Source organism: Salmo salar, chromosome ssa09, assembly GCF_905237065.1.
Source record: "Salmo salar chromosome ssa09, Ssal_v3.1, whole genome shotgun sequence".
In the NCBI taxonomy this organism is placed as follows: Eukaryota; Metazoa; Chordata; class Actinopteri; order Salmoniformes; family Salmonidae; genus Salmo; species Salmo salar.
Genome location: NC_059450.1, coordinates 137,837,969 through 137,968,345, shown reverse-complemented (window position 1 = coordinate 137,968,345; position 130,377 = coordinate 137,837,969). Strand labels below are relative to the sequence as shown.

The following is a 130,377-nucleotide window of genomic DNA, read 5'->3' as shown; positions in this document are numbered from 1 at the left end:
AATGCTCTGAGCTACGCTGGAACAACTGGTGGCATCCCTTTCCTCATCTATGTTGGCGTCATGCAGCATTGTAGGTCTTACTTGTTGCCATGCTGATGGCAGAGAAAGATGGCAGAGGGGAGGGCTTACCACTCAGTAGACTACCTATATCCGTTATCAGTTATATCAGGTCGGAGATGACCCTCTGCTTTGTGCATCAGAAACCACAAGTCCATGACTTGGCTTACCATTACTTTGGTAAACAGACTGACTGTGTAAAAAAATGCCGATGTAGAAAAATAGCATGAAATCCTGTCTTCAGATACGGTAGCTGTCACACTGAATCCCTGAGCCCAACTCATTGATGCTAAAGAGGGCACAAGGCTAGGAAGAAGGATGCGCTTCACATACCCAGCTCGTAAGCTGTGGGCTTCCCCACCTTCTTGTCATTCCTCTTCAGCTTCGTAAGAACTGAATCGGATGCACTCTTCCCAGCCGCCACTGTCAGAACCAAAGGGTTGCTCTCAGAAATGATGTGGTTGACTTGGTGAGTAAGATCACAGGAGAGAGCACCAATCCTACCCTGAGATATGAGCTCCTCCAGTCTTGCTATTGCAGCTGTTTGATCAGGGTGGGATGCAACCTTCCCTTCATCCTCTGGATATACCTAATTTATGATGGTATTCAATATTGCAGATATGCTTTCCCTGGCATCACACAACAATATTTTTAGCTTCGTAGATTTGCCCATGTCGATGACTGAGCATCTCAAAATGGGCTGAGTAGTACTTTCTGGTAATTCAGAAGGGATGGGAGTGCCAGGGAGTGCAAATTCCCACACTGACTTCTGTGATCTGGCAGATGAGGATGACAACGAGGAGTAAGACCGCTCTGGCGCTTGGTAGACCAGTTCCTCACCACATTCACTGCTTCCTTCTCAACGTCCTCCAACATAATTCCAACCATATTCTCTATTTGTGAAAGCTCTCATGCAGTCACCATTTGGTCAGATTGTGACAGCTCATTCTGAATTGAAACCAGAAATGGGTCTTTTTGGCTTGAGCCTTTGTTGCTTTTGCCATGTGAAATAATTCCTCATGTATGTCTTCACATTGTGGTAAATAGTCTTTGCAGTAGTCCAGATCTTCTTCTCAGATACTTCCACACCAGACTGGGAGCCTTCAGGTGTGGCCTCAGTGAATTCTAAGCTTTTATCATCGCTCTGTTGAAGCATAGAGTCTGCCTCCCATAGAGTAGTAGAAGACTCTGTGGGTGGGAAAAGGCTCTTCATGTAGTTTGTAATTGATCCAATGATTTCAAAAGCAGTTGAATTTGTATGCCTCGAGGAAATTGTTGATATTGCTGGCAACATCTGAGAATCCGTCTGGCTGGAACTGACTTTCCTGTGAAAGCTACTCACTGATTTTATCAGTATTCTTTGCACTTTGTTGGAAGCGTTCATCTGGAACTCTTCACTGGAGAGCTTCTGAATGACTGAGGATGGAGTATCTCTTAATCCCTCCAACGCCAAGGAACTGGACACAGGCATGTCTTCTAGGTAAGACATGATACCGTCCAAAAAGTCACAAACTTCAAGGGAGTTGTAAGAGCAACTCTGCAGCAGATGATGTGCTTTTCAAATCTGCCACCTCTGACCTACAGTTGAAGTTGGAAGCTTACATACGTTCATCTGTACAAACATTAGTACGCAAGTCTAAACACCATAGGACCACGCAGCCATCAAAACGCTCAGGAAGGAGATGCGCTCTGTCTCCTAGAGATGAACGTACTTTGGTGCGAAATGGGCAAATCAATCCCAGAACAACAGCAAAGGACCCTGTGAAGATGCTGGAGGACACAGGAACAAAAGTATCTATATCCACAGTAAAACGAGTCCTATATATATATAAACCGCCATAAAAAAAGCCAGACTACAGTTTGCAACTGCACCACATGGAGAAATGTCCTCTGGTCTGAAGAAACAAAAATAGAACTGTTTGGCCATAATGACCATCGTTATGTTTGGAGGAAAAGGGGGAGGCTTGCAAGCCGAAGAACACCATCCCAACCGTGAAGCACGGGGGTGGCAGCATCATGTTGTGGGGGTGATTTGATGCAAGAGGGACTGGTGCACTTCACAAAATCGATGGCATCATGAGGGTGGAAAATTATGTGGACATATTGAAGCAACATCTCAAGACATCAGTCAGGAAGTTAAAGCTTGGTCGCAAATGGGTCTTCCAAATGGACAATGACCCCAAGCATACTTCCAAAGTTGTGGCAAAATGGCTTAAGGACAACAAAGTCAAGCTATTGGAGTGGCCATCACAAAGCCCTGACCTCAATCCCATAGAAAATTTGTGGGCAGAACTGAAAAAGCATCTGCAAGCAAGGAGGCCTATAAATCTGACTCAGTTACACCAGCTCTGTCAGGAGGAATGGGCCAAAATTCACCCAATTTATTGAGGGAAGCTTGTGGAAGGCTACCTGAAACGTTTGACCCAAGTTAAACAATTTAAAGGCAATGCTACCAAATACTAATTGAGTGTATGTAAACATCTGACCCACTGGGAATGTGATGAAAGAAATAAAAGATTAAATAAATAATTCTCTCTACTATTATTCTGACATTTCACATTCTTAAAATAAAGTGGTGATCCTAACTGACCTAAGTCAGGGAATTTTTACAAGGATTAAATGTCAGGAGTTTTTAAAAACTGAGTTTAAATGTATTTGGCTAAGGTGTATGTAAACTTCCGACTTCAGCTGTATAGCCACAACCTGGGAAAAGACCTCTTTGGAATAACAGAGATACAGTAATGGTTGAGAGTTCTCAATTTGGCATTTAAGGAGAGCACCAAGTCCAATTGAGTTGACCTCTTGCAATATTGCCTCGCTTTTACTGGTTTCAGGTTGTTCTGGTGTTTTCTCTTCTACAGATCCAGTTTGATCACGTTGCCACGACATGGCCCTTTTGGGTGTACAGTCGTGGCCAAAAGTTTTGATAATGACACAAATATTAATTTTCACAAAGTTTGCTGCTTCGGTGTCTTCAGATATTTTTGTCAGATGTTACTATGGAATACTGAAGTATAATTAAAAGCATTTCATAAGTGTCAAAGGCTTTTATTGACAATTACATGAAGTTGATGCATTGATCAGTATTTGCAGTGTTGACCCTTCTTATTCAAGACCTCTACAATCCGCCCTGGCATGCTGTCAATAACTTCTCTGCCACATCTTGACTGATGGCAGCCCATTCTTGCATAATCAATGCTTGGAGTTTGTCAGAATTTGTGTTTTTTTGTTTGTCCACCCGCCTCTTGAGGATTGACCACAAGTTCTCAATGGGATTAAGGTCTGGGGAGTTTCCTGGCCATGGACCCAAAATATCGATGTTTTGTTCCCCAAGCCACTTAGTTATCACTTTTGACTTATGGCAAGGTGCTCCATCATGCTGGAAAAGGCATTGTTTGTCACCAAACTGTTCCTGGATGGTTGGGAGAAGTTGCTCTCGGAGGATGTGTTGGTACCATTCTTTATTCATGGCTGTGTTCTTAGGCAAAATTGTGAGTGAGCCCACTCCCTTGGCTGAGAAGCAACCCCACACATGAATGGTCTCAGGATGCATTACTGTTTGCATGACACAGGACTGATGGTAGCACTCACCTTGTCTTCTCCGGACAAGCTTTTTTTCCGGATGCCCCAAACATTTGGAAAGGGGATTCATCAAAGAAAATGACTTTATCCCAGTCCTCAGCAGTCCAATCCCTGTACCTTTTGCAGAATATCAGTCTGTCCGTGATGTTTTTCCTGGAGAGAAGTGGCTTCTTTCCTGCCCTTCTTGACACCAGGCCATCCTCCAAAAGTCTTCGCCTCGCTGTGCGTGCAGATGCACTCACACCTGCCTGCTGCCATTCCTGAGCAAGCTCTGTACTGGTGGTACCCCGATCCTGCAGCTGAATCAACTTTAGGAGACGGTCCTGGCGCTTGCTGGACTTTCTTGGGCACCCTGAAGTCTTCTTCACAACAATTGAACCGCTCTCCTTGAAGTTCTTGATGATCCGATAAATGGTTGATTTAGGTGCAATCTTACTGGCAGCAATATCCTTCCTTGTGAAGCCCTTTTTGTGCAAAGCAATGATGACGGCATGTGTTTCCTTACAGGTAACCATGGCTGACAGAGGAAGAACAATGATTCCAAGCACCTCCCTCCTTTTGAAGCTTCCAGTCTGTTATTCAAACTCAATCAGCCTGACAGAGTTGTCTTCATCCTTGTACTCCTCAACACTCACACCTGTGTTAACGAGAGAATCACTGACATGATATCAGCTGGTCCTTTTGTGGCAGGGCTGAAATGCAGTGGAAATGTTGTTGGGGGATTCAGTTCATTTGCATGGCAAGGAGGGACTTTGCAATTAATTGCAATTCATCTGATCACTCTTCATAACATTCTGGAATATATGCAAATTGCCATCATGCAAACTGAGGCAGCAGACTATGTAAAAAGTTATATTTGTGTCATTCTCAAAACTTTTGGCCACGACTGTATATCGTGGCTCCCCCTTCTCTTACTCTCTGTCCTTCCAACAGTCATAAATTCCTGGTAGAAACTCTCAATTTTGAGAGAGAGAACCGAAGTATTCTGCTTGCAAGAACTCCCCAAAATTGGAGAATTAAATAATATTCTGGTTGCAAGACATCCCCAAAATTGGAGAATTAAATAATATTTCTGTTTTTGAGAATGTGGGAATGGTCCGTAGACACTTAAGGGGCAGTCATGTCGAGTTTGTTTCATTTGGTGACCTCATTAAGGACAAGAGACACACATTAATGTTTCTTTGTTTGTATACACTTCTCAATTATGGGGTTTGCATCTGAATGTTGAATAAAATAAATGATTGAGTATAGGAATACTTTTGAAAATATAAAATGTGATGTTAGCCTTGGAAATGAGAGTATGGGTTTTCATATAAAGTTTTAACTAGTCCGTGACCACACCCTGTGAGTACATACATTTACATTGGCATCATGGAACGCCCCCTTTTCTACTCTAGTATAAAAGCCACTTCCAACTAAATTTACATAAGACCAGAAAATGGAGCTGTCGCTACATGTTGAAATGGTTGGCAACTCTGTCAAGATAACGCCGGGACAAGGTGCCCATGTTGAAATGGCTAAGAAATCTACAAACTACAGAACAATTATTCAGGCTGCAGCTGTTTAAATACTTTAATCTGTTAAACGCATCCGATCTTAGAACATTTCCGAATGGGACTCTGAAATATCCATTATAACAACCTACAACTCCGACGGACTCTGATCTCTGGTCACAAACCAGAGGCTTTCTGTCGACTGATTATCCAGCAGACGGACTGGCGATCGCGGAGTGGGACAGCCAAAACATACACTCGTAAATATGTAAATTGACATTTATTTTCGAATGAGCGGTTGTTCGTGTTCAAAGTATTAGCAATTTATATGAGTGTAGTTATCCTCTCTGAGTTTCCTGCTCTTGAACTGTCCCCACCCCTTTCCTTTGTCTACCAATCCGTCATATCGGCTTAGCCCACTAGGGACTTTTCTATCATGTCAGTAACCAATGTCTAACCTATTTGTGTGTGTGTTTATGTAATTCTGTGATTGATTAGTTAGTAAATAAATAATTAAGCCAATTTGTATATTGCTGATTCATTATTTATGTTAGGGTTTGTGCATCCATAGTGCATCCGTTTGTGCAATATGTTCTAGCTTTTTACAATAAATACTGTATCAGCTTAGATTACTTTTCTTTTTTTACTTTCCCCCAATTTATTTAGCATTTAGCCTACCCTTCATCCATTCAAGCTATTTTATATCTCGAAAAGCATGTCATTGTTTGTGTCGGTTACATTCAAGTTGAGTTCAAGTCAAAAGTGAGGACAATATTGCAGGCAGGTACTGTAATTTGGGGCTACATGCTACGTCATGGAATGTTAGAACTTTATGACATCACAAATCGTATTTTGGGAGGAGGTTACTTGCCCACTCAGTAGGAATAATATTGAGAGAAATTTCCGTCAAACGTTTTCGATACCCCTTCTCCTTCAATCGAACAATTACACTGGGCACTGCCAATAATTTCATCACTCTCGGCTGGTCAAAACCAATCATTGGTCAAAACACAGTAACATATCGTCCTGCCTTTGCTATATTGTCTCTCTTGTGGGTTTATATAGGTACGACATGTAGACCTTTAATAAGCCATGTAGCCTTAGGTGGAACCCTAAAGTTCAGACGTTAGTCAACATCTTCTGGGAAATATTTGTTCATAAATTCATTTCAATGTCGTTCTATTCTTTGATTTAGTCTCAATCCAAACCATCTTTCAATAAAATCCTATTATTGGCTGCCAAAGCCCACCAAATAGATTATTGTAGGCCATACTGTAGCAGGAGAAAATGCGAGCTGCAACGGGGACTCGTCCCTTGGCTCCTTCAGTGCAGAGGCGAGCGCCTGTATTGACCTGTGCCCCTGCCACTAAAGCCCAGGCCTATGGGTGGAGGCAGTAACCTACAACGCTGACAGGCTACACCGTGTCATTTAATTAACTCACTAGAATTACCTTGTCTTCTTCATCCATTTCGATCACCTGCACATCCTTTTGACGTGAAATTACTTTCAACTTTAATCCACTGATTTTAAGTGTTTCTGTTTCCTACGTCATCATGTGATGCTGTGAGCTAACAACAACAAAAAATATGCAGCAGGCTAGATAGACCTGTGTGTCACACCCTGACCCTTGTAAGAGGTCATTTTCATAGTAGAGTGGTCAGGGTGTGACAGGTGGGTGTTTTGGGTGGTTTTGGGTTTTCTGTTTCTATGTGGGGTTTTTGTAGATTTCTATTTCTATGTTTTTGTGTTCTATGTTTTGGCCAGGTATGGTTTCCAATCAGAGGCAGCTGTCTATCGTTGTCTCTGATTGGAAGTCATACTTAGGCGGCCTGTTTTTCATGTGTGGGTCGGGGTAGTTGTTTTCCGTTTTGTCAAGTGTACATGACAGAACTGTTGGTTGTCGTTTTTGGTTAAGTGTTTCGTTAAAGAAAAGTATGAGCACTCTACACGCTGCGCCTTGGTGCCCTTTAGACAGCCCTTGTGACAGAACTACCCACCACCAACGGACCAAGCAGCGTGCACTCACCAGGAGGATGAGCGGGACCAAGCAGTATGGCTCAGAGGAGTGGACCTGGGAGGAGATCCTAGATGGGGCAGGACCGTGGACAAGGCCGGGAGAGTATCGCCGCCCGCCGGAGGAGATAGAGGCAGCGAGGGCGGAACGTCGATACTGGGAGGAACGGCTAGGAAGGCAACAGGAGGCCGAGAGGCAGCGGCAAAACATTTTTTGGGGGGGCACACGGGTAGATTGGCTAAGGCGGTTGTAAGACCTGAGCCAACTCCCGTGCTTACCGTGGGGAGCAAGTGACTGAACAAGCACCGTGCAATGCGGTGATGCGCACTGTTTCATCCATGCGCACTCACAGCCCGGTGCACTCGGTACAAGCTCCTCACCGTTGCCGTGCAAGAGTTGGCCGTCAGCCAGGAAGAAGTGCGCCGGCTCAGCGTATCTGGTCTCCAGTGCGTCTCTTCGGCCCAGGTTATCCTGCGCCTGCTCTACGCACGGTACCCCCCATTCACCAGCGCAGCACAGTTCGTCCTGTACCAGCGCTCCGCCCGTGCTGGGCAAGAATAACCATCCAGCCAGGACGGGGTTTGTCAGCTCCAAGCTCCAGACCTCCAGTGCGCCTCCATAGCCCAGTACGTCCTGTGCCTGCTCCTCGCACTCTTCCTCCAGTGCGCCCCCATAGCCCAGTACGGCCGGTGCCTGCTTTGAGCACTCGGTCTCCAGCGACGCTCCTCAGCCCGGAGCCTCCAGCGACACTCCTCAGCCCGGCGCCTCCAGCGACGCTCCTCAGCCCGCGCCTCCAGCGACGCTCCTCAGCCCGGCGCCTCCAGCGACGCTCCTCAGCCCGGCGCCTCCAGCGACGCTCCTCAGCCCGGCGCCTCCAGCGACGCTCCTCAGCCCGGCGCCTCCAGCGGCGCTCCTCAGCCCGGCGCCTCCAGCGGCGGTCTGCAGCCCGGAGCCTCCAGCGGCGGTCTGCAGACCGGAGCCTTCAGCGGCGGCCTGTAGGTCAGAACCTCCAGCGGTGGTCTACAGCACGGAGCTTCCGGTAATGATCTACAGTCCGATTCCTCCGATAATGATCCACAGGCCAGTGTTACAGAAGCGGAGGGATCTGCGGGCGGAATGGGGGTTACGCCCTGAGCCGGAGCCACCTCCATTGCTGGAGGATCGGAGGGAGAGGAAGGTTCTGGGTGTAGCACATGAGCTGCCATAGACGTTTGTCACACTCCCTGCCCTCCCTTTGTGTTTGGGGTTGTTTTTGTTGGGTTTTGTTTGGGTGCAGTCAGAGTCTGCACCTTTGGGGGGGGGGTACTGTCATGTCCTGACCCTTGTAAGAGGTCCTTTTCCATAGTAGAGTGGTCAGGGCGTGACAGGTGGGTGTTTTGGGTTTTCTGTTTCTATGTGGGGTTTTTCTAGATTTCTATTTCTATGTTTTTGTGTTCTATGTTTTGGCCAGGTATGGTTTCCAATCAGAGGCAGCTGTCTATCGTTGTCTCTGATTGGAAGCCATACTTAGGCAGCCTGTTTTTCATGTGTGGGTGGAAGTAGTTGTTTTCCGTTTTGTCAAGTGTACATGACAGAACTGTTGGTTGTCGTTTTGTTGTTTTTGGTTAAGTGATTTCATTAAAGAAAAGTATGAACACTCTACACGCTGAGCCTTGGTCCCCTTTATACGACCCATGTTGCACTGGGCTGCATAACACAAAGTTATGTATTTGTTTACAGTGTAAAAATAGCCTTGGCCTACTAGTTTACTATTCAAGTCCACACTAAAGACACACCTCTTCACACAGGCTTACCCAGATTCTCTGTTATCCTAGCTTTAACCTCTGTTTAGTTCATTTCCCTGGTTAGTCTGCAATCATTTTTAGTGTTCTCAATGGTTAGTATGTCCTTATGTTTACTGTCCTTAATATAGCCTACTTACTTATTTTAATGTTTGATTTTATATATTTTCATCCTGCAGATGTAAAGTGACTTTGGATGTCTTGAAAAACTCTTGTTCTGATCGTCAGATCGCGTGTATTCCAATCTTCACTGTCCATGGTGCTGAATCTGACTGCCGCTAAATTAGTTTGAACGCTGAAAACTTGTTTCCCCACCTTTAAAGGCCCAGTGCAGTCAAAATTATTTTATATCATACTGTACAACAGCTGATGAAACTAACACTGTAAAAGTGTAAAACATTTTTTTATCAGGGTTAAAGGTCCAATGCAGCCATTTTTATATCAATATCAAATCATTTCTGGGTAACAATTAAGTACTTTACTGTAATAGATTTCCACGAAAATGGCTTTTTAGCAAAAAATATTTCTCAAGCAAAAATGTTGCTAGGACTGTCTGGGAGTGGTCTGGTGTGGTTGACGAAAACGGAAAACTAGCTGTTATTGGCAGAAAGGTTTGGTACTCTCTTAGAAGGTTTCACAGCACTTCAATATCTAAGTTACTTTTTCGTAGCAGGTTAGGAGAATTAACGTTACAGGTTAGGAGACTGAGATTAAGGTTAAGAAAAGGGTTAAGGTTTGCGAAAAAGCTCTCCTATCCTGCTACGAAAATAATTTTGTATTGAAGTGCTGTGAAAAGAATGTGTCCCATGTAGATATAGGTCTTGTTCCCCTGCTCAGACGTTGCATGCATCCACCAATGGTTATGTGCAAGTCATTGACTGTGTCATCCACTGACAGACTGCTATAACATATGATGTGGTTAGCTGACATGCAAAATACCTATGCAGACGTTGTAAAATCAGCCACGCCTGGGCAGAGGAATGTACTCTGTATTTTCAACCAGAACTATCAGGAAGTAGTTAAAACCTCCACAGGATTGGTGTCTCTCCCCCCCCCCCGCGGGATGGTTGAGCTAACATAGGCTAATGTGATTAGCATGAGGTTGTAAGTAACAAAAAAAAAATCCCAGGACATAGACATGTTTTATATGGGAAGAAAGCTTAAATTCTTGTTAATCTAACGGCACGGTCCAATTTACAGTAGCTATTACAGTGAAAGAATACCATGCTATTGTTTGAGGAGAGTGCACATTTATGAACTTGTAAATGTATTAATAAACGAATTAGGCACATCTGGGTCTTGACACAAAATTGTGAACAGATATACAATGGTTCATTGGATCAGAAAAACAAATATTTACATTTTAGAATGTATTTCATCAAGAAAGTACGTTATACATGTCTTTTTTAATCTTCCTCTTAATTACAAATAATTTATTTTGCTGTGGTTCATTTGATTTTCAGCACAACCCTGTTTGATAACTTAAAGTATTATAGTGACCTCTTGTGGTCAAATTTCAAACTCACAACTAAATTCATTCAAATGCAGGTTTTCCATACACAGTCTTCTCAAACAGTGCAACATTTGACTGTTGAAATTACATTCTTCTAAAATTCTTACACTTCTGGATGAGAAATACAAGTCACTGTTCCAATACTGTTTGATTCTGCCGTTTTTTAAATACTATGGGCAAATATGAGAGCATTTGAGATTGGGACACCAACTATAAACATTTCAATTAATAAAAACCCTTGGATAATTTCAACATTAATTACTAAAGATCTATACACATACATACCATGCAAATATCAATAAAAAGAGGCACACATGCTACAAATAGTTAGTGACTACCCACCAGTCAATCAGATTAGATTATTCTGATAAAGAATAATGTTATAAGAGACAAAGTCCCTTTAGACAACATAAATGACTGTCTGCACACAGGTCAAAACTACTCTGCCAGCTATGTATTTCAACAGTTACAAGGAATTATTGAAAAGTATCCCACAAACAATGTTAGAATGTGAAAACGTGTCATGTTTTATGAAACAGGTGTGTTTGTATTGAAGAACCCTGAACAGACTGAAGATAATGACTGTAAACTGAATGTATACAATTTTCCAGCAAAATGTTTTACTTTTCTCTGTCTTTTGAAACTCAGGAACAGTTTGAATGTTCTTTATGTAATTTAGGCTATGGTATGGATGATAAAGCTGAATCTTTCTTTCTGAATCAGGAGTATACTCTCATTCTCCAAATGCCCAATCTGAGCAACCTATGCTATAAATTCTGTCTTTCCCAGTGTTGTTTCAAAAGTGGAAAATGCTACATTGAGAATCACACAGATTTGGCCTTTCACAGCCAAGACTTCTTAGTCCGTCCCATCTTGGCCATGTTGGCCAGTTTAACCTTAACCCGGTCCCTCTCTTCCGGAGTCCTCTTGGAGGTGCACTCCACAGTAGAATCGGTCTCAAAGGAGATGGCTGGGACGTGAGTGAGCAGGTGGCCCCCAGCCTTCTCCTGGGCCATGGGAGTGGGAGTCTGCAGGACCAGCCTGCCCCTCAGAGAGTGTTTGAGCTGCAGCAGCAGAGGGTTGCGGTGGTTGTACAGCCCCACAGGGTCCTTCTCAGGGCGGAAGCAGGTGGAGCAAGCGGAGCACAGTATGCGGAAGATGTAGACCCAGCCCAGGAAGTGCAGCTCTGCGATGTTGAGCACAAAGCAGCTCAGGCTAATGCTGAACATGAAGTTGAGAAAGATGGTCTTCTCAGTGGCACGTGACACGAAGCAGTCTGTGCGGGTGGGGCAGGGGTAGGTCTCGCAGCGGTACAGTTGGAGCACCTCGAAGCCAAACAGGTAGCACTGCCCCACCAGGAAGGTGATCTCCATGACGGAGCGCAGCAGCACGTGCAGGATGTAGATGAGCAGCACCTGGCTGGAGAGCTGAGTGGGGTCCTCCCCCAACTCCCCATAGTCCTCCTCCAGCAGGCTCTGCTCCACCCCCTCCGCTTCCTGACCAACCCACTCCTCCCTGTACCCAGGGCAGTAGGTGGGCATACCAGTCTCCATGTTCTCCAGCCCTTCCCTTCCCAGCTGCCCAAAGACCTTCTTGGAGGTCCGCTCAGCCATCACCTGCCCCCTCTGGATCTCCAGCTTCTCGTCCTTGGCGATCTTGTGCAGGACGTAAACGATGTAGAAGATGGACGGCGTGGAGACCAAGACGATCTGGAAGACCCAGAAGCGCAGGTGTGAGACGGGGGCGAAGGTGTCGTAGCAGACGGTGTTGCAGCCGGGCTGCAGGGTGTTGCAGGTGAACTTGGACTGCTCATCGCTGTACACCGCGTCCCCCACCAGGGTCACCAGCAGGATACGAAAGATCAGCAGCATGGTCAGCCAGATCTTGCCGATCACTGTGGAGTGGTTCTGCACCTCGGACAGGAAGCGTCCGAGAATGGACCAGTCTCCCATGTTTTAACCTGGGGGAAGGGGTGGGGAGGTTTGAGAAGGGACAAGCGTGTGAATCAGAACCTCTCAGTGCACTACTACCTAAAACAGTAGAGTCCAAATGATTAAGACACCCACATGCTTTTCTTTCAAAAACAAGGACATTTCTAAGTGGCCCCAAACTTTTGAACGGTAGTGTATGTAAAGGAACATTTTCTACTGTTTTGCAAACAGTGAGAGAAAATGACTTCTTATCTGGTCTAAGATGGTTGAATAAATAATTGTACAAAAAATGTCACTCATTATCTCATAACTTCTCAAACAGCTGTTGATACACAATAATGCTAGAATATGCCCATATCAGTGAGGGGGATACAATGCAAAGGAAATTGTAACAGCAGAAAAGGTTGTTCCTCCTTTCCCTTTATCATAACAATTGAAAACACAAACAGAAAAGAACAATCCTAACAAAATAGTTAAAAATTCACTCACCCCTGGATAGTTTGTCTCTTTCCAATGCAAATCTGTAAAAAATGCTTTGCCATGCAGTCTGCATTGACTATAATTAATATGAGTTCTGTTTAATGGACGATATGAACAGTGTTGAGCCTGGTATGGGAAAATAGGCTGACCAGACATATTCAGCCACTCTATCTGAAACTCTCATTGTATTATGGGGATACAAAGGCAGCCAATGTACAGTTTAACAAAGATTTAAAAATATAATGGGAGGCACCTATTCTGAACAGCCGGGAATAGTCAAACAATAACAGCAGGGAACAAACTGGAAAAGGAAAACAATACCAGTTTATGCAAAGATTCTGCTCTTCGCCAGTTTAAAAAATACAATTTAGAGAAATGGAAGATTGAAAATTTCGCACTTTTCCAGATTATGCTCAATCAATCTTTGAGTGAAATGTGATAACATGTGATGACAAATTAGAGGAATCATCCAGCAGTTTTAGGCTTATATTCACCAGTTATGACTACAGCATTTCTCTTTCTGTAGACCTCTAGTCTTAGTGCTTTGCCCCATCCACTTATAGACCTAACAACAGAGATAAAATCTCACAATACATAATGTTCACTAGAATTGTCATCCAGGAACTGTCTGTACCAAACAGGACTGTGGTATCCTTTCAAATGGTATACTGAAAACACTACAAGCAGCTTGCATCAATGACGTATGGATCCAATTCAAGTCTACAGACGAAACACACAGAACAGGTTGTATCTCCATTAAAATAAGTATTTTAAGAGTCTATCCATCCACTTGAATGTCCATCATGGGATCCAATGTAAAGACCAAGCCTCAGTATCCTCTGCAGCATCTGTCTCTGTGTCACGACTTCTACTGAAGTTGATGCCCCTCCTTGTTCAGGTGGTGTTCGGCGATCGACGTCACCGGTCTTCTAGCCACCATTGATCAGTTTTTCATTTTCCAGTGGTTTTGTCTGGTCTCTTTACACACCTGTTTCATATCCCAGTAATTACATGTTGTGTATTTAACCCTCTGCTTCCCCTCATTTCTCTGTCGGTGATTGTTTGTTATGTTATGTACGTGTTGTTTATGTATCGGTGTGCGACGGGTTACTGTTTACCTGGATTATTTTCTACGTGGGTTTTGGAGTTAGTTTTGGAAATAAATACTCCATTTTTTAACCACTCTGTTTTCTCCTGCGCCTGACTTCCCTGCCACCTACATACACGGACTATGACACTCTGCTTCATCATGATGTAGTCCATCCACTGTGGCTCTGGAACAGAGGACATGACAACCATTCCCCTGCAGTTGGCGAGGGCAGGAATTAAATTGTTACTTTGTGTGGTTGGGCTGAAAGGCTGGATTAGGTCTCGTCTGTGTGTCATACAGTGCATTCGGAAAGTATTCAGACCCCTTGACTTTTTCCACATTTTGTTACGTTACAGCCTTATTCTAAATGGATTAAATTATTTATTTTCTCATCAATCTACACACAATACCCATAATGACAAAGCCAAAACAGGTTTTTAGAATTTTTTGCTATGAGAATCGAAATTGATGTCAGGTGCGTCCTGTTTCCATTGATCATCCTGATATGTTTATACAACTTGATTGGAGTCCACCTGTGGTAAATTCAATTGATTGGACATGATTTAGAAAGGCACGCACTTGTCTATGTAAGGTCCTACTGTTGACAGTGCATGTCAGAGCAAAAGCCAAGCCATGAGGTCAAAGGAATTGTCCGTAGAGCTCCAAGACAGGATTGTGTCGAGGCACAGACCTGGGGAAGGGTACCAAAACATTTCTGCATCATTGAAGGTCCCCAAGAACACAGTGGCCATCATTCTTAAATGGAAGAAGTTTGAAACCACCAAGACTCTTCCTAGAGCTGGCCACCTGGCCAAACTGAGCAATTGGGGGAGAAAGGCCTTGGTCAGGGAGGTGACAAAGAACCCGATGGTCACTTCGACAGAGCTCCAGAGTTCCTCTGTGGAGATAGGAGAACCTTCCAGAAGGACAAACATCTCTGCAGCACTCCACCAATCAGGCCTTTATGGTAATGGCCAGACAGAAACCACTCCTCAGTAAAAGGCACATGACAGCCCGCTTGGAGTTTGCCAAAGGCACCTAAAGACTCTCAGACCATGAGAAACAAGATTCTCCGGTCTGACGAAACCAAGATTGAACTCTTTGGCCTGAATGACTAGCGTCATGTCTGGAGGAAACCTGGCACCATCCCTACGGTGAAGCATGTTGGTGGCAGCATCATGGTGTGGGGATGTTTTTATTTTTTTTTCCTTTATTTAACCAGGTAAAACCCATTGAGGTTAAAAACCTCTTTTGCGAGGGCGACCTGGCAAGAAGGCAAAACAACAGAGAAATAGCAGCGTGTCCATAAAATATTATAGAAAAATACAAAATACACACAAAAGACACAGTGTCACAAGTTACAGGTACAATTGAAGATTAGAAACAATTGCGGTTATGACAAACAGTGTTGTCAATTAGAGTTTTAAAAATTGGCAAGGACACTAACTCCCCTAACTTTAAAATCTTTTGAAGCATGTTCCAGGATGAAGGGGCATTATGGGAAAAATATTTTTAGTGTCCCCATCTCAGTTATATTCTTAGGAACAGACAAGGACAGCAGCGACTGTGAACGAAGACTGTATTGACTGACTGATCTGGTCAGTAAAGAACAGAGATACAAAGGGAGGGACTGGGAGACTAGTCAGGATCGAGAGAAAGATGAATGGAGAGATCAGAGAGATCCTTGATGAAAACCTGCTCCAGAATGCTCAGGACTTCAGACTGGGGCGAAGGTTCACCTTCCAACAGTACAACGACCCTTAGCACACAGCCAAGACAACGCAGGAGTGACTTCGGGACAAGTCCCTGAATGTCCTTGAGTGGCCCGGCCAGAGCCCGGACTTGAATCCGATCTAACATCTCTGGAGAGACCTGAAAACAGCTGTGCAGCAACGCTCCGCATCCGATCTGACAGAGCTTAAGAGGATCTGCAGAGAAGAATGGGAGAAACTCCCCAAATACAGGTGTACCAAGCTTGTAGCGTCATACCCAAGAAGACTTATTAAGGCTGTAATTGCTGCCAAAGGTGCTTCAACAAAGTACTGAGTAAAAGGTCTGAATACTTATGTAAATGTGATATTTTAAATTAGCAAACATTTCTAAAAACCTGATTTTGCTTTGTCATTATGGGGTATTGTGTATAGATTGATGAGGAAAATAACAATTTAATCAATTTTAGAATAAGTCTGTAACGTAACAAAATGTGGAAAAAGTCAAGCGGCCTGAATACTTTCCGAATGCAATTTATGTAAACACTACAGGGCAGCCAGTGCCAGTGGGCCAAATATGATCAATAATTGTTGATCTAAATGAGAATATTGAGGAAGCATTTGGGTTTCTGAAAAACACCAATCTGTGAAAGACAAAGACAGAAATTACTAACTAAGCACTAAGCATTGTCATGCCTAGAGGTGTAGACCATTGATAATTAATAAACCCTTTATAGGACCTATATACTGTAGATGCTTCAGAAATAATTTATATGCAAATGTCTCGCAAGATAAAGTGTTGCACTATTGACTAGAGAGCACATGTGCCTACTGTAATGTTATGATCATGTACCACTTCAGTTTAAGTATGTATAGATCAGTTTAAGTATGTATAGATCAGTTTAAGTATGTATAGATCAGTTTAAGTATGTATAGATCATTAAGTATGTATAGATCATTAAGTATGTATAGATCATTAAGTATGTATAGATCAGTTTAAGTATGTATAGATCAGTTTAAGTATGTATGGTATACTGTAGGTGATGGATTTCTTTGAAGGGCCAATACAGCCGTTTTTATCTCAATATCAAACCCTTTCTGGGTAAGAAATAAGTACCTTACTGTGATTGTTTTAAATGAAAATGGTCAATAAGAAATTAAAATAGCTTCTTAGCAAAAAGCAAATGCTCAAGCAAAAATGTTGCTAGGACTGTCTGGGAGTAGTCTGAGTGGGGAGGGGTAAATTAGCTGTTGTTGGCAGAGGTTTGGAACTATCTTTCTTATTGGTCTATTAACTAATTAAGCGCCGGGTGATGTCACCATGTAGGCCAAAACTCTATCCCAACAAAACAGGCTGAAATTTCAGGCGGTCTTTTCAGCCAGCTCTTACACTAAAAGGGCATTATCATAATTTCACAGTATTATTCATTTGTACCCTTATTGAACTAGGCAAGTCAGTTAAGAACAAATTCTTATTTTCAATGACGGCCTATATATATAAAACATAGGAGAATCATGTTTTTGACTGCACAGGGCCTTTAATCATTTAAACTTCTCAATTGTACGTCCACAAATTTGATTGTGTCTGACTTGCAATATTTGAGTTGGATGGCCAAGCCCTGGGCTGCATGACCAAATCATTGATTTGAATGGGTGTCAATCACTGTGTGTGGAAATCTGTTTGGGCTTTCTGTGAACTATTGAGTTTGTGCATTGATTTCTAATCATATATTCAGTGGGAAGTGATACATTTATGTTTTACGACATTCCTGTTTAGGGTTGGAATCTTCCCAATTCTCTTTTTTTCCTGAGAGCAACATATGGCAGTAACCAAATGCAATCTGGAAAAAAAATCTAAATTGTATTGTTTCACTGATTTAGTTTGAAGTGACTACTATGGTTAAGTGGTTATTATATACGTCTATGTAAGTGATTCATCATTACAGTATTACAGTTCATAGAGCAAGGCCATGGTGGTTATCAGATAATGGACAATGAAGGTAGGCTCTGAGCACATTTGTAAGTTAATTAATGTTATGCATATGTTGCATCCTAATTGTGTTATGCAAGCATTTGTGTCTAGAGGTCAATATTTTGCAATCCAAGCAAATCTTGAAAGGATTTCTTAAAATTTGATTTCAAGGGGTTGACAAATAGTAGCTAAACTGTATAGAAACAACATGTTGCTTTTCCCCTAGTGTTTGTGTTGTAACATAATGTAATGATAAATACAGGCACAATCAGTAACCATATTTGACGATGGCATATTGAAAATGTACTTTTATGTCATCTCTGGAAGGCGCTCTAATGGACTAGTTAAGCACGACAAATGGGGGAACATGTTCCATATCGAACATATTTTATTGTTGATTGACTCGCCACATCATATACCATTCAATCGTTTTCCAATACATACGTATTAGAAACACATTTTACAGCCGCAATATTTTAATACAAGCCAATTTACAATATGTTAATTTCTGAAAAATCTCTAACGTCCCATGAACGTCGACTAGAAATGGTTCAGCCCGGAGGGTTACAGGAAGTTGTAGCAGCTGCCATGTTTTGCTGCTTTGTTGTAGATTCCGTCTAGGTTTCCTGCAGATTTTAAGTGTTGCAATGGAACCGAGCTGGAGTACATTTTTATTCCAGGTAAGTGTCATCAGAGTGGTTAATTTGATTAACTACATCTAAATGTTACTTGATGTCTAATGCACCGTTGCCAATGGTGATTTTAAACGTGGATTTCTAGTAAAACTATTCAAGCAAAACAATGGTAGCGTTAGCTAGTTAGCTAATATTGGCTAGCCTATGAGCAATCCGCTGAAAGAGCTAACGTTAGCTCGCTAGCTCACTACATCAATCCCAGACTTCCAGCTGTGAGGTATATGGATGACGCTTTCGAGAGAGAGAGAGGAGAGGAGGGGAGGGGAGAGGGGGGCGATCTGGGTGCCCCACAGTTTTTGTAGATTGTTGGTGTTAATACATACTTTAATCAAAATCGTCGAATGCATGTTTATTATAAGTACAGGATAAATTGGAATGGGCCCCATTTAGCTAAATATAAAACTAAGCAAGCTAGCAAAGTGATCATGGCCGCGCGTTGGTTAGTTAGAATGCTAGCCAGCTAGTTGTAGTTAGCCTCAAAGAACGAGAACAATCCACCTCCAGCGGCGAGCCATGCTAGCTAGCGAGTGAATGTGGCATGAAAGCTGTTTTTTTATTTTTGCAGTCAGTGATTTTGTTTACACATTTTGATAGGATTTGAATATTGTTCTACTTTAAGCAAATCGCACTCGTATACACGCTGGGCACGAGGAGGGAATACCCCGCACTTCCGATTCTAAAATTTCCCCCCTTTTCCTCGTCCCAAAATATGTAACCGCGGGTTGGAGAAAGAATTCAAACTATGCAGTAATCTACAGCCAAGATGCTAGCTAATTCTTGCACTACTGATCATTTGTAACCCCTCTCTCTGCCCTATGTCTGAGATTTCTATTAGGCAGCTTGCGGAGGATATTCACGTCCTTAGTTGTCAGCCTTTGGTGCGATTTAAATTGCAAATCCAGGAATAGGGATAGTCATCAATGGCCATTTGTATTTGCCATTTACCATTTTATTAAGTACCTATATCCAATCTATACATATTCAGAATTCCTGGACATGGTTACAGCATTTTTAGCAATGCACCTTGCACCTTAATCAGTTGCAAAAATGCTTTTCCTACCCTCTGGCAGTAGGTGAAAAGTTGTCCATGTAAAAACCTATCCTCTTGTTGCACTATGTCCATGCAGAGGAGTTGTAGTATTTACTAATGTGTGCTTGTAACAAGACGTCAAACAACTGATATAAACTTGTACACATATTTTGCAGATGTTATTGCAGGTGCAGCGAAATGCTTGTGTTTCTAGCTCCAACAGTACCTAACAATATACACAAATACCCCTAAATTAAAAGAAAATAATTAAGAAATATCAGGACGAGTTATGCCAGTGTGGAATATATGTATTTGATGGTGTGTGTATGGACTGTATATGAGTACAAAATGTGTACAAGCCCTGACTAGAATACAGTAGATTATTTTTATATAACTAGGCAAGTCAGTTAAGAACAAATTCTTATTTACAGTGATGGCCTACTGGGGAACAGTGGGTTAACCTCTCTGGGGTATGTGGGACACACTATTCAACAGCCAGTGAAATAGCAGGGCGGCAAATTCAAAACAACAAAAATCTCATAATTCAAATTTCTCAAACATACACTTCTCGTTAATCCAACCACATTGTCCGATTTCAAAAAGACTTTACGGCGAAAGCATAACGTTAGATTATGTTAGGACAGCGCCGAGACAAGAAAAACCACACAGCCATTTTCCAAGCAAGGAGAGGCGTCACAAAAACCAGAAATACAGCTAAAATGAATCACTAACCTTTGATCTTCATCAGATGGCACTCATAGGACTTCATGTTACACAATACATGTATGTTTTGCTCGATAAAGTTCATATTTATATCCAAAAACCCCATTTTACATTGGCGTGTAATGTTCAGAAATGTTTTGCCTCCCAAAACTTCCGGTGAAGGAGCACATCAATTTACAGAAATACTCATCATAAACGTTAATAAAATATTCAACAGTTATTCAAAGAATTATAGATACAGCGGTTGCATTAAGGAGAAGTGTGTCAGATTTCAAAAAGCTTTACGGCGAAAGCAAATTTTGCAATAATCTGAGTACAACGCTCAGATATCAAAACAAGCCATACAGATACCCGCCATTTTGGAGTCAACAGAAATGACAAAAATTACATTATAAATATTCACTTACCTTTGATCTTCATCAGAATGCACTCCCAGGAATCTCAGTTCCACAATAAATGTTTGTTTTGTTCGATAAAGTCCATAATTTGTCCAAATACCTCCTTTTTGTTTGTGCGTTTAGTCCACTACTCCAAATGCAGGAAGCGCTCGCAAAATGTCACGACGAAAAGTAAAAAAAAAGTTATATTTACGTTCGTAGAAACATGTCAAACGATGTATAGCATCAATCTTTAGGATATTTTTATCATAAATCTTCAGTAATATTCCAACCGGACGATTCTTTTGTCTTCAAAAAAGAAAAGGAACACAGCTAACTCTCATGTGAGCGCGCGCCTCTGAGCTCATGTCATTTTCTCAGTCGTCTACTTCCAGGAGCTCTTATTCTCTCCCCATTCACAGTAGAAGCATGAAACAACGTTCTAAAGACTGTTGACATCTGGTGGAAGCCTTAGGAAGTGCAAAATGAACCCTAAGTCACTGTATACTGTATAGGCAATCACTTGAAAAACTACAAACCTGAGATTTCCACACTTCCTGGTTGGATTTTTCTCAGGTTTTTGCCTGCCATATGAGTTCTGTTATACTCACAGACATCATTCAAACAGTTCTAGAAACTTCAGTGTTTTCTATCCAAATCTACTAATAATATGCATATCCTACCTTCTGAGCCTGAGTAGCAGGCAGTTTACTATGGGCACGCCTTTCATCTGGACGTCAAAATACTGCCCCCTACCCTAGAGAAGTTAACTGCCTTATTCAGGGGCAGAAGGACAGATCTTTACCTTGTCAGCTTGGGGATTCGACCCAGCAACCTTTTGGTTACTGGCCCAACGCTCTAACCACTAGGCTACCTGCCGCTCATATATATACATATGAAGTGGGTAAAACAGCATGTAAACATTTATTAATGTCACCAGTGTTCAATGACTCTACATAGGGCAGCAGTCCCCCCAAAAATAAAGTGCCTTTGATGGAGAAAGAAAACATGAAAGCAGTCAACCTGCCAGGTACACAAAATTCATAGATTGTAGACATTACATAACCATTGGGAATTAAACCACCAGCAGTCACGTGTGTCAGCTAGATCTTGAAAATGGCTCTCTTTCCATCACACCTGGGGGGAATTGCATTTTAAGAATCCAGAATATGTATGCCTAGACATTTGAAACATCCTCTTATGTTTCTTTTCCTGGAATGTGTATCATTAGCTTAAGGGGAACAGGCTATTTCGCCTAGTGGACATGTATGTAACTTTTACTGTCCAATCTATCTGGCAACCTAAGATGCATTACAAAATGCAGTGTCGGTTAAATTATTAGATGAATTGGACCTTTTTGAAGACCCTTATTCACAACATCTCAAATGGCCCGCTGCGTAGTGTCCCAATCCCAGGTCAAATGTGAACACCAGTGCTGAAAATGTATGTCCTCAAACCACTTGCCACTTGTTTTCTTTCTTCCCAACTCCGCCTAATCATATTGCAGCCGTAGTGGTAGGCCTAGTTCTGTTCCCTCAGCGCTGGAGAGGTGCAGCTGCTGCCAGTTAATTGGCGTGAGCCGAGGACCCTTGATAATGCTTTTATTTTGTGGCTAACAAGGCACAAATACCTGAAGCTGGTGTGATGGAGCAGTGGAGGAAAATGGAAACTAAGTAGTTGTTATTTGGAGGCTCCATTTGATTCGCTGGATTTGATAAAGCATCTAATGAGGCTGTGCGTCACTTGTTACTGTTCTGTAAGCATCGGAAGTTATGCGGGGGGGTGTCAAGCTATGCAGTTCTCAATAATGGTGTTCTCGTAATCCTCCTGAATCAGATGAAGATGACTCATTTCTTTTCTCACGATTTTAGGACAAACTTACATTTTAGGATTCCCCTAAGACCATACGTAATAGGGTTTTGTTTTACTGTTAATGTTAACATTTTATTAACAAGCCCAGTATTTTCCTTTTTCTTTTGTATTAGTCTTCTGTAGGTCCCATGGTTCCAGGGAATCCACGTAGGGACTACTACACAGGGATCAGAGTAAGTTCATGTCCTCCACAGTAAAATCCCTGTAACCTGTGAAAAAAAATGTTCTGCACATGACACGACCCCAACCAAGCCCTCAAAACATAGATAGAACAAAGTATGTAGTCAAGGTCTTAGTCCTGGTTTCAGGGTTAACACTCAGATCTTGTTGCTTCCCTCATGCAGGTTGGTGCCTGAGTATGTTTTTCAGGTTTTGTGAGAACTCAAGCAATACCAATATATTTGAACTATTACTGTTTCTGGGATCATAAAATAAAGTGGGCACTTCTTGTCTGAGCAAATGGCAAGCTGCGTTCTTGGGGGCCTTGTCTGATATCTAAACAGATTAGCATTGTGGTCAATGAGATACTTCTCCATCATTGTAAAGCCCCGCCCCACATCTCTGACTGAACTAACAGAACAGGCTGCTTTTATATGTTTTGTATTTTTTTAGTTGTTTTCCACACCCCCACTCCGTTTCAACACAATTTATCTGGGAATGACCTCAGCCTTCAGAGCGGATTTGTATCAAAATCATCAGAGCAGCGTGAAGGCACAGCGGGCTTCAGCTCCCTATGCGTCTGAGTCTGAGAGCCTTGCTGTCTCAGACACACACACACACACACACACACACACACTCACAGCTAGAAGAAATGCTAATGGTGGTAAGAATTCCAGTCTGGATCCAACTACAGTGCGGACGGAGGACAAAAAGGGGACTCGACACCCTGTGACTTAACCCTGTTTTTCTCCCATTCCCCAAAGCACAGCTGCCTCACTAAGCAGTCTGCAGCGGCCGCCAGCTGAACACAATCCCCAAATCAGGCAGGACTGGTGTCACAAAGGCCCCCCTGAGGGTCGTAAGTGCATCACTGCTTGGATTTGTGTCCTCTACTGCTCCACAAAAGAGCATAAAGAAAAAGGAACACAATTTTGGATTTTTTCCGACTCCCCCAGCTCAGACCCCATCCCTTGCCTGCCTGGCTGACCGTATTGGGATGCTTGGCTGAACCTGAAAGCCCAGGGGTCAGCTCTTTAACCCTGCCCTATGGTGATTACGGAAAATAACAAGGTCGTTTCAATCGTGGTGTCTTTGGTTTGCCCGTTGTAAGGTTGCTGGGTACAATGTGAAACTCTATTCATGCACCAACCAAAAATATTCATAAACCCCCCGCCCCCCCACCCAATCTTTGGGGGCTGCCGTGACCAATTGGACAATGCCAGCAGCTGCAGATGTCCTCTGTACACTGCTCTATTAGCTACCAGTGTTGGGTCATTGTTTTGCTATCTTGTCAGTTTTCATTACACTGCTACATGTTTTTCAACCACTGCAAAACAATAGACAATCAGCAACATTTTGGGTAGTGTATGATTATTAGTAGGTGATTATTGAAATATTTAAATTTTGTAATGTTTTATTTACATATGGTTGATGGTTGTAGTAGGTTATATAAGCCAGTGGGATGACTGTGATTCGGGGGGTGTAATTAGTTTGAGAGTTTGACGCCTGCACCCACAGCACCACATAAAGGTGGTGTGAAATTGCTCCAAAAGGGATATTTATAGCAGATGTAACATGCTGCTTATACAACACGTACTGAGAAACAACACAAGTTTCATTTCAAACAATTAGCATTGGTAGGTTCTGTTACTGCCATTCAAAGCGGCACTGAATAGTAAAGGGTCTGCTCGTCATTGCAGATGGATACCGTGTTCAGGAGGCATGACATTGGCGGAAATGTTGAAGTAGATGAGAAACTACCTGAACTTGTCCAATTGGTCTAAGCAACCATTCTGGACAGTATTTACACCCCCCAAATCAAATAAAAGATGGCGCCGGAGGGGATTTCTGCTGTTTTATGGGCTCTTAACCAACCATGCTATTTTGTTTGTTTTTTTGTAACTTATTTTGTACATAATGTTGCTGCTACTGTGTCTTAAGACTGAAAAGAGCTTCTGGAAATCAGAACAGCTATTACTCACCTTAAACTTAACTAAGAATTTCTCTTTAATGAGGCGGACGAGAGGGATTTACTCCAGACACCCAAACAGGCCCTCATCCCCATCATTCGCAGGTGAAAGACTGAAGAGGTATCGCGGAAAGAGATCGGGGTGCCTTGTGAGAATCCGCCGATGAGTGGCTAATCTCCCCTTGCTATCCGTACTGTTGGCCAACGTACAATCGCTGGATAATAAATTGGATGAACTAAAAGCACGTATATCCTACCAACGGGACATTAACTGTAATATCTTATGTTTCACTTAGTCGTGCCTGAACAACATGAATACGACAGCTGGTGCACGATATCTAAGGAAGTCTCAAGCATTTGCTCGCCTGAGGCATAATAAACTGTAGACCACACTATCTACCGAGAGAGTTTTCATCTATGTTCTTCGTAGCCGTCTACATACCACCACAGACCGATGCTGGCACTAAGACCACATTCAATGAGCTGTATACTGCCATAAGCAAACAGGAAAACCCTCCTCCAGAGGCGGCGCTCCTAGTGGCTGGGGACTTTAATGCAGGGGAACTTAAATCCGTTTTATCTAATTTCGGCACGTTAAATGTGCAACCAGAGGGAAAGAACTCTAGACCACCTTTACTCCACACACAGAGACGTGTACAAAGCTTTCCCTCGCCCTCCATTTGGCAAATCTGACAATAATTATATCCTCCTGACTCCTGCTTACAAGCAAAAATTAAAGCAGAAAGCACTAGTGACTTGGTCAATAAAAAATTGGTCAGATGAAGCAGATGCTAAGCTACAGGACTGTTTTGCTAGCACAGACTGGAATATGTTCCAGGATTTTCCCAATGGTATTGAGGAGTACACCACATCAGTCACTGGCTTCATCAGTAAGTGCATCGACAATGTCGTCCCCACACTACAGTACACAGTACATACCCCAACCAGAAGCCATGGATGACAGGCGACATCCACACTGAGCTAAAGGGTAGATCTGCCGCTTTCAAGGAGCAGGACTCTAACACGGAAGCTTATAAAAAATCTCGCTATGCCCTCCGACGAACCATCAAACGGGCAAAGTGTCAATACAGGACTAAGATCGAATTGTACTACACCGGCTCTGACGCTCATCGGATGTGGCAGGGCTTGCAAACTATTACAGACTACAAAGTGAAGCACAGCTGAGAGCTGCCCAGTGACACGAGACTACCAGACGACCTAAACTACTTCTATGATTGCTTCAAGGCAAGTAACACTGAAACATGCATGAGAGCATCAGCTGTTCCGGACAACTGTGTGATCACGCTCTCTGTAGCCAATGTGAGCACGACCTTTAAACAGGTCAACATTCACAAGGCCGCAGGGCCAGACGGATTACCAGGACGTGTACTCCGAGCATGCGCTGACCAACTGGCAAGTGTCTTCACTGACATTTTCAACCTGTCCCTGTCCCTGTCTGAGTCTGTAATACTAACATGTTTAAAGCAGACCACCATAGTCCCTGTGCCCAAGAACACTAAGGTAACCTGCCTGAATGACCCGTAGCACTCGCGTCTGTAGCCATGAAGTGCTTTGAAAGGCTGGCCATGGCTCACATCAACACCATTATCCCAGAAACCCTAGACTCACTCCAATTTGCATACCGCCCCAACAGATCCACAGATGATGCAATCTTTATTGCGCTCCACACTGCCTTTCCCATCCGGACAAAAGGAATACCAATGTGAGAATGCTATTCATTAACTACAGCTCAGCATTCAACACCATAGTGCCCTCCAAGCTCATCACTAAGCTAAGGACCCTGGGACTAAATATCTCCCTCAGCAACTGGATCCTGGACTTCCTGATGGGCCTCCCCCAGGTGGTAAGAGTAGGTAACAACACCTCAGCCACTCAGATCCTGAACACGGGGGCCCCTCAGGGGTGCGTGCTCTGTCCCCTCCTGTACTCCCTGTTCACTCATGACTGCACGGCCAGGCACGACTCCAACAGCATCATTAAGTTTGCTGATGACACAACAGTGGTAGGCCTGATCACCAACAATGACGAGACAGCTTATAGGGAGGAGGTCAGATGCCAGGACAACAACCTCTCTCTCAACATGGTCAAGACTAAGGAGATAATTGTGGACTACAGGAAAAGGAGGACTGAGCACGCCCCCATTCTCATCGACGGGGCTGTAGTGGAGCAGGTTGAGAGCTTCAAGTTCCTTGTTGTCCACATCGCCAACATGGTCCAAGCACACCAAGACAGTTGAAGAGGGCATGACAAAACCAAATCCAGCGATTGTACGTTTGCCAAAAGATTTGGCATGGGTCCCCAGATCCTCAAAAGGTTCTACAGCTGCACCATCGAGAGAATTCTGACAGGTTGCATTACTGCCTGGTATGGCAACTGCGGTTGGAGGCTGAACAAGGCCCTACAGAGGGTAGTGCCACGGCCCAGTACATCACTGGGGCCAAGCTTCCTGCCATCCAGGACCTCTATACCATTTAAAAAAAAAATGTTGTCATTTAGCAGACGCTCTTATCCAGAGCGACTTACAGTAGTGAATGCATTCATTTCATACATTTTTATTTTGTGTGCTGGCCCCCCGTGGGAAACGAACCCACAATCCTGGCGTTGCAAACACCATGCTCTACCAACTGAGCTACAGGGAAGGCTGTGTCAGGAAGGGCCTAACAATTGTCAGACTCCAGCCACCCTAGTCATAGACTGTTCTCTCTGCTACCGCACGGCAAGCTGTACCGGAGCGCCAAGTCTAGGTCCAAGAGGCTTCTAAACAGCTTCTACCCCCAAGCCATAAGACTACTGAACATCTAATCAAATGACCCACAGTGATGCCGAAACATTGGTATTTTACCCAATAAATTCCTGGGAGTGTGTGTGTGCGCGACTATTTTTCTCTATTGTAGTTTGTTCTCTGTTAGTCAGCACTACATTATTTAATGTTCTCTGGGGGTGCTCCAGCTAATGCTTTTTATTAGGTACAGTAAGCTAACACACAGGTTGTCCCGCGCTAGATGCTGTACCAGTAGAGGAGGAAAAAAGATCACCTTACATGCAACAGATTTAGATTATTGAGTGGCAGGGAGCTGTGTGTGTGTGTAGACAGCCTGTTACTTGTGTATCTTTGATGGACTCGTTTGAGCAGATCTCGAGTTGAATATTTTGGGTGTACAACGCTAGATTTAGTCATCCTAGTTTAAAAAAATAAAACTCGAGATTTGGTGAAAAGGTCAAGAGGTGTACATCTACAAAGTGAAACAAACCTGTTGATTCATTGTATGTATGTATGTAGTTGGTCAGGTGTACGTTGGTGTCATTCTGGCACGACATAACTGACTACATCACCCACTGAGCTCAAATCTCAGAGTTTAAATCCTCTCCTGTGTCTTATTAGTTATATGGCACCTTGAACAGCTGCCTCCTAACCCTCTTCTCCCCTCCTAACCCTCTTCTCCCCTCCTAACCCTCTTCTCACACCACATTCATCAGGGCTGCACTTGTGTTTTTTCTGAGAAGCTCAGATGCCCTGGCTGGAAATGGCTCCCTTTCTATTTCTGGTAAATTAATGGATGTCCCTCTTTTTAAAGCCTGTCCTTCCTCTTAGAACGCAGCATTCATGCTGACAGGGCTGGGGTTGTAGCAGTAGTAACTTGGCTGCCTGAATGGCACAGGGGAAGACTTGGAATAATTTGTATTTTTTGGGGGGGCTCCCGAGTGGCACAGCGGTCTAAGGCACTGCATCTCAGTGCTAGAGGCGTCACTACAGACACCCTGGTTCGATTCCAGGCTGTATCACACCTGGCCGTGATTGGGAGTCCCATAGGGCGGCGCACAATTGGCCCAGCGTCGTCGGGGGTTTGGCCGGTGTAGGCAGTCAATTGTAAATAAGAATTTGTTCTTAACTGACTTGCCTAGTTAAATAAATAATGTCATAAATTGAGCAACCTCTTTTTAGAGCCTCAAACCTCAACGTCACCTACAAGGCTACCCTTAGATATCACCAGAAAAGCGTTTGAGTATTATAGCTTAGTTCATGAAATTCATCAACAACATCTGTAAATGGAAGCTGACAACCAAATGGACTCTTCAAATAACAAAAGTGAATCAAATTGTTATACTCTGCTCAGTCCTTTGAAAAATGAGAAGTTCTGTTTTACTGTCATCCTTATCTTGGAAACAGCGGTAGTTCTGCTGACAAGGCAGTCCGTTTCAACTCTCTGGAGCAGTCAGAAACAGGTCTCACTTTCTCTCTCTCTGCTACATGCAGCTGTAGTAGCTTTGAGGGTGTGACTGACTGACACTGTAGACTGTGTACTGATGTGCTTCTACATGGCTGTCTTTGTGTTGTCCTTCCAGCAGGCCAATGAAGCCCTGCATCACCAGCACCAGGTGGCCCAGAACAGCTTGCTGCCTCTCCTCCAGTCAGGAGGACCAGAACCTGTGGACCAGAAGCCTGTGATGCCCATCCTCTTGGACCAGAAGCCCCCGGTCAGCGTCGCAGAGCTCCTCAAGGACAATGTGGCCAGTGGGACGGGGGGAGGCGGCGGAGGAGGCGGTGGTCCCGTTGTTGTGGTGAAGAAAGAGCCCAAGTCCAAAACGCCTTTCATCTGCGGCTACTGCAACAAGGCCTTCCGGGACAGTTACCATCTCAGACGGCACGAGTCCTGCCACACGGGCGTCAAGATGGTGTCTCGTCCCAAGAAGATGCAGACGGCGCCCACCATGGTGCCCATGATCTCCACAGTGCCACAGCGTGAGAACAGCGGCGGTCAGCCCTCTTACATCTCCACCATCGCTGGCATCCTCACCACGGCCACAACCTCAGCCTCCACGGGCTCCAGCATCATGTCTCCCACCATGGTGCCCCAGCAACACCAGCATCAACAGCAGCACCATCATCATCAGCAGCAGAGCCAGCCCAAGAAGCCTGCCAAGCCAGTGAAGAAGAACCACGGCTGTGAGATGTGTGGCAAGGCCTTCCGAGACGTCTACCACCTGAACCGTCACAAGCTGTCCCACTCAGACGAGAAGCCCTTCGAGTGCCCCATCTGCCAACAGCGCTTCAAGAGAAAGGACCGCATGACCTACCACGTGCGCTCACACGACGGGGGCGTTCACAAACCTTACATCTGCTCTGTCTGTGGAAAGGGCTTCTCCAGGTGCGTGGCGCAGTTCAACTTACTCAAGTTTCCCTTTAGTCCACTTAAAAAAAAATATTGTCCATAGTACATGTTGAGCTGTAATTGTCAATAATGCATTCTGAGAAAGAGTTTGTGTAAGGTTCTTTTGAAATTTCACATATTTCTTACCGTTACCACCACTGTGAAGGTGATCTCTTTTTCACTGCTTCCATTTCAATGGGCCCCAAATATATTTCCTGATTGTGGGGAAAAAGCAAGAGGGCCATATTACAACTTTTCGAAAGTCGTCTTAATTCAGGATACGACTATGTTGTAGAAGAAGAAGCCTAACTGACAGGCATAAAGGACGACAAGAGGGCAGATAGTATCCAACAGGTGCAGCCTCATAAAACTGTCAAATGTAGCCCTGGATGAATATGATAAGGATGGTACAAGTCCATGGTGGGCATGGTTTGGTAAAAACATTCCACTTGAAATTGATATTCAGTGGTCAGTAGCCAAATAATTTAAAGGTGTGATGAATTTTGGAAATCTTGTGTTGGAATGTAATTGAATTGGACTGGTTAATCAGTCTCAATCGATAGGAATTTAGGAACATTGCTTTGCATACTAGTATGTTTCCACTATGATGCTTTAATGCACATAGCCAAAAGGTGTTATGTACAATTTCCACTTTGAATGAAATTCCTCAATCAAAGAACAAGGTGGAGTATAATTTGAATGCCTAAAATCACATACCGGAATGCCTATTTATATGGTAACCCTATGAGACAATGTCCTTAATTATTGTTCTGGACCACCTCTTGTTTGTGTGTAGCTTTTATGAAGCTCGGCCATGATTACCGATGCCCCACGCAGGTTCTGTTCAGACCATAGTACTGGCTCATGACATGCAAGCAGTGCCCCACCATGTATATAAACAGTATCTGGAGCTTTGCGTGCGTCACATAGTAGTCCCTCGTGTCCTCCCTCCCAGGGATATCGGCAGGGGACAGGGAGACTGCTGCAGGGGCCAGACAGCACCAGAAGAGATGGGTCTCCAGTGTCACTCCTGCAGCTCCCAAGGCCAATGGTAGTGTTCTGACTCACTGACTGGTCTGATTTCTAATCATTGATTTAGCTCCACCCCTTTTGTTCTTTCCAATATTGGAGAGTATTTTGTTATTTCCCCCCCAACCTAACCCTTTCAGACATTAAGTTGTCAGTGAACGGTGAAGTTCTTGAGCTAAATTATTAGCAACTAGCGAAGTGAAGGATATTGTATCATAACCATAGTGACTTGGTGCAAAGTAACAAATCTTACTCTTATGCGGCTAGAGGTGCATGTTCATTTTCACGCTTGGCAGTCCTGAAAGAGACCATTCCCCTCTTCTTTAACGAAGGAGTGTTGTGTGGGAGGGGAGATATGAGCTTTTCAGCTCCACTGCACTCCTGAAGAGATGGGATTGGACTCCTGCTCGCCATCACGAAAAGCCTGCTAGTGTGAAACCGCCTCCTTAGAGACATTTTCAAGCCACACTCTCCTCCTTTGTTGGAGGGGAATTCTCTGGCTGCGTTTGTCCAGTAGCTACATTTCACTAGTGCGGCTTAGTGAGGGCAGAGGAGAACCGAGCGACAGATGGACGGCTGTGGTTGCCAGATAATTGTCTTCTCCAGGGTATACTGTAGAACAGATGATTTTGTTGTTGTTGTGATGTTGTAGAATAGAGTTCTAGTCGATTTTGAAAAAGGTCTAAATTCCATCCCTCTGGTTATTTTTTGGTGTGGTTCAACTGAATAACTCTCTGGTCTCGTTGCAAGAATATCAATTATTACTTTGGGGGAAGGAATGCATTTGGGAGGGGTGTAGTAGTGGATTGATGCTCTAATAGCTTGTGTCCCATGGGTCAAATATGGACGCCATGAGACTAACATTAAGTTAATAAATAAAACATCTACAGTAAATCTAACTATTATGGTATAACAGTGGGTTCACAGAGAATGTGTAATTTGCCTGCAATCTTTTTTGGCCCATTTTGTTAATTGAATCAAGTGCCAACAGAGTAGCCCCAGCTACTGTCAGTGTATGGTGTTATTGATTAAACTGTACCGGTGTTTTAGCTATTATACCAGGTTTCAAAATGCCTGTGTTCTTGTGTCCTCTCCTCCTGCAGGCCTGACCATCTAAGCTGTCATGTGAAGCATGTTCATTCATCAGAGAGACCCTTCAAATGCCAAGTAACGGTAAGGAGCCAGGCATCCTCCTCCGGGACGCTACCTTCCCTGTTTATGGTCACTTTCCTGTCCCGCACATTCACTCCTGGTTTGTCGGATTAAGGATGAGATTATTACGCTAACTCCCAATTGTAAAATATGTCATCTCTCCTGAGTCTTCAAGATGCAGACAGGTCTGCAGTGTACACACACAAACTCATTGAGTGAAATTTTAATATATATTTTTTATTTTATTTAACTAGGTAAGTCCGTTAAGAACAAATTCTTATTTACAATGACCGCCAAACCCGGACGATGCTGGGCCAATTGTGCGCCGCCTTGTGGGACTTCCAATCACGGTCGGTTGTGATACAATCTGTATCAGGCTGTATCTCATCTAATATCCCCATCATTGTCCCTGTATACCACTCCAGGCCTGCACCTCTGCTTTCGCCACCAAAGACCGCCTGCGCTCCCACATGATCCGACACGAGGGCAAGGTGACCTGCAACATCTGTGGCAAGATGCTGAGCGCCGCCTACATTACCAGCCACCTCAAGACCCACGGCCAGGCCAGCTTCAACAACCCCTGTACTAAAGGTACGCCAGGCAGCCTCCCACCCTCCTCCTCCACTCCCTCCATCCTTCCCACTCTCCCCTCAGCCACACCTAGCCTGGGGTGCTCCAGACTTAGGTATTCAACCTTATATTTGTTTTCTTAAAAAATACTTTAGGTACTTATTCTGTCCCTATCTTTATGCTGAAATCACCCCATGCATTGTTCTGTGGTGTCCTGTACACCATAGGCAGGCACAAAGCACGTTGTCGGGTGTATTCATTCCGACGATTCTGTTGCTAAACCTTTCTTTAATGGAAGCGAATGAAATGAAGGGGGACCTACCTGAATTTGTCCAGTAGAAACTCTTGTTTTCATACAAGAGTTTCTTCAGAATCATGAAATGGAGTGGAGAGTGACCCATGTCTGTATGTATTTGATTCCAATATATTTGGGTCAGGATAAAGAATGATTAGGAATAGGCCTACTTTATATTAGCCATTTTCATGGATATTCATATCCTTCAGTGCAGCACCACAACAAATTGACTTAGAGATTCAAATGTACTGCACAACCAGTCCACAACTGACAAGGACTGTGTTACCACTCATTCAGGGATTCATATCATGATAATGTCTGTTTGCTGGGGCCAACCCACAGCCCTGTCTGGTTTACCAGTTGTTTACATGTGTGGTGGGGATGACAAGTACTGCTGAAAGAAATGGATAGCCTGTAGCAAGAAATCTGGTAGGAGACGGTCTAAATTTAAAGGGCTTTGGATGTTCAATTCGTTTGACGCACATAGCAAACTAGTGCAGCAATACGAGTCATTCAAATGCGATATGCGAGTCGACCAAAGAAAACACTTAATATCCTCTTCAGTGTTGATGGTTCTGTATGCTGTTTTCAGACTCTGTGGGTATCTTGTTACTCAGCTGTTGAAATTGAGGTTTATGACATCTGCTCTCTTGTTGGTTTGTCAAACCTCCACTGACTTATGGGTGTTGAAGTCCAGTTTGGAAGAATAAGATCACTCTGATACATTTTTCATAGGATTGATCACTCTAAAATGGCATGGGCAAAATCTATTGTTCAGCAGACCCTAATCATTTTACCCAATAAAATGGATATGCATACATTATACAACGATCTATTTCTGTCCTCACCAGCTACGACGTGCTATAAACCTTTTAATACTTGGTAGAAGGCCAAATGATTGGCCCTTCGTGTATTTAACCCAATGACCTGTGTCCCCCTATGCCCTTCTGGCACGCAGAACCAAGTGATGCCCTGTCCCAATCAGTCCTGTCAATCAATGTAACCCCTATCTGTCTGTATCTCTGAATAGGGCTAAGTGACTGGCAGTGGAACCACCACTCAGGGCTACGAAAAGGTAATCTAGTAGCTAAAGCCGAAACCCATCCCGATCCCAACCCCTCCAAATTCGTAGCTGTATACTTACTTATGCATTGAAGTGGCCCATTTTCCACTACAGATCTGTCTTCTAGCCTAGCGTGTGTAGTTCTAGTGGTTTTACAACCAAGTTGTTGCAGATGCTTGTGTGTTATTGCTATTCAGGTATCAGGGTTTTATTTCATTAAGCAGGATCAATAAGTTAGCTAGCCAAATGACTTTGATCAACCTTAAATTACAACTCGGAAGGTTTAAGTGGAATATGGGTTGTTTAAAGCATTGAGTTAATTATACAATTTCAAGTTGACTATAGTATGAAATCAAGTGTTTCTGAATATTAGCTGAAAGTTAGCTGGCTAGCACATTGATCCTGCTTTTTGAATTGCCCCCTCAGGTGAGTTGACGGTAGGAGAGATCTTAAATAACTCGTTCCAAGTCCTTATGGACATCTCTCGTTTTCAAGGTAGGTTCATAAGAATCCTACCATTTTGTTTTATAATGTCTAATCATTTTAATGTGTGTGTGTGTTGACCGTTGCAGTGACTCAAACCTCGGCCCCTCTAACCCTGTGGAGCTTGGGGCTATCCTAAATGGTTTGTAATGAACGATCATCCAGCTCATTCTGTCTTTCTTTCGCTCCTTCCCTCCCTCGTCTTTCCTCAGACTCTAACAACGTGCACAACTCCGGCTCGGTGACGCCCGTCACCAACTCTGCCGCCATCACCTCGGTGATGAACCGTGGCAACGCCAGCAACCCGGTAACCATCGCCGCCCAGATGAACATCACCACCAGCACGGTCAACATCACCTCTCCAATCAACCTGCAGCACCCAGTGACCATCACCGGGCCCATGAATATAGCCCACCCTGTGGCCATCACCTCTGGGATGCCCATGAATATAACCGGGCCTCTTAACATCGCCATGCGGCCCATGGATAGCATGCCTTTTCTCTCCCAGGTCCTGCCTTCCTCCCCTCCCTGGTAGTAACCCCTTCCCTGGCCCCTGGTTAGCATCTCTTTATCAACCCCTCCCACCTCTCTCCTTCTACCCCCAGACCACCACCTCTTCCTCCCTTACTTTAGCAGACCTTCCTCCTTACCAGGAGTACTATAGATGATGTTGTAGAGCAGAGGTGTAGTGTGGTGGGCTAGCTGGACGCTGTACCTGTCTGTCTGTTCGTCTGGCTGCAGTGGGAGCAGCTGTGAATGCAGCATGATGAGAGGTGGACTGGCCAGCCCCTGTAGATGCTGGTGCATTTTATTACCTTTTAACTGCCGGTAGGAGAACAGTCCTGGAAATCATGTGAAGTCTCAGAAGGAGGAATGGAGCTTTGGAATGATGCTCCAAGTGGATGCCTGACGTAAACAAACAACGAGTTATGCCTCGCCTCTTGCATCAGAACATACCTGCACATTTGGCATTGGAATGAAACTGTAACAAATGTATTGCTGGTATTAATGTTTTTAAATGCTCTCTTACAGAGCACATGGTTTTTATATTAGTTTTCCTTTTGTTGTTATTATTATTATTATTATAGCCTGCTAATCAGTATTTAATAGTTGTATGCATTGTAAGGTGTTAAGTACAGCAAAAGGGACAAAGGCTACCATTTTGCAGGATGGTGATTTTTCTGGAGAGAAAAATATCAAAGGCTCAACAGTTCAATCTTAGGTCAATGCCTTTGACTGCATAAGGTGAGCTCTCCCAGGTCCTGATGCCATCTCTAGAAAATGGTCACATTCTCACTGCTGGTTACTGTAAACCTATACATGGTTTTTGTTAGTTTTGTTTTTGGAATAGTTCAGGTGTATTTTTAGATGACTTGATAAAGTAGCCGGAGGACATTACAGTGGTAATGTTACAGGAACACAAGGAGGAAATGTCTCGCACTGAAAGCATATCCCCGGGTTAATGTCCTGAAAACAGCAGTATTATTAAGAATCAAAATTAGTAGTGTTGGCTGTGAGCCTTGTTAATGTAGAGGCTATCTGAGCCACCTAGTGGCACAGTAGACACAATGCTGAAAAAACAGTCCCAAAGTTCACTTTTTAAAACGTTTTGTGAAAATAGTTATGTTGGGAGAGGTTTTGGTAGGGCCATTTAATCCCCCTCTCTTTTTAGTTTTTTATTGCAGGTTTAGGATCTTATAAGTATGAACTTCTACTCAGGAACCGTACTGAGAGTAGCCCAGTCTTTTGATGAGAGTAAAAGGATCAATTTAAGGTCAACATGCAACCTTTGTTGACCTTATACCCATTCTTTGTAAATATTACAACACAATTATTTTATTATTTTGTCTTTGCCTTTCAAAACATTTAATAAAAGTAGATATCCTTCAACACAGGTCAGGGCTGCAATTACTTTATCAATGTCAATACGACCGTCCATTGGACTACTTTTCCATAGTTAACCTCAAACTAACCTGGGAAGTATTTGTCTCCTGAGGTCCTTTTTATTATATTACTGTAGAACCAAAACTGCCATCTGGGGCCCAAGGTGCCCGGAAAGAGAATGGAAGCAGAGATGAGAGGCTGTGTCAACTACATGTGTTCTAGAATGGTCAAAGGTTATGGGTCAAGGGTCACAGGGCTGCCTCCTTCCCCAGCCCAGTGCCAACTGGCGCTGCCTAGGCCTACGTTCAGTACACAGGCCTCTCCCTCAACTGGCAGGAACTCTTTGAAACACGTGTAGCCGGCACGGCACCGATGTGAGCCATTGCCCCAAAATCAGGCTGTATGTCAAACTGGTGGACGTTCTTCAGAGACTTCTGCCCTCGTCAGTGGCCTCGCCTTCCCCGTGTCTCTGTCTTGGGAAAGGCAAGATGTACGAGGCATTTGCTAGTATTGCATGCATGCCAACACAGTGCCCCAAGAGAATTACTCAAATCTGGTATGGAGTTGTGGTCTTGTTGGCATTGGATTCCCTTTCCATCGATCTTGCATCGATGTTGCATGTGGACGTCTGAGCTCGTCCAAGTTTGGGTTGAGTAAAAAAAAATAGTAATTAGACTTGACAACCTTTTTTTTTTTTAAGATAACACTACGAACAGAATAGTTTTGAAGTACTTGTATGTTTGTCATTTGGCCTTCCGCAGTGGCCGTAACTCATGTGCCTGAACTGCTTTACAACAAGACTATTTCACACCTCTGCTTCCTCTTCTAGATGTGATGGACTTAGACAACACTAGTGCCCAAAAGCCTGTTTTAGCATGGGCAGTGCCATTGAGGACTTTTTGAAGTAGTCAACTAGGTGGGACTTCCTATAGGGTTAAGGAAGGATCACATAATTCTATCCAGGTCATCAGGCGGGATCAGCCAATGAATTATACTCATGAGGAAACATTCCATAACTGCAGGTGGCAGTAAATCGCCTACCTTGGCTTAATACATGTTCTAACAACACACTCCAGGTGGCAGTATACACCCTTTTAGTTTGTTTGCCAACTCATAGAAGTAGTAGAAGAAGAAAGTGTACTATTTCAGAATTCAATGGCGCTGCCTCTGCTCTCACAGATGCCATAATGTCTATGGTGAAGGAAGCCTTAACTGTTCAGATGGCTAAGAGCTAGACAGCCCCCTCAACCAAATTGATACGCTGTCATTTTGGGGGGCGGGGAGTATGGTTTACATTGAATTAAGTGTTTTGTAAGCAACATTCTAAACCGTTATAAACATTTTGAAAACATGTTCTGTAATCATTTTTTAGATAAAGGGCCATTACTCTTATGCACCATCAGTTTCTTTTTAACCAAATGCTTTTAATTTGTTTACGATGACACTACATTTTTTTTAAATGCAATGATGGTTTTGGGCTTAACTTAGATTTTTGGAAGAGAAAAGTTGGTCTGATCTTTCTCAATTTTCTTCATGAATTGGAAGTTCTTGGAGCCCTGTGAAGGCTGATGAATGTATATCTTTGTACAAAACCATTTAGTTCAGAGGACATGTTAGTTATGATAGACACATGCAAGGAAAAAAAACAACCTTTTTATAAATCTTTTTGTATTAGAACATTAACAACGGTAATTTTGTATATACGAAGACTAGGCTTTCTAATTAGCATAAAGGTAAACATTCCTACTTTTTTTTTTTTTTTCTTTTTACATGTGTGTCAAGAATAATTGTAAACATATGCGCAATGTTTTTATGTGCCTTTTATTTGGGTTGTCTAAATAAAAGAACTATAAAACATGATTGTGGACTGTCCATGCTGAGTCTGTGTAGGGAGGACAGAATTAACATTTGGCTCACCCAACACCTCCAAAAAGGTCTCTCCTTTCTTTCTCTCGTCCCCCCCCCACCCCTCAGGTGTCTACACTGCCTGGCTCACAGTTGGCGTGCTATTGGAGTATGGTGGAATGATAAGTGCCTGTGTGACTGCGTATTGAGAGGATTTGGGGTGTTGTGCCAAACCATGCTGTGTGTGTGGGTGTTTTTTTTCTTTTCACTCATTTCAATTTATCAATTAAACTTGGAAACTTGGATGGGGTGTCTCTGTTTGTTTGTGTGAACTGCACACAGTATTCTATTGTAGTTTTTTTTTCTCACATCTTTTTGCGGTCCAGACTTCAGCTCCTACTGTTAGTGTCAAAGTAATCTGGTTCAGTGCACATTAGCCTGGGGATGAGGTTCGTGTCAGTGTGGATCCAAGTAATTTAGAAGGCAAAGATGCATGACTGAAGAGGATGGAGTGGGGACTAAACACGCACACTGGACAGTTTATTAGGTACACCACCTGTTCATGAAAATGGCTCGCTCTGATAGAGTTCATGGTCATGAGTGGCTTACTATATAAAGCAGGCCGGCATTGAGACATTCAGTTTCGATTGAACGTTAGGTCACTTGTTTTAACCATTCTAAGCAACTGAGCGTGGTATGATCGTCGGTGCCAGGCAAAGCAGATCCAGCATCTCTGAAATTGCCGCACTCCTGGGCTTTTCAAGCTCGACAGTGTCTATCTAGGGTTTATCCGAAAAGTGTGCAAAAAACAGTCAGCAGCAGTCCTGTGGGCGAAAACAGCTCATAGATGAGAGGTGGAAGGAGAATGGAAAGAATTGTGCAAGCCAACAGTCAAGCCACAAACACAAATAACGGCACAGTGGTGTGCAGACAGCATCTTGGAACACAACTCATTGATCTTTGTCACGGATGGGCTATTGAAGCAGAAGACACACCAGGTTCCACTCGTATCAGCTAAAAACAAGAAGTTTCTCCAGTAGGCACGTGATCACCAACATTGGACAATTGAGTAAAAAAATATTGCCTAGTCCGACGAATCCCGGTTCCTGTTGCATCATGCTGATGGCAGAGGCAGGATTTGGTGTAAGCAGCATGAGTCCATGGCCCCATCCTGCCTGGTGCAGTTGCCGTCCAATCTGCAGCAACTGCATGATTGCCATCATGTCAGCATGGACCAACATCCCTGTGGAACATTTACCGACTTGTAGAGTCAATGCCCCGGATAATTCAGGGTGTTCTGGAGGCAAAGGGGGTCCGACCACATACTAGATGGGTGTACCTAATAAACTGTCAGGTGAGTGTACATTTGCAGTCTCCCTTCACTCCGCCACCAGCACCACCACACATACATTGTGTTGTGGCCCTGGCATGTGGCAGCATAATAGATCCATTCATTACCATTCAAGTCACAAGAAACGCATCACATCATTTGTCACTTCTCATTCAGAAACACATTTACACTTGACAGTTAACCCCAAATATTGCCAGGAGAATGCTACCTGCCTGAATGCCTAGTGCCAACTGTAAAGTTTGGTGGAGGTGGAAGAATATTCTGTGTTTCCAACATTGTGGCAACAGTTTGGGGAAGGCCCTTTCCTGTTTCAGCATGACACTGCCCAGTGTTCCGAGCGAGGTCCATACAGGAATGGTTTGTCGATACCAGTGTGGAAGAATTTGACTGGCCTGCACAGAGCCCTGACCTCAACCCCATTGAACACCTTTGGGATGAATTAGAACACCGACTGTGAGCCAGGCCTAATCGCCCAACATCAGTGCCTGACCTCACTAATGCTCTTGGCTGAATGGAAGCAAGTCCCAGCAGCGATGTTCCAACATCTAGTGGAAAGCCTTCCCAGAAGTGTGGAGGCTGTTATGGCAGCAAAGGGGGGACCAACTCCATATTAATGCCCATGATTTTGGAATGAGATGTTCAACGAGACTTTTGGTAATGTGTTCTATGTTTGAGTTGCTTTTGAAAGCAAAAATCGAATTGAAAATATTGTCATTGTTCAATTCGATTTTCATAATAGCAAGCTAGGACTGATGGTTTGGGTTGCTAAACTGGCAAGTATGTTTGTTTGGTTACCAAGGGAAACACTTTCGCTATCTTGTAAATTTGCTAGCTACATTATTGGTTTCACCAAAGGGATTAATTGAGTCAGTCTCATATGTTGCTTACCTAAAAAAGGACAATATAGGGTATCTGAAGGAAAAGGTAGTCCTGTGTTTTTTCTCAGTAAAAAGTGCAGTACATTTCTGTCATTACGTCTTCAGACATTCATCAAACATACATGCTTTCAACTGGAGGCTAAGCACAAGTGTACATTCTGCTCGTGCGCCTCTATAACATAAATGAACTACCCTCTCTCTGCTCACTACTGTATTTCTCCCATTTGTCCGCTAGGAAGCTGTGTTGTTCTTTGTTTCTGGGACAACATGATGCAGGCTCTGTGCCTCCGACCGGCAGACATTGTTTTCATAGCTCTGGTTTACTACTATCAGCCAACACAGGCACAGTTTTGTGGAGATCCCTCTGTTGCAATAATTCGGACTTTCAAAACACGGTCACTGAAGAGTCATCCACAATCTGTTTGGCAATAAAAATATCATTAACAGAAGAAATCACCGTCGTAGTTCCTCTTCGGAAACCATTTGTCTGCTTTCCAATGAGTAAGTAACATTAGCTACATTTGACTGTTTTCCAGCTAGCTAGCAAGTAAACGCTAACCAATGTGCATTTTTTTTTTTACTAGCTGATTTAAAACACAACGAAGTAACGTTTTAAGTGTTCACAATTTACTGAGATTATGAATAGCTAAAGGACACTGGTTAAAGTGAACCTTGATTGTCTGTTTTCTATGGTGGAATTGGGAGTCAGCGAGGCCCTTCTGAACAGCAGCGTCTCAGGATTGCACAGTTGTCACATATAGAACAAGGGTTGACGTTAGTTATAAAAATATATTGTGTCCCAAGTAGCTAACGTTACCGTTAGTTAGCTAACTAGTGAACAGATGTTTGCTTGCCTTAAATGCTATCGCATTCGCTTATACTATAGTTTATCTAAAAAGTATTTCCGCTAGCTAATTCCCTTAACGCAATCCACAAAACTAACGTTAGCTAGCTAAATCAGTGAACGCAAGCTAACGTTAGCTGTCTTCGGAGGCAGTAAATGTCAAATAATGTTTTAATATCGTAAACTCAAAACTTAAACAAACATCATATATAGGTATCAGCCAAAATAAAGATAACACTTGAGTAAATTGGGGATACAACGCATAATGAAAGCAGGTGCTTCAACACAGGTGTGATGCCTGATTTAATCAAGCAGTTAACATCCCATCATGCTTAGGGTCATGTATGGAAATGCTCAGTTGCCCATTATTTTGTCTAGCGTGGCTAGAAGAAGAGATCAAATTGTATTGGTCACGTATACATATTTAGCAAATGTTATTGTGGGTGTAGATCTGTGACTTTGAAAGAGGGGTGTCAAAGGAGCATAAGGGGTTTATGGTCACCAGATCTTAACTCACTTACTGGAGAATCTGGAGCTGCATCTGAGAGTTTTCTACCACCATCAACAAAATACACAATTATGGAATTTCTTGTGGAAGAATGGCGTTGAATCCAGACACTTGTAGAATCTATGCGCATTGAAGCTTTTCTGATGGCTCGTGGTGGCCCACCGCCCTATCAATACACGTTATGTTGATGTTTCTTTTATTTTGACTGTTACCTGTAGTTGACAGGAATTTGTTCATAAAGCGATCAAGCAACACGTGCCTGATTTTTTTCTTTCTATTTTTTTTATATATATATTTTTTTTTTGTCAGCGACACGAACAAAGACAGCTGCCAAAGCAATGGTGTGATGGTTCACCGTTAATAAAGTCACACTGTAAATATTTATTTACCATCAATAAGATGCAGATCCTTACATTATCTCGCACAGTATATTATTAAAGTTCACATGTGCCAACAAAGCTTTCACAATAAAATGGCAAGTAAGTCTAGTATACCTATTATTATGAAAGAATAGTGGCTATTTATCATGTGTGTCTTTCCTAAACTGTGCCAGCTACTTCTCAACAGTGCAACATTATTGATTGTGTTCATAAGCTGTTCAAGGATGAAAACATTTTCATGTAACACAGACTGCTCTTATATGGCCAAAGCGTCACTCCTGCTTTGATGCCACTCTGTCTATAGTCTGAACTGATGTTGAATCCATAAATATTCCTCTTCGTGCTCTAGAAATTCTTTACAGTTCCAAGGATTTCAAGGTTTCAAAATATTCCACGTCAAGAGTTTGTTCTCACCTTTGGCTCCTTGTCTTTGGTTGACTCTTTTCCATACAACAGCTTCAGACGACAGCCCATGAATTGCCCGGTGAGGCTGAACAGAACTCACCACCATGTTTCCAGATGAGTGTCAGAAGCTCTTATCGTTCATTAGAAATGTTTTGGACCGCTGCCCATGGTTTGAGAGATCACAGAGATGGTATTCTGAAGGTTTGCACTGCAGTTGGCCTCTCTCTCCTCTCATTATGACTCAAATTAACTTCTTGTTTTGTTTATCATTTTCCAACATCTTTTGAAAAAGTGCAAGTTAGCAATACATTGAAGCCAATCACGTGGTTGGTCGATGGATCCACAATGTCAAATTAGACTATGTTCTGTAATAGGCCTACTTTACGTTAAGTGTTACCTGTGTAGCAGTGTTTCTGTTAGCCGACAATTGCAGGCTTTTACCCCCCCCCACCATAAATAAAACTGTAACATGAGACCACCGAGTCCAGACCACTGCCACACGTAAATGACCAGGAGAAAAAAAATCCTGCGCAAAATTATGCTTTTTATTCATTGATGCTTTTTATTAATTGTGTATATACATTTGACTGTCATGCTTATCAGTCTATAGGTTAATTTGCATAATTTAGTGGAATTAAATTGGCCTGTCTGTTTTTGTTATTCATCATGCATCTTATTTATCCAACACAACTATTACACACGCACAGCATACAGAGCCTATTTTGAGCTGTATTTCTCCTGCAGCTTCTCAGCTGGTTGCTGCTGGACTAAAACATGCTTTTATAAGCCCAATTATTGCACAACAATTCTAAATGCAATCACGTGTTAACAGTTTTAATGCAGAATTAAAAATGGCTACTATTTTTATTTCTCAGTTGGTCATTGAAGCGTGCCTCCCATTCATTCTATTGCAGGCAACAGGCGATCAGCGCGTCACCCACCACTTTACAATGTGAGCTGGAGGCAGTATGCATTTTGAAAACATTTCATTATTTCAAACCTGAATGTTTTATTTCATATGATGAGGCATATCTTACCTTACTTCAAAGGAGCCTATAGGCAAAATCCCACCATGGAAACGTGGAGGCAATTATTTTAGAAAGACTTCATAGGCGGCACGTGAGTTGTAAGATTACAATTTCTACCATTCTGCATGCCAGTAATGATTTTCATATGCGCAATTTCGTGGAACAGTTTTATTTCAATAACATTTTTGTTTCTCAAAATCGTTGTCATGTGGTTAATCATAAAAATCGGAATTAAAATGATAATCTAAAAGTTATAAATCAAAAATAGAAAGAATGGCGCCGGTGGAGATGGCTGCCGTTTTACCGACTCCTAAACAATTGTGCTATTGTGTGTTTTTTTATTTAATACTTTTTTTTGCGTTATTTGTAACTTTTGTTTTTTTTTTGTACATAATGTTGCTGCCACTGTCTCTTATGACCAAAAATAGCTTCTGGATATCAGGACACCTCGCACTGGACAAATATATTTTCTTTAACGAGTCGGACGCAAAGGATTTACTTCAGACATCCGACAAGGCCCGATGCAACGTAACACCCCTCCCCCCCGTCATTTGCATCAGAAAGAGACGGAGATATCAGGGACGTAGGTACGGGGTGCCTTGTAAGGATCCGACGGTGAGTGTGTTAGCCAACGTACAATCATTGGATAACAAAATAGACGGTCTACAATCACGAATATCCTACCAACGGGACATTAAAAACTGGAATATCATATGTTTCACTGAGTCATGGCTGAACGACGACACGGATAACATACAGCTGGTGGGGTTTACGCTGCTTTGGCAAGATAGAACAGCTGCCTCCAGTAAGACAAGGGGTGGCGGTCTGTATATTTGTAAACAAAAGCTGGTGCACAAAATGTAAGGACATCTCAAGGTTTTACTTGCCTGAGGTAGAGTATCTCATGATAAGCTGTAGACCACACTATTTACCAAGACAGTTTTCATCTGTATTTTTCGTAGCTGTCTACGTTAGAGGTCGACCGATTAATCGGAATGGCCGATTAATTAGGGCCGATTTCAAGTTTTCATAACAATCAGTAAGCCACATTTCTGGACACCGATTATGGCCGATTACATTGCACTCCACGAGGAGACTGCGTGGCAGGCTGACTACCTGTTATGCGAGTGCAGAAAGGAGCCAAGGTATGGTGCTAACTAGTGTTAAACTGATTGTTTTTTATGAGCTAAATCTTAACATAATCACTAGTTAACCTGTCAAGGTGTAGGGGGCAGTATTTTCACAGCCAGATGAAAAACCTACCCAAATTAAACTGGTTACTACTCTGGCCCAGAAACTAGAATATGCATATTATTAGTAGATTTGGATAGAAAACACTGAAGTTTCTAAAACTGTTTGAATGATCTGTGAGTATAACAGAACTCATATGGCAAGCAAAAACCTGAGAAAAATCCAACCAGGAAGTGGGAGATCTGAGAATTGTAGTTCTTCTTTTGAATCCCTATCGAAACTACAGTGTCTGTGGGGTCACGTTGCACTTCCTAAGGCTTCCATTGGCTGTCAAAAGCCTGCAGAAAGTTTTTTTTCATCATTCTCCTGTAACCGGGCAGAAAATAGGAGCTCAATCAATGAGTGGACTGCCTGAGGACCAAGGACTTGGTTATGCGCGAGCCCGACAGCGCGCCCCTCCTCCTTTTTCTTCTGGAATGAATACGCTATTGTCCGGTTGGAATATTATCGCATTTTTACGTTAAAAATACCATAAAGATTGATTGTAAATGACGTTTGACATGCTTCTTCGAACGGTAATGGAACATTTTGACTTTTCGTGTCTCGAATTGCGCTCGCGCATTATGTCTTTGGATAGTGACCTGAACGCACGAACAAAACTGAGGTATTTGGACATAAATATGGATTATTTCGAACAAAAACAACATTTCTTGTGGAAGTTGCAGTCCTGGGAGTGCATTCTGACGAAGATCAGCAAAGGTAAGAGAATATTTATAATACTAATTCTGAGTTTAGGTTGCCCCGAACTTGGCGGGTGTCTGTATAGCTTTCTGTGATGGCGAGCTATGTACTCAGAATATAGAAAAAATGTGCTTTCGCCGAAAAGCTATTTTAAAATCTGACACAGCGGTTGCATCAAGGAGTACTGTATCTATAGTTCTTAAAATAATTGTTATGTGTTTTGTCAACGTTTATGATGAGTATTTTTGTAAATTGATGTGCTCATTCACTGGAAGTTTTTGGTGGGAATATATTTTCTGAACATCACGCGCCAATGTAAAATGCTGTTTTTGGATATAAATATGAACTTTATCGAACAAAACATGTATTGTGTAACATGATGTCCTAGGAGTGTCATCTGAGGAAGATCGGCAAAGGTTAGTGCTTCATTTAGCTGTGTTTTGGGTTTTATTGACACATCTCCTTGCTTGGAAAATGGCTGTGTGGTTATTTTTGTCTATGTACTCTCCTAACATAATCTAATGTTTTGCTTTCGCTGTAAAGCCTTTTTGAAATCAGACAATGTGGTTACATTAAGGAGAAGTGTATATTTGAGAAATTGAAATTATGATATTTTTGCTGTTTTGTATTTCGTGCCATGCTATTTCACTGGCTGTTGAATAGTGTGGGACGGTCACGTCCCACCTAACCCAGAGAACTTAACTACACATGGTTGATGATATTACTAGTGTATCTAACGTGTCCTGCGTTGCATATAATCGATGCGGTGCCTGTTAATTTCTCATCGAATCACAGCCTACTTCGCCAAACGGGTGATTTAACAAAAGCGCATTTGCGAAAAAAGCACTGTCATTGCACCAATGTGTACATAACCATAAACATCAATGCCTTTCTTAAAATCAATACACAAGTATATATTTTTAAACCTGCATATTTAGTTAATATTGCCTGCTAACATGAATTTCTTTTAACTAGGGAAATTGTGTCACTTCTCTTGCGTTCAGTGCAAGCAGAGTCAGGGTATATGCAGCGGTTTGGGCCGCCTGGCTCGTTGCGAACTGTGTGAAGACCATTTCTTCCTAACAAAGACCGTAATTAATTTGCCAGAATTGTACATAATTATGACATACATTGCACAACCTTCAATGTTAACAGCAATATTTAGACTTAGGGATGTCACCCGTTTAGATAAAATACGGAACGGTTCCGTATTTCACTGAAAAAAAAGAACGTTTCGTTTTCGAAATGATAGTTTCTAAGGCTCGTGTTTCTGTGATTATTATAATTAAGTCTATGATTTGATATTTGATAGAGCAGTCTGACTGAGCGGTGGTAGGCAGCAGCACGCTCGTAAGCATTCATTCAAACAGCACTGTCCTGCATTTGCCAGCAGCTCTTCGCTGTGCTTCAAGCATTGCGCTGTTTATGACTTCAAGCCTATCAACTCCTGAGATTAGGCTGGCAATACTAAAGTACCTATTAGAACATCCAATAGTCAAAGGTATATGAAATACAAATGGTATAGAGCGAAATAGTCTTATAATAACTACAACCTAAAACTTCTTACCTGGGAATATTGAAGACTAATGTTAAAAGGAACCACCAGCTTTCATATGTTCTGAGCAAGGAACTTAAACGTTCGCTTTTTTACATGGCACATATTGCACTTTTACTTTCTTCTCCAACACTTTGTTTTGCATTATTTAAACCAAATTGATCATGTTTCATTATTTATTTGAGGCTAAATTGATTTTATTGATGTATTATATTAAGTTAAAATAAGTGTTCATTCAGTATTGTTGTAATTGTCATTATTACAAATATATATAAAAATCGACCGATTTTAATCGATATCGGCTTTTCTTGGGTCCTCCAATAATCGGTATCAGCGTCAAAAATCATAATCGGTCGACCTCTAGTCTACATACCACCACAAACCGATGCTGGCACTAAGTCCGCACTCAATGAGCTGTATACTGCCATAAGCAAACAGGAAAACGCTCATCCAGAGGCGGCGCTACTAGTGGCTGGGGACTTTAATGCAGGGAAACTTAAATCAGTTTTACCTAATTTCTACCAGCATCTTAAATGTTCAACCAGAGGGAAAAAACTCAAAACCACCTTTACTCCACACACAGAGAATGCATACAAAACTCTCCCTTGCCCTTCGATTGACCAACCTGACCATAATTATATCCTCCTGATTCCGGCTTACAAACAAACAACAAAAGCAGGAAGAACCAGTGACTCTGTCAATAAAGAAAGTGGTCAAATGATGCAGATACTAAGCTACAGGACTGTTTTGTTAGCACGGACTGGAATATATTCCGGGATTCTTCCGATGGCATTGAGGAGTACGCCACATCAGTCACTGGTTTCATCAATAAGTGCGTCGATGACATCGTCCCCACAGTGACTGTACGTACATACCCCAACCAGAAGCCATGGATTACAGGCAACATCCGCATTGAGCTAAAGGGTAGATCTGCCGCTTTCAAGGAGCGGGACTCTAACCCAGACGCTTATAAAAATAAAAAAATGCCACTATTGCCTGAGACTAACCATCAAACAGGCAAAGCGTCAATACAGGACTAAGACTGAATCGTACTACACTGTCTCCGTCACTCGTTGGATATGGCAGGTCTTGCAAACTATTACAGACTACAAAGGGAAACACAGCCGCGAGCTGCCCAGTGATATGAGCCAACCAGATGAGCGAAATTACTTCTATGCTCGCTTTGAGGCAAGCAACACTGAAGCATGCATGAGAGCATCAGCTGTTCCGGACGACTGTGTGATCACACTCTCTGTAGCCAATATGAGCAGGACCTTTAAACAGGTCAACATTCACAAGGCCGCAGGGCCAGATGGATTGCCAAGACGTGTACTCAGAGCATGCGCTGACCAACTGGCAAGTGCCTTCTGAGATTTTCAACCTCTCCCTGTCTGAGTCTGTAATACCAACATGTTTCAAGCAGACCACCATAGTGTTCTTGGGCACAGGGACTAAGGTAACCTGCCTAAATGACTAATTACCCGCAGCAATCAGGTCTGTAACCATGAAGTACTTTGAAAGGCGGGTCATCTCACATCAACACCATTATCCCAGAAACCCTAGACCCACTCCAATTTGCATACCGCCCCAACAGATCCACAGATGATGCAATCTTTATTGCACTCCACACTGCCCTTTCCCAGCTGGACAAAAGGAACACCTACACTACCGCTCAAAAGTTTGGAGTCACTTAGAAATGTCCTTTGTTTTTGAAAGAAAAGCAAAAAAAGTTGTCCATTTTAAAATAACATCAACTTGATCAGAAATACAGTGTAGATGTTGTTAATCTAGTAAATGACTATTGTAGCTGGAAACGGCTGATTTGTAATGGAATATCTACATAGGCGTACAAAGGCCCATTATCAGCAACCATCACTCCTGTGGTCCAATTGCACGTTGTGTTAGCTAATCGGCTACTATTTAATGAAGCTGCCAGTTGAGGACTTGTGAGGTGTCTGTTTCTCAAACTGGAGACCCTAATGTACTTGTCCTCTTGCTCAGTTGCGCACCGGGGCCTCCCACTCTTTCTTTCTGGTTAGAGCCAGTTTGCGCTGGTCTGTGAAGGGAGTCGTAGACAGCGTTGTATGAGATCTTCAGTTTCTTGGCAATTTCTCACATGAAATAGGCTTCATTTCTCAGAACAAGAATAGACTGGTGAGCACAAATGCTGACGCTCCAGATACTCAACTAGTCTAAAGACGGCCAGTTTTATTGCTTCTTTAATCAGAACAACAGTTTTCAGCTGTGCTAACATAATTGGAAAAAGGGTTTTCTAATGATCAATTAGCCTTTTAAAATGATTTGCTAGCACAATGTGCCGTTGGAACACAGGAGTGATGGTTGCTGATAATGGGTCTCTGTACACCTATGTAGATACTCTATTAAAAATCAGCCTTTTCCAAATACAATAGTCATTTACAACATTAACAATGTCTACACTGTATTTCTGATCAGTTTGATGTTATTTTAATGGACAAAAATGAGCTTTTCTTTCAAAAACAAGGACATTTCTAAGTGACCCCAAACTTTTGAACGGTGGTGTGTATATGAGAATGCTATTCTTTGTCTACAGCTCAGCGTTCAACACCATATTTCCCTCAGCTTATCAGTAAGCTAAGGACCCTGGGACTAAGCACCTCCCTCTGCAACTGGATCCTGGACCTCCTGACGGGCCGTCCCCAGGTGGTAAGGGTAGGTAACAACACATCTGCCACTCTGATCCTCAACACGGGGGGGGCCCTCAGGGGTACGTGCTCAGTCCCCTCCTGTAGTCCCTATTCACACATGACTGCATGGCCAGGCACAACTCCAACACCATTAAGTTTGCAGATGACACAACAGTGGTAGGCCTGATCACCGACAACTATGAGACAGCCTATAGGGAGGAGGTCAGAGACCTGGCCGTGTGGTGCCAGGACAACAACCTCTCCCTCAACGTGATCCAGACAATGGAGATGATTGTGGACTACAGGAAAAGGAGGACCGAGCACACCCCCATTCTCATGGACGGGGCAGTGGAGCAGGTTGAGAGCTTCGAGTTCCTTGGTGTCCACATCACCAACAAACTAACATGGTCCAAACACACCAAGACAGTGGTGAGGAGGGCTAGACAAAGCCTATTCCCCCTCGGTAGACTGAAAAAGATTTGGCATGGCTCCTCAGATCTTCAAAAAGTTCCACAGCTGCACCATCGAGAGTATCCTGACTGATTGCATCACTGCCTGGTATGGCAACCTCTCAGCCTCCGACCACAAGGCACTACAGAGGGTAGTACATACGGCCCAGTACATCCAAGCTTCCTGCAATCCAGGACCTCTATACTTGGCGCTGTCAGAGGAAGGGCCTAAAAATTGTCAAAGACTCCAGCCACCCTTGTCATAGACTGTTCTCTCTGCTACCACATGGCAAGCGGTACCGGAGCGCCAAGTCTAGGTCCAAAAGGCTTCTTAACAGCTTCTACCCCCAAGCCATAAGATTCCTGAACAGCTAATCAAATGACTACCCAGACTACTTGCATTGTCGTCGTCCCCCCCATCCCACCCCCTCTTTTACGCTGCTGCCACTCTGTTTATCTATGCATAGTCACTTTAACTCTACCTACATGTACATATTACCTCGACTAACCTGTGTCCCCGCACATTGACTCTGTACCGGTACCCCCTGTATGTAGCCTCGCTACTGTTATTTTACTGCTGCTCTTTAATTATTTGTTATTTTTCTGTTTATTTTTGACTTAACACTTTTATTTTTCTTAACTGCATTGTTGGTTAAGGGCTTATAAGTAAGCATTTTGCTGTAAGGTCTACACCTGTTATTTGACGCATGTGGCAAATAAAATTTGATTTGATAAACTGCCTCTGCCATATGGACACATTGATTTTTCAAATAAAGAAAGATAGCTTACTCTGAGGAACTAGCCCCCTGCACCTCTCTGGTTCAGAGCGGTTGGGTTAAATGCAGAAGACACATTTCAGTTGAATGCATTCAGTTGTACAACTGACTAGATATCTCCCTTTTCCCTTCATAGTTTTGATATATTATCATTCACAATGGATGTTGAATAAACACTTTTCTACTATAGCCGTGAGAAGTAGGGGTGCTGAGGGTACTGCAGCACCTCCTGATAAATCGCTACCTCAACCTTATCAGGACAGAGAAACCAGACACATGGGGCACTCCAAACAAAAGACAATGAAAAAATTGACAAATCTCTTAAATTATGGTTATGAAATTAACTTGTTTTGAACTCTGCAAACAACATTTCAACTGTGAGAATGAAAACGGTAAATCATTAATTTAATAAATGCATTAACAGAAATGTATGTAACCAAATGACGAAGAGTAACGGTACATTTACTACTGATGACATGTTATGGGGAATTGATGAGAAAAAAATGATCAGAGGGCAAACAATACACACAATGAATGTGCAAGAGTTGGCGGGAGACAGCTGAGCCATTCTGGAGAGAGACTCCCCTACATCTTTTCCACATACCCCTTCTTGTTTTAATTATACTCAAACATTATAGTCACACACATATATATTTTAGATGCTTTTCGCTGACAGCTGCAAGTCAGTAATCAGCTAGGCAGGCCTATTGCCACGCGCGCTGCCCAAATTGCGGGCTAACCAAATAGGCATAGGCCTATGAGCTTTTTCAAATACGCTAATGATCCTGTTCTCGGTTCCTCTGTGGCTAAGTCATGCTTGCTGGTGAAGTATTTTGAATGAATTTTATTTATGTATAGACAGGAGTGATTTATAATTAATTTATCAAATGTATTTCCATTTACTTCCCTATTGGACCGCCATTTCATTTCTCTCCCGTTTTACTGGATTTCATATCCACTTTTTCTTTGGTTATCCAGAAGCCAAATGTACAATCCTGGTCATATTAGCAACGCATCCCAGTTGTTGCATCTTTAGATTCCCCCTCTTTCTAACTTTCTAACAGAGATTTTATCGGTCACATGTGGAACCACTATCAGGTGCGCTGTTAAGAATGGTGTTCTCGCAAATTGTTTTTTGGCAAATGTTTGAAAGGGCAGTTTTATTGGCCGCTTCATTACATGAGTTACATGTTCTGTTAAGATGCATTACCATAATGTGATTTGTGTCATTCTGAGCACCGTGGTTGGATGCCCTAATGGGTTACTCACCCAGTGCATATGTGTCTGGTAGATTTCTCAAATGGTAAATAAAACATCTTCCTGGTCATGTTGCCTGGCGCCACATTTTACTAACGGAAATCCTTCTGTGTACTAACATTTATTACACTGTTACATAGTGCTTTAGTAATTGCTCTGTTATTGCATACTAATGAAATTGAGTGGTTTGTGTCAGTTCTGTACGGTTTTATTTCTATCTGCAAGGAAATCACCATAACTTCTGGATCTCTCTCTCTTCCTACAAGGCCAATGGTCTGTCCTTCCATGGGATGATAGTGTGTTGGTCTGTCCTTCCATGGGATGATAGTGTGTTGGTCTGTCCTTCCATGGGATGATAGTGTGTTGGTCTGTCCTTCCATGGGATGATAGTGTGTTGGTCTGTCCTTCCATGGGATGATAGTGTGTTGCCTAGCCATCCACAGATCAGAGATAAAGACTGATGGAGGAGGAGGCATGTTAAAAAACCTGACCTTTATCTTCTCCTTTACGGCTGCATGCCCCAGCTAGCTGCTGCCACTCCCTTCCCCCTTCACAGGGTCCCCAGCTAGCTGCTGCCACTCCCTTCCCCCTTCACAGGGTCCCCAGCTAGCTGCTGCCACTCCCTTCCCCCTTCACAGGGTCCCCAGCTAGCTGCTGCCACTCCCTTCCCCTTCACAGGGTCCCCAGCTAGCTGCTGCCACTCCCTTCCCCCTTCACAGGGTCCCCAGCTAGCTGCTGCCACTCCCTTCCCCCTTCACAGGGTCCCCAGCTAGCTGCTGCCACTCCCTTCCCCCTTCACAGGGTCCCCAGCTAGCTGCTGCCACTCCCTTCCCCCTTCACAGGGTCCCCAGCTAGCTGCTGCCACTCCCTTCCCCCTTCACAGGGTACCCAGCTAGCTGCTGCCACTCCCTTCCCCCTTCACAGGGTCCCCAGCTAGCTGCTGCCACTCCCTTCCCCCTTCACAGGGTCCCCAGCTAGCTGCTGCCACTCCCTTCCCCCTTCACAGGGTCCCCTGATTTGCATATGGCTCCTGAGTCCTGACCCTCCGTTTGGCCCTCCCAGGGCGATGCTGGGAAAGGCAGGCAGACGGGCCAGAGTGAGGCCCATCTGGATAACCCCCTCTCCCATGTTGTCCCCCCTCTTCTATCACCCGATGGTACTCATCAGTGACCATGTGATGCCACATGGGAACGTTCTCCTCTATCCCAGAGTTCTGTGTGGATAAGGGGAGGAAAGATTTGGGCAGGGTCCAACTGACTAGTATGGTCTGTCTATGGGCTGTTTTCACTACCTGCTCTAGCGCTACATTGATTTAATCTCTCTGTTTTGTCATGACATCTTTCACTTAGTCTTTGTAACCATGGTATTAACATCCAACGTTTCACTATCACTCTCCTTTCTGCTTTGCCAGTAAAAAAATAAACAAGCCATTTATTTGCCATTTCATTGAAGGGCATCTCAAGCGCATTCTTCCCTGGGTTGTGTGAAATTAGATCTATGAATCATCTCAGTGAGTCGTTGAACTCTCCCTGGGGTAGTAGGAGGTAAAAACTCCCTATTCCCCTGCGTGACAGATGGCCCAGAAAGGGCCTGCTACAACCATGATTGTCATTATTAGTTTTAGAACGTGTGTTCTGACAGATGCAGCAGGCACACACATTTAAGGCTTCCAGGAAGACAGGAAGAGGAGGAGGACAAAAGGGAGAGAGGGTGGGTTGACATTTCCAGTAACGCTTCCACTGACATCGATGTGCCCTCCACTCACTCAGTCACGCACACACTCACTTGCTCACATTCTATCTCACCCTCTTGCTTGCTCTCCTCCCTCATTCACACACTCTTCCTCCTCCTTCCCCAGAACCAGGTCATTGAACAGGAAGGATTATGGGTTGCCACTGTCACATTAGTCACAAGGCTTTGGTTCAGTGCTCTGTTGTCTCTACTTTCTGTCCCACTCCCACCATGCTTATGGGTCACAAGTGATTACTGTAGTTGGTTCAGGGAGGCAGGCAGCGCTTTTTCCTTCTTTTCTTACGCTTAGATTTTTACCTCAATGACCTAGAAGTTGGAACAATTCACCAATCCAACACTGCTGTTCAAATACATTTATATTGGTCGCGTACACATTTTGCAGATGTTATCGCAGGTGTAGCAAAATGCTACATGTTTCTAGCTCCAACAGTGCAGTACACCGAATGTACAAAACCTTAGGAACACCTTCCTAATATTGAGTTGCACCCTCGTTTGCCCTCAGAACAGCCTCAATTAGACAGGGCATGGACTCTACAAGGTGTCAAGTGTCCCACAGGGATGCTGGCCCATGTTGACTCCATTGCTTCCAACAGTTGTGTCAAGGTAGCTGGATATCCTTTGGGTGGTGGACCATTCTTGATACACAGGAAACTGTTGAGCATGAAGAACCCGCCAGCGTTGCAGTTCTTGAAACACTGAAATCGGTGTGCCTGTCACCTCATACCTTTTTCAATGGCACTTACATCCTTTGTCTTGCCCATTCACCCTCTAAATGCCACACATACACAATCCATGTGTCAATTGTCTCAAGACATCCTTCTTTAACCTGTCTCCTCCCCTTTATCTACACTGATTGAAGTGACATCAATGAGGGATCATGGCTTTCCCCTGAATTCACCTGGTCCGTCTGTCATGGAAAGAGCACATTCGGTGTACCTGAAAATACACATCAAAATGAAGAAATATTACAACGTTATTATTGTACCCTCGATAAACAGACTAGGTCTACAAACTGGCCTATCACAATAAATGTTAATGGAACGTGTGTATGTAAGTTATGGAGAAGCAGTGTATTCCACAGACGAGTAGGGAAAGAGAACTGGGGCCTGATGGGGGGGTTAAACTCCAAAGGAACTGCACTTCATTCAAAATGAATGTGTGACCAAAGGCATTTGCCGTTCTGGTTTCTCCTTGTCCATTAAAACTCCATATTTCTCAAGTCCCACTGCCGACTGTGGCTGCTAAAAGCCTCTGTGCTTCTGGTGTGGAGGCGGCAGTTGGAGCCAGACATGACCGACTGTGTGATTTATTACACCACATCTCACTATCACTTGGTCTTGGCTCCTCTTCCCTGTCAATTCTGTCATCCCTTCGCCAAGATATTGTAGTCGGCTGGGGCTGCATGAGCAATGTGCAAATTATGCAGTGTTGTTGAATGCAACATTTCCTTTTTTAATTCCGTAAACCTCTTTTTAGGTCCTCTGAATAATGACAAAACTACCATCTTTAGAATCGTGTTCAATGAGCTATATCATGAGCCTTTCTGTCTGATACTTCTACAGAATTTAGAGTTGTGTGTTACAGCCTGCATGGGTGAGATTTAGGCCAACAGACGATGTCTCGAAGTCTCTTGTGAATGTCTCGTTCAATAATGTATTGACTGGTAGTTTGCCATACTGTCTATACTATTCATCCCTCTTGGTGTTTTTCCTATTTTGTTGCATTACAACCTGTAATTTAAATTGATTTTTATTTGGATTTCATGTAATGGACATATACAAATCGTCCAAATTGATGAAGTAATTTTTTTTTGTTACTTGTTTCAAAAGATTCTACAAAATAAAAAACTGAAAAGTGGTGCGCGCATATGTATTCACCCCCTTCGCTATGAAACCCCTAAATAAGATCTGGTGCAACCAATTACCTTCTAAAGTCACATAATTAGTTAGATTGCACACAGGTGGACTTTAAGTGTCACATGATCTGTCACATGATCTCAGTGTATATATACACATATATACACCTGTTCTGAAAGGCCCCAGATTCTGCAACACCACAAAGCAAGAGGCACCACCAAGCAAGCGGCACCATGATGACCAAGGAGCTCTCCAAACAGGTCAGGGACAAAGTTGTGGAGAAGTACAGATCAGGGTTGGGTTCTAAAAAAATATCTGAAACTTAATGGAGCACCATTAAATCCATTATTAAAAAATGGAAAGAATATGGCACCACAACAAACCTGCCAAGAGAGGGCCGCCCACCAAAACTCACGGACCAGGCAAGGAGGGCATTAATCAGAGAGGCTTCAAAGAGACCAAAGATAACCCTGAAGGAGCTGCAAAGCTCCACAGAGGAGATTGGAGTATCTGTCCATAGGACCACTTTAAGCCATACACTCCACAGAGCTGGGCTTTACGGAAGAGTGTCCAGAAAAAAGCCATTGCTTCAAGAAAAAAAATAAGCATACATGTTTGGTGTTCACCAAAAGGCATATGGGAGACTCCCCAAACATATGGAAGAAGGTACTCTGGTTAGATGAGTCTAAAATTGAGCTTTTTGGCCATCAAGGACAACGCAATGTCTGGTGCAAACCCAACACCTCATCACCCCGAGAACACCATCTCCACAGTGAAGCATGGTGGTCGTGGCAGCATCATGCTGTGGGAATGTTTTTCATCGTCAGGGACTGGGAAACTGGTCAGAATTGAAGGAATGACTGATGACGCTAAATACAGGGAAATTCTTGAGGGAAACCTGTTTCAGTCTTCCATAGATTTGAGACTGGGACGGAGGTTCACCTTCCAGCAGGACAATGACCCTAAGCATACTGCTAAAGCAACACTTGAGTTGTTTAAGGGGAAACATTTAAATGTCTTGGAATGGCCCAGACATCAATCCAATTGAGAATCTGTGGTATGATTTAAAGATTGCTGTACCCCAGCGGAACCCATCCAACTTGAAGGCGCTGGAGCAGTTTTGCCTTGAAGAATGGGCAAAAATCCCAGTGGCTAGATGTGCCAAGCTTATAGAGACATACCCCAAGAGACTTGCAGTTGTAATTGCTGCAAAAGGTGGCTCTACAAAGTATTGACTTTGGGGGGGTGAATAGTTATGCACGCTCAAGTTTAATGTTTTTTTTTTTTTTTTTCTTTTCTTGTTTGTTTCACAAGAAAAAATATTTTGCATCTTCAAAGTGGTAGGCATGTTGTGTAACTCCAAATGATACAAATGCCCAAAAATGTATTTTAATTCCAGGTTGTAAGGCAACTAAATAGGAAAAATGCCAAGGGGGTGAATACTTTCGCAAGCCACTGTACACATATATTTATATTCCGCACTCGCATTGCTTGTTCTGATATTTCTTTATTTAAATGTTTTTGATTTGTTTGTATTGTTAGGTATTACTGCACTGTTGGAGCTGCACTTGTGTTAACATCTGCAAAATATGTGTACGCGACCAATACAACTTGATTTCATTCCATATCAAGACCTCTGGTGATTGTCCCAGAGTGTTAAGCAATGACCTTTCTCTTGACTCACAGCATCTCGCCCCCACCCCGCTAAAGGCGTCTCTTTCTTCTGCTTCTGTTGTGGAAGGGTTATCTCATCTGACAACTTCCTGTTATTTGTCCTGTTTCCCATTTCCTCACAGTGATTGAGGGCCTCTCTCTGTGGCACCAAAGTCTTACCAAATCAATGGAAGCCAATTGTTTCCAAAATATATGTTATTAGGTTTCACAATAGATAAAAATGACACAGATAATCTGGGAGACAGTTAGGCCTTATGTGTTTTTATTGGACACATCACATGCAATGACTTTTACCCTTCTAAGCGATGGCTGAGATTTGATTTAGACTACTATGCCATATAAAATAATTCTTGAAAAATTATAATGCTACAAACATAATAGCCAGATAAATAGATGAATGCAGGGCTGGTGTGCATAAAAGATCACAGTGAAAATATGATTACCCTGAAAGGTCTGTAACTTACTTGTACATCAAAGCCACATGACTGAATAAATGTTATGTTTATGGATTAGTCTTCAGTACAGTCAGACCATGGCCGGATGCTCCTATTGTAATGCTACACGATGCTCTGTTGTGCTAATGGGGATAGGGATCATGTCTGGACCAGACTCTGTTGAAATAGACTCTTTCTGGTTGCTTTTGGGCTCCTTTTGTCAGCTGTGAAAACAAGATGAGATGGGAAGAGGTCTTGCTTGCAGAGGGGCACAGAGTCCACCCCCTGTCCCATGGAATCACCCCTATTGGAAGTTTGGGGGCCCCTGGGCCTGGCGCCAATGTGAACCTGGTAGCAGTGTAAGAATTCATTGTGTGGGGGTAACACAAACTAAACGTAGACTTGGACAGATTTGATAATGAGGGCCACCTGGATGTATTCCCTGTGGTCCTCATGCTATTTGAATATCTACAGATGTTCAATTAACTATTTTAATCAGACTTCTCATATTAGTAAACATTGCACACTATTGATTTTCTGCTTCTTTATAAGCAGCTCTAGTGAGTGAGTCGGTGATGACGCTACTGGCCCAAGCACTGGATTCAAAGCCTGCTTTTCAAAATTGTGTTTTTAAGAGCTGCAACATCTGGCTGTGCTACTTGGCCTGCAGCCAACGTGCAGGCAGGATATGATCCCTTTTTTAATTCACATCATGTGCACAATCTGAGAACGCTTGCTCTTCATTAGACACAGGAAAGAAAAAACGAATGTGTGCGTGCCGCGTGTACGTTTTTAAATCCTCAAAAGAGCAGTGTATGTGTGCCTGTGTGCAGCTTTTGCCCTGTGACATGGCTGTAGCTAGGGCTAGCGTAATTACCATATAACCGCGTAGCCTAACCGACGGTTATGGATGAAGACCGTCATGAAAATCGAACAACCCTCGTAACGTATTATAATCATTTTTGGGGTGGAACGATCAGCTGACCGAAGATGGAACCGCCGGGCATTCGTGAGGATGTGTTTTTCTGCTGTTACATGGCCTCTACAAAGTGATGGAACTTTGTCGCTCCTTGCTGAAACAAGCAAGGCGTTGTAACAAACAAGTCTTTGGTTGCTTAGGCAACACCCCCTTCCCTGCAGTCAGCAGCGGAGGAGAGGATCTTTTTTTTTTTACGTTGACCGCGTCATTTGGCTGACCAATAACCGTCACCCAAAATTCCATGGTAGTCACAGCCCTAGCCAGAGCTGGCTCTACGGGGTGGCAAAGCTGGGCTAGGACCAGTTAGCGTGGGGAATGGGTAGGTATTACATTCTAACTGTTGACCAACAAGATTGAGAAGAGCCAGGACCTAGCGCCAACAGCACGAGGGTAACATCACAACAAGCACCTGCACCTTTGTTACCCAAGCCATTAGCATCTGACGGCCTGTTGGCTCTAACCAAAACTAAACCGGGGAAGCAGAGTTTGCAAGAAACAAAGTGAAATCGCAACCACAGCTAGCAACAACATATGGACCTCACTCAGTGTTCTTTAAAGATACGGCGGGCCTTTGTCAGCATTGCCATCTGTGCTGTTGGCACTGAAACAGGGATTTATATTCACATTTTGGACATCTACAGCAATGTGAGAAAATTCCTTCTCACCTCTGAAGAACGTATAGCAGTGAACACAGACTCAGCATGTTACATCAACGAAAAGCCAAGCTTGTCCAGCTGGTATTTGAAAGGGACCTGACAAATACATTTCACCAGGAAGGAGAATGGAATCAAACTTCGCATGAGATTCAACACCGCATGGAGGAGGCTGCAACTCATCTAAATGGTAAGCTACAACCTTTATGGCCCGGGCCGCCATGGCAGAATTATTCATTCATTGGTTTTCCCTCAAGTAAGTCTACTGGTTGTTTGGCAGATGTATTTTTATGTAATGTATAGTTTAGGCCTTTTTGCTGTTTACTTCAATCTAAAAGATGCATTGATCTGTCATTGCTTGCTTTTGCGGGTCTAATTGCTGTTGAGAGATATCTATATCTAGTTAGCTTAGCCAAGACTCAATGGCCTTTCACTCACGTGTCTGTGAAGCTGTAGGCCTATAGAGTATTGACACGGACAGACTTACCATTTCCGTGGGGGATTTAGTAAGGGACTACAGTACAGTTTGTCTACAGAGATGATCAGAGACTTACTATGAGGCCTAATCCAAAAATAATCTAATTTCATTCTTGTTCAACTGCCACTTGTGCCACTTATAGAGTGTGTATTTATCATAGCTGAAATTTGATTTTTCACCTGTAAATTGGAGACGCAGTATAAGTGGAGCTTTCTGGCCCTAAATAGTCTAGCAGCGGTGGTCAACACAGGAGATTAGAATCCCACCTACAGTATGATGGCCCCAGATGGAATGCTGGGGCCTGGTTGTCATGGGGACAGACGAGCCTGGGACTCGTAATTGTGTTGGGAGATGGAGCCTACCATCTGAAAACACTGTAACCCTTGTAATTAGATCTGTTCTCCACTACTTAGAGAGGAGATGCATTTTGTCATTTTTTTTAAATCTAAACTCAGCAAAAGAAGAAACGTCCCTTTTTCAGGACCCTGTCTTTCAAAGATAATTCGTAATCCAAATAACTTCACAGATCTTCATTGTAAAGGGTTTAAATACTGTTTCCCATGCTTGTTCAATGAACCATAAACAATTTTATTTATTTTACCTTTATTTAGCTAGGCAAGTCAGTTAAGAACAAATTCTTATTTTCAATGACGGCCTAGGAACAGTGGGTTAACTGCCTTGTTCAGGGGCAGAACGACAGATTTTTATCTTGTCAGCTCGGGGATTCGATCTTGCAACCTCAATCTTGCAACCTGAACATTAATGAACATGCACCTGTGGAACGGTCGCTAAGACGGTAACAGCTTACAGACGGTAGGCAATTAAGGTCACCGTTATGAAAACTTAGGACGCTAAAGAGGACTTTCTACTGACTCTGAAAAGACCAAAAGAAAGATGCCCAGGGTCCCTGCTCATCTGCGTGAACGTGCCTTAAGCATGCTGCAAGGAGGCATGAGGACTGCAGATGTGGCCAGGGAAATAAATTGCAATGTCCGTACTGTGAGACACCTAAGACGGCGCTACAGGGAGACAGGACGGACAGCTGATCGTCCTCACAGTGGCAGACCACATGTAACAACACCTGCACAGGATTGGTACGTCTGAACATCACGCCTGCGGGACAGACACAGGATGGCAACAACAACTGCCCAAGTTACACCAGGAACGCACAATCCCTCCATCAGTGCTCAGACTGTCCGCAATAGGCTGAGAGAGGCTGGACTGAGGGCTTGTAGGCCTGTTGTAAGGCAGGTCCTCACCAGACATCACAGGCAACAATGTCGCCTATGGGCACACACCCACCGTCGCTGGACCAGACAGGACTGGCAAAAGTGCTCTTGACTGACGAGGCGTGGTTTTGTCTCACCAGGGGTGATGGTCGGATTCACGTTTATCGTTGAAGGAATGAGCGTTACACCGAGGCCTGTACTCTGGAGCGGGATCAATTTGGAGGTGGAGGGTCCGTCATGGTCTGGGGCGGTGTGTCACGGTATCATCAGACTGAGCTTGTTGTCATTGCAGGCAATCTCAACGCTGTGCGTTACAGGGAAGACATCCTCCTCCCTCATGTGGTACCCTTCCTGCAGGCTCATCCTGACATGACCCTCCAGCATGACAATGCCACCAGCCATACTGCTCGTTCTGTGCGTGATTTCCTGCAAGACCGGAATGTCAGTGTTCTGCCATGGCCAGTGAAGAGCCCGGATCTCAATCCCATTGAGCACGTCTGGGACCTGTTGGATCGGAGGGTGAGGGCTAGGGCCATTCCCCCCAGAAATGTCCGGGAACTTGCAGGTGCCTTGGTGGAAGAGTGGGGTAACATCTCACAGCAAGAACTGGCAAATCTGGTGCAGTCCATGAGGAGGAGATGCACTGCAGTACTTAATGCAGCTGGTGGCCACACCAAATACTGGCTGTTACTTTTGATTTTGACCCCCCTTTGTTCAGGGACACATTATTACATTTCTGTTAGACACATGTCTGTGGAACTTGTTCAGTTTATGTCTCAGTTGTTGAATCTTATGTTCATACAAATATTTACACCTGTTAAGTTTGCTGAAAATAAATGCAGTTGACAGTGAGAGGACATTTTCTTTTTTGCTGAGTTTATTTTTCTGTTGTCATCGTGTTCCTACCTATTGAAAGCAGATTAATTCATGCTTGACTGTGTTAATGTAGGCCTGCTTAAAGGGCTTCAGCATCAAAGTGCATTGCTGGCTGCATTTAGTCATTCAGAGTCTGTTGCTCCACATAATTACTTTAGATGAGTGTAATCCATCAGATGGTGACTTCCTAGTACTCTATCGTAGGGTAATGTCTTTTTTCTTCTTACCTGCTCTAGCACAGTGAATATGATAGATTGAAGGTAAGCCCAGCTATGTTGACCAGGGCAGTGCTGCTGCTTCCTTTTGTTCACTGTGTGTTGGGAGACAACCACAACCGCACAAACAGGCCGAGGAGGACAAAGAGCAACGGATCCCATGCTAAATATAGCAGGTTCTTGGGTGCAGATGAATATGGTCTCGTTGATGTGAAGAGGTCTGTGTGTGAGGCAGAGAGGAGTCCAGGGCTGGGCCTGGGTTCTGTGCTGAGACGCACACGCTTCATGCCTTTTATATACATAATGAACTTTCTACCAAAAAAATATGCAAGTTTGCATAATCTTGGGCTGCTGGTACAAAAATAGGGATGTTGAGCCCGAAAGAAGGAAGCTATGATATGGTCTTTCGATAGGGAAGTGTTTACAGGTTTTTGGTCCCGTAATGCTGACAAACAGTTTTTCTACATGTATTTTTATAGCACAGAGATGGACCAGCTGCAGAACTTTATAATATTATCACCTAAATCAGCATTTTTTATTGGAAAGTGGAAGGATTGAGTCTCTGTATTCATCCCTCATGATATCCTAGCGGTTAGTAGTCATAAGGAATAACTATAATATTGCTGGCATGATGATGTGAAGGCATGAGAGGGTGTTTATCATATTGTCTGACATCCTGTTTCCTTGCTGGCCAGTGATGTCCTTACCAAGGGAACCAAGTGTTTCCAAGCTGCTTATTGGACAGTGACTCGCCCTTTCAGCAGCGCAAAGCAGGAAGTCAACTCTGTATGGTCGAATGTGACCTCAACAGCCAAGACCAGAGCACACATGCTGCACAGAGGGTAACATGGTAGAAACAACTATGGGCAGGAAACCCACTTAAATTCTCTCTGCTTAACTGGCATTATCGCTGACATCTCCCATCGATATCTATAGGTCAAAAGAGTTGATGGATGATATAGGTCAAAGTCAAACACTTTCCAATTCATTTGGATTCCAATTAATTAAGCAAACAATGTCAGTAGTAAGAAGGTATGAAGAGATTTTCCAGGTCACTCCTAGATGTGAAAGTGGCCCCTTTTTTTCTTTCTCGCCACTCCTCGGTTGCTTGTTTCTGGCACATACATATTCACACCTAACAGTCCCACACACTTATGAGAGTTGGACTCACTTCAGTGACTCAAGGTTTATGCTGGGAAGGTCCATAGAGAGAGACTGTAGTGCAGTATGTGTTTACTGGCTGTATGCCCTGAGCGAGGTACTGTTGGGAGGGTGCTTTACAGGCCAGATGAAATGGAAGTTCAAAGAAGCCCACTGCGGTGTACGTAGAGTTTATTGCTCCACAAATCAACATGAAGACCTAGCAGAGTTAGGTTATCTCCTGGCCTGTATAGAGAGGATGTCCATAAACATTGGGCCCCAGCTCACGGCTCAGACGGTCACTGCCAATATCCTCAGAGGCCCAGGATGGGGTGCATTTCAATATTGTCCTCATCTCCTTTCCTTAATCTGAGCAGATGTGTAATCAGTAGGATGAGCAGCCTACTTAAGACTGTTGAGATGCACCCATAGAGTCTGTCTCGCTCTCCTGATCCCAGAGCTGGAGCATGAAAGTGATTTCCCATGGCTGCCACTGCGCCCTGGTCACACTTTTCACACACACACTTGCCTACCAGGCAATTCCACGGAAACGCAATTGTGCTAATGCTCAGATTTTTCACTTAAAATGCATGCCAACCAAACTTTTTTTGTGATATGTAACTACTATGATTTTCCATTGTAGCCAATTAAATTGCAGAAATTCCATTACCAATTCTGGGGAAATTCTGTTACCGATTTGGTAACGGAATTTCTAGTTTTAATTACTTAATTCACAAACACAATTGATATCAGTAAAAACACTAATTGATAGGTCTACCTTTACTTGTTACTTCTGTGAACTTTCATTATCCTCCCTCTCCCTCATGAGAAGTTAGAACATATCTTAAAGATGTTGGTTTTTGGTAACAGAATTACAAGGCAATATTTCTTAAACTTACAGAAAGTAAACATTTCTCAAAAAAGAAATATGTGTTGATATTAGTTGGCAGGGATCTTTACTTCAACGTTATTGTGTTTTTAATGTATTCTGGTACATTTTTAAGACTTTTTCTTGTAGATGTTTTCTAAGACCCCTTTCCAGACCAGAAATCAAAGCCTTTGCTTATTCTTAATTTTTAGTGTAGATTTTTTTTGAAAAAAGTACACAGTACATTCGCAAAGTATTCAGATCCCTTGACTTTTTCCACTTTTTGTTACGTTACAGCCTTATTTTAAAATTGATAAATAAAACATTTTCCTCATCAATCTACACACAATACCCCATAATGACAAAGCGGAAAAAGGTTTTTAGAAATGTTGGTTAATTTATTAAAAACAGGTATTTTATTTACATGAGTATTCACACCTTTTGCTATGAGACTTGAAATTGAGCTCAGGTGCATCCTGTTTCCGTTGATCATCCTTGATGTTTCTACAACTTGACTGGAGTCCACCTGTAGTAAATTCAATTGATTGGACATGATTTGGAAATGCACACACCTGTCTATATAAGGTCACACAGTTGATAGTGCATGTCAGAGGAAAAACCAAGCCATGAGGTCGAAGGAATTGTCTGTAGAGCTCCAAGACAGGATTGTGTTGAGGCACAGATCTGGGGAAGGGTACCAAAAAAATGTCTGCAGCATTGAAGGTCCCCAAGAACACAGTGGTCTCCATCATTCTTAAATGGAAGAAGTTTGGACCCACCAAGACTCTTCCTAGAGCTGGCCGCCTGGCCAAACTGAGCAATCGGGGGAGAAGGGCCTTGGTCAGGGAGGTGACCAAGAATCCGATGGTTACTCTGACAGAGCTCTAGAGTTAGGAGAACCTTCCAGAAGGACAACCATCTCTGCAGCACGCCACCAATCAGGCCTTTATCGTAGAGTGGCCAGACAAAAGCCACTCCTCAGCAAAAGGCACATGACTGTCAAGATTCCGTAAGGCAGGAGGAAAAGGCAGAGTCAAACGCAGGAGACGTAGTTCAGTTGTGCCGTAGAAAGGTATATTTATTTCACCGATAAAACCACTCGGCGTAACAAAAGGGCATAGGGTGTGCCCAGAGACCACACGGGAACACAGTTAACCCCGAGAAAACAAAGATACGCACGGGGCGCAGCCCGGCAAATGTAACATTCCTCTAGCGAGAATCCGCTGGGGAAAAATGTGCAAAAAACACAAAACGTTCACAGACCTGCTCGCTGACGAATAAACAATCCCGCACAAAACACAAACCACAAGGAACAAACTAAATACCCCCCCCTACTAATTACAGAAACGGAAACAGGTGCGGACTTAAACAGACAAAACACAATGAACACAGAACATAGCTGCCACCGATCTAGTAGACCGGCGACGACGACCGCCGAGCGCCGCCCGGCCGAGGAGGGGCACCATTTTCTGTGGATACTGTGACAATGACAGCCCGCTTGGAGTTTGCGAAAAGGTACCCAAAGGACTCTCACACCATGAGAAACAAGATTCTGTGGTCTGATGAAACCAAGATTGAACTCTTTGGCCTGAATGCAAAGAGTCACGTCTGGAGGAGCCCTGGCACCATCCCTATGGTGAAGCATGGTGGTGGCAGCCTCATGGTGTGGGGATGTTTTTCAGCTGCAGGGACTGGGAGACTAGTCAGGATCAAGAGAAATATGAACGGAGCAAAGTACAGAGAGATCCTTGATGAAAACCTGCTGCAGAGCACTCAAGACCTCCGACTGGGGCAAAGGTTCACCTTCCAACAGGACAATGACACTAAGCACACAGCCACGACAACACAGGAGTGGCTTTGGGACAAGTCTCTGAATGTCCTTGAGTGGCCCAGCCAGAGCCCGGACTTGTACCTGATTGAGCATCTCTGGAGAGACCTGAAAATAGCTGTGCAGCGACATCCCCAGATCCAACCTGACAGAGCTTGAGAAGAATGGGAGAAACTCCCAAGGTACAGGTGTGCCAAGCTTGTAGCGTCATACACGAGGCTGTAATCTATGACAAAGGTGCTTCAACAAAGTACTGATTTAAAGGTCTGAATACTTTATACATTTTATATAAATTTGCTAAAATTGTTAACCTGTTTTTGCTTTGTCATTATGGGGTATTGTGTTTAGATTGATGAGGGAAAAAATATTTTTTATCAATTTTAGAGTAACGTAACAAAATATGAAAAAGTCAAGGGGTCTGAATACTTTCCGAATGCCTTAATTTCTCAAACATATATAGACTCTTAGTTTTCATTTGACTCAATTTGATATACACCTATCAGGAGTTTGGAAAATAATTTAGGTTCAATCGTTAAGTTCTGAACAGAACCATTTATTTTATAAGTTCCATTTCACTGTTCCGACCACACAAATAAAGTTCTAAACTGGTTGGAACTGCAAAAAAGTACAGGTTTGTTTTCTGATCCTTTTTAAACCTTTTTTTCAAGCAGCTTGCTGTGGAGTGGGTAAAGTATTTAATCTGTATAAGAAAGTCGTTAAGGGTAAATTGTATTTTGCCGTAAGGGCATGGTTTAATCATAATGAAAGACAAACACACACACACTGTGCTGCTTGTCGCTATGGACAGACCAGTTCAGGGTGCGAGATGCAACTGAGGTTTAGCTGGTTTGGGAGAGAGCGAGAGAGAGAATTGAGGAAGCTTGGCTTGAAGAGCTGGGCATCTTGTTATGACATGTACAGTTGAAGTTGGAAGTTTACATACACCTTAGCCAAATACATTTAAACTCAGTTGTTCACAATTCCTGACATTTAATCATATTAAAAATTCCCTGTCTTAGGTCAGTTAGGATCATCACTTTATTTTAAGAATGTGAAATGTCAGAATAATAGTCAAATAGTCAGAAGTTTACATACACTAGTATTTGGTAGCATTGCCTTTAAATTCTTTAACTTGGGTCAAATGTTTCGGGTAGCCTTCCACAAGCTTCCCACAATAAGTTGGGTGAATTTTGGCCCATTCCTCCTGACAGAGCTGGTGTAACTGAGTCAGGTTTTCAGACCTCCTTGCTTGCACACGCTTTTTCAGTTCTGCTCACAAATGTTCTATAGGTTTGACGTCAGGGCTTTGTAATGGCCACTCCAATACCTTGACTTTGTTGTCCTTAAGCCATTTTGCCACAACTTTGGAAGTATGCTATGGGTCATTGCCCATTTGGAAGACCCATTTGCGACCAAGCTTTAACTTCTTGACTGATGTCTTGAGATGTTTCTTCAATATATTATCCACATAATTTTCCACCCTCATGATGCCATCTATTTTGTGAAGTGCACCAGTCCCTCCTGCAGCAAAGCACCCCCACAACATGATGCTGCTACCCCCGTGCTTCACGGTTGGGATGATGTTCTTCGGCTTGCATGCCTCCCCCTTTTTCCTCCAAACATAACGATGGTCATTATGCCAAACAGTTCTATTTTTGTTTCATCAGACCGGAGGACGTTTCTCCAAAAAGTACGATCTTTGTCCCCATGTGCAGTTGTAAACCGTAGTCTGGCTTTTTTTATGGCGGTTTTGGAGCAGTGGCTTCTTCCTTGCTGAGTGGCCTTTCGGGTTACGTCGATATAGGACTCCTTTTACTGTGGATATAGATACTTTTGTACCTGTTTCCTCCAGCATCTTCACAAGGTCCTTTGCTTTTGTTCTGGGTTTGATTTGCACTTTTCGCACCAAAGTACGTTCGTCTCTTGGAGACAGAACGTGTCTCCTTCCTGAGCGGTATGATGGCTGTGTGGTCCCATGGTGTTTATACTTGCATACTAATGTTTGTACAGATGAACGTGGTACCTTCAGGCGTTTGGAAATTGCTCCCAAGGATGAACCAGACTTATGGAGGTCTACAATTTTTTTTCTGAGGTCTTGGTTGATTCCTTTAGATTTTTCCATGATGTCAAGCAAAGAGGCACTGAGTTTGAAGGTAGGCTTTGAAATACATCCACAGGTACACCTCCAATTGACTAAAATTATGTCAATTAGCCTACCAGAAGCTTCTAAAGCCATGACATCTTTTTCTGAAAATGTCCAATCTGTTTAAAGGCACAGTCAACTTAGTGTATGTAAACTTCTCACTGGAATTGTGATACAGTGAAATAATCTTTCTGTAAACAATTGTTGGAAAAATGACTTGTGTCATGCACAAAGTAGATGTCCTAACCGACTTGCCAAAACTATAGTTTGTTAACAAAAAATGTGTGGAGTGGTTGAAAAACAAGTTTTAATGGCTCCAACCTAAAGTGTATGTAAAGTTCCGACTTCAACTGTATTATCTGATTTAGGCCGACAGAATTATACTTATGGAGGAGTGGCTTCTATGGAGGACCTTTGAATGTCTTCCAAGAGTTGTCTTAACATTGGACCAGAGAAAACGTTAGCTAGCTAGCAAGCTAACAAGCTTGTGTGTGCAGAGCAGCACTATAATTAAAAACGGTCTCAACTTTTTGTAGTTGATAAATCCAATGTGAAACATAACTACAGTATCCTTAACTAGCATTAAAAAACTTGCTCCATTCTTCTCTAATTAAACACCTCTCTCCCTAATTTCTGAATCACGCTTGTAACGTCGTCAGAAAGCTACTGTAACCTATGCTTCTGAGGGGGAGGGGCAGGTAACTTACACGCACGCACACACTGGCAAAGATTTCCAGCTGGCAGGCAGATCCTGGAATAAGTTTGTGAGTGGCAAATGAGGGCTTTACATGTTGGTGCTCATGGGTCCTGTTACATGTTGGTGCTCATGGGTCCTGTTACATGTTGGTGCTCATGGGTCCTGTTACATGAAAATGACCTGCCTTCCCTCAGACTGTCTGCTGCAGAGAGGAGGCACAGTACACTAGTAGTAAACAGTCATGTGCAGCCCTGATTTCAATAGGCCTCTTGAACAATGCCTTTTGAGATGGGTGCCGTCCTAGAGATAATCCACTTTACAGCAATGTTTCCACAACTGTGAGAAGACCCGCTGTCTCAATCACTCACACTTTCTCACACACGCACACACACAAGGCAAGATGGCCCTGTTTACATCAGAGCCAGTCTTCATGTAAAAGAGAAGAGGGTGAAGTTGGGGGGAGAGGGGTGGGGCGGGGCAGAGAGGAGGGCGAAGTGCGAGGGGAGAGGGGTGGGGCGGGGCAGAGAGGAGGGCGAAGTGCGAGGGGAGAGGGGCGGGGCAGAGAGGAGGGCGAGGGGAGAGGGGTGGGGGTGGGGCAGAGAGGAGGGCGAGGGGTGGGGCGGAGCAGAGAGGAGGGCGAAGTGCGAGGGGAGAGGGGTGGGGTGGGGCAGAGAGGAGGGCGAGGGGTGGGGCGGAGCAGAGAGGAGGGCGAAGTGCGAGGGGAGAGGGGTGGGGCAGAGAGGAGGGAGAGGGGTCGGGGCAGGGCAGAGAGGAGGGCGAAGTGGGAGGGGAGAGGGGTGGGGCGGTGCAGAGAGGAGGGCGAAGTGGGGGCGGTGCAGAGAGGAGGGCGAAGTGAGAGAAGGGCGACGTGTGGGTGGTGCAGAGGAGAGCGATTTGGGGGAGAGGGGTGGGGCGGTGCATAGAGGAGGGCGACGTGGGGGGAGAGGGGTGGGGGCGGTGCATAGAGGAGGGTGATTTGGGGGGAGAGGGGTGGGGGTGGTGCATAGAGGAGGGCGACGTGGGGGGAGAGGGGTGGGGGCGGTGCATAGAGGAGGGTGATTTGGGGGGAGAGGGGTGGGGTCAGTGCAGAGAGGGGTGAGAGCAGTGCAGAGAGGAGGGTGAAGTGGGGGTGAGAGGGGAGGTAGTGCATAGAGGGGGTGAAGTTGCAGACTCTGGCTGTGCTGCTGCTGGATGGGGCCTGGCACTGCCATGTGGGTTGGGCTGGCACTGGATGCATTGTTCCCCCATTGCAGCCAGTGATTTCTCTTCCCAGCACTACAGTGACAGAGCAGAGGGGGAGAGTAGTGATAACTATTAGCTAGGGCATCGAAAGGACACTCCAGTTCCTCACAGAGGACTCTTACATTTTTGGAATTCTGTTTTTTTCTCTCCCTCCATGGCCTCTTTCTTGTAATGGAAACCAGGATGAGGAAAATCCAGGCACTCAGAGACGACTCCTGGCTATAGTCCTAGTCAGGGATTCTGTAAACTCTGCTCTCTGTTTCAGCTGTGGAGAGGTAACCAGAAGGTAAAGGATCTTATGTTTCCTATTCTAATGTTTACTCTACGTAGCATAAACTTTTAGAACTAGCAATGTAAATATGTATCAAGTTCAACTGCAGGCGCCAACCAGATGTCAGAGTACGTAGAACCCATGTTAACGTGGAGCCTAGGTGTGAGCTCCCATTACAACTGGCATGAAACTACAGCTGGCATGAAACTACAGCTGGCATGAAACTACAGCTGGCACGAAACTACAGCTGGCATGAAACTAGGCCTACTCAAGTTTTCAATTTAACATTACGCCAGCCTAGGGGTGTCAAAAAAAAGTCAACATACTTTAGAATGATTAAAACCAAATTGAAACTGTGTAGAAATGATAATGAAAAGTTTGTTGACTGTGTCCAGTTCGCTAATAATTACCTAAATGAAAGCTCAACAGTCAGGGAGCAAAACAATATATGGAGGACTATTTATTGCACATTTTGACGGCAAGGAAATCGAACCAGTTTTCAGTGCAGCCCAATGGACCTCGTTGAAGACCGATTGCAACCCCCCCCCTGGGCAAAACGACACCCCTGGCCTCTTGAGAATCCGGCAGAAGGTCTGGAACTGAATGTATGCTAAACCAGGCTAACAGTTGTGGAATGGTGCATTTTTGGAAGCTCCATCAAGCATGACAGACCTTGGAGTGCATGTCAGCCAATGCTCAACATCCAGAGAGAAGTCAGACTGGTGGCAGATGGCCAGTCAGGAGGTCAATAGGTCACAGACTGGTGTGTTGCATGATATGTCATGTTGGAGACATTGATTTTAGAATGGGTCTAAGCTCAAAACATTTTGAAATGACTGAAACATTAGTGTTTGGACTTTTCCTTGATATTCATCTGATACATTTCTGTACCTTTTTGAAAAACTGTCCACACATTCAATTTAGTGGTGGGTTAAATGGAAATGATTTCAGTGGTTTGAATGCCATGAAAGGGATATCTGTTTGTGTCAATGTCAAGTGAATCCCCAGTTAAAATTCATTCACTTATATCCATGATGTATTGTTTGCTGGTTATGAAAAAGCAGTCCATCTGTTGAGGCTTCCAAGGTCATCCAGACACATTGACCCCTCTTTGTTTCTACCAGGCTTAATTCTCGCAAGGTCCTTCAATTGTGTCCGAGAGGGAAAAAGGGACCACTAAGCCTGTGCTAAATTCATCACAGATCTTTGTGTGGGTAATCATTCGCATTGACCGACGCCACCTTGCTTTGCTCTTGCTGCCTGTTTTTATTTTCCTCTCGAGTGTTTGCCCTGGTTTGTGGTGGCTGGCTGGTTCTGGGTGATTTTTCTGCTGCAGCTGTCACTCCCTCCCTGTCTTTACCCAGCCATTCGAGCAGCATCTCAGTCAGTCACTCAGTGGTCTAGTCGGTCTCATACTCCCATTAGACTAATTTGCCATGGCCTGAAGTCGTCCAAGGTAAACTGGGGGTTAAGCTGGGCACCAGTTTGTGCTTGTTGTATAGATTTGTGGTGTGTGTGTGTGTGTGTGTGTGTGTGTGTGGATGGTGCTTGGCCCATGGATTAAGGGCGTCTGTTAGCAGCAGCTTGGCCATCCATCCTACTTTCTCTGGACTGGACGTGTGTAGGGCAATATTTGGGTTCCTCCTTCAGGCCTAGTTGGCAGGACGTTTGTCCCTCTATGGCACTAACTTGGCTCTGAGATTAAGAAACAGGCTTTGTTTTACAAGAAACTGGAAAGAGATGCACTCTGCAACTGTACATCTTGGCCTTGTAGTCTTGTTGGTGAGTTGGAATATAGGCCTATAATGTGATTCAAAATATGGAATTCCCCTACAGTGCTGGCATGTAAAGTTTCACCTTTTCATTCAAATGCCAACTGTTTAGTCTACAGATGTTATTTGGGTTGCCATGGTAACACAGGAGCCTGGCAAGGTTGAGCAGAAAGGTGGAGTGGGGACACTGTCCATCTTTCGCCCTGAGACACCATCTCAGACAAGGCCATGTAAAATCTTGTCAAACCATGTCAGTTTTCCCAATTGTATTTCAATTGAGCTAGGTGCTTTATTCCCAGTAGAGCCTAGGTGATTTATTCCCAGTAGAGCCTAGGTGATTTATTCCCAGTAGAGCCTAGGTGATTTATTCCCAGTAGAGCCTAGGTGATTTATTCCCAGTAGAGCCTAGGTGATTTATTCCCAGTAGAGCCTAGGGGATTTATTCCCAGTAGAGCCTAGGTGTTTGCTTCTGTGTAGAGCCTAGGTGATTTATTCCCAGTAGAGCCTAGGTGTTTGCTTCTGTGTAGAGCCTAGGTGATTTATTCTCAGTAGAGCCTCTGATTTATTCCCAGTAGAGCCTCTGTGATTTATTCCCAGTAGAGCCTAGGTGTTTGCTTCTGTGTAGAGCCTAGGTGTTTGCTTCTGTGTAGAGCCTAGGTGTTTGCTTCTGTGTAGAGCCTAGGTGTTTGCTTCTGTGTAGAGCCTAGGTGTTTGCTTCTGTGTAGAGCCTAGGTGATTTATTCCCAGTAGAGCCTAGGTGATTTATTCCCAGTAGAGTCTAGGTGTTTGCTTCTGTGTAGAGCCTAGGTGATTTATTCCCGTGTAGAGCCTAGGTGATTTATTCCCAGTGGAGCCTAGGTGTTTGCTTCTGTGTAGAGCCTAGCTGATTTATTCTCAGTAGAGCCCAGGTGTTTGCTTCTGTGTAGAGCCTAGGTGATTTATTCCCAGTAGAGCCTAGGTGATTTATTCCCAGTAGAGCCTAGGTGATTTATTCCCAGTAGAGCCTAGGTGATTTATTCCCAGTAGAGCCTAGGTGATTTATTCCCAGTAGAGCCTAGGTGATTTATTCCCAGTAGAGCCTAGGTGATTTATTCCCAGTAGAGCCTAGGTGATTTATTCCCGTGTAGAGCCTAGGTGTTTGCTTCTGTGTAGAGCCTAGGTGATTTATTCCCAGTAGAGCCTAGGTGATTTATTCCCAGTAGAGCCTAGGTGATTTATTCCCAGTAGAGCCTCGGTGATTTATTCCCAGTAGAGCCTCGGTGATTTATTCCCAGTAGAGCCTAGGTGATTTATTCCCAGTAGAGCCTAGGTGATTTATTGCCAGTAGAGCCTAGGTGATTTATTCCCAGTAGAGCCTAGGTGATTTATTCCCAGTAGAGCCTAGGTGATTTATTCCCGTGTAGAGCCTAGGTGTTTGCTTCTGTGTAGAGCCTAGGTGATTTATTCCCAGTAGAGCCTAGGTGATTTATTCCCAGTAGAGCCTAGGTGATTTATTCCCAGTAGAGCCTATGTGATTTATTCCCAGTAGAGCCTCGGTGATTTATTCCCAGTAGAGCCTAGGTGATTTATTCCCAGTAGAGCCTAGGTGTTTGCTTCTGTGTAGAGCCTAGGTGATTTATTCCCAGTAGAGCCTAAGTGATTTATTCTCAGTAGAGCCTAGGTGTTTGCTTCTGTGTAGAGCCTAGGTGCTTGTTAAAGGAAAAATCAACTGTGCGTATTACAGATATGTTAACTTTTGCTAATCTCCCTCCTTATCTCCCTCTCAGGCATTGACTGTTTTGGACCAGAGATTCCGGTCCCCGTACCAGAAACTTGTGACGGGACGGAGGAGTGGACACAAACTAAGGACCCTCTTCGCTACAGCCAGGCGTGTTGGATGCAGCTGAATAACAAGCTGAGAAAAAGAAAGAGCATTGGACTCTCCTGCTCCATTCAGAGGACTGCCATCCATGCGGTGGTATGATGAGACGGTGAGTCAGGATAAACACAATCAGACGGGAGCAGATTGAAAGAGGGTGAGAAAGAGGAGTGAGGGTACGAGGTGAGTGTCAAGGTGCCCTCCTGACCCATAGGTGGTAGCACCAGTCAAGGCAGCAGGATGACCAGCCTGTTCAGGCGAAGCAACAATAATGGAGGCTCCGGTGGAGGGGGAGGTGGTGGTGGTTCTACCCCAGGAGAGCTCAACAACAGCCGGCCTAACCGACAGGTGCGGCGCCTGGAGTTCAACCAGGCCATGGAGGACTTCAAGATCATGTTCCCCACCATGGATTACGAGGTCATCGAGTGCGTCCTGCGCTCCAACAACGGGGCGGTGGACGCCACCATCGACCAGCTCCTCCAGATGAGCATCGACGGCGAGGGATCAGATGACAGCTCTGACTCCGATGATAGCATCCCACCAGAGGTCAGTTAGTGCAGGTCAAGGCTTCCACATGTTTTGCTAGGCGAACCGAACAAGTTTGCTCGCGTAAGCCCTTAAAATATCTTTGCTTAAACTAGAAAAAAGCAGCAATAGTACTGTTTGTCCATCTTGAGATGCCGTAGTGAAGACCCTTGCCAGCTGGTCAGTGCATGCTCCGAGTACGCTTCCTGTTATTCTGTCTGGCCCAGCAACCTTGCGAATGTTAACCTGTTTAAAGGTCTTACTCACACGGGTTTCCCGAGTGGCGCAGCGGTCTGAGGCATCGCAGTGCTAGAGGCGTCACTGCAGACGGGATCGGGAGTCCCATAGGGCGGCGCACAATTGGCACAGCATCGTCCGGGTTAGGGGAGGGTTTGGCCAGACGACGCTGGGCCAATTGTGACCTTTTTAAACAGGTTAACATTGGCAAGGTCGCGGGGCCAGACGGAATTCGTCTCTCTCTCCCCTCCTGTTCTTGTTGTAGTCTAGGTTTTAGTCAATAATAAATAATACATTGTGTATCAGTACCACACATAAAAAATAAGGAACTGCAACCCATGTCGTCTCACTACATTATAAATAGTAAAGTAGTGCTGTTTTGTGTGCTCCAGTTACCTTACCAGACACTAACCCCCGCAACCAGCTTCTCTCATAAAACTGAAATAATTTATCTTACTGACATGACTGATTTGAATGGGTAAACGTGTATTAACGTTATTGACCAAGGACATATTCTCTCTTTCTCTTGGTCTCCTCCATTCCCCGGGCCAGATTCTGGAGAGGACGTTAGAACCGGACAGTTCCGACGAGGAACCTCCCCCCGTCTACTCACCGCCCACTTATGACATGCACATCTACGACAGGAAGTACCCCGAGGCCCCGCCCACTCCTCCACCCAGGTAAATTGTCATACTATCAGAGGAGGCTGGTGGGAAGAGCTATAGGTGAACAGGATCATTGTCATGGCTGGAATGGAAAGAATGGAGTCAAACACATTGTTTCCATGTGTTTGACATGTTTGGTACCATTCCATTTATTCCATTCCAGCCATTACAATGAGCCCTTCCTCCTATATATGCTCCCTATACATGCTCCCACCAGCCTCCTCTGTACTATACAGTTCAACAGATCTACAAAATAACCAGAGAAGAGTTTAACCTATCAGTCATCTGTCTATGGTAATTCTTTAATCCTGTATAGAATATGTGCATCTGGAACATGAACACTGATTACTTTATGAAAGGGAGGAAGGAAGGAAGGATGCATGTTTTAAAAATCCCGACAGGACCTTTTGTTTGCATGCAATCCTCTAGCCTGTACTCTATAAAGCCCAGAGGAACAGAGGAAGTGGTCCTATGGGGCCCTGGAATTTATATGCTCGGGCCTGTGGATAGCACAGCCGACCACATGCTGTTATAGTTAGTCAAGGTTCCACCTGGTGGCCATTTTAAGAACTGTGCAATGCTGTCTCAAGGGTGTGTGTGTGTGTGTGTGTGTGTGTGTGTGTGTGTGTGTGTGTGTGTGTGTGTGTGTATGTGTCACTGGACCAGTTAATAACAAAAATCCATGGAATTGAATTTGCTTCAAGCCCTATTGTCCATGATTTATGATTCAAGACCATGTCCACATTTGTTTTGCTTCACACCACCAGCTGAGAGATTCACAGTAATTGACTTTTTGGACTGTACAAAGTGGTGTGTTAAATGTGGTGACTGCTGCTCAAAGGGGATTTTATTGTGAAGACAAACAGACATTAATTATTATTTGTGTTTTCATGCATTGCTTACTTTTCACAGCATCAGTACACAATGTATGATGTGTGCATTTAGTTTAGTTCTAGTGTGACATGGCATATGAATCTCTCTCTAGTCTGACCCTAACCTTTTGACCCTTGTCTGACCTAGGTTTGAGGCCCAGCTCCCTCCAGGTCACCGGCAGGTCCGCAGCTACAGGAACTGGAATCCACCGTTGCTTGGCAACCTGCCAGATGATTTCCTGCGGATCCTGCCACAGCAACTAGAAAGTATACAGGTACACAGTGGATGTAAAGAAAACCACACACAAAAAATACATTGGCAGTATGACATTATCATTAACAGCAGGGCGACATCCTGCTTACAGAAATCAATAGCAACTAAATTCAAACTCTCTTTCTCCATCTCTCCTCCTCTAGGGCTCACAGAGCAGTCTGTCCCAGCCTTCTTCCTCCTCCTCTCTGTCCTCCATTGCCCAGCAGACAACCCAGGGAGGTGTCTCCAAGCCAGGGACTGGTGGAGCCCTAGGGGCACCTGGAGGGCCAGGCGTTCCCGGGGGCATGGCAGGGGTAGGCACGGAGCAGGAGCGTAAACTGAAACAGTACCTGGATGATGAACGCATCGCTCTGTTCCTCCAGAACGAGGAGTTCATGAGGGAGCTGCAGCGCAACCGCGAGTTCCTCGTCGCCCTGGAGAGAGGTGTGTGTCATGCACAGATGGGCATACATGGTCATGTGCATGATATACTTTAACACACAGAATACATGTTCAGGACACAGTAGGCTAGTACAGTAGTCAAGTTTATGCTTTCTACGGAGCGAGACAGATACTGTTAATGCTCTTCTCTCTTTCATGCTATGCTAGTTGCAAAGTCCCTTGTGTATCTCATGATGCTTCATCCTACAAAAGTTTCAATTTGGGAACCATGTCCCACTTTCATAAAGGTTTCTTAATAATAGATTAGATGCTGCTATGTGTCCCCATATTGCGTCATAACATCCAGCTCTCTCTGTTTTAGATCGCTTGAAGTACGAATCAAAGAAATCCAAGTCCAATCATTCATCCGCTTACATGGAGAATTCCACAGCAGGTAGGTGTGTGTGTGTGTGTGTGTGTGTGTGTGTGTGTGTGTGTGTGGCGCGCATTCTTATTCAAACACCCAATAGCCCTACTCATATCAATGACTTGGGGTTTAATTTGATCACGTCCAATATCTAGCCACCTATATTTATCGCTCGCTACCACTGGGTATGGTGAATGCTTCTCCAAGTAGTTGTTGACACGATAAATGGCTTTCTCTGGAGTGATTCGTTTAGTATTTTATTAGGATCCCCAAATATCCGCTGCCAGGAAACAAAACTCAACAAATAATATACATTACATCATTTTGTTATTTTATTTATTTATATTTTACTTTTAGTTTATTTAGTAAATATTTTCTTAACTCTTATTTTTCTTAAAACTGCATTGTTGGTTAAGGGCTTGTAAGTATGCATTTCACGGTAACCTGTTGTATTCGGCGCATGTGACAAATAACATTTGATTTGATTTTGCTTTGATAATACAATACAAAATATATATTTACATTTTTTTAAAGTCTCTTAAAAGTCCCTGTCGTGCTGCAAGTTTTTCTTTTATCAGTTGTATTTTTTTAAATCTGTTTTTATTGCTAGCTTGAGTTACCTGGGATGGCGCAGAGTTCCATGTAATCATGGCTCTATTTAATACTGTGTGTTTCCCAGCCTCTGTTCTGGACCTGGGGACTGTGAAGAGACCTCTGGTTACATGTCTTGTGTTGTACCAATGAGTGTCCAACTGTTTGAACAGATAGTTTGTTACCTTTAGCCCATTAACAAAGACAATAGTGATGCAGTCAACTTTGAGCCAGTAGAGATTGACATATATACCACTGACATTTGCCCTCCGTGTACATTTGCCCTCCGTGTACATTGATTTAGATGAAAACAGAGCAGCGTCTTATCATGGACAGACCTCTTCCCATTTTAGCAGCCACTGAGCATATACAGTGCCTTCGTGAAAGTATTCAGACCCCTTGACTTTTTCCAAATTTTGTTACGTTAGACTTATTCTAAAATGGAATAAAAATATAATAATCCTCAACAATCTACACACAATACCCGATAATGATGAAGCGAAAACAGTTTTTTAGAAATGTTTGCAAATGTATTAGTAATAAAAAACAGATCCCTTATTTACATCAGTATTCAGACCCTTTGCTATGAGACTCGAAATTGAGCTCAGGTGCACCCTGTTTCCATTAATCATCCTTGATGTTTCTACAACTTGATTAGAGTCCACCTGTGGTAAATTCAATTGATTGGGCATGATTTGGAAAGGCACACACCTGTCTATATAAGGTCCCACAGTTGACAGTGCATGTCAGAGCAAAATCCAAGCCATGAGGTTGAAGGAATTGTCCATAGAGCTCAAAGACAGGATTGTGTCGAGGCACAGATCTGGGGAAGAGTACCAAACAAGGTCTGCAGCATTGAAGGTCCCCAAGAACACAGTGGGCTTCATTGTTCTTAAATGGAAGAAGTTTAGTACCACCAAGACTCTTCTTAGAGCTGGCTTCCCGGCCAAACTGAGCAATCGGGTTAGAAGGGACTTGGTCAGGGAGGTGACCAAGAACCCGATGGTCACTCTGACAGAGCTCTAGAGGCCCTCCTGGAGATGGGAGAACCTTCCAGAAGGACAACCATCACTGCAGCACTCCACCAATCATGCCTTTATGGTAGAGTGGCTAGACGGAAGCCACTCCTCAGTAAAAGGCACATGACAGCCCGCTTGGAGTCTGCCAAAAGGCACCTAGAAGACTCTTTGACCATGAGAAACAAGATTGTTTTTCAGCGGCAGAAACTGGGAGACTAGTCAGGATCGAGGGAAAGATGAACAGAACAAAGTACAGAGAGATCCTTGATGAAAACCTGCTCCAGAGCACTCAGGACCTCAGACTGGGGTGAAGGTTCACCTTCCAACAGGACAACGACCCTAAGCACACAGCCAAGACAACGCAGGAGTGGCTTCGGGACAAGTCTCTGAATGTCCTTGAGTGGCCCAGCCAAAGCCCGGACTTGAACCCGATCGAACATCCCTGGAGAGACCTGAAAATAGCTGTGCAGCGACTCTCCCCGTCCAACCTGACAGAGCTTGAGAGGATCTGCAGAGAAGAATGGGAGAAACTCCCCAAATACAGGTGTGCCAAGCTTGTGCTGTCATACCCAACAATGCTGTAATCGCTGCCAAAGGAAATTGAACAATGTACCAAAAAAAGTAAAGGGTCTGAATACTTATGCAAATATATGCTATATTATGCTATATTTTCATTTTATATTTGTAATAAATTTGCAAAGATTTCTAAAAACCTGTTTTTGCTTTGTCATTATGGGTTATTGTGTGTAGATTGAGGGGGAATAGAATATGTTATCCATTTCAGAATAAGACTTTAACGTAACAAAATGTGGAAACAGTCAAGGGGTCTGAATACTTTCCGAATGCACTGTATAGTAGGCCTAGCCTATAGAAAGCTGATGGGATCCTTCTCTTTTAAATAGAGGCCATCAAAACTCTGTTTTCTGCATAGCCTATAGAAATGTTGCGTGAACTCATGGGCTCTCAGTAAGTGTTTGATTAGATTTTCTATTACATTTGCGTTGATGTCAGAGTGATTAGAGGGACAATAGAGTGCTGAGTACCAGGCAGTTAGCAAGTTTGGTAGGCTACTAATGACCAGCAGCATCAGAGCTTGGAGAAGCCTAATTACCGCGATGAAGCGGTCATGTGGTATTTGACTGCCGTCATGACTCGTGACCGCCGGTGTGGTGGTAATACGGTCACCGTAACATGCCTAAATTTGCAAATCTTGTCAACAAAAAAGTTCTTAAAGTGGTTGGCAATATCAAAGGGTTTTGTTATGAACAAGCCATCTGCGTCAGTGAAGGATAAAGCTGAGTTTGCTTTTTTTGCCTAGAATTTCATTTAAGGTACTCCAGAGCTTTTTACTATCATTCTTTGATATAATTTATGTCTTATTTATTTTTGAAATAGTTTTTTGGGGGTGTAGATCATCTTTAATATTGCGGCTGGTGTGGTTGTAGCTTCCATCAATGTAATATATCTATAAACTTAGCAAAAAAAGAAACGCCCCTTTTTCAGGACCCTGTCTTTCAAAGATAATTCGTAAAAATCCAAATAACTTCACAGATCTTCATTGTACAGGGTTTAAACACTCTTTCCCATGCTTGTTCAATGAATCATAAACAATTCATGAACATGCACCTGTGGAACGGTCGTTAAGACACTAACAGCTTACAGACGGTAGGCAATTAAGGTCACAGTTATGATAACTTAGGACACTAAAGAGGCCTTTCTACTGACTTTGAAAAACACCAAAAGAAAGATGCCCAGGGTCCCTGCTCATCTTTGTGACGATGCCTTAGGCATGCTGCAAGAAGGCATGAAGACTGCAGATGTGGCCAGGGCAATAAATTGCAATGGCCGTACTATGCAATTCGTTCCAGTCATTGGCAGCAGAGAACTGGAAGGAAAGGCAGCCAATTAGGAGATGGCTTTGGGGGTGACCAGTGAAATATACCTGCTGGAGCGGTGCTACAGGTGGGTGCTGCTATGGTGACCAGTGAGCTGAGATAAGGCGGGGCTTTACCTAGCAAAGACTTATAGATGACCTGGAGCCAGTTTGTTTGGCGACAAATATGAAGCGAGGGCCAGCCAACGAGAGCATACAGGTCGCAGTGGTGGGTAGTATATGGGGCTTTGGTGACAAAACGGATGGCACTGTGATAGACTACTTCCAATTTGCTGAGTAGAGTGTTGGAGGCTATTTTGTAAATGACATCGCCGAAGTCAAGGATCAGTACGAGGGTATGTTTGGCTGCATGAGTGGAGGATGCTTTGTTGCGAAAAAGGAAGCCGGTTCTAGATTTAATTTTGGATTGGAGATGCTTAATATGAGTCTGGAAGGAGAGTTTACAGTCTAACCAGACACCTAGGTATTTGTAGTTGTCCACATATTCTAAGTCATAACCGTCCAGAGTAGTGATGCTAGATGGGCGAGCTGGTGCGGGCAGCGATCGGTTGAAGAGCATGCATTTAGTTTTGCTTGCATTTAAGAGCAGTTGGAGGCCACGGAAGGAGTGTTGTATGACATTGAAGCTCGTTTGGAGGTTTGTTAACACAGTGTCCAAAGAAGGGCCAGAAGTATACAGAATGGTGTCGTCTGCATAGAGGTGGATCAGAGAATCACCAGCAGCAAGAGCAACATCATTGATGTATACAGAGAAAAGAGTCGGCCCGAGAATTGAACCCTGTGGCACCCCCATAGAGACAGCCAGAGATCCTGACAACAGGCCCTCTGATTTGACACACTGAACTCTGTCTGAGAAGTAGTTGGTGAACCAGGGGAGGCAGTCATTTGAGAAACCAAGACTGTTGCATCTGCCGATAAGAATGCGGTGATTGACAGAGTCGAAAGCCTTGGCCAGGTCGATGAAGACGGCTGCACAGTATTGTCTTTTATCAATGGCGGTTATGATATCGTTTAGGACCTTGAGTGTGGCTGAGGTGCACCCATGACCAGCTCGGAAACTAGATTGCATAGCAGAGAAGGTGCGGTGGGATTCTAAATGGTCTGTGATCTGTTTGTTAACTTGGCTTTCGAAGACTTTAGAAAGGCAGGGTAGGATTGATATAGGTCTGTAAGAGTTTGGGTCTAGAGAGTCTCCCCCTTTGAAGAGGGGCATGACTGTGGCAGCTTTCCAATCTTTGGTGGATCTCAAAAAATACAAAAGAGAGGTTGAACAGGCTAGTAATAGAGGTTGCAACAATTGCGGCGGATCATTTTAGAAAGAGAGGGTCCAGATTGTCTAGCACGGCTGATATGTAGGGATCCAGATTTTGCAGCTCTTTCAGAACATCAGCTATCTGGATTTGGGTGAAGGAGAAATGGGGGGAGTCTTGGGCAAGTTGCTGTGGGGGGTGCAGAGCTGTTGACCGGGGTTGGGGTAGCCAGGTGGAAAGCATGGCCAGCCGTAGAAAAATGCTTATTGAAATTCTCGATTATCATAGATTTATCAGTGGTGACAGTGTCTCCTATCCTCAGTGCAGTGGGCAGCTGGGAGGAGGTACACTTATTCTCCATGGACTTTACAGTGTCCCAGAACTTTTTGGAGTTTGTGCTACAGGATGCAAATTTCTGCTTGGAAAAGCAAGCCTTTGCTTTCCTAACTGCCTGTGTATATTGGTTCCTAACTTCCCTGAAAAGTTGCATGTCACGGGGGCTATTCGATGCTAATGCAGTACGCCACAGGATGTTTTTGTGCTGGTCAAGGGCAGTCAGTTCTGGTTACTACAGAGTTTGTGTGTCTAAACTTTTGACTGGTGCTGTACATACACATATACATTTATATCATTTATCTTTGTTCTATAGTAATAAAAAAAAAGAAGTCTTAAAGTGCCCATAGAATATTTAATGACGGCTGTAGTCACCAATTAAGACTTTACCAAAATGGTTGAAGTAGATTGTTTGTTCACTACTCAGGTTCATTATTATATGTGTGTTACTGCGTTAGTCTTTTCTTGTGTGATTGTGTGTGTGTGTGCATAATATGCCTATGTTTGTCTTTTACAACTAATTTCTTTGTTTCCAGGAGAGCACTGTGCTTCGAGGTCGATGGAGGCTTGTACTGCTGTGTCAGATGACGCCATGTTCAGAGACAAACTCAAACACATGGGCAAATGTAAGGCATCCTCTACCAGCAGGCCACTCAATACACATGATTACCATCCCCTGTCTCTCTCTGGCAATGGCCAGTTAACAAACTCAATCACTAGAACAGCATACTTATGCAAAACCCCCCCGATACGGTTGTCTTCTCTCCCACCTAGCAACAAGAAAGAAGCTGTTTGAAATCGCCAGATCATTCTCTGACAAGACAAAGAGAAGAAAGTTAAAAAGAAGAACGCTCCTGAAGCACCAGTCGTATCCTTCATTGCCAGTCGATATTCATTTCCAATCAGAAACATTGGATGGGTTTTGTTTTTGCAGTGATGGTTTTTTATAGAACTCAATGTTCAAGTACCACATATTGTATAATACAGATGCATATGTATCAATATCCAGGCCTTTAGGTGTTTCCCTTGACCATATCCCCTCTAAGACTGGGCACAGCCAACTCCACAGCCAACCTCCTGGAGGATGTGGAGGGAAGCCCAGAAGATGGCCAGCCCAGAAGATCAGACACTCAGGAAGACGATGTGCCACACAAGGAGCCTTTGTCATGGTGAAAACCTGTCTCCTTCCCTGTTGGAAATTGTATCACTTTACTCTGTGTAACTACTATAACCGCTCTAATCAAACATTATTGTTGACTTACATCCTTTGTTTATAGATGGGCCTTTTGGCTGTAATCTGACAAACATGTCACCTCCATTTCAGATTCCTCAAGGCTGCACCACATCAGGGTTTCCATGGTGACAGCAGAATGACCCATGGCTGGTGGCCGCCCAATACTTTGGCTCCTCCCTCCCCTAACACAGACCAGCCAATCCCAGGCCCAGAAGTGACCTGGGACCACCCCCTCGCCCAGGAGGAGAGGAAGCAGACTGCTACCACCTATCCTAAACTCTGACTGTTCATAACCGCATTGGATTACCATTATAATCTCTGTATTATAACTCTTCATTAATATATGATTTCATATGTAAAGGGCAGATGCATTAGTCTTTTGACAGTTCTTTTTTTGTTGTTGTATCAGCTCCCTTTAATCCCCATTGCAGAATGCTTGGCAGCCTTGCTGGTGGTGATCTTAACATATGGACTCATCTAGTGTTACCAGTCTAATCTCTTTGATATGGCTGGGGTAGGTCACTCTAGAGCCAAAGTGTGCACAAGCACCTCTGAAATGTCCCATAATAAACCATGTTCACTCCCAGTACCCATGTGTTGCTATGCCCATTTGGTCACAGTTTTAAACAGACAGTAAGCAGTGATGATGTGGCGAGTTTTTAAACAACATCTCAACTAGAATCACAGCTCAATCCAAGTTCAATCTCATGTTTCCTGAAAGTTCAGGACATAGAAACAACTTGTAAACAGAGACTCTAACATTACAGTTGACTCCCCCTTGTAAATCTGGATTTGCCTCGGAGCAATTTGACAGGAGATGATATCATCAGAGACCTGTGTGTGTCAGTCAAGGGGTTGTTATTCAAGTTGCCCTGCTCAAATGTCAACAAACCCTTCTGCTGCACCCTCCTATATCAAAGAGGCATTCAAACCTGCCAAAAGGGTCACTTGTTCCAAGCGGGTCATATTTCATCCCATATTGTTATGTCAATGTGTAACTAAATGCCAAGTGTAACCTTTAATCCCATTTCAGGAACTCTGACAAACTTAAGATTTCATGCGAACTGAAATATCCCTCAAGCTAACTGACTGCCATATCTCACTATTCTCATGTCTTTTTCAATACAACATTTATATACTAACCCTATCTCATTGAGAGTAAGGAGGGGTGCATATTGCTGAATTCGTGTTATTAATGAGTACACAATAATATAACTAGTAGAAATATTTGATAAATAAATATGCCAGTGATCTGTGCACATTGTTGATAAACATGTGTTTTTTGTTATGTGGTGTAATGGGAAATGAACCGTTTGTAATGGGAAGTGTTGGGTATGGAGAGAGCAGAACATGATATGGATGAAGCCTCTGTGAGGTGAGGACTGGCATTGATCTTGATTAGATGCTGTTGGGTGTATCGGTAGAAAAGAGGAGAAGGCTGATGATGACCCAGCGCTGTGATATGAGTTTCAACAGACAGTCGAGCTAGATTTAAAGTCAACCCTTTGAGCCACTATCTGATTCGCAAGGTTTCACATTGATCCGTCACTTTCCCAACTATTGGAAATGATTACTGTCTTATTCTGAAGCCTTCTCCCTGAAGGATGCTCTTTGCTCACGATCGTTAAAAAGGAAGAGACAGACTGGTGTAGGAAATATGGTGGCAACTCTCACCACTATGCTTCTAAAAATTCTATGTTTTAAAATTGATGCATAAAAGTGAGCAAGCCAAGTGCACACTTTAGGGAGAAGGGTGAGGAATTGGAACACCAATTCATCCACTCTACCTTCTTGGTGATAGGTCATGTGTTGTATATAAGGAGAAAGGTATGTTTGGTAAACATACAGAGAAAGTTTTGTATGTACAAGTATTGATTGTGTGAAGGGAGGCTGAAATCGACCCTTTCAGTGTTCTTTTTGAAGTCTTGATGTAATGGATTGGGTTTGTAATGGATTGGCTTTTTGAAGTCTTGATGTAATGGATTGGGTTTGTAATGGATTGGCTTTTTGAAGTCTTGATGTAATGGATTGGGTTTGGAATGGATTGGCTTTTTGAAGTCTTGATGTAATGGATTGGGTTTGGAATGGATTGGCTTTTTGAAGTCTTGATGTAATGGATTGGCTTTGTAATGGATTGGCTTTTTGAAGTCTTGATGTAATGGATTGGGTTTGGAATGGATTGGCTTTTTGAAGTCTTGATGTAATGGATTGGGTTTGGAATGGATTGGCTTTTTGAAGTCTTGATGTAATGGATTGGGTTTGTAATGGATTGGCTTTTTGAAGTCTTGATGTAATGGATTGGGTTTGTAATGGATTGGCTTTTTGAAGTCTTGATGTAATGGATTGGGTTTGTAATGGATTGGCTTTTTGAAGTCTTGATGTAATGGATTGGGTTTGGAATGGATTGGCTTTTTGAAGTCTTGATGTAATGGATTGGCTTTTTGAAGTCTTGATGTAATGGATTGGGTTTGGAATGGATTGGCTTTTTGAAGTCTTGATGTAATGGATTGGGTTTGGAATGGATTGGCTTTTTGAAGTCTTGATGTAATGGATTGGCTTTTTGAAGTCTTGATGTAATGGATTGGGTTTGTAATGGATTGGCTTTTTGAAGTCTTGATGTAATGGATTGGGTTTGGAATTTTCCCCCATTGACAATTTCTGTCTGTTATCATTTTCTTGTTTGTTAGTTTTGCTCTCAGCATTTTTCTCATATAGGTCTTCACAAACTCTCTGAACATGTTTGCCAATAAAATGTGTTTATTGCCCTTGCCATAATGAAAAAGATTTGCCATAATGTCACCCACTCTTTTATACTGTTATTGAGCGGCAGATAGGGGGCGCCATTATCCAGCTTACTCAAACTGCTATCAGACTATCCAGACTTCATTGTTACTGTCATGCTATTCACATCAGTGGAGGCTGCTGAGGGGAGGATGGCTCATAATAATGGCTGGAATGGAGCGATTGGAATGGCATCAAACACATAGAAATCACGTGTTGGATACCATTAAACTGATTCCGCTCCAGCCATTACCACAAGCCCGTCCTCCCCAATTAAGGTGCCACCAACCTCCTGTGATTCACATTCATATTCATATAGGTATTTCAAATGGGGTTTTGTAATATATACTACCGTTCAAAAGTTTGGAGTGACTTAGAAATGTCCTTGTTTTTGAAAGAAAAGCACATTTTTTGTCCATTTTAAAATAACATCAAACAGATCAGAAATACAGTGTAGACATTGTTAATGTTGTAAATGACTATTGTAGCTGGAAACGGCTGATTTTTAATGGAATATCTACATAGGTGTACAGAGGCCCATTATCAGCAACCGTCACTCCTGTGTTCCAATGGCACGTTGTGTTAGCTAATCCAAGTTTATCATTTTAAAAGGCTAATTGATCATTAGAAAACCCTTTTTCCAATTATGTTAGCACAGCTGAAAACTGTTGTTCTAATTAAAGAAGCAATAAAACTGGCCTTTAGACTAGTTGATTATCTGGAGCGTCAGCATTTGTGGGTTTGATTACAGGCTCAAAATAGCCAGAAACAAAATAACTTTCTTCTGAAACTTGTCAGTCTATTCTTGTTCTGAGAAATGAAGGCTATTCCATTCGAGAAATTGCCAAGAAGCTGAATATCTCGTACAACGCTGTGTACTACTCCCTTCACAGAACAGTGCAAACGGGCTCTAACCAGAATAGAAAGAGTGGGAGGCCCCGGTGCACAACAGAGCAAGAGGACAAGTACATTAGTGTCTAGTTTGAGGAACAGACGCCTTATTTTTAGTCCTCAACTGGCAGCTTCATTAAATAATACCCGCAAAATACCAGTCTCAATGTCAACAGTGAAGAGGCGACTCTGGGATGCTGGCCTTCTAGGCAGAGTTCCTCTGTCCAGTATCTGTGTTCTTTTGCCCATCTTAATCTTTTATTTTTATTGGCCAGTCTGAGATATGGCTTTTTCTTTGCAACTCTGCCTAGAAGGCCAGCCAGTTGAGGACTTGTGAGGCACCTGTTTCTCAAACTAGACATTCTGATGTACTTGTCCTCTTGCTCAGTTGTGCACCGGGGCCTCCCACTCTTTCTATTCTGGTTAGGGACAGATTGCTCTCTTCTGTGAAGGGAGTAGTACACAGCGTTGTACAAGATTTTCAGTTTCTTAGAAATTTTCACATGGAATAGCCCTCCTTTCTCAGAACAAGAATAGACCGACGAGTTTCAGGAGAAAGTGCTTTGTTTCTGGACATTTTGAGCCTGTAATTGAACCCACAAATGCTGATGCTCCAGATACTCAACTAGTCTAAAGAAGGACAGTTTTATTGCTTCTTTAATCAGGACAACAGTTTTCAGCGGTGCTAAAAAAAAACTGTTTTTCTTTCAAAAACAAAGACATTTATAAGTGACCCCAAACTTTTGAACGGTAGTGAGATATATATATAGCTCTTACTGTACCAGAATGTTTCAAATGTCACCCCATGATACTGGAGTGCTTTCATTTATTTCTATAGAAGACATTCTAACTCATATCTGCAGTAGCTGAGAAAGCATCATTGATAAGACGCAGGTTACGTTTGTTTACAAAAGCCTGTGACAGTTCACCCACTGAGCAGTCAGCAGGTTTGTCTGTCTATTACAACATTACATGATATCAGTAAGTCACCAAGTGCTTGCACTCCATTGGTCTATTGCTTAGTTTTGTTCTTTTCAGAAAAGAGAGAAGTGAAAATGTTTTTTTTTGTATCTTCAGTTCCAGGCTTTTGACTGACATCTGTACATGAGTGCAGTTTTGTTATTGCACTGTCGAGGGCAACACTTGTCTGCATGGTTTTGTGATGTGATTTCAAAATGGCTTGATGTTTGATGACTGCTCATAGAAACTTGTAGATACGGTATCCTCTCAGGGAAGCACCCCTCTTCTTTTTACTGTTCTTCCATTTCCAATTTGTGCGACTTGGTAAAAGCACAGTTAAGAATATGAAAAGGTATATTTAGGCTGGTAGTTTATTTCTTTAGAAGCTTCAAATATCATGTTGGTGGCCAGACATGATTTCAAATGCATACTGGACCGGTCTGTGCGATAGACCAAAAAGCTGCATATAGGCCTAGTTGTTGTACGGAAAAGAGCATACTAAAAATAATTTTAAACTTTAACGTTTTAACCTTTTCTGACCAATAGACATGCAGCACCACAAATGCTTGGTTAATTATTTTTTTGTTGATGTTTCTAAGTACAGATTATTTTATTGTACTGTATGTGTGCCAGACAGGGTGATATGCTTCATTATGAATGTACATGAATAGAGATGAGGCCAGTAATAGCAGACAACATGCTTGTTTACAATGCAGTCATGAGCATGCAATCTTCTATGGCTCATAACCCTATTATAAGAATGTATGCCATAGTTACTTTGAAAAACTACCACCACAGGCCTGAGGGTTTTTAGTTTCGTATGGAACTCAGTGAGATCTGTGTGGCCTGTCCATAAACAAACCCTATAGCCTCTAACCTCCATGCATTTTTGTAGATCTGTTTCTGAACAGGACTGTAGCTAATCCTACCAGTCAATGTAGGTCAAACATCCGAAAAGCGTTGCTCATTATCAAAACTGATATACATTTCAAGAACTTCAGAATTTGAATGATTCAATATGTTTGTTTGTGTCATATTTTGGAAGGCCAAGGTCAGAAGCCAGTTTCTACCCACAACATATGTTAAAGGTTCTTTAAGTGATTGTTGTACTCAAGATTGATTTCTGGATCAGATTTTTCGTACACTTTAAGAAAGTTTCTTATAGCTATTGAAATAATCAAATTGTGTTGTACCCTGTCTGATGTGATTGTGTGACATTTGTAAAGATTTATTAACTGATTCTGCTCATTAAAGTTGTTTATCAATCCCTTAGACAAGATTGTCACAACTGACCAGTGAAAATGACTTATCGCTCAACATCAGGTTCCTGATGAGGCCTATCTCTTTGAAGAGAAAGAAAGACCTAGGACTTTCGTGAACGAGATTTGACGTGAAATGTTTCTAGCTAAGACAAAACATTTTGGGAATAGATACTAAATCTAATTTTATTTGTCACATGCGCAGAATACAACAGGTGTAGACCTTACCGAGAAATACTTACAAGCCCTTAATCAACAATGCAGTTTTAAGAAAGAATGCAGAGTTAAGAAAATATTTACTAATTAAACTGAAGTTTAAAAAAATACCCCATAATGACAAATAAACTTTTTTTTGTTGCAAATGTATTAAAAATAAAAAACTGATCTCACATTTACATAAGAATTCAGACCCTTTACCCAGTACTTTGTTGAAGCACCTTTGGCAGCGATTACAGCCTTGAGTCTTCTTGGGTATGACGCTCCTCTTAAACTCTGTCAGATTGGATGTGGAGCGTTGATGCACAGCTGTTTTCAGGTCTCTCCAGAGATGTTTGATTGGTTTCAAGTCCGGGCTCTGGCTGGGCCACTCAAGGACTTAAAAGAGACTTGTCCCGAAACCACTCTTTTTATTTAACTAGGCAAGTCAGTTAAGAACAAGTTCTTATTTTGTAGGTAGGGATAAAGTGACTATGCATAGATAATAAATAATGCAAATACTCCAGGTTGCCATTTGATCAATTGTTCTGCATTCTAACGGCTTGGGGGTAGAAGCTGTAAATGAGCCTTTTGGACCTAGACTCCGGTACCGCTTGGGTGGCTGGAGTCTGACAATTTTTTGGGCCTTCCTCTGACACTGCCAAGTATGGAAGTCCTGGATGGCAGGAAGCTTGGCCCCAGTGATGTACTGGGTCGTACGCACTACCCTCTGTAGCGCCTTACAGTCGAATGCCGAGTAGTTGCCATACCATGCGGTGATACAACCGGTCAGGATGCTCTCAATGGTGCAGTTGTATAACTTTTTGAGGATCTGAGGACCCATGCCAAATCTTTTCAGTCTCCTGAGGGGGAATAGAGTTGTCGTGCCCTCTTCACAACTGTCTTGGTGTGTTTGGACCATGATTGTTTGTTGGTGATGTGGACACTAAGGAACGTGAAGCTCTCAAACCGCTCCACTACAGCCCCATCGATGTAAATGGGAGCGTGTTCAGCCCTCCTTTTCCTGTAGTCCACGATCATACCATAGTGCACCGTTTGCACACTCCTTTCTTGTTATATTCAGAAAGGAATTTTAGATTCAGTATAAACAATCGTTGGTATAGTGACATTCTTGTTTTATGAATGGTAAGGTCCCATTCCAAGCTCTACGGAGGGTGTTCTAGCAAACAAACAGCAGAGACCTGAGGACACCATCCAACCTAAAACTGAGGGAGCAGTATTTGGTCTGATGCTATTTTGAAAGCCAAGAAGAAAATGTTTTATTTTTATTTTTGTTTATATAAAATACATCACAATGATATATTTTACTTTATGGGGACTGAATGTTACAAGATGGCGTAGCATCTCATTTCAAGATGGCGTAGCAGTCGGACATGTCTTTGTCTTATCCCGTGTAAATAGTCAGGTTTTTTTTGTATATATTTTAATCTCACTTTCTATCTACGAACTAAATATACTTTCCTGCAACCCGCCTCACCCAATGTGGTACGGATCTGCTATTTTTATTCCTTATAACTGGAACTTCCATCAGGAGCTAGCCAGCTAATTAGCTACTAGCTATCAGTCTTTGTTAGCCACGGCTAGCGGTCTTCATCTTTAGCTCGGACACCAGCCAGCTTTAGCTCGGACAATACTACTTTTCTCTACCACACCACCGGATTCCTGCCGCAAGCTCTGGACCATTACACCGGATCATTGCAGCTAGCTAGCTGCAATCGAGTGGCTACTGTTAGCTAATGCCTCTGTCCTGAAGCAAGCACCAGTTAGCCTTGAGCTAGCCTCGAGATAGGCCCATATACCAGCTAACTTCTTGTGCTACAATACCTCTTTTGCCAATTGGCCTGGACCCTTTATTGTTGACACGGAGCCCCACCAATCCATCACGACTGGTCTGCCGACGTAATCATCCGATGTGGTTTCAACAGGTTTTTCATTGCGATGTCGCTTAAGACCCATCCGTAAGCCCCGGCCCGCTAGCTTTCTGAACACCGTTGTCTCCCGCTCGCTTAGCTTAGTAGCGACTACTGAACGGCTCCCTGACTTAGCTATTGCTGCTCATTGGACCCTATGATCACTCGGCTAGACAGCTGATGCCTGCTGGACTATTCACTAACGCGGTACATCTTTTTGTTTATCTGTCGGCCCCAGCCTCGAACTCAGGTCCTGTGCGTACCTAACCGACCCTCTCTGCCCATTCATCGCCATTTACCCATTGTTGTCTAAGCTCTCCCGATCAACACCGTGATTTTTAAAATTTTTATTTCACCTTTATTTAACCAGGTAGGCAATTTGAGAACAAGTTCTCATTTACAATTGCGACCTGGCCAAGATAAAGCAAAGCAGTTCGACAACATACAACAATACAGAGTTACACATGGAGTAAAAACAAACATACAGTCAATAATACAGTAGAAAAATAAGTCTATATACAATGTGAGCAAATGAGGTGAGATAAGGGAGGTAAAGGCAAAAAGGCCATGGTGGCAAAGTAAATACAATATAGCAAGTAAAACACTGGAATGGTAGATTTGTAGTAGAAGAAAGTGCAAAGTAGAATATAAATAATGGGGTGCAAAGGAGCAAAATAAATAAATACAGTAGGGGAAGAGGTAGTTGTTTGGGCTGAATTATAGTTGGGCTATGTACAGGTGCAGTGATCTGTGAGCTGCTCTGACAGCTGGTGCTTAAAGCTAGTGAGGGAGATGAGTGTTTCCAGTTTCAGAGATTTTTTTAGTTAATTCCAGTCATTGGCAGCAGAGAACTGGAAGGAGAGATGGCCAAAGGAGGAATTGGCTTTGGGGGTGACCAGAGAGATATACCTGCTGGAGTGCGTGCTACAGGTGGGTGCTGCTATGGTGACCAGTGAGCGGAGATATGGGGGGACTTTACCAAGCAGGGTCTTGTAGATGACCTGGAGCTAGTGGGTTTGGCGACGAGTATGAAGCGAGGGCCAGCCAACGAGAGCGTACAGGTCGCAGTGGTGAGTAGTATATGGTGCTTTGGTGACAAAATGGATGGCACTGTGATAGACTGCATCCAGTTTGTTGAGTAGGGTATTGGAGGCTATTTTGTAAATGACATCGCCGAAGTCGAGGATCGGTAGGATGGTCAGTTTCACGAGGGTATGTTTGGCAGCGTGAGTGAAGGATGCTTTGTTGTGAAATTGGAAGCCAATTCTAGATTTAACTTTGGATTGGAGATGTTTGATGTGAGTCTGGAAGGAGAGTTTACAGTCTAACCAGACACCTAGGTATTTGTAGTTGTCCACATATTCTAAGTCAGAACCATCCAGAGTAGTGATGCTGGACAGGCGGGCAGGTGCAGGCAGCAATCGGTTGAAGAGCATGCATTTAGTTTTACTTGTATTTAAGAGCAGTTGGAGACCACAGAAGGAGAGTTGTATGGCATAAAGCAATCTGCTGTCATCCCCCTCTTCAAAGGAGGGGACACTCTTGACCCAAACTGTTACAGACCCATATCTATCCTGCCCTGCCTTTCTAAAGTCTTCGAAATCCAAGTTAACAAACAGATCACCGACCATTTCGAATCCCACCGTACCTTATCCGCTATGCGATCTGGCTTCCGATCTGGTCATTGGTGCACCTCAGCCACGCTCATGGTCCTAAATGATATCATAACCGCTATCGATAAAAGACAATACTGTGCAGCCGTCTTCATCGACCTGGCCAAGGCTTTCGACTCTGTCAATCACCGCATTCTTATCGGCAGACTCAACAGCCTTGGTTTCTCAAATGACTGCCTCGCGTGGTTCACCAACTACTTCTCAGACAGAGTTCAGTGTGTCAAATCGGAGGGCCTGTTGTCCGGACCTCTGGCAGTCTCTATGGGGTTGCCACAGGGTTCAATTCTCGGGCCGACTCTTCTTTGTATATATCAATGATGTCGCTCTTGCTGCTGGTGATTCTCTGATCCACTTCTATGCAGACGACACCATTCTGTATACTTCTGGCCCTTCTTTGGACACTGTGTTAACAAACCTCCAGACGAGCTTCATACAACACTCCTTCCGTGGCCTCCAACTGCTCTTAAATGCTCGTAAAACTAAATGCATGCTCTTTAATCGATCGCTGCCTGCATCCGCCCGCCCGACTAGCATCACTACTTTGGACGGTTCTGACTTAGAATATGTGGACAACTACAAATACCTAGTTGTCTGGTTAAACTGTAAACTCTCCTTCCAGACTCACATTAAGCATTCTCTCTCTGTGGGTCTAACCCAAAGAAGTTCTGGGAAATGGTTAAAGACCTGGAGAATAACCCTCCGCCTCACAGCTGCCCATGTCCCTTAATGATGATGACCTGGTTGTTATTGACAAGAAGCACATGGCTGAGCTCTTAAATCACCACTTCATTATGTCAGGATTCCTATTTGACTCAGCCATGCCTCCTTGCCTGTCCAACATTTTCTCATCTCCCACCCCTTCTAATGCGACTATCCCCGATGCTTCTCCCTCTTTTTATCCTGCCCCGCTACAAAGTTTCTCCCTGCAGGCAATCACTGAGTCCGAGGTGCTAAAGGAGCTCCTTAAACTTGACCCCCAAAAAACATCTGGGTCAGATGGTTTAGACAATCTCTTCTTTAAGGTTGCTGCCCCGATCATCGCCAAGCATATCTCCAACCTTTTTAACCTGTCACTCCTTTCTGGGGAGGTTCCCATTGCTGGGAAGGCAGCCATGGATCGTCCTTTATTTAAAGAGGGCGATCAAGCTGATCCTAACTGTTATAGGCCTATTTCTATTTTGCCCTGTTTATCAAAAGTGTTGGAAAAACTTGTCAATAATCAATTGAATGGCTTTCTTGATGTCTAGTATTCTCTCTGGTATGCAATCTGGTTTCCACTCAGGTTATGGATGTGACATTGCAACCTTAAAGTTCCTCAATGATGTCACCATTTCCCTTGATTCTAAGCAATGTTGTGCTGCTATTTTTATTGACTTGGCCAAAGGTTTTGATATGATAGACCATTCCATTCTTGTGGGCCAGCTAAGGAGCATTGGTGTCTCTTAGGGGTCCTTGGCCTGGTTTGCTAACTACCTCTCAAAGAGTGCAGTGTATAAAGTCAATATATCTGCTGTCTCAGCCACTGCCTGTCACCAAAGGAGTACCCCAAGGCTCAATCCTAGGCCCCACGCTCTTCTCAATTTACATCACCAACATAGCTCAGGCAGTAGGAAGATCTCTTATCCATGTATATGCAGATGATACAGTCTTATACTCAGCTGGCCCCTCCCAAGATTTTGTGTTAAATGCTCTACAACAAAGATATCTCAGTGTCCAACAAGCTTTCTCTACCCTTAACCTTGTTCTGATCACCTCCAAAACAAAGGTTTTGTGGTTTGGTAAGAATAATGCCCCTCTCCCCACAGGTGTGATTACCTCATACAAGTACTTGGGAGTATGGCTAGATGGTACACTGTCCTTCTCTCAGCATATATCAAAGTTGCAGGCTAAAGTTAAATCTAGACTTTGTTTTCTCTATCGTAATCGCTCCTTTTTCACCAAAGCTGTGTATTGCCAAACTAACCCTGATTCAGATGACTATCCTACCCATGCTAGATTACGGAGACATCATTTATAGATCGGCAGGTAAGGGTGCTCTCAAGCGGCTAGATGTTCTTTACCATTCGGCCATCAGGTTTGCCACCAATGCTCCTTATAGGACACATCACTGCACTCTATACTCCTCTGTAAACTGGTAATCTCTGTATACCTGTCACAAGACCCACTGGTTCATGCTTATTTATAAAACCCTCTTAGGCCTCACTCCCCCCTATCTGAGATATCTACTGCAGCCCTCATTCTCCACATACAACACCTGTTTTGCCAGTCATATTCTGTGTAAAGGTCCACAAAGCACACACATCCCTGGGTCGCTCGTATTTTTTGTTTGCTGCAGCTAGCGACTGGAACGAGCTGCAACCAACACTCAAACTGGACTGTTTTATCTCCATGTCTTCATTCAAAGACTCAATCATGGACACTCTTCCTGACACTTATGGCTGCTTTGCGTGATGTATTGTTGTCTCTACCTTCTTGCCCTTTGTGCTTTGTCTGTGCCCAATAATGTTTGTACCATGTTTTGTGCAGCTGTTGTCATGTTGCGTTGCAACCATGGTGTGTTGTCATGTGTTGCTGCCTTGCTATGTTGTTGTCTTAGGTCTCTCTTTATGTAGTGTTGTCTCTTGTCGTGATGCGTTTTGTCCTATATTTATATATTTTTTATTTATTTTTAATTCCAGCCCACGTCCCCGAAGGATGCCTTTTGGTAGGCAGTCATTGTAAATAAGAATTTGTTCTTAACTGATTTGCCTAGTTACAGTTGAAGTCGGAAGTTTACATACACTTAGGTTGGAGTCATTAAAACTCGTTTTTCAACCACTCCACAAATTTCTTGTTAACAAACTATAGTTTTGGCAAGTCAGTTAGGACATCTACTTTGTGCATTACACAAGTAATTTTTCCAACAATTGTTTACAGACAGATTATTTCACTTATAATTCACTGTATCACAATTCCAGTGGGTCAGAAGTTTACATACACTAAGTTGACTGTGCCTTTAAACAGCTTGGAAATATCCAGAAAATTATGTCATGGCTTTAGAAGCTTCTGATATTCTAATTGACATCATTTGAGTCAATTGGAGGTGTACCTGTAGATGTATTTCAAGGCCTACCTTCAAACTCAGTGCCTCTTTGCTTGACATCATGGGAAAATCAAAAGAAATCAGCCAAGACCTCAGAAAAAAAATTGTAGACCTCCACAAGTCTGATTCATCCTTGGGAGCAATTTGTAAACACCTGAAGGTACCACGTTCATCTGTAAAAACAATAGTACGCAAGTATAAACACCATGGGACCACGCAGCCGTCATAACGCTTAGGAAGGAGACGTGCTCTTTGGTGCGAAAAGTGCAAATCAATCCCAGAACAACAGCAAAGGACCTTGTGAAGAGGCTGGAGGAAACGTACAAAAATATTTATATCCACTGTAAAACGAGTCCAATATCGACATAACCTGAAAGGCCACTCAGCAAGGAAGAAGCCACTGCTCCAAAACCGCCATAAAAAGCCAGACTACGGTTTACAACTGCACATGGGGACAAAGATTGTACTTTTTGGAGAAATGTCCTCTGGTCTGATGAAACAAAAATATGACTGTTCGGCCATAATTACTATCGTTACGTTTGGAGGAAAAAGGGGGAGGCTTGCAAGCCAAAGAACACCATCCCAACCGTAAAGCACAGGGGTGGCAGCATCATGTTGTGGGGGTGCTTTGCTGCAGGAGGGACTGGTGCACTTCACAAAATAGATGGCGCCATGAGGTAGGAAAATTAGGTGGATATATTGAAGCAACATCTCAAGACATCAGTCAGGAGGGTAAAGCTTAGTCGCAAATTGGTCTTCTAAATGGACAATGACCCCAAGCATACTTCCAAAGTTGTGGCAAAATGGCTTAAGGACAACAAAGTCAAGGTATTGGAGTGGCCATCACAAAGCCCTGACCTCAATCCTATAGAAAATTTGTGGGCAGAACTGAAAAAGCGTGTGCCAGCAAGGAGGCCTACAAACCTGACTCAGTTGCACCAGCTCTGTCAGGAGGAATGGGCCAAAATTCACCCAACTTATTGTGGGAAGCTTGTGGAAGGCTACCCATAACGTTTGACTCAAGTTAAACAATTTAAAGGCAATGCTACCAAATACTAATTGAGTGTATGTAAACTTCTGACCCACTGGGAATGTAATGAAAGAAATAAAAGCTGAAATAAATCATTCTCTCTCCTATTATTCTGACATTTCACATTCCTAAAATAAAGTGTTGATCCTAACTGACAGGGAATTTTTACTAGGACTAAATGTCAGGAATTGTGAAAAACTGAGTTTAAATGTATTTGGCTAAGGTGTATGTAACCTTCCGACTTCAACTGTAAATAAAGGTTAAATTAATACATAAAATAAATACAAATCCCCCAATGTAAATGATGCAAATTTAATTTTGTTGTCCCCCTTCCCACAGCTTTAAGCTTCAACAGAAAAATAGTTCTGGTTTGAAATATATTTGTTATATATAACCATTTGCCGTTGAAATGGAACAGTGCACAGTAAGAGAGAAATATATAAATATTTGTTAATGAGAGTGGAAAACGGTTACAAATGAAGGGGAGGTGCCATTTTATGACCTTGGTAGCTGTGATGACGTATAGAAAAAAACTGCCACTCAGACAGACCTCCCCAGTGAAAGAAAAGATGCCATCAAGTCTACTCTTCAGCCATTGGATTTCAACGGTGTGCTGTAACACAGTCATTTCGTGGATTTCAATAAACGCAGATTTTAGCCATCCAGTTGAATTGAACAAAACCTATTCTGCACACGGATTTTAAAGAAGATAATTCCTAAAATATTTTTTTTTTTAGGGCTCACGCGATATTAGAATTCGCAGCAGGCTACGTGCGCTACGTGCACAGCATTCCAGACGTCGGAATAGAATCCAGCTTTCTCTCTGGCTAATTATAAAGCTAGCTACTTTGTTTATTTTCCACCAAACTTTTGTTATTAAACCAATAGGTTTTTCTCTACGGATCCGGTTTCTATTTAGATGGCAAGCTTCCCAAATTCTGTAAACGAAAATGAAATAGGTAAGTTGAGATCGTTTTCACTATCTTGCTCTGTGTTTGAGGTGGAGGGGTTGCAAACGTTAATGTTCACCTCGCTATCTAAGATACATTAACCTAGATCGCTAGCTAGCCACTATGTTACGCCTTTCATCAGTCGGTGACGTCATAGGTAGTCTTTATTTTCTATTGTAGGTCAGGTCGTTTCTTCCATAGCATATAACCTATTTACTAGACTAGAGACTCACACTACAGTAACCGCCTGTCACATATTCACGATGCACCCGTGGATTATACTCGGTGGCCCCACACCAAAGACCGTACGGAAGAAACTCTGTACCCACACATCGCGCGAGCAGTCGGCACACTGTTTCGCATGTCATTCGGTGGTGGAGGCGACGGCGGTAACGAGGTTTCTGCAGTATGACTCATTCCTCATTAGTCGGTGAAGCGCACTGATTTATCACGTAGCTAATGTATAAAATGGGTGTTTTGTTGCAACACCTCTATTGCGTAATACATTAAAGTGATATATGATGTCTCATTTATATTCCAACCGAATGTTTATGTTACCCAGTTGAAATAAGTACGGCTAATAATAAATACATACAATAGTTTGTTTTGTTGCAACACTGCGTAATAAATCAAAGTGATATATGATGTCTCATTTAGCTACTTGGTCAACCATATCTTTATGGTACCCAGTTAAAATAAGTTTATTTGGGCTAATAATATGTTGTGTTATAGCCAACTTCATTATCATTGATTTACATTTCTAATGGCATGTCAAATAACAAAACAGTATTGACTCAGAATCTCTCAGTAAAATTACTTTTAAGCATCAGTTCTGACATGGATATGAATGTTCAATCTACAACAGAGGCCAGTTTAGGGTGGTGGAACCAGCCTGATCTGTGTTCGCCTTTCGAAATAGATTGATGAATGCAGCGACCAGGCTGGTGAAATAGAATGATGAAAGCGGTTATCAGGCTGGTTCCACCAGGCTTAGGTCAGTTGGCCCCAAAGTGTCTTTTCTACACTGTCATTCAGATGTTGCTCACAAGCACCATGGCATCATGGTATTTGTGCTATTGATCCCTGACGGACCTCTTGTTTCTGTTTTCAGGTAAGGCTAAGTTCATTGGTGAACTCTTAGTGCCTGTTGCTCCCTTTGACCAGAAGTCTGGGCGAGAGACCTGGACTGTAGCCTTTGCACCTGATGGTTCCTATTTCGCTTGGTCTCAAGGGCATCGCATTGTGACGCTTGTTCCCTGGTCAAAATGCCTGAAGAATTTGTAAGTACCTGTACTAGGCCTAACCACATTCTTGGTCAGTACAATTGTGATCAGAAAGTAACAGGTTACTTCAAAGGTCTGTTTACATTTTGAGGGAGGCCTCCAGAAGCAACTATTCATTTTGAGTTTTGAAAATCAACAGTTTAAAATGTCTGAATAGCCTAACTAATTTGTCTGTGCAATGAATGCACTGACTGGTGTGGAGACCTATTTGGCAGAGACAGCAGTAGAGAGCAGGGGAGCAAGAGAGACAGTGAATGTGGCATGTGCTGGTGTGTTGCTGTTGCCCACTGGGTATTCATTTGGCGGCTGCCCTGCCTGTTTCATTGTCTGGTATTTTAAGGCCCTTTCAGCGCTCCTCCACTCTTACTTTAACAGGTCGCACGGCACACTTCCAAAGGCTACGGCACACTTCCAAAGGCTACGGCACACTTCCAAAGGCTACGGCACACTTCCAAAGGCTTCAACAAGAATTAAGCACAAATACTGCATTTACAACAGCCTCCTGTCCAGACCAGTGGCGGCGCTCCCTCTCTGACCACGTGAGCCGGCCAGCCAGGCTACCCTGGAATGTTACTCAAATTAAAAAGGAAGTAGGCTGTAGCCCCCCCACTGGTACTGTATATAAATAAAGACAAATCCCCCCCATGGTAAAATAAAGACAAATCCCCCCATGGTAAAATAAAGACAAATCCCCCCCATGGTAAAATAAAGACAAATCCCCCCCATGGTAAAATAAAGACAAATCCCCTCCATGGTAAAATAAAGACAAATCCCCCCATGGTAAAATAAAGACAAATCCCCCCATGGTAAAATAAAGAAAAATCCCCCCATGGTAAAATAAAGACAAATCCCCCATGGTAAAATAAAGACAAATCCCCCCATGGTAAAATAAAGACAAATCCCCCCATGGTAAAATAAAGACAAATTCCCCCATGGTAAAATAAAGACAAATCCCCCATGGTAAAATAAAGACAAATCCCCCATGGTAAAATAAAGACAAATCCCCCCCCATGGTAAAATAAAGACAAATCCCCCCATGGTAAAATAAAGACAAATCCCCCCATGGTAAAATAAAGACAAATCCCCCATGGTAAAATAAAGACAAATCCCCCCATGGTAAAATAAAGACAAATCCCCCCATGGTAAAATAAAGACAAATCCCCCCATGGTAAAATAAAGACAAATCCCCCCATGGTAAAATAAAGACAACCCCCCCCCATGGTAAAATAAAGACAAATCCCCCCATGGTAAAATAAAGACAAATCCCCCATGGTAAAATAAAGACAAATCCCCCCATGGTAAAATAAAGACAAATCCCCCCCCCATGGTAAAATAAAGACAAATCCCCCCCATGGTAAAATAAAGACAAATCCCCCATGGTAAAATAAAGACAAATCCCCCCCCCCATGGTAAAATAAAGACAAATCCCCCCCATGGTAAAATAAAGACAAATCCCCCCCATGGTAAAATAAAGACAAATCGTTGAATGAGTACGTTTGTCCAAGCTTTTGACTGGTACTGTATTTTTATTTATTGTTGCTTCATTCCTGTCTCCTAATGTTTCTTACGATATGCTCTTTTGTTTTGCTTGAATATCTTGGTGTTCTGTACTAGATTCTGCTATTTTTAAAGCAGCAGCTGATGGTTGATAACGTAGAGTGGACTTTCATTAATGAGGAGTTCTCGCTAAACCAAGTTAGAGAAAAGGAGACGCTGCTTCTTGTTATTCAGAAGTGGATATTTACTCAAGAGCCTTGTGTTATTTTAGCCTATAATTTTAGCACGTGGAAAAGCTTCTGTAAAGTGCAGTCAAACTTTTACAGAAACGGTCTTGTCTTTGGCAAGAGAAAGCAACATGCAGCAGCTTAGGGTTTTATTACTGTATCCTTATGTTGTAAAATAATGTAAGGTTTACTGCCATGAAGTCACCTACTATGTGTCAGGCTGTAAACAATGACACATCAGATCAATACTAAATAATGTAAGGTTTACTGCCATGAAGTCACCTACTATGTGTAAGGCTGTAAACCCTTCTGTAAACAATGACACATCAGATCAATACTAAAGGAAGGCTGAGGGCTATAAATGTACTTTTACATTATTTCAGGGCTACAGCCTACTTCCTTTTTAATTCGAGTAACAGGCCAGGGTAGCCTGGCTGGCGCGGCTCACGTGGTCAGAGAGGGAGCTCCGACCCTGGTCTGGACAGGAGGCTGTTGTAAATGCAGTATTTGTGCTTCATTCTTGCTGAGCTTTGATTGGTTCTCTGATAGGTTTTTTTTCATGGGGGGTTGAGACTTCACATTGTTTGGATTTGAAAATCCAACAGTTCAGGGGCTGTATGTGGCTCACCATGTGGGTATTTGAGTGAGAAAGACACAAGATAACTAATCATAAAAAAATAATTTAAAAAACCCCAGCCCCCTTCATTATTGAGGCATCGTGCTGACATCAAAAGAGCCTATCCAGACTCTAAAGTCAGGAGGACTTTGAGTTAGGTGTCAGTCAGACTAAGGCCTAGGTGCATCCAATCTGATTTTCTAATATCCACAACATTCTATAACACCACAGAACTGAAAATTCATTCTAGATTCTGACAGTCCAAATTGTTGTTTACAGTTCTAGTTGAGTTCTTGGTCTCGTTCTAGAATATTCTAGTAGTTGTAGTTCATTACTTGTGCTATCCTTCCCTGTGAGGAGGAAACAGAGCGCAGTGGGCTGTGTAGCAAGCTGCCAAGGACACGTGGCATGTATTATCAGTTGCCTTTCTGCAGATCTGGCTCTTTTTCCACACAATAAAGCCTTGTGACCTCCCCAGAACCTTTTCAACTAGTCTGAGCAAAAATAGCTTATTGTATAGTAGACATGTTTGGTATTACCTATTGGATGTTGTGATTAGCTAGTCCAGAATGGTTTAGACAAGTCCTGTCTAGTAGAGAGAGATTGTTTAGAAATTGAAAACCGGTCAAGGTGTAGAGATATACTAGATGCAGAATATAAGGGAACAACTTCAGTATTTAAATGTTTAATAGACAGACAGAGATATTAATATGGGAAGATAGATGCGTTCCTCTAAGACAGCCTTTCTCAAACTTGTTTGTGCCAGGGACCAGCAAGGCATGGGCTTTTTCCTCTGGGGACTTTACATCTTTTTTTTATAATTCATAATCGCTTTTTCTTTATGAACATACATTTTTATACTAAATGAATGAATGATGTATTTAATTGGCTTCCTTCATGGTTTGTCTGTTGTACTCATGGGCAGTGTTGCTCTGTCTGTGCTGTCTTCAGGGGCTGTCTGTCTATAAATGACAAAACAAAAATAATATAATTTAGTCATTATACACAATCACATTACCTGTGTTGTCAATAAAAACAATATAGCAACTTGGGATGCACGATATATCAGAAATCGAACGATATTAGCTAAAAAATGCCAACATCGGTATCGGCCCGATGTCTAGTTTAACGCCGATGTGCAAAGACGGTGTCGAAGCTAACGTGCTTACCTATATAACGTAGGTACATGATGTAATGACACCACCTAAAATGTTGCACTACACATGCAACACAGCATTCCTCACCTAGCCTACAATGTCTGATGTGTGGATCGAGCAGTCAACACGTCGAGCAGTCATTTGAAAGAGTAAGGAAATTTCAGCGAGACAACTCAAAGGCGAAACCCATTAACGGCAGATAATGGAATCCATTGTCCTTGACAATCAACCGTTCTCTGTCGTGGGTGATGTTGACTTTCGCCAACTGGTCGAGCACCGGTACACACTACCAAGTGCACATTTTCCAGATGTTGCCCTACCGGAGTTACACAGTAATAGCGTCACTGCTATTAGCTTCACAACTGACATTTGGACCAGCGATATCAGCCCTATGAGCATGCTAAGTCTGACAGCAGAGTGGGTCATCGAGGATTTCGTACTGAGGAAGTTGTATTGTATGCTCAGGAATATGCTGGTTGTCATACCGCTGCTGCCATTTAAATGGCTTTTGAGAACATGTTTGAAACATGAACACACTAGCTAGATCCATTCGAACAACTGACTGGAGAAATAAGCTCATCAACTGCGCCTGCAGTAGACGTGATACTCTCTGTCATGGCATTGAAATGCCTGCTCAACAAAACTGACAAGGATGTCAACAAATGTGCACAAAATCTGAGAAGCTTTATGTACAATTTCTGGCATCTTTTTTTTTCAGCTCATGAAACATGGGACCAACACTTTACATGTTGCATTTATATATTTTCTAACGCCACCGATTCTGTCACATAACAGCGGAGTGCGTATGCCCATTCTGACTTCGTCAATGCTAAGCTAATCAGTTAGCTAGCGTGCGGCATTAATGCTGACTATTTTCTATGGAGTGAAGATGGCCCCTTTTCCTGACGAGTTGGGTGTTTTTACTGGCCCTCATTGGCGTATGAAACAGTTGCCATTGACAACAGTTTGCCCCGGCAACAAAACTGCCCACACAGGCTGTGAACAAGCGATTCAGTGGCATTCTCTTTTTACTGTGTCTCCACCATGCTTGATGTTATGTACAAGGACCGCTACTGTGATGTAGACAAACAGGGTTTACGTGAAATGTTACATACACAGCTGGACAAGATGGAAACGGACACAGTGACATTGCGCTCCGAGGAAGAGGCCACGGTCAGAGCTGAAACTTCACTGCTTGACATGTATGATGAAATCCTGGTTGAGAATGAAACAACTGAACAAATGAACAATGAAACAGCACAGCAAGTAAGTGAAAGAAACAGGTTTTGATTATGTTTTACCGGTAATGGGGACATGCGTAAATGCCAACAAAATAACTTTTTGTTGTGTGTAACCTTTATTTATCAAGGCAAGTCAGTTATTAAGAACAAGTTCTTATTTCCAATGACGGCCTACCCCGGCCAAACCCGGACGATGCTGGGCCAATTGTGCACTGCCCTATGGGACTCCCAATCACGACCGGATGTGATACAGCCTGGTTTCGAACCAGGGACTGTAGTGACGCCTCTTGCACTGCAATGCAGTGCCTTAGACCGCTGTGTCCGTGTGTGTTAACGATTTAACTGTACTAGAATGCTTAAGGCCACAAAACAAATTATCAGTATCAGTTTTTTGGGGCAAGGAAAATATCATATCGGTGTATCACTAATAGCAACTGAATCTTTATAAACAAATAACAATCAATATATACAATGTTAAATAAATAGAATATTACAAGATGTTTGACTCACTCAATCATTGAGACTGGTGTGCCTGTCTCTTGGACAACAACAGGTCAAACCTCAGAGGGAAGGAGGAGAGGGACACGGAGGAGAGGGACCCGGAGGGGGTTTTAACAGCTACAGTGCCTTGCGAAAGTATTCGGCCCCCTTGAACTTTTCGACCTTTTGCCACATTTCAGGCTTCAAACATAAAGATATAAAACTGTAATTTTTTGTGAAGAATCAACAACAAGTGGGACACAATTATGAAGTGGAACGAAATTTATTGGATATTTCAAACTTTTTTAACAAATAAAAAACTGAAATTGGCCGTGCAAAATTATTCAGCCCCCTTAAGTTAATACTTTGTAGCGCCACCTTTTGCTGCGATTACAGCTGTAAGTCGCTTGGGGTATGTCTCTATCAGTTTTGCACATCGAGAGACTGAAATTTTTGCCCATTCCTCCTTGCAAAACAGATCGAGCTCAGTGAGGTTGGATGGAGAGCGTTTGTGAACAGCAGTTTTCAGTTCTTTCCACAGATTCTCGATTGGATTCAGGTCTGGACTTTGACTTGGCCATTCTAACACCTGGATATGTTTATTTGTGAACCATTCCATTGTAGATTTTGCTTTATGTTTTGGATCATTGTCTTGTTGGAAGACAAATCTCCGTCCCAGTCTCAGGTCTTTTGCAGACTCCATCAGGTTTTCTTCCAGAACGGTCCTGTATTTGGCTCCATCCATCTTCCCATCAATTTTAACCATCTTCCCTGCCCCTGCTGAAGAAAAGCAGGCCCAAACCATGATGCTGCCACCACCATGTTTGACAGTGGGGATGTTGTGTTCAGGGTGATGAGCTGTGTTGCTTTTACGCCAAACATAACGTTTTGCATTGTTGCCAAAAAGTTCGATTTTGGTTTCAACTGACCAGAGCACCTTCCTCCACATGTTTGGTGTGTCTCCCAGGTGGCTAGTGGCAAACTTTAAACAACACTTTTTATGGATATCTTTAAGAAATGGCTTTCTTCTTGCCACTCTTCCATAAAGGCCAGATTTGTGCAGTATACGACTGATTGTTGTCCTATGGACAGAGTCTCCCACCTCAGCTGTAGATCTCTGCAGTTCATCCAGAGTGATCATGGGCCTCTTGGCTGCATCTCTGATCAGTCTTCTCCTTGTATGAGCTGAAAGTTTAGAGGGACGGCCGGGTCTTCGTAGATTTGCAGTGGTCTGATACTCCTTCCATTTCAATATTATCGCTTGCACAGTGCTCCTTGGGATGTTTAAAGCTTGGGAAATCTTTTTGTATCCAAATCCGGCTTTAAACTTCTCCACAACAGTATCTCGGACCTGCCTGGTGTGTTCCTTGTTCTTCATGATGCTCTCTGCGCTTTAAACGGACCTCTGAGACTATCACAGAGCAGGTGCATTTATACGGAGACTTGATTACACACAGGTGGATTCTATTTATCATCATTAGTCATTTAGGTCAACATTGGATCATTCAGAGATCCTCACTGAACTTCTGGAGAGAGTTTGCTGCACTGAAAGTAAAGGGGCTGAATAATTTTGCACGCCCAATTTTTCAGTTTTTTATTTGTTAAAAAAGTTTGAAATATCCAATAAATTTCGTTCCACTTCATGACTGTGTCCCACTTGTTGATTCTTCACAAAAAAATTACAGTTTTATATCTTTGAAGCCTGAAATGTGGCAAAAGGTCGAAAAGTTCAAGGGGGCCGAATACTTTCGCAAGGCACTGTAGTCTGCTGCAATTTTTAGATTTTGTTGCAGCAAGAGAGGAGAAGCCTGTCTCACATAAGTATGTAGAATGAAAGGGGATTCATGTCTTCACTGCCATCTCGCTGAGTTGTGGGTATTCTCTGCTGCTGAACAGCCAGAATGTGGAAAGGCGCATCTCATTAAAACAAGTGTCCCGCATTCTTTTTATTCTCGCCAAATTTGAGCAGCAGTCCCGTTGGTACAGAGTCCGATATAACGTCCCATCGTAATCCATGTCCCGTTATGTAGGACTACTTGTTCAGAACACAGAATATTTGACCTGCAGCTGTATTCTGAGGCATCTCTTGAAAACAAATACATTCTTCATAAGTGTAGCATACACACACACACACAAGAAGCGGGCGTTTGAAATGTCAGTCATCTAATTGGATTGCAAACCAATTTGATGCACGGGCTCTGTCTAAAACCTGTGATTCAATATCATCTGCCATATTGTGGATTCTAGGTGTGACAGTGTTATTGTAAAGTAGGATTTCACTGACCTTTGTAGCAGCAGTTGGGCCTAAAACCTCTTGGCAAGCATCCACGTCTGATGGCATCACCAGCTTTTCAACTATAGCGAAAGGAGCCTGGCATTTGGAAATGTTTTGAGAGAGTACGATGTCCTCAGTCAAGTGTTGTCTGAAATGATTGTGATTTTTTTGGGGGGGGGGTTAGTCTCATCTCTTTCTCGTAAAATAAATATCATCTGGTTCATTCTTGAGATGGGGATGCTTTGTTGAGGCAAGTCTGACAGACCGCTTTTGGTGGGCAACTGTCATTTAAAACAATTCCAGGGCGAGCGTGCGCGCGCATGTGTGTGGTGTAACTATACTTCGTCATGGCAACACCATTATTTTACTGCAGCATGCGTAGTTGAGCGCATTGCCCAAGCAGGCCTATGGCAAGTATTTATTAGATTCAAATATGCCGCAGACCAAAGAAAGACCAAATCATATTCAAGACAAATTTGCCGCGGACCGGCAAGCATTCCTCCACAGACCGGGGTTTGAGAGAGGCTGCTCTTAAGAGGTTCGCAGCAAATTTTTCTCCTCCTAGCAGGGAGTGTAGACCTAAATACTCCTCCTTATGTTTGTTGTCTCATCCTTCCCTGCCCTTGGTCAAAACATTGAATCAAGGCTGAGACCTCGAGGTTCACTAGACTATACATTTTTAAAGGACACCCATGGCTGATTTTGTGGCTCATTGGCCCAGATATCAGTTACTAAGACCTGTTTATGATGACTTCTGTCCTTAGAGGTTACCTGGAGGCCAAATTCCAATAGGGAATAATCATCAGAACATCTTTCTTAACAATATGAAACTCACGGACCAAGTTAGCCAACCCTCTCTCACCACTTTAGACTGCATGTATCACTGTGCTCTCCTCCTGTATGTGCATAATTCTTTTAGCTGTTTGGCACCTGGATCTATTGAATTCAGTTGCGTGACATTAAAAAGTAATGTGATCATGGCCTACATGTAACTCACCTTTCTCCCTCTCCTTTCTCTCCATTACCCTCATTTCCCTGTTCTCCATTTCTGTCCCTTCTCTTTTTCTGCCCTCTCTCCATCTCACTCCCTGTCTTTCCACATGACCCCTCTCCTTCCTCTCTTTCTATCCCACTCTCCAGTGTTGGGGAAGGCTCCAACGGAGCGGGCCCTCAGCGTTTGTCGCGGCAGAACAGCGAGGGGGGAACAGTGGTGCCAGTGGGCGAGCCCAGGGAGCATACCATCGACTGCGGTGACATCGTGTGGGGCCTGGCCTTTGGCTCGTCTGTGCCAGAGAAGCAGAGTCGCTGCGTCAACATCGAGTGGCACCGTTTCAAGTTCGGTCAGGACCAGCTGCTGCTTGCCACGGGCCTCAACAATGGACGTGTCAAGATCTGGGACGTCTATACTGGTGAGCATCTGATTAAACATTAACATCACGACCAGCTGGACGGCTCTGTTTTCACAGTGCATTATCCCTAGTTCCATGTACCAATACAAGTGATTGAATCAGCATGCCTCTTCTCAGCAGGGAGGAAGTTGAAGCCTCGTAGGGGGGTTTCTTGGATCAACTTTCTCCACACAAATCCTGGGCTGTGTTTTCATTCCAGAAAATCCACTTCGCCCTTCTACCTTTTTTCACTCTCTCTCTCACAGATCTTATAGTTGAAAGCAGCAAGGCAGAAATTGGGTGGGGCTGTTTACACTTATGTCAAGGGGAGAGGACATGATATGTCTTGCCTGGAGCTCAACTGGTGGTACCTCGCCAGTCGTGTCCTAAATGGAATGTATTTTATTTTTTTCAGCAGCGGCGTCAAATGTAGCTTTTTGGGGGGGGCAGGTTCCTTTTTGCTGGGTGGGGTCCGGCACACCTGTGATACATCTTTTTTTGGCATTATTATGAGGTCACTTCTGGTGACTTTTAAAAGGACATTACACAATGATTTAAAAAAATAAAATCTAATTTCCAATTCAAAAGCGTTACAACCTATAGCCCAATAAATAAATAGGCTGGAGCATGGGGTTGACCATCTGCATTTACCTAATTGAAAAACCACAAAAGACTCTGAATGCATTCAATTCTACAAATGTACTTGGAACTCCAGGGTTTTTTCTGGATCAAAATTGGGCTTAGTGTTTATAGAGGTCCTCTTCTTGGCTGCATATATATATGTTTTTACTGTTTTAAAGCTACTTTCCTGCAATTCTACACATTTTGCAATGGTTTATGATGTGTTCTTATGCTATCTGAGTGGCTCAATCATAACAAAATCAATGGGTGCCGCATGCCATGATATTTATTTTGATTTGGGTGATTCTTAGTGCTCAAAGCTCCATAATAGGTCCATTTTCTTTTCTACATACTTTTTGTAGTGGCGGCAACGATTTTAAGTGAATATAGAGGAAAAACACTGGCTCTGGACATATGTCTGATTGCTGTGCCATCATCTGTTGCCCAGATGCAAGATTATTAGGGACTCTTTTTAGTAGCCAATCATTAAAGAGAGTAGATTTATCTCAGTAGGGTTACATAAGCCTTCCTGATGCACACAGGGCTAGAAAATGAGTTTTTCTAAAATAAGTGCCAAGAGAATGCTCTGTGTGAAGTGAAAGTGAAACAAGGTCGCCATGCCATTCTGCCCATCTCATCTACCCACCCACCTCTAGCTGGCATCCTGTTTTATGGTCTTGTTAGGTTCTAAATACATTTACATTTTAGTCATTTAGCAGACGCTCTTATCCAGAGCGACTTACATTTCATTTCATACATTATTATTTTTTTTTTTCCGTACTGGCCCCCCGTGGGAATCGAACCCACAACCCTGGTGTTGCAAACACCATGCGTTGCAAACACCATGCTCTACCAACTGAGCTACAGGGAAGGCCTATTAAAACTCATGGACGATTAGTAAAACTTAAACCAAGTTTATTCACCCATTGGGTCATACAGCTGCATAAGACAAATACATATTTCCACCAGTGGTAGTATATAAACTCAGTAAAAAAAGAAACATCCCTTTTTCAGGACCCTATCTTTCAAAGATAATTATGTAGAAATCTAAATAACATCACAGATCTTCATTGTAAAGAGTTTAAACACTGTTTCCCATGCTTGTTCAATGAACCATAAACAATTAATGAACATGCACCTGTGGAACGGTCGTTAAGACACTAACAGCTTACAGACGGTAGGCAACTTAGGACACTAAAGAGGCCTTTCTACTGACTCTGGAAAAACACCAAACGAAAGATGCCCAGGGTCCCTGCTCATCTGCGTGAACGTGCCTTAGGCATGCTGCAAGGAGGCATGAGGACTGCAGATGTAGCCAGGGAAATAAATTGCAATGTCCGTACTGTGAGACGCCTAAGACAGCGCTACAGGGAGACTGGACGGACAGCTGATCATCCTCACAGTGGCAGACCACATGTAACAACACCTGCACAGGATCGGTACATCTGAACATCACACCTGCGGGACAGGCACAGGATGGCAACAACAACTGCCCGAGTTACACCAGGAACGCACAATCCCTCCATCAGTGCTCAGACTGTCCGCAATAGGCTGAGAGAGGCTGGACTGAGGGCTTTTAGGACTGTTGTAAGGCAGGTCCTCACCAGACATCACCGACAACAACGTCGCCTATGGGCACAAACCCACCGTCGCTGGACCAGACAGGACTGGAAAAAAAGTGTTCTTCGCTGAAGAGTCGTGGTTTTGTCTCACCAGGGGTGATTGTCGAATTCATGCTTATCGTCGAAGGAATGAGCGTTACACCGAGCCCTGTACTCTGGAGCGGGATCGGTTTGGAGGTGGAGGGTCCGTCATGGTCTGGGGTGGTGTGTGACCCTCCAGCATGACAATGCCACCAGCCATACTGCTCGTTCTGTGCGTGATTTCCTGCAAGACAGCAATGTCAGTGTTCTGCCATGGCCAGCGAATAGCCCGGATCTCAATCCCATTGAGCACATCTGGGACCTGTTTGATCGGAGGGTGAGGGCTAGGGCCATTCCCCCCAGAAATGTCTGGGAACTTGCAGGTGCCTTGGTGGAAGAGTGGGGTAACATCTCACAGTAAGAACCGGCAAATCTGGTGCAGTCCATGAGGAGATGCACTGCAGTACTTAATGCAGCTGGTGGCCACACCAGATACTGACTGTTATTTTTTATTTTGACCCCCTTTGTTCAGGGACGCATTATTCCATTTCTGTCTGTGGAACTTGTTCAGTGTATGTCTCAGTTGTTGAATCTTATGTTCATACAAATATCTACACATGTTAAGTTTGAGAGGACATACATTTTTTTGCTGAGTTTATATATCCCGATTTGGGTGGAGTCTCCTCCTCTCTAAACATTACATCTTTATTACTAGGCAGGAACCTTCCCTGACCCCACCATATACAGCCCTCCTATAGATACCCATTAACTTCTGGTGTATAAACTAGACTATGGCACTCCTCATGCCTCTAGTTATAACTGATGATTAACAATATTTCAAGTTTAGAAATCCTACCCATCAGTCTGTGTTGGAGACAGTCAGTGGGTGATATAATGTGTTGACGTTCATTTTAGCCCAGCTGTCTGCTTGTGCCGCCTCTCCTGCTCCCATGTTTTTTACTGACACACCTGAATGATGACGTTTGCCCACGGCCCCTCTCTCCCTGCTGCCAACACAGTGCTGATGTCACAACCCCGCTAGGCCCCCCTCTCTCCTAGACTCATTGGTTCTCTTTCTCTCACACACCTACAGTTGAATTCGGAAGTTTACGTACACCTTAGCCAAATTAATTTAAACTCCGTTTTTCACAATTCCTGACATTTAATCTTAGTAAAAATTCCCTGTCTTAGGTCAGTTAGGATAACCACTTTATTTTAATAATGTGAAATGTCAGAATAATAGTGTAGAGTGATTTATTTATTTCATCATGTTCCCAGTGGGACTAAAGTTTACATACACTCAATTAGTATTTGGTGGCATTGCCTTTAAATTGTTTAACTTGGGTCAAATGTTTCGGTTAGCCTTCCACAAGCTTCCCACAATAAGTTGGGTGAATTTTGGCCCATTCCTCCTGACAGAGCTGGTGTAACTGAGTCAGGTTTGTAGGCCTCCTTGCTCGCACACACACTTTTCAGTTCTGCCCACAAATGTTCTATGGGATTGAGGTCAGGGCTTTATGATGGCCACTCCAATACTTTGACTTTGTTGTCCTTAAGCCATTTTGCCACAACTTTGGAAGTATGCTTGGGGTCATTGTCCATTTGGAAGACCCATTTGCGACTAAGCTTTAACTTCCTGACTGTCTTGAGATGTTGCTTCAATATATCCACCTAATTTTCCTACCACATGATGCCATCTATTTTGTGAAGTGCACCAGTCCATCCGGCAGCAAAGCACCCCCACAACATGATGCTGCCACCCCAGTGCTTTACGGTTGGGATGGTGTTCTTCAGCTTTTTCCTCCAAACATAATGATGGTCATTATGGCCAAACAGTTCTATTTTTGTTTCATCAGACCGGAGGACGTTTCTCCAAAAAGTACGATCTTTGTCCCCATGTGCAGTTGCAAACCGTAGTCTGGCTTTTTTTATGACGGTTTTGGAGCAGTGGCTTCTTCCTTGCTGAGTGGCCTTTCGGGTTACGTCGATATAGGACTCGTTTTACTGTGGATATAGATACTTTTGTACCTGTTTCCTCCAGCATCTTCACAAGGTTCTTTGCTGTTCTGGGATTGATTTGCACTTTTCGCATCAAAGTACCTTCATCTCTAGGAGACAGAATGTGTCTCCTTCATGAGCGGTATGATGGCTGTGTGGTCCATCATTTTCTGGAATTTTCCAATCTGTTTAAAGGCACAGTCAATTTAGTGTATGTAAACTTCTGACCCACTGGAATTGTCATACAGTGAAATAATCTGTCTGTAAACAATTGTTGGTAAAATTACTTGTCATGCCCAAAGTAGATGTCCTAACCGACTTGCCATAACTTGTTGACAAGAAATGTGTGGAGTGGTTGAAAAACGAGTTTTAATGACTCCAACCTAAGTGTATGTAAACTTCCGACTTCAACTGTATTTCCCTCCTGGCTCCAGTGATCGCATGGCATTCTGACATCGATCCAGATCTCCAGTTCACTTTATCAAGAACTGATTATTCTGGCTTTGCTTTCTTTATTTCATGGCTGAATATTGCCAGTGGCGTTACTTTTGTTAGGATTTGGCTTCAGGCGTAATTAGGGTGTTATTGTAATAACTATTATAATAGATTATTATACCCCAATTTAGAGTTGTCAACTGTTAGCAGACTATTTGAGAATAGCTACTGTAATTGAGTCCCATCCTCCCCTCAATGGAACCAGTGTTTGGACTGAGTGTCAGGAAGTAACAAATTGCAGGGTTTAACTCAGGATTACTCTGCTTTCAACTATTGTGTGTCAGTCTACCCAGAGGGTATTCTGTGTCACTCTGACTGTCAACACCAGGACCAGCCTTTGAAATAGAGCTCTCCTGGGCTCCACCTCATCACGTAAAGAAAAGAGCACAGTCAGTGGGACTAGTTGTTACATGAAGAATTCATTTGTGACCGCCCTCTTTCTTTCCCCTCTTAAATATTTCTTTCTATACTCCATCTCACTCTCTTTTTCTGTGCCTCTGTAAAAAACTGACAGCGCTCTGGTTACTTTTTGCATGGGTGTGGAACCCACACTATTCTACACCCCACAGAGGGAATAAAACAAATTCCCCAAGGCTGTGTAAACAGAGGTGGTGGAGTTGACCTACAGTAACTTGTCTGTGCTGTGTATCTCATTAGCTTTATTATTAACTCTGGGGTTGTTTGCCTTTACAGGAAAGCTGTTGCTGAATCTCATGGACCATACAGATATAGTGCGAGACCTGACTTTCGCCCCTGATGGCAGCCTCATGCTAGTCTCGGCATCCAGAGACAAAACCCTGAGGGTCTGGGACCTGAAAGATGACGGTAAGAACACTGAGCCCTGAGGAACACCTTTTTATTATCTTGGACCTGAAACCATTTTCCATGCTTGTTAACATAGTTATTGTTTTTGTTAGAGATTTTACAGCTGTGCCAGCAAGCCACACTGATCTGTTGAGGTCAAGATTATTATCATGCATGCAGATGTCGTTTTTGTGTGTTGGGCTTATACACATCTACACACGAAGCTGAAGAAGTAGGGAGCATGTGATAAGTTGCCTTTGTTCCAGTGGAATGAGCTTCTGCTGCTGGCAGTTCCACCTTGAAAGGCCCCTCACCCCCTGCATGCGTTTTAAGCTCACATGAGCAGAGAATGTTAAAATTGGGCCCAAGTCCCCTGACACATCTATTTTATCTGTGAGTCCGTGTTTTCAAATGACGCAATCAACATACCCAAACACAAGCAGTAGGATTTCCTACAGTTTTTGTAACTTGAAAAATGAAACTCCGCGAGCCTAGTCTCCATAGCCTAATTGGGAAAAACCTACATTTTACCATCTAAGCCCATTAATTAAAATAGCACAGTTATCCCTATTGAAATCTTGCAGACAATCCTATAAACCTTGGAAACATAATCAGCAGACATTTGTACTGTTACTTCATCACAATAATAATTTCTTAAAAAGCAAATGGTTTATGCATTTTTCCGTCACATGTACATGTCATAACAACCTGTGATGCTGTGTTGTAGGCAACATGGTGAAAGTGTTGCGGGGTCATCAGAACTGGGTCTATTGCAGCGCATTCTCACCAGACTCCTCAGTCCTCTGCTCTGTCGGAGCCAGTAAATCGGTACGTACACCTGTTCCCCTTTCTCTCCCTTTTGAGATGAACTGCTTCTCTGTGCTATTGCTTGTCTAGTTATGCTCAATGACCTATCAGTGAAACACTCCCACCTTCCCCTCAACTGAATCTTGATCGTTATGCTTGGTGTCATGACTAGTTCAACAGCCCTGCCTGTAGTTCGGTTTGGCTTGGTTTGAAACAGCTTTGGTATTGTAATATGCATGTAGACTAACAAATGATCACACACTTTTTTGTAATAGTTCTGGTATTTATCCTCCATCTACAATCCAGCTCACAATCTTTAACTGTTCATTTGATGCTTTACAATGTGGGATGCAGATTGCTATGCTTTATTTAATGACCTTTGAACCTCAGTGCTGACCAAAATCATTCAAAGAAATGTTGTAATGTTGGATTTCCCTTTTTGATAAAATCTACCTGGTATTTAGTAAATAGAATGCAAGGAGAAAATGAGATGCTTAGCTAAGTGGCGTAGTCCTCAAAATGGCTGCCCAGCCAGTGAGGGATTGGACCCCAATGACTTCAGTCACAGATGCACACTTTGCAAGAACTTCATTAACATGCTAGTTGTTAGTTACTGTAGCCAGTTCCACCCTTCTTGTGCAGGGTGCAGCTAGATTGTTGTTAGGCTGTGTGTCCATAAGTGTCTTGCTTTCCCTGTCACAGGTGGCAGGTGTGTGAGTGTTTTTGAAGGGAGGGAGCGCCGCGCTGACATAAAGCAGCCGGTGCAGACGGCTGGCTGGTGGCACCAGTGCCACTACTACTGCCGGGCTGGGACGCACTGTGCCCCTGCCCAGGGGGCAGCCTTGCACCTACCTGACCGCATGGTCTCCCGTACGTAGGTGCTGCTGTCTCCATGTTTGTCTACCTCCGCTGTCGCAGTTCCTCCTTCTATATCAGTTATAAAACAGTGATTTTAAAACGGCAGTAAAGTCAACACTTCCCACCCACATGGTCCCTTACCCCTCTCCTTCACCTCCTACTGTCCCTCCCTATCTCACCTCGCCCCCCCCACTCCCAAATGTACTTAATTAGAAACCCTACCTATTATAGCACACCTTAACTGACATTTTGTTAGGTTAGTAGTTTGTCAGTTCAATGTCAGTCTCGCCCTCCCACAGTCTCTAACTTGTATGAATGACATTGTTATGATTATTTATGTCTCTCCATAATGAGGCTGTTCACATCAGTTACTTTAGTTTGATAGCCTTAGTTCTCCCTCATCCTCCTGACTTCTCTCCCGGGGCCCATGTTTAAGGGCCAGTCTGCACGCCCGTCTCTGTTGTGGCCGCCCCACTCAGCCCCTTTTGTAATGAAGTTAGTGTGCAGGGGTCAGGTCATTGTTGGCGTAAATGAGAATTGAAAGGACTCTTTGTGGCTCCGCAGACTGCCATCATCCCCATAAATGTCCGCCTTTGTCCCAAACACTCTACCAAAATGAACATGGACAATGTTGGAGTCGAAAAAAACATGATGTAAGTTAGTGAATTCCCTGTTGCCTCATAATTGGCCAAAGGGCAGTATTTTCCTCATGGAAATGTCCCACTTTGATTAGCATTTGCATATTTTTTTGTTAAAGCAGATAGAGAAAACAAACGCAATGGTCAATGATTTTCTGTGATCATAGTGGGAGAGGAAGAACAGTCTCTCATACAGAATGACTGAAAACCAAAACACATACTCGTCATAGTACAAAAAACAAAACTGCTAATACATTCAAACTGAACTCTAAATTGCTTGAACAGAAATTTTCTAGAGAACTGGGCCTCATTAAAAACACCACAGAAAACAAAGGAGGCAACTGTAACTGTCTGCCATTTTGGAGCAGATTTTCCAGTCACTGGCAGCTGGCTGTCTTATAAACTGTGGAGTGGTGTAGCTTGCCTAAAATGCAGGCAGTAGCCTCATGCGTTGGATTCCTTTCATTTCACACTAACGCTAGAGGAGAGAGTAGGAGAACGTTTTGAACTGAAGTAGCCCCTAGAAACCATTGACTTGATTGTGGAATGGCATTTATCTACTTTAGCTGAAATGTTGCACTTTTGCTCAAGTGCAATGTTTGCAAAACTCCTTGTGACATTTTCAATAGGCCTATACAATCTTGTTTTGGTTCTAAAAGTTACAAGGAAGTTCAACATCACTGTTAAAGCCTCTCTAGAATTGGAGTTTAATTAGATTTGCTCTGTTCTGGTCAATTTAAAGTTTTAACAAACAACAAGGCATGTTCCTCTTGCGCATGCATTACATTGCTCTGGAGCAAAGGAACGTTCAAGGCTTTATGGCTGACTGTTGAAAACCGTGTGCACATGTTGCAAATGTGTGTCCAAAGGCGTCAACCTTTTGGCCATCAAATGTTTTTTTTCTCTTGCAGTATGTCTCTTCGTAGGCTTCCACCGGAGGTGCGAGCCTTTTGTAATCACAGTGAACTAGAACTCTGAAAGGGGAATACCAGTGGAGTAACACTATGTTACCTTAAGTTACTACTTGTTTTATTTTCTTCTTTTTCTGTAGACTTAAAAATGTTTGTATTGAGAACGTTGTAATTAGATATTGATATGTTTAAATGCTAGCCTACGTCAAGAAAATTACAATTTATACGGAGCACTATTTTAGCAGCTATGTTAAGAAACCAGATGTGCAGTGACATGCATTTTGTTACATAACATAGAATTGCTGCTTGAGTAGCATGTGATTTATTTTGTGCGTTGTTTGGTCTGTAGTTCTACACATAAGCCATAAAATGACACTGAGCATACAATGATTTTTCTGTTTATTTCTTGTTTTATTTTTGTTGCTTAATTTAATTACTTGTAATATACATTGCATCTGTTTTGACATTTAATGTCAGTAGTTTTTAGGTTAAGTGTTTTAAGTTGTTTAAAATGATTGTCCCTGCATTGCGTTATTCCGTGGGCTATAACATGGACCTCTTTCTTCTGTAGGTGTTCCTTTGGGATATGGATAAATATTCCCTGATCCGGAAGCTTGAGGGTCACCATAATGACGTGGTGTCCTGTGAGTTCTCTCCTGATGGCGCCTTGCTCGCCACCGCCTCCTACGACACCAGCGTCATCATCTGGGACCCCCACGTGGGCACTGTGCTGCTGGAGCTAGCGTAAGTCACAGACACCAGGAACTAGGGCAAAGCAATGACACAATGTTGTTAAGACCTTGTTGAAGTTTTCTTATCTCTGTGTTTCTCTCCTTCAGGCACCTCTTCCCTCCCCCCTCGCCCATCTTTGCAGGAGGGGCCAACGATCGCTGGGTACGTTCCGTAGCATTCTGTCACGACGGGCGTCACATCGCCAGCATCACTGATGACAGGTAAGGAACAAAGGCTGAGACCTGTGTCTGGTGCATCAGGAGGGTCCAATAAGGAAAAGCTCAGCTTTAAAAATGTTTGAGATTCTTATGGCTAATGTCCACTTGATCCTCTCTCTAAGGCGTTCTCTTCTACCACAGGTGTAGAGTATGGCTGGTGTAGATTTGTAAATTTGTGTTGGCCATAGCTGCTTCACCAAGCTCACTTGCGCTGTCACACTTCACGGTGTACATGGTAAACTGTGTGCCCTCTCTGCTGATGAAAAAGGGTTTGTTTGCTGCAGTAGCAGAGCGATGTGATGCAGAGAGAGAGGGAGTCACGAGTCTTAATGGGGTCTGAGTGAGAACAGAGCTGTTGCAGCCAGGCAGGGCCCCCTTTGGGAATGGCTCACATGACGGCCATTAATCAACCGCTGACGCCTTGCTTCCGTCTCTCCTTAGCCCTTCCCTTCGTTGGTTAGGCTGCTAAGTGTTTACCAGTGTGAAGGCAGTGCTAGAGGGAGAGGAGGAACAAGTCTCACAAAATGGCGGGGACTATTTTTTTTTTTTCCCCAGCCACATCTGCCAAGATTAGTTTTTCAGATAGAATGAGGATAAAACATTTAGAATTTGAATAGTTACATTTTATTTAAGTGACAATAAACCCTTTTTTAATTTGAAGCAGAACAATATGAATCCTACAGTCTTTCAGCCAGCTTGTTTTGTCTCTAATGCAGTTCCCATGTGATCTATGTCAGCTGTGTCTGACCAGCGCCCCTCTTGTGGTCTACCTCTCCCTCTTTATTTTGTCCTTCTCTCTCTTCTACACACCCATTAACTCATTCTGTCCCTCCCTCTCTCCAGAATGGTGCGTTTCTGGACCATTGATGAGAAGTCTCCCAAGGCCATCGCTCCCCTCACTAATGGCCTCTGCTGTGCCTTCTCTACTGATGGGAGTGTCTTAGCAGCTGGGTGAGGCGCACACACACTCCTACACACCTACCTACACGACTCCACACACACCTAACTACACCTCTCCACACACACACACTCCTACACACCTACCTATACGACTCCACACACACCTAAATACACCTCTCCACACACACACACTCCTACACACCTACCTACACGACTCCACACACACCTAAATACACCTCTCCACACACACACACTCCTACACACCTACCTACACGACTCCACACACACCTAACTACACCTCTCCACACACACACAGTCCTACACACCTACCTACACGACTCCACACACACCTAACTACACCTCTCCACACACACACACTCCTACACACCTACCTACACGACTCCACACACACCTAACCACACCTCTCCACACACACACACCTCTCCACACACACACTCCTACACACCTACACACACCTCTCCACACACACTCCTACACACCTACCGACACCTCTCTCCACACACACACACACTCCTACACACACCTACCGACACCTCTCCACACACACACCTCTCCACACACACACTTACACACCTACCTACACACACACACACACACACACACACACACACACACACACACACACACACACACACACACACACACACACTCACACAACTACCTACACCTCTACACACACACACTCCTACCGACCTCTCCACACACACACACACTCCTACACAACTACCTACACCTCTCTCCACACACACACACACACACACACACACACTCCTACACCTACCTACACCTCTCCACACACACTCCTACCTACACCTCTCCACACACACACACACACACACACTCCTACCTACACCTCTCCACACACACACACACCTACCTACACCTCTCCACACACACACTCCTACCTACACCTCTCTACACACACACTCCTACCCACACACTCCTACACACGCACACACTCCTACCGACACCTCTCCCCACACACACACACACACACACACACACACACACACACACACCTCCAGTTGAAGTCTGAAGTTTACATACACTTAGGTTGGAGTCATTAAAACTCATTTTTCAACCACTCCACAAATTTCTTGTTAACAAACTATAGTTTTGGCAAGTTGGTTAGGACATCTACTTTGTGCAAGACACAAGTCATTTTCCCAACAATTGTTTACAGACAGATTATTTTACTTATAATTCACTGTATCACAATTCCAGTGGGTCAGAAGTTTACATACACTAAGTTGACTATACGCAAGTATAAACACCATGAGACAACCATGAGTGCAAATCAATCCCAGAACAACAACAAAGGATCTTGTGAAGATGCTGGAGGAAACGGGTACAAAAGTATCTATATCCACAGTACAACGAGTCCTATATCGACATAACCTGAAAGGCCACTCAGCAAGGAAGAAGCCACTGCTCCAAAACTGGCATAAAAAAAGCCAGACTACGATTTGCAACTGCACATGGGGACAAAGATCGTACTTTTTGGAGAATGTCCTCTGGTCTGATGAAACAAAAATAGAACTGTTTGCCATAATGACCATCGTTATGTTTGGAGGAAAAAGGGGGAGGCTTGCAAGCCGAAGAACATCATCCCAACCGTGAAGCACGGGGGTGGCAGCATCATGTTGTGGGGGTGCTTTGCTGCAGGAGGGACTGGTGCACTTCACAAAATAGATGGCGTCATGAGGTAGGAAAATTAGGTGGATATATTGAAGCAACATCTCAAGACATCAGTCAGGAGGTTAAAGCTTGGTCGCAAATGGGTCTTCCAAATGGACAATGACCCCAAGCATACTTCCAAAGTTGTGGCAAAGTCAAGGTATTGGAGTGGCCATTACAAAGCCCTGACCTCAATCCTATAGAAAATTTGTGGGCAGAACTGAAAAGGCGTGTGCCAGCAAGGAGGCCTACAAACCTGACTCAATTACGCCAGCTTTGTCAGGAGGAATGGGACAGAATTCACCCAACTTATTGTGGGAAGCTTGTGGAAGGCTACCCGAAACGTTTGACTCAAGTTAAACAATTTAAAGGCAATGCTACCAAATACTAATTGAGGGTATGTAAACTTCTGACCCACTGGGAATGTGATCAAAGAAATACAATTTGAAATCAATCATTCTCTCTACTATTATTCTGACATTTCACATTCTTAAAATAAAGTGGTGATCCTAACTGACCTAAGACAGGGAATGTAATGTCAGGAATTGTGAAAAACTGAGTTTAAATGTATTTGGCTAAGGTGTATGTAAACCTCCGACTTCAACTGTACCTCCGCCTCTGCGCGCACACACACTCCTACACACCTACCTACACCTCTCCACACACACCCATTCAGTCCATTTAGGTGCTCGGGGGGGAATAATCCTTTTTGAATTGCACACACCCTAGTCTATAGGCAAGTGGCAGGTGATCAATCAAGTCATTGTGTTCTGCCAGAAACTGGTTTTGCAGCTTTTTATTTCTGCTGTAGGAAGCGCAGCGGCTCCTATATGTTAACGGTTAACCGGGAGCCTGGGTGTATCTTACGATGCTTCAACCAGTTCTGTTAGGGAGACCATGGCTACCTAGTACCTACCTTTCAGTGCTGTTGTGAGGGATAGATTGACATGGAAATAACTCTCTCGCCCCGTTTCTCTCTCAGGTCTCGAGACGGCAGCGTGCATTTCTGGGCGTGCCCAAAGAGCATTGCCAGCCTGCAGCACCTGTGTCGCATGGCACTACGACGGGTCATGTCCACCCAGCAGGTGCAGACACTGCCCATCCCGCCCCGCATACGCTCCTACCTGTCTTACCAAGATCTCTAGCCCTTCACCCTCACCGCCCAACACCGCACGCTGGAAACCAATGAATATTACCTTCCTTGAAAAAATACCCAGGATAAAGAAGACAACAGAAGAGGAAAACTTGATTTACAGACTAACACCCCAATGCTATTCTGTGGCAAGGCAGCTTCTTTTTCTATGTATTTATTTTTGTTGGTTTACTTTTGTTTGTGCAAGCCACAGTCTCCCTCAGGGAGTGTGCTTGAATGGTTAAGTTATTTCAGTGGTTAAGATGGCCTTACCATATCAGTCACCTCTGGATAGTTCTGCATTCTTCCTGCAATAGAGACTTGTTCTCTGTAGATAATTGGCCGCTTTTAGATTTTCGATGCTCCCTAACTGTCTAACTTTGATTTCGAATGCCTGTTAGAAAGCTGGACAAATCGAGGAGACTATAAATGTCGAGGTCCATTATCCTTTCTACAGTTTCCATTTGTTTTTGGTAATTTCAATATCAATTGAGATCGTTTTCCCTTTCCCTAAATACCTTTTTTATTTATTTATTTTTAAAAAAAATAGTCAAACCATCTGCGGGTCGGCTTGAATGCGCTGGCGGGCTGAATCCGGTGTTTAACATCACTGGGGTAAGTGAATGACTGCTGATAAGATTTAGTGTAGTGCCCTCCCAATGTTTTCTGCTACACTAGATCTCCCCAGGTCTTAACCCTCACTCACTCGCTGCCCCAGCTCCTCAATGGGCTTTTCTTTCCACACTTCCAGCCTCACTCATGTCCAGGAGGGAAAGGACGGCCTGTAGCCTTCACTGTCTCACATCTCACTCTCCAAAATAATAGCGACCCATGGCCTGACCTGTTTTGCTTCTCATAATATGTATATTTTTTACCTGTAAAAAAAAAAAATCTGTATGGACAATTATTGTGTGCAAGTCTGTGTGTGTGTATATACACAATATATTATAAATACCTATTAATATACCAGTATATGAATGTATCAGAGGGTGTAGTATGTTTTTTTTACTGCTGTTTTCTTTTTGAATAATAGACTGTTGCAAGCAGTTTTTTCCCCCTCTGTACATAGTTTTCGCTCGTTTTAATGTGAAGACCTGTAAATGAATGAATGAGACAATCTCTTATTGTAGAGATCAGGGTGTAGTCTGTGCTCCTTCAGAAGTGGTGAGACGGAGACTGTGAAAGTGTGGATTATAGTGTGCCCTAGGACTTATTCAAAAACACAGAAAAAGCCTAATAGGCGGTTGACATCCGTATTAATGACGGTCTGAAACCCCTTTTCTATCCTGTGCTATGCTGCACAACTCTAAAGTGGTGTTTCTAAGTGTAAGAAATAACCTGTCGTGGAGAGCTATACAACATCTGAAAATAAGTCTTTACAGTTGCCATCTGTAGCATGGGATCTTTATTGATTGTGTCATACATGACTGGCAAGCCTTTGAAGGCCTATATGCAGACATTTGATAGTAAATATTTAATTGGGGGGAAAATGAATTATTTTCAGAAACAGAATGTTGAGAAGAGCCTAACTGAATAGTATTAATGGTCTACTTTTTGTATTTTGTCTATGTTGACCTTGGTAGTGGATACAGGCCTGCTGTTACTCAATCTTGGAAATACGTTTTCTGTCTGTCAATGCTGATGCCAAAGGTCTCTCTTTCTCTCTCGGTTTATAGCCTGTTCTTGTCAGTCAGTGACTTTTCTCTCTCATGGCTAAAACTTCTAACTATTGTGCATCTGTGAATTTGATTTGATTTATCCTGTTAGTAAAGCCATAAGGCTGTTGTCTTCAGTAACCGGTTGGGTTGGTGTGTTTAGTAAAGCCTTTGCTGATTTAGATCTAGAGCCAGTGAATGAATCCAAGCGCTGGGTTCTCACCAGTGTTGGGGAATAGTAAACTGCATGTAGTTCAACTAGTAATTGAACTACAGTTTGCATTAGCTTGGTGGTAACTTAATTCAATCTCGGTAGTTTTTTTTCTGTAGTTAATACAGGTTTTTGCCATGTAGTGGTGTAGCTAACTAAAACTATGGGTGAAGTAGGCAATCATTTCCTAAATGTTTGGGCATCAAACCTGCCTAATTCTCAATTGGAACATTAGTTTTTGTGTTTAATAGGCTAAATTACACATTTTGTTTAACATACTGTATGACCCCAAAGTGATCTTTGCTTGCAATTTATAGTCTGACATTTCAGATTTACATATACTTTTTCACAAAGTAGTTTGGATGTAGTGAACTACATTTTCAAAGTAACATTAGTTAAGGAAACTATATTTTTTTCAGGGTTAGCTTAACTTCTTTCAGTGTGAAGTAAGTTTACCAAGCTACCAATATCATTACAGAATAGCTTCCCCAAAACTGGTTCTCTCACTATTCAACAAGTAAAATGTTGAATATATCAAATTGAAATTAAATCCTTTTTTTTCTCTCTTTCTGGTCTGCTTTATGCATGTATTGTTTTTTTGCATTTATAGTTTGAATAAAGCCTTTTTTTGAAAACCAAAAATAAGTCATAAGTTTTCTTTGTTTTGTCCTTTTCTTGAAGTCACCAGGAAAGCTTTATCCTGGAACCCACAAGGCAAAAGGAAAAGAGGTCACCTGAGAAACACTGAAGTCTTGTTCACACTGCAGGCCTTAATGCTGAAGTCTGTTTTTTCTTCAAATCCATTTAGTAAAAATGACTATCCGAACAGCAAGTTTCAAGTTACCAAATGTGTGTGTTCAGACGACAGTCATTTGGTGACACTGTTAGTTGTCATAGTAACGATTGTGGTGTGCAGTGGTGGAGGCTGATTGGTGGTGGCGCTCGTGCTTTCTATCACTCAAGTTATGTAGCAAGCTAAGGTGATAATACCTGCCAAAGACGATTCCCAGTCACTTTGAATGTTCAAAATCATAGCGTAAGAACACTTTTAAAGCCTCCGGAAGGTGATCCAACTTTCAAAATGAGTCCTTTCTGGCTAGCCACAGCAGTCAACTAGCTACGTAGGTAGATGCTTAGCTTTCTAGCACATTCACTCATTTGTAAACTATTAACAAGATAATAGGTAGCTACCTCGTATTCTTGTCAAACTGTCAACAGGGCAGCTAGATATGCCAAATATCATTCTAAAAACAAATCCGATTTCATCGTTCAGATTTGTGTCTGACTTCAAACCACCTACGAATGGGATTTGAAATGTGGCTTGAAATATCCGATTCCATTTGCTTTTTGGCTGTTCAGATTGCAGGAGAAATAACAGATTTGAATCCGATATGCAAAAAAATAGGACTTGAGTCACTTCAACCTGCCAATGTGAAACAGGAGCATGAGGCAAATAAAAGCAAAACTAGCACGGGGTGGTACGAGCTCGAGAAGACAGCCCAAAACAGTGTGTCAAGTACGTTTTCTTGAAATGACATTGATTGTTGCATGGGGAGTTTGAGGTTGTTTGTGATGTCAGTAGCACTCCCCAGTCAAGGGGATATTGACCCAATCCCTTAGAGCTGTAAGACCAAACCCCCCGTCTTAGCTTTCTCAGCTGTGGTAACTGCCTCCACGGGACTCCAGGACCTCCAGAAGATTCTACTAGTCTGGGAGAAGTAGAGAGTGAGGAGTTACTGTAGATCTCCAGCTGTCTTGCTTTGTCAGCTGTGACACAAGTGACCAGAACACTCCTGAAGCTCCATTTTGGTTTAGAACTGACCAATATCAGCTGTGAATTACTGAAGCCCAGTTTTATTTTACACCAGATCCATGCCACACTGACACATGACACACAGTACTGAAGATCCAGTTTAAAAGAGACCACAATCATCAGTCCTAGGTAGCGTTCCTGTTTCTACACAGGTAGAAACATGTTATATAGATTAAGTGTTACTGTTACTGCAGATCCATCATAATGTGGCATAATATGATGAACTTTGAAACTTGGTGCAAAATTGTTTGTGAAATGTGTCAGAAAATGTGTTGAACCCAAAGCCACATGACTAATTCTAGTTGATCCAAACTGCATTATGACACATTCATGAATGATTCATATAGTTTATTTTTTATCTTTACAATACATGGTATTAGAAATATGCTGTGTGTTCTGATAATACAGTATCACATTTACTGACACAAGCACACTTAGCTACCTGATTTAAGCACTAACCTGACATTTTGGATAATAATAAATTTCTTAGGAACCATTCATAAATAAGACATAAAAAACATCTGGATCAGTCAGCAGTAATGTCATAGAAGAAAACATAAAACATACTAGATCATATACTTAAAGTGATGCTACAAAGCTTTTGTATAATTTCATCCAGTAGTTTGAAAAGTAGTGCTCACAATCCAAATCTGGTCCCCAAAAATGGTGCACAATTGTGTACAACGTCATCCATTTCGTATGATATGTTACGTCCTGCAAAAAAAATGTAAAAGGTGCAAAAATACCCTAACAATTATGTTACGAATTTGTAAGTGTGTAAGATTCTGTTCAATCTCTTTAAAATATGTCGTTGGAAATTCTTAATCGTCATACACTCCCGAGTGGCACAGCGGTCTGAGGCACTGCATCTCAGTGCTAGAGGTGTCACTACAGACACCCTGGTTTGAATACAGGCTGTATCACAACCGGCCATGATTGGGAGTCCCATAGGGCGGCGCACAATTGGCCTACCATCGTCCAGGTTTGGCCGTCATTGTAAATAAGAATTTGTTCTTAACTGACTTGCCTAGTTAAATAAAAATACACATATAGCAAACATTTCACATAGGAAAACTGTCCTAAATTTTTATTTAACTAGGCAAGTCAGTTAAGAACAAATTCTTATTTATTTGGGACAGGAACTCTTCCATAAAGCCATTATCATTTCCTGTCCTTGACTGATAGGATAAAGATTGCCTCTGTGTGCTTGTGTGTATTTGAGGGCATAGTGGAGGGCCTTTTTCCTTACAGCCTTGAAAAACTAGTGTAAATGATGTCTTGGGCAGTGCAAGTCATATGCTCAACGGCCACGCCTCCTGAAACATAATAATATTGACACCTCGTGGAAAAAAGTGGGAAAGAGGGGGAAAAGGATACAGAGAGCGAGGGAGGGGAGCAGGGAGAGTGGGTTGGTAGAAACAACTATCACTTCATTTGGAAACTGGTCTGTCTTTTTCGCTTTTTCTCTCTTTTTCTTTCTTTCGCCATCTGTAGTGTGTTGATTTTATTGTTCTCAGTCTCACTCAGTGGACTTCAGGCTGTTGAGTGCTACTCGGTGCTTTCTGAGCGATTACTGTCAATTTAGTACTATTGTGCATCAGTGGTAGTGTTTTTTAGAGTATATGGCTAAAGAGGTAACTGGCCTAGTTGGCCCCTGATGTCTGACCGTAAAGCTGCCTCTGTGGGTCACAGGTCAGCAGATGGAGGAGCTCAGCAGCCTAAAATAGACTCAGGCACCCTATCCCTCATGGGCTCTGGCCAAAAGTAGGGCATTATATAGGGAATAGGATGCCATTTCAGGTGCACAACCCCTACTTTTACACTATGTTTTGGAATGGCCGGTGAAGAGAATCTGGCACCACAGGAGGCCCTCTCCTTGTCGCCTGTGAAATATCACGTTGTTCTCATAGTGACGTGTCCGTGAACAAAGACACAAATTGGGCCTTTACATAAGATCTGTGCTGGATGATCCATGCACTGAGAACAGGGAGAATATGGTGGAACTGTGGCTAGTACAAGTTTCTTAGCAGGCAGGGGAATGTGCGACTTAAATAGCACGTTCATTTGCATTGCTTCGTTGCCAGATCAGCTGTTTGTGCAACAGCTGTTTCACTTGCAGTTGATCACATTTATACAACCATTTTATTTGTGTACTAATGTGATAAAGATCTTGTTTCTTAAACGTGGCTTGACATTTGAGGATTGATACACATATGAATATAAAAAGAACAAAGGGGATATGCAGAAATAAATATTGATACAATGACGTTACCGGGTATGTGGATACATTATAGAGGGCTGTAAATATCAAGGGATGAATTAACATTCTTTCCCTTCCTCCAATTGTGTCCACTTCCTGTCTCTCAATCTCCTAACAGCGTCACTTCCTGTCCTTGTTGAGTGTCTTCATTGCCAACTACGTCAATCTTTTAACAGACCTCCTAAAGAATATATATTTTTACATAGAAAATAATTAGAATTCATTCATTGAATTGATGGGAGGGGAAATCTCTCTCTCTCTCTCTCTCTCTCTCTCTCTCTCTCTCTCTCTCTCTCCTCGCTCTCTCTCTCCATTCACTGACCCTATTGTATCAGTAGATGGCAGTACATTCTCACAAAAAAGTTGGGACAAGAGGACAAAATAACAGTAATACAAAAATATGTTACAACAATCGTCCCCAAACATTGGGAGCAGTCTCCAAAATAGGACAGGAAGAGACAGGAGAGACTGTCTATGTCAATACAAATCATGTTTTCATACATCTTTGCATTATGAGATATTTAAATATAATGAAACAACAATGCGTTTTGATCAACTTTGTTGAGGGTAGCGGGCACGAGTGCCACGACGGACCAGTTTCTCTCTAATCACCTGAAATCTAGGCAACTTGGCCCGAGGGCTCTGAGGAGGACTATGTCAGTGCTGTTCTATAGAGCCAATCGGTGTGAATGTGATTAGAATGTCATTAAACACAGCAAGTTGCCTGATGCCAGAACCCTCTGGGTTAGTACCCATTACTGTAAAATTCTAGGTGAGTTGCATTGGGCTTTGAGAGTGGATGAAATCCAATGACTTCGAATTCTGTCTGCATCTGCCTCCCTTACAGAGCATTAAAGTATTCCCAGAGTTAAGGCTCTTCTCCAGGACTCAAGGAACTGGCTGTGTGCCCTCCGGTCCACCGGGATTTGGCTCCTCCTCCTCTCCTGCCCATGTAGGGAGATTGTTTTCCAGCTGTTTTGGAGAGGGGAGCTTTCCCATGGGAAACACAGGGAGGGCAGATCACAGCATGCCAGTCCGAGCTTCATCTCACACACAAATTTAACAAAAACCTGGTTATTCTCTGCGCTCTGCCAACTACTCTGGTTCCCACCATAGTTCTCTCCCCCAACCTGTATACTGGCAAATCACATACATAGATAACATTTAATGAACATGTGCTGTGATCTTTGTATTTGGTGATAGTTAAGCCAGGATTATTGTGATAATCGGTGTGCCCTTGAGCAGGGCACTTAACCCTAAACCTTAACCCTGCACCACTGAGAGCATCTTGACTGGCTGTATCAACGCTTGGTATGGCAAATACTACAGAGGGTAGTACGTACAGCCCAGTACACACACTGGGGCCGAGCTCCCTGACATCCAGGACCTCTATACCAGGTGGTGTCAAAGGAAGGCCCTAAAAATTGTATCCAGCTACCCAAGTCATAGACTGTTCTCTCTGCTACAGTACGTCAAGCGGTACCGATGCACCAAGTCTGGAACCAACAGGACCCAGGACCCCCAACCAGCCACCTCTTCCCTCCATTCTATTGCCCAAGACGAGTGAACAATCATGGCCAATAGAATCACTTGATAATAAAATGGATTACCTTCCTATCATGGATTTGCCACCAACAGGGCTCTCGTAACTGCAATATTCTCTGCTTTTCTGAAACATGGCTTTCGGCCACGATACCCCCATGGCTATCCAACTTGATGGATTCTCCATTCACTGAGCGGACAGGACAGTGAAGTCTGGGAAATCGAGAGTGGGAGGGGTTTGCCTCTTCATCAACAACAAATGGTGTGCCGACTCGAGCGCAGTGGAAGTCTTGACCCATCGTTCACCCGTCTTGGACTATCTGATGGTCAAATGCCGACCCATCTACCTCCTGAGGGAGTTTTCAGATATTATTGTGACTGTTGTATACATTCCATCTCGGAACAAGAAAAATAACAAGCTGGCACTTAACAAACTGTATGAGGCTATAAATAAGCAGTAAAACTTGCACCCGGAGGCTGCTTTCCTTGTTGACACGTGATGCCCAGCTTCCATCAACACGTCTCCTTTGCTACCAGGGGCGAAAAAGTCCTAGACCACTGTTACTCTACCCACAAGCATGCATACAAGGCCCTCCTTGTCCCCCATTCGGCAAATCAGAACATGACTCTGTACTCCTGCTTCCTGTTACAAGCAGAAGCTCAAACAGGAAGTACTCGTTGTGTTGAGAAATGGTCATCAGAATCAGAGATTATGCTACAGGACTGCTTTGCTAGCGTTGAATGGAATATGTTCCGAGACTCCACCGATAGCATTGATGAGCTAACCACCTCCATCACCGGCTTCATTAGGAAATGCATCCGCAACGTTGTCCCCACAATAAAGATACGCTGCTTCCCCAATAGACAGCCCTGGATTAACACAGAGGTTGGCACTAAAGGACAGGGCTGC

At 43.2% G+C, this 130,377-nt stretch overlaps 4 protein-coding genes across 12 annotated transcripts; 3 read left to right on the top strand and 1 right to left on the bottom strand.

Moving 5' to 3' along the window:
* Positions 1–10,084: 10,084 nt before the first annotated feature.
* LOC106613089 (gap junction delta-2 protein-like) lies at positions 10,085–14,270 on the bottom strand. The gene has a single exon (XM_045724687.1). The coding sequence runs from the start codon at positions 12,391–12,393 to the stop codon at positions 11,284–11,286; it is 1,110 nt and encodes a 369-aa protein (XP_045580643.1). The 5' UTR covers positions 12,394–14,270; the 3' UTR covers positions 10,085–11,283.
* A 3,908-nt stretch (positions 14,271–18,178) lies between these two features.
* On the top strand, positions 18,179–38,243 carry LOC106613090 (vascular endothelial zinc finger 1). 4 transcript variants are annotated; one of them, XM_014214999.2, is made up of 8 exons: positions 18,197–18,303; positions 22,434–22,493; positions 28,814–29,616; positions 31,752–31,821; positions 32,226–32,391; positions 33,696–33,740; positions 34,155–34,223; positions 34,424–38,243. In XM_014214999.2, the coding sequence occupies exons 1-8, from the start codon at positions 18,271–18,273 to the stop codon at positions 34,744–34,746; spliced, it is 1,569 nt and encodes a 522-aa protein (XP_014070474.1). In that variant the 5' UTR covers positions 18,197–18,270; the 3' UTR covers positions 34,747–38,243. The 4 variants fall into 4 exon arrangements, with proteins under 4 accessions (XP_014070476.1, XP_014070474.1, XP_014070477.1 ...); XM_014215001.2 differs by lacking the exon at positions 22,434–22,493 and having other exon boundaries at positions 18,179–18,303; XM_014215002.2 differs by lacking the exon at positions 34,155–34,223.
* Positions 38,244–40,410: 2,167 nt separating this feature from the next.
* Positions 40,411–86,414, top strand: LOC106613091 (CUE domain-containing protein 1). Of its 6 annotated transcripts, XM_045724686.1 has the most exons (13): positions 40,437–40,670; positions 70,216–70,319; positions 71,429–71,514; positions 73,843–74,046; positions 74,149–74,480; positions 75,249–75,376; positions 76,382–76,508; positions 76,651–76,930; positions 77,250–77,321; positions 82,918–83,007; positions 83,156–83,249; positions 83,428–83,550; positions 83,706–86,414. In XM_045724686.1, coding segments are annotated over exons 5-13 (1,221 nt in total). In that variant the 5' UTR covers positions 40,437–40,670; positions 70,216–70,319; positions 71,429–71,514; positions 73,843–74,046; positions 74,149–74,174; the 3' UTR covers positions 83,707–86,414. The 6 variants fall into 6 exon arrangements, with proteins under 6 accessions (XP_014070482.1, XP_014070479.1, XP_045580642.1 ...); XM_014215005.2 differs by having other exon boundaries at positions 73,843–74,480; XM_014215007.2 differs by lacking the exons at positions 70,216–70,319; positions 71,429–71,514 and having other exon boundaries at positions 40,411–40,670.
* Positions 86,415–97,959: 11,545 nt separating this feature from the next.
* LOC106613094 (WD repeat and SOCS box-containing protein 1) lies at positions 97,960–124,494 on the top strand. The gene is made up of 9 exons (XM_014215011.2): positions 97,960–98,376; positions 99,479–99,647; positions 108,284–108,552; positions 113,982–114,113; positions 114,820–114,920; positions 117,878–118,050; positions 118,146–118,259; positions 119,100–119,207; positions 121,837–124,494. Exons 1-9 carry the CDS (start codon positions 98,337–98,339, stop codon positions 121,997–121,999), a joined length of 1,269 nt encoding a protein of 422 aa, XP_014070486.1. The 5' UTR covers positions 97,960–98,336; the 3' UTR covers positions 122,000–124,494.
* Positions 124,495–130,377: the final 5,883 nt, after the last annotated feature.

Excerpts from the sequence above, each read along its gene's own strand:
- LOC106613089 (XM_045724687.1), bottom strand. The coding sequence starts at position 12,393 with ATGGGAGACTGGTCCATTCTCGGACGCTTCCTGTCCGAGGTGCAGAAC.
- LOC106613090 (XM_014214999.2), top strand. The coding sequence starts at position 18,271 with ATGGAACCGAGCTGGAGTACATTTTTATTCCAG. Across the intron at positions 29,617-31,751 it reads TGTGGAAAGGGCTTCTCCAG|GCCTGACCATCTAAGCTGTC; the intron begins GTGCGTGGCGCA and ends CTCCTCCTGCAG. Across the intron at positions 32,392-33,695 it reads CAACAACCCCTGTACTAAAG|GGCTAAGTGACTGGCAGTGG; the intron begins GTACGCCAGGCA and ends ATCTCTGAATAG.
- LOC106613091 (XM_014215007.2), top strand. The coding sequence starts at position 74,175 with ATGACCAGCCTGTTCAGGCGAAGCAACAATAATGGAGGCTCCGGTGGA. Across the intron at positions 76,931-77,249 it reads CCTCGTCGCCCTGGAGAGAG|ATCGCTTGAAGTACGAATCA; the intron begins GTGTGTGTCATG and ends TCTCTGTTTTAG. Across the intron at positions 83,250-83,427 it reads ACGCTCCTGAAGCACCAGTC|ACTGGGCACAGCCAACTCCA; the intron begins GTATCCTTCATT and ends ATCCCCTCTAAG.
- LOC106613094 (XM_014215011.2), top strand. The coding sequence starts at position 98,337 with ATGGCAAGCTTCCCAAATTCTGTAAACGAAAATGAAATAG. Across the intron at positions 98,377-99,478 it reads TGTAAACGAAAATGAAATAG|GTAAGGCTAAGTTCATTGGT; the intron begins GTAAGTTGAGAT and ends TTCTGTTTTCAG. Across the intron at positions 99,648-108,283 it reads TCAAAATGCCTGAAGAATTT|TGTTGGGGAAGGCTCCAACG; the intron begins GTAAGTACCTGT and ends CCCACTCTCCAG.